Source organism: Nomascus leucogenys, chromosome 2 (assembly GCF_006542625.1).
Source record: "Nomascus leucogenys isolate Asia chromosome 2, Asia_NLE_v1, whole genome shotgun sequence".
Taxonomy (NCBI): domain Eukaryota; kingdom Metazoa; phylum Chordata; class Mammalia; order Primates; family Hylobatidae; genus Nomascus; species Nomascus leucogenys.
This window is the reverse complement of record NC_044382.1, coordinates 28,580,544-28,723,257: the sequence shown is the minus strand read 5'-3', so window position 1 is coordinate 28,723,257 and position 142,714 is coordinate 28,580,544. Positions and strand designations below refer to the sequence as shown.

General features: G+C 44.4%; 5 protein-coding genes, 1 non-coding gene and 2 pseudogenes across 7 annotated transcripts in view; 2 read left to right on the top strand and 6 right to left on the bottom strand.

Annotated features, from left to right (window-relative positions):
- SLC26A2 (solute carrier family 26 member 2) overlaps positions 1-27,355 on the top strand; it is a 27,767-nt gene extending 412 nt beyond the window's left edge. The window contains exons 2-3 of the mRNA XM_003266632.3: positions 17,611-18,334; positions 20,277-27,355. Coding sequence (XP_003266680.2) covers positions 17,636-18,334; positions 20,277-21,797 — 2,220 coding nt within the window. The 5' untranslated portion in view covers positions 17,611-17,635 and the 3' untranslated portion in view covers positions 21,798-27,355. The remainder of the gene's footprint in view (positions 1-17,610; positions 18,335-20,276) is intronic.
- A 7,222-nt stretch (positions 27,356-34,577) lies between these two features.
- On the bottom strand, positions 34,578-40,012 carry TIGD6 (tigger transposable element derived 6). The gene is given in 3 exon segments (XM_012504997.2): positions 34,578-35,758; positions 35,761-36,322; positions 39,780-40,012. Coding segments are annotated over 2 exon segments (1,563 nt in total). The 5' UTR covers positions 36,242-36,322; positions 39,780-40,012; the 3' UTR covers positions 34,578-34,676.
- Positions 39,692-41,098, bottom strand: LOC101179584 (cactin-like). Its single transcript, XM_030821635.1, has one exon. It carries the CDS (start codon positions 41,096-41,098, stop codon positions 40,151-40,153), a length of 948 nt encoding a protein of 315 aa, XP_030677495.1. The 3' UTR covers positions 39,692-40,150.
- HMGXB3 (HMG-box containing 3) lies at positions 40,353-93,120 on the top strand. The gene is made up of 20 exons (XM_030826654.1): positions 40,353-41,025; positions 44,691-44,829; positions 46,314-46,488; positions 50,247-50,744; positions 52,373-52,471; positions 58,701-58,832; positions 64,463-64,881; positions 66,938-67,113; positions 67,252-67,349; positions 70,846-70,944; positions 72,555-72,704; positions 76,646-76,947; positions 77,414-77,541; positions 80,758-80,889; positions 81,796-81,980; positions 85,428-85,647; positions 87,606-87,739; positions 88,553-88,669; positions 90,241-90,450; positions 91,714-93,120. Exons 2-20 carry the CDS (start codon positions 44,693-44,695, stop codon positions 92,179-92,181), a joined length of 3,879 nt encoding a protein of 1,292 aa, XP_030682514.1. The 5' UTR covers positions 40,353-41,025; positions 44,691-44,692; the 3' UTR covers positions 92,182-93,120.
- Positions 54,908-57,758, bottom strand: LOC105739272 (annotated as a pseudogene).
- Positions 61,181-64,031, bottom strand: LOC115836990 (annotated as a pseudogene).
- LOC115832022 lies at positions 69,458-69,561 on the bottom strand. The gene has a single exon (XR_004027497.1). It is a non-coding gene; the product is annotated as a small nucleolar RNA U13 (small nucleolar RNA).
- Positions 89,893-127,505, bottom strand: CSF1R (colony stimulating factor 1 receptor). 2 transcript variants are annotated; one of them, XM_030826671.1, is made up of 22 exons: positions 127,181-127,442; positions 121,355-121,612; positions 120,641-120,925; positions 118,701-118,837; positions 117,864-118,023; positions 113,403-113,595; positions 110,422-110,537; positions 110,148-110,268; positions 109,839-110,029; positions 108,172-108,287; positions 101,760-101,886; positions 101,528-101,632; positions 100,900-101,010; positions 99,739-99,901; positions 97,517-97,605; positions 97,300-97,397; positions 96,238-96,360; positions 96,045-96,156; positions 95,248-95,347; positions 94,326-94,434; positions 94,173-94,228; positions 89,893-89,924 (listed from the first exon to the last, which is right to left on the bottom strand). In XM_030826671.1, the coding sequence occupies exons 1-22, from the start codon at positions 127,227-127,229 to the stop codon at positions 89,900-89,902; spliced, it is 2,844 nt and encodes a 947-aa protein (XP_030682531.1). In that variant the 5' UTR covers positions 127,230-127,442; the 3' UTR covers positions 89,893-89,899. The 2 variants fall into 2 exon arrangements, with proteins under 2 accessions (XP_030682531.1, XP_030682520.1); XM_030826660.1 differs by lacking the exon at positions 89,893-89,924 and having other exon boundaries at positions 93,279-94,228; positions 127,181-127,505.
- Positions 127,506-142,714: the final 15,209 nt, after the last annotated feature.

Genomic DNA, 142,714 nt, shown 5'->3' with positions numbered 1-142,714 from the left:
CGGGCGAGTGGCGCTGCACCCTGGTGATCCGGGCCTGCCCCTCTGGCTGGCGGCTGCCCACCCGCCCTCCATCCCGCATATCTCGCCGTATCTCGCCGGGTGCCACGCACTCCGCTGCTTTTCCTGTCCTCGTTGATCCGTCTCGAACCTAGATATCTAGAATAGGGATCGAGGAGATAGGAGCCACCACCACCTCGGACAGATGGGGAAACTGAGGCCGGCACAGGCGAGACGGCTTGGTTATCTTGGTTATTAAAAATCACACACCCGATTAAGGACAAAATCAGGACCTGTTCTTTCGGACTCACACACTAAGTTGGAATTATTTCACTGGATGGATGGAAACACTAAGACAGAGAGGGCCCAGAGCCTTGCCTAAAAAGACACAGCAAGTCTTTTGCAGAGCTAGGACTTGTATCCAGCTCTCCAAACTCATAGACTATCAGGCTGGGCTCCTTCCTTGCACAGATTGGGGACCACAGTGAGTTAGAAACGTTCAGAACTTAAATTGCCTTCCGGCGCCCATTCTAGTTAATCTGTTTTTTCTCCTTGTCCCCAACAGTTCTTTATGTGAAATCTACAACTAATGTGATATGCACTACTAGATTAAGCAGAACTTTTTGTTTTTGAAAATTGAATCAGTAAGAAATGGAGGGCCAAAGCTGTTGGAAAGGAATGGACCCTTTAAAACAAACAGGAATCTCAAGGCAGGATATAGCAACGGACAGAGACTAATAGCTGTCGTTTATTGAGTAAATGCTATGTGCCAGGCACTGTGGTAGGTAGTTGTGTTAGCCTTACAAACCAACAAGTTAGGTAATGTTACTCTATTTTACAGGTCAGAAATTGATGCTGAATAAAGTGAAGTTTTACAAAACCATTGCCATATGACTGCTGAGCAGTATAGCTGGGATCTGAACAGAGATCCGTTTGACTTCCAGAACACATCCAGTGATTCTCCAAGTGTGGTCCTAAGCTCACTGGTTCAGCATCATCTAGGGTGTGGAGTCCTGGATCTCATCCTTGGATTTGCAGGGGTGGTCCTAAGAAGCTAACGGCTCTCTGTATTTGACAATTATTATACTGTAGTGTGCTGCCTCCTAGGGGAAGATCTAGAGATGAACATACTCTGGGCTAGGGGTAATTTTTGAGGAAAAAAAACATTAATCACACTTTTTATTTATTTCTGATTTGACTTTTTTTTTTTTGAGACCAGGTCTCACTCTGTCATCCAGGCTAGGAGTGCAGGGGCACGATCTAGGCTCACTGCAGCATTGACCTCGTGGGTTCAAGCAATCCTTCCACCTCAGCCTCCCGAGTAGCTGGAACCACAGGTGCATGCTACCATACCTGGCTAGTTTTTGTAGAGATGGTGTTTCACCATATTGCCCAGTCAGGTTTCAAACTCCTGAGCTTAAGCAATCCTCCTGCCTTGGCCTTCCAAAGTGCTGGGATTACAGGCATGAGCCACTGTGCCCTGCCCACACTTTTGTTTTTTATTTTTCCCCCATGATTGACAGAAGGATAATCACACTTTTAGTGAATGTAACCCCCCAGGCAGATGCTTGTCAAGCTTAATTTCTTGACATAAGCTTGGTTTTGGCACGTGGGGGCAGAAGAGTGGGGTTGGAGAGTTAAGTGAGAATGGGGAAAGTAACTCCTTTTTCCTTATCATATAGCTGTTAAATTCTAATTCACTCAACAGATACTTGCTAAGCATTTATTAGGTGCAAGACATGTTCAAGACACTGAGAATACAGCTTTGAACAAAACAGCAGGTCAATGCCCTCATGTGAAAGACAATTAATAATGTGTAGTATGGAATGGTGAGAAGAGCTATGGAGAAAAATAAAGCAAAGGGCATAGGAGTGCAAGGCAGGGCTGGGCCCAGGAGGAAGACGTGGAAATGGCAGCAATGGCAGTGGTGCTATTTTTTAAAATATATATATATATGTGTATATATATGTATATACATATGTATATATACACATATGTATATACATATATACACATATATACACATCTGTATACACATATATACACATATATACACATCTGTATACATATATATGTATATACATATGTATACACATATATATATACATATATATACACATACATATATATATTTATTTATTTATTTTTTGAGATGGAGTTTCATTGTTGTTGCCCAGGCTGGAGTGCGGTGGCGCCATCTTGGCTCACTGCAACCTCCGCCTCCTGGGTTCAAGTGATTCTCGTTTGTCAGCCTCCCAAGTAGCTGGGATTACAGGCACATGCCACCACACCAGGCTAATTTTTTTTTTTTTTTTTTTTTTTTTTTTGAGACAGAGTCTTGCTGTGTCTCCAGGCTGGAGTGCGGTGGCGCGATCTTGGCTCACTGCAACCTCTGCCTCCCGGGTTCAGGTGATTCTCCTGCCTCAGCCTCCCAAGTAGCTGGGACCACAGGCATGTGCCACCACGTCCGGCTAATCTTTTTAATTTTAGTAGAGACAGGGTTTCACCATGTTGGCCAGGATGGTCTCAATCTCATGACCTCGTGATCCGCCTGCCTCTGCCTCCGCCTCCCAAAGTACTGGGATTACAAGCGTGAGCCACCGCGCCTGGCCTAATTTTTTGTATTTTTTAGTAGAGAGGGGATTTCACCATGTTGGCCAGGCTGGTCTCAAACACCTGGCCTCAGGTGATCCACCTGCCTTGGCCCCCCAAAGTGCTAGGATTACAGGCATGAGCCCTTGCACCCCGCCTGCTATTTTGCATATTTGTTTAACTTTTTTTTTTTTTTGTAGAGACAAGATCTTGCTATGTTGCCCAGGCTGGTCTCGAACTCTTGGCCTCAAAGTGATCTTCCTGCCTTGGCCTCCCAAAGCGCTGGGATTACAGACATGAACCACTGTGCCTGGCCTCTATTTTATGTATTGTATCTAGGAAGGGACCGATTTATATAAGGTGTCATTTGAGGCTGGGCAACATGAGCAAAGGCCCCAAGGGCAAAGGCTGCTTAATATTTTCATAGACTGGTGATTGAAACACTAGTGCATAGGAGGAAGCAAGACAGTGGCAGTTTCAGGCTCATGCATAGAAGTTTATACCAACGTTTTTAGACCATATCTGGTAGGAGGTAGGAAGCCAGTGCAGATTTTTGGGGAGCATATCCAAATGGTTGACCTCATCTTGCTAATGAATGCTTCTTTTGAAGAAGAGGCATAGTGCTTTAAAAATGTAGGTTCAGGCTGGGCCCTTCCTTGGCTCATGCCTATAATCCCAGCAATTTGGGAGGCCGTGGCAGGCAGATCACGTGAGCTCAGGAGTTCAAGACCAGCCTGGATAACATGGCGAAAACCTGTCTCTACAAAAAATACAAAAAATTAGCTGGGCATGGTGGCGTGCACTTGTGATCCCAGCTACTCAGGAGGCTGAGGTGGGAGGATCGCTTGAGCCCAGGAGGTGGAGGTTGCAGTGAGCTGAGATCATGCCACTGCACTCCAGCCTGGGTGACAGAGTGAGACCCCATCTCAAAATAAAAATAAAAAATAGCCAGGCGTGGTGGCTCACGCCTGTAATCCCAGCACTTTGGGAGGCCGAGGCGGGTGGATCACGAGGTCAGGATATCGAGACCATCCTGGCTAACACGGTGAAACTCTGTCTCTACTAAAAATACAAAAAATTAGCTGGGTGTGGTGGCGGGCACCTGTAGTCCCAGCTACTCGGGAGGCTGAGGCCGGAGAATGGCGTGAACCCAGGAGGAGGAGCTTGCAGTGAGCGAAGATTGTGCCACTGCACTCCAGCCTGGGTGACAGAGCAAGACTCCATCTCAAAAATAAAAAATAAAAAAATAAAAAATAAATGTAGGTTCAATATTAGAGGAAACTGAGTGACCATTATACAGGAACTGTGCACTATTTTTGCAACTTTTCTGCAAGTCCACAGTTATTTCAAAATAAAAATTTTTTTTAAATGTAGGTTCAATAAAGTGTTTAAGGCTGAACTATGCCTGCAACTTTCAAATAGTTCAAAAACAATAACAACAAAACCCATATAAGTATGGAGAGAGAGTGTGTTAACCTCTTATGAATTGTAAAATTGCTAAATAGGTGAATTGTTAGTATGGAAGTGTTGCATGTATCATTCTTTCAACTTTTCTGAAGATTTAAAAACAGCTTCAAAATAAGCAATCAAGCGACAGTATACGTTTGAATCAGGCAGGCTTGTTCAAGTCATGATTCCCCTACTTACAAGCTGTGTGTGGCTGGGCGCGGTGGCTCACACCTGTAATCCCAGCACTTTGGGAGGCCGAGGTGGGTGGATCACAAGGTCTGGAGATGAGACCATCCTGGCCAACATGGTGAAACCCCATCTCTACTAAAAATACAAAAATTAGCCGGGCATGGTGGCAGGTGCCTGTAGTCCCAGCTACTCAGGTGGCTGAGGCAGGAGAATCACTTGAACCTGGGAGATGGAGGTTGCAGTGAGCCGAGATCACACCACTGCACTTCAGCCTGGGCAACAGAGCGAGACTCTATCTCAAAAAAAAAAAAAGCTGTGTGAAGTATTGGAAAATTATTTCTAAAGTACATATTCTAGTCTAGTTTATTTTTATTAAAAATATATTTTTAATTTTTTTTCTTACACTGTAGCTCTTACCAGTCTAGTCTGAGATTTTTCCTTATAAGAGAGGAGACTTACTTTGGTTGTTGACTTGTTTCCATTAATGCTGGGTTAATGTTAAGACTTCAGGTTTTCCACAAACTTGAGATCTTTAGGTTGTTTTTAGGTTGACTCTAGTTTTCTTGTAATTATCCGATGTATATACACTTAACAGAGACTGGCATAGGCAATCTATTAGAGGAAAAAGGTTAGGAGTCAGGATACTTGGGTTCTGGATCTATCTCTGCCTTTAAGTAGCAAATGATTTCACTAATTTGAATATTTATTTCATTTTATTTTTTGAGACAGAGTCTTGTCTATCGCCTAGGCTAGAGTGCAGTGGCGCAATCTCAACTCACTGCAACCTCCGTCCCCTGGGTTCAAGTGATTCTTGTGCCTCGGCCTCCCAGGTGGCAGGGATTATAGGCATGTGCTACCACTCCTGGCTAATTTTTGGATTTTTAGTAGGGATGGAATTTCACCATGTGGGCCAGGCTGGTCTTGGACTCCTGAGCTCAAGTGATCCGTATGCCTCGGCCTTCCTAAGTGCTGAGATTATAGTTGTAAACCACTGGTACCCAGCTGAACGCTTATTTCTTACCAAAAAATCATAGCGGTTGGATTTCTTGATCTCTGTCTAGCTCTATAGTCCTGTAATTCAGGAAAACTACCACTTAATGATTCAATCATTTAGTTTGAACTGTCTCATGGTTGGGACAGAGGGTTATGATTGCCTGGAGTCTAGGGCTCCTGACAACAGGTTACTTTTTCTACTGACCCTCACTGCCTGTGGTTTTAGATTGTGTTATGTGTTAAAAGCAGTTACTTAAACACACACACACAAACATGCATATCACACCATATTTACAACAGGTTGTGAAGCTCAGTTTTAAGTGGCCTAGGTTTCTTAGGAAAATCCCAGTAGAGGTTGAGTATCCCTTATCTGAAATGCTTGGGACTGGCAGTGTTTCCAATTTCTGAATTTTTTTTTCTAATATTTGCTTTATACTTACTAGTTGAGCATCTCTAATCTGGAAATCCAAATTGCTCCAGTGAGCATTTCTTTTGAGCACCATGTTGGTGCTCAAAAGTTTCAGATTTTGGTGCATTTTTGATTTTGGATTTTCGAATTAGGGATAATCAACCTGTATCTGATTAATATGTCATCAAATCTATCCAATGAAGCTGTCATATTTTAAAACTAAATATAATTGTTTTTAGAAAAATATTACGAAAAGAAATAAAACCTTGCTTAGACACTTCCTCCCAAAGTTGTGTGTGTCTGGGGACTTAAGAAATACATTTCCCGGCCGGGCATGGTGGCTCACGCTTGTAATCCCAGCACTTTGGGAGGCCGAGTCGGGCGGATCATGAGGTCAGGAGATCGAGACCACGGTGAAACCCCGTCTCTACTAAAAATACAAAAAAAAGTAGCCGGGCGTGGTGGCGGGCGCCTGTAGTCCCAGCTACTCGGAGAGGCTGAGGCAGGAGAATGGCATGAACCCAGGAGGCGGAGCTTGCAGTGAGCCGAGATTGCGCCACTGCACTCCAGCCTGGGCGACAGAGCGAGACTCCGTCTCAAAAAAAAAAAAAAAAAAAAAAAAGAAATACATTTCCCAAGGCTGCATATCCAGAGTATTGGAACATTCAGTGGCGATTTCTTAGGAATTGAAATATAAACTGCAATTGAAAACAAAATGACTTAGCTGGGCACAGCGGCGTGTGTCCGTAATACCAGCTAATCTGGAAGCTGAAGTGGGGGATTGCTTGAGGCGAGGAGTTCAAGGCTGCAGTGAACTATGATCATGCCACTGCACTCCAGTCTGAGCAAGAGTGAAACTGTGTCTCTTAAAGAAAAGAAAAAGAAAATTACGTAACAGGTTATATTCAAGCTACTCTTTTCCCCTTCAGATAAGAATTAGACTTTATAGCTTTATTGTAGTATAATTGACATACAATAAACTGTACATATTTAAAAGGTACTCTCTCTCTCTCTATATATATATACATAAAACTGTCACCACAATCAAGATAGTGAACATATCCATCAATCCCTGAAATCTCCTCATGCCCCTTTGTAATCTCTCCCTCCTACCCCTCCTTACTTCCTATCCCAAAATAGCCACTGATGTACTTTCTGTCACTATAAATTAATATAAACTTTTTTCTTTCTTTTGGTGGAGGTGTCAGGAAATGAACTTGAGGACTGATTAGTTTGCATTTTGTAAAGTTTTTGTCCCTGAAATCTCCTTCATCTAATATCAATGTAGTGTACCATGCAGTGGCATGAAGTACGTGCACAATGGTGTGTAACCATTACTACTATTTATTTCCAAAACTTGAAATTGGAACTCTGGGCCGGGTGCGGTGGCTCACGCTTGTAATCCCAGCACTTTGGGAGGCTGAGGCGGGCGGATCACGAGGTCAGGATATCGAGACCACGGTGAAACCCCGTCTCTACTAAAAAATACAAAAAATTAGCTGGGCGTGGTGGCGGGTGCCTGTAGTCCCAGCTACTCGGAGAGGCTGAGGCAGGAGAATGGCGTGAACCCGGGAGGCGGAGCTTGCAGTGAGCCAAGATTGCGCCACTGCACTCCAGCCTGGGCGACAGAGTGAGACTCTGTCTCAAAAAAAAAAAAAAAAAAAAAGAAATTGAAACTCTGTAACCAGTAACTCACCACTTCCCCCAGTACCCAGTAAAATCTATTTTCTGTCTCTATGTATATGCCTATTCTCTCTCTCTCTCTGTGTGTATATATATATATATTTTTGTTGTTGTTGTTGTCATTGTTGTTGTTGTTATTCTGTCACCTGGGCTAGAGTGCAGTGGCATGATCATAGCTCACTTCAACCTTGACCTCTTTGGCTCAAGCAATCCTCCCTCCTCAGCCTCCCAAAGTGCTGGGATTATAAGCATGAGCCACCCTGCCTGGCCCATTTTGTCTTTTCTAGATATTTTGTATAGGTGGAATCATACAATACTTGTCCTTTTGTGTCCTTTTTTTTTTTTTTTTTTAGATCCAGGTCTTTTTTTTATTTTTTATTTTTTATTTGTTTGCATCGTGTCTGTCTTTTGCTTAACATAAGGGCGTTAAGGTTCCTCCATGTTGTAGATGAAGAGTCTCAGAACTTAATTCCTTTTTAATAGTCAAATAATATTCCACTTTATGGTTATACCATGCTTTATCTGTTCATCTTTTGATGGACACTTGGATTGTTTTCACCTTTTGGCTATTGTAAATAGTGCTGTTATGAACGTTAATATACAAATATCTGTTTGAGTTACAGTTTTTAGTCCTTTGAGTATAAGCAGAATTACTAGGTCATATAGCAGTGCTGTGTTTAACTTTTTGAGCAACCATCAAACTGTTTTTCACAGTGTTGGCACCATTTTACATTTCTACCAGCAATGTATCAAATGTATCAACTGTCTTTTTTTTTTTTTTTTTTTTCGGAGTCTGGCTCTGTCACTCAGGCTGGAGTGCAGTGGCGCAATCTTGGCTCACTGCAAGCTCCGCCTCCTGGGTTCACGCCATTCTCCTGCCTCAGCTGCCTGAGTAGCTGGGCCTACAGGCACCCGCCACCACGCCCGGCTAATTTTTTTTTTTTTTTTTTGTATTTTTAGTAGAGATGGCATTTCACCATGTTAGCCAGGATGGTCTTGATCTCCTGACCTCGTGATCCGCCTGCCTCGGCCTCCCAAAGTGCTGGGATTACAGGTGTGAGCCACCGCGCCTGGCCTCAGCTGTATTTTTTTTGAGACGGACTCTCGCTCTGTTGCCCCAGCTGGAGTGCAGTGGTGCGATCTTGGCTCACTGCAACCTCCACCTCCTGGGTTCAAGTGATTCTTTGTGCCTTAGCTTCCTGAGTAGCTGGGATTACAGATGCGTAGGTGTGCACCACCACACCCAGCTAATTTTTGTATTTTTGGTAGAGAAAGGGTTTTGCCATGTTGCCCAGGCTGGTCTCGAACTCCTGACCTCAAGCGATTCACCCACCTAGGCCTCCCAAAGTGCTGGGATTACAGGTATGAGCCACTGTGCCCGGCCTCAAATGTCTTTTAAAGAAACAAAAATTTTTGTCCAACAAAAGTCAAAGCCAATTCTTCTTGGAGAAGTTTTTGTTAAAATAACTTTTTAAAATAAAAAACCATTCTGTCCATCAAAAACTTTATTAGATACTTCCTGTATGTGTCTAATTCTATGCTAGGTCTTATGATAGTACACAAAAAGTGTAGAACATCTTGAATAATTTTAATCTAGTTAGGAAGATAAAGCACATATTCAACAAACGTTTATTGAACATATAAATGGAATTCAGCGGAGAATGAGATACCGTAGACCTTTCCCTCCACCCCATTTATTTTTCCAATTTTCGCTTCTCTCTTGTACCTGAGAACCACATTTCTAATTGCCTGCTGGACACACCATCTGGACATATTATAAAAATCTCAAATCTAAAAAACCCGAAGTCAGATTTTTTGCTGCTTCCTATCTTTCCATTTTCTTCTCCATCTTCCTGTATATCATCCTTCCTTTTGTGTGGTTCTTCTCAGAATTCACCTTAGGTTTGTCTGTGTATGTCCTTTAAGCACCACCTCTTACCTAGTTGTACCACTGAAATGGCAAACTTCCTGCCCTTTCCTGCCTTGGAGGTTAGGCCTTTGGTAACTGTAGCTTAGAGGATGAACTCGTGACTTCTTGAGATTACATAAAAACTAATCTTTCACTCCAGCCTTATCTCCTACAACTTCGCCCTTGGAACCTAGTGTGACGTTTTCCTGGGTCTTGGACTATACTGTGATCTTTCACTTGCCTGAGTTATCTTTTCCCTTTTTATTAACATTGCAGCTTCCTACTTCACGTTGGTCTGCAGCCTATTCTGTACTCTCAGAATACGCTAAACCTTTCTGTTATGGTACCTAGAATGCTGTTTAAAACTCTGTCTTAATCCACTGATTGTGGGTAGAAATTGGGTTCTTATTCATTTTAGCAAGAATTTACTGAACCTCTACTGTATGTGCTAAGCATTGTTCTTGATAATGGAAATATAATAAGTACAAGAAAGACTGTAAATAATAGTTTTGCTTATAAGTAATATAATTTCAGAAGTCTGAAGTGCTGTGAAGAAAATAAAGCCAGTAAGGATATAGAGAATGCTGGGAAGGAGGTGTTATTTTATTTGGTTGGGATGGTCAAGGAAGGTTTCTGTGAGGAGGTGACATATAAACTGAGGCCAGGCATGGTGGCTCAGACCTGTAATCCCAGCACTTTGGGAGGCAGAAGTGGAAGAATTGATTGAGCCCAGGAGTTCGAGACCAGCCTGGGAAACATAGCAAGACCCTGTCTGTACAAAGAAATAAAAACAAATTAGCCAGGTATCGTGATGTGTACCTGTAGTCCTAGCTACTTGGGAGGCTGAGGTGGGAGGATTGTTTGGGCCTAGGAGTTCAAGGCTGTAGTGAGCTATGACCATGCCACTGCACTCTAGCCTGAGTGACAGAGTGAGATCCTGTCACTAAAAAAGAAAAATAAAAGCTGAGACCCAAAGGATGAGAACATACCTGTATAGATCTGGGAGATTATTATTCTAGGCAAAGACAACTTGAGCAAGTACAGTGACCCTAAGAATGGAATCAACTTGGCATGTTCCAGCAACTGCAAAAAAGCCAGTAGGAAATAAGGGCAAAAAGGGAGGCAGTGTTCAGATCTTGTAGGCTATTAGAGTATTCCAGGTGAGAGAGGATGGTAGGACAATAGTGAGAAGTGATTGGATTACAAATAGTTTGGGCAGTGGGGAGAGGATAAATATATTATTCAAGGCACAACAGACAGGACTTACTGATGGATTATATAGGAGTATGGCATAGGGGAAAGAAAGATTGACACCTAGGTTTGGGGTCTAGGTTCTGATGCATTGTGTCTAGCACAGTGGTTAGCTTATAGTAGGAGCTTAAAATATGTGTATAATTTAATGAAGACCAGTACCCAACCTCTAGGAGCTCACATAGAAAAGTTAGCCAATCCAGCTGGAGAAGGCTTGTTGACACTTGAGGACATTCATGCAGTAAGCATGGGTTGCAGGCCCATTTAACACAGATGGATCTGAGTTTTCCTCTGATGAGTAGTCATCTTGTCTTTTCCTCCAAAAGATCCTTTTCCTCTCACAGTATTAACTTCTCAGTCTAGGGGAAGGACCTGGAAAGTGCCTGTGCCATCCTGGTTGTAGGCATCAGTGAATGAAATGGAGAGGAATACAGAAGGCTTTGCTCGTCCTTGGCATCCCTGGGCCTTTATAGTGCTGTGATCTTCCCTAGACTTGTCTGACAACAGTGAGTTAGAGGATCCGATGGTACTATATACGTGGAGAATCTGCCTTGGTTGTACCTGTTTATAGTTTAGTTTTCTTTTTCTTTTTTCTTTTCTTTTTCTGAGGGTCTCATTCTGTCACCCAGGCTGGAGTGCAGTGGCGTGATCTCAGCTCACTTCAGCCTCCACCTCCCAGGTTCAAGTGATTCTCCTGCCTCAGCCTCCTGAGTAGCTGGGATTACAGGCGTGCACCACCACGCCTGGCTGACTTTTCTATTTTTAGTAGAGGCGGGTTTTCATCATGTTGCCCAGGCTGATCTCGAACTCCTGGCCTCAAGCAAGCCACCCGCCTCAGCCTCCCAAAGTGCTGGGATTACAGGTGTGAGCCACTGTGCCTGGCTTAGTTTTGTTTTTCTAAAACCACCTTCAACTATTTTTTATCTGTAAAAGACAAAAGGTAAAATATTAGTTGCTTTAGTGGAAAAAGAATGAAATAATATAACATCAGACCAGAAGATATATAATTATTTGCCAAATGAGTGATATAGTAAGTGACTTTCTCAAAATCATTCAGGGCCTATGCATTGCCCGCAGATTCAAGTCTAGCTTTCTTAATCCGGCATAAAGGGCCCTCCAGAATCCCCCTCAGGTACCTTTGTAGGCTCCTCTCCCACTAATCCCCCATAACCATTCTCTGTTTTAAATATAACATTCTCATTTCTGATTCTTTTCCTCCAACATTAGAACTATTGCTGTTTGTGTTTTCTTCTCTCTTACCCATATTCCAGGTCTTCTTTCATCCTTTCAAACCTGACCTAGACTTCAGAGCCCAGGTTAGATATGTTCCTCCCTTGAAAACTTTCTAAACAAACTATTCTTAAACTCTTTCAGATTTCTCCCCTGCTTAGATGCCATAAACATAGTAGTCAGCAGCTTCTAGTTTTATTTAGCAGTGAGTTTGTAGCATACATACAGAGGTAAAGGAAAGCATGATTATGGAACTTTGTGGGTTCACACTGGTGGCTGAATTAGTTCTACTTGTAGGACTGTTTCTGAGTGAATACGTGAGTTTCTAAGAGCTAGAGATGGGAAAGGACCATGGCCATGAATGTAGAGAAAGGGAGAGTTGGGAACAAGATTGTTGATATTATTACTGCATCAATTTGGATAGCAGCTAGGTGAAACTGGAATGTGTAGAGTAGCTGAATTTTAAGGTGTTCAGAAATATCTGAAATTAGAGAAGCTAATTATAGATAGGTGGTAGGAATAGTACCATATTAAAAAAGGATCTATTCTTGGGATCCCAAAATGTGCATTTTATTACCTTGCTGTGTCTTTTATAAGCTGAATAAATTACTAAATTGGGCCAGTCCTTTCACTTTTAACCTATGTATGTCTTTATATTTAAAGTGGGTTTCAAGTAGACAGCATATACTTGGGTCTTATTTTTTAATCATATCTGACAGTCTCCATTTTTAATTAGCATGTTTAGACCATTCATATTTAATATGATATGTTTGGATTAAACTCTTCCATCTTACTGGCTGTCTTCCGTTTGTTCCATCTGTTTTTTATGTTTTATCTTCCTTTTCTACTTTCTCTTGAGTTGAGAGTTTTTTATGATTCTATTTTATCTCTACTATTATTTTTTATACCTTTTTAAAAATGTAGTGGTTACTGTTAGGTTTAAATGTACATGTTTAATCAGAGCCTATGTGCAAATAAGATACCATTCCACATTAGTGTAAGACCTTACAGTTTGCTGGGCATGGTGGCTCATGCCTGTAGTCCCAGCATTTTGGGACACCAAAGTAGGAGGATCACTTGAGCCCAGGAGTTTGAGACCAGCCTGGGCAATATAGTGAGACCTGATCTCTATTTAAAAAAATAATAATAATCAGAAAATTTTAAAAAGACTTTAAAATTCCCAATTCCCCCTCCCATTCTGTGTGGTTGTTGTCACACATTTATTTTGCATATGCTATAAAGTAAATTCCCATTTTTGATTTAAACAGTTATCTTTTAGAGCAATTAAAGATTTTTTAATTGAAAAAATGAATTTTACTTTATCTTCATTTGTTCCATTTCCTGGACTTTCTTTGTTATGTAGAACTGAATTTCTGATTGGTGTATTCTTTTTGGCTAAAGAACCTTCCTGAAACTGTCTCTCTCTCTGTGTGTATGTCTCTCTCTGTTTCTCTCTCTTTCCCCCACTCTTCTTCTCCTTCCCACTCCCTGTCTCCCCTCCTCTCTCTCTCTCCCCTTCCCCCACATATATATGGTGCTGGTCTGCTGGCCTTAAATCCTCTCAGTGTTAATCTGAGAAAGTTTTTATTTCTTTTTCATATTTTATTTTATTTTATTTAAGACAGAGTCTCTCTCTGTCACCCAGGCTAAAGTGCAGTGGTGTGATCACAGCTCATTGCAGCCTTAACCTCTTAGGCTCAAGCAGTCTTCCTACCTCAGCCTCCGAAGTAGCTGGGACCACAGGCACTCACCACCATGCCTGGCCTCTTATCTTTTAAGATATTTTTTCTAGGTAGAGAATTCTATGTTAAAATTTATATTTCTGGGGTCAGATATGGTGGCTCACACCTGTAATCCTAGCACTTTGGGAGGCCAGGGTGGGAGGATCACTTGAGGCCAAGAGTTTAGGGACCAGCCCGGGGAGCTTAGTAGCAAGACTTTGTCTCTACAAAAAAATTAAAAAATTAGCCAGGCGTGGTGTTGCACACCTGTAATCCTTGCTACTCAGGAGGCTGAGGTGGGAGAATCACTTGAGCCTGGGAGTTCAAGGTCATGGTCAGCCATAATTGCATGTCACTGCACTTCAGCCTGGGCAACAGGGCAAGACCCTATTTCTATAAAAGATATATATTTCTTCGATATAAAGATACCACTCCATCATGTTCTGGCCTCCATGATTTCCAATAAGAAGTCTGCTATAATTCTTTTTTTTTTTTTGGAGACGGAGTCTCGCTCTTGTCGCCCAGGCTGGAGTGCAGTGGCGCAATCTCGGCTCACTGCAAGCTCCGCCTCCCAGGTTCATGCCATTCTCCTGCCTCAGCCTCTCCGAGTAGCTGGGACTACAGGCGCCCGCCACCACACCCAGCTAATTTTTTTGTATTTTTAGTAGAGACGGGGTTTCACCGTGGTCTCAATCTCCTGACCTCATGATCCGCCCGCCTCGGCCTCCCAAAGTGCTGGGATTACAAGTGTGAGCCACCACGCCCGGCCGAAGTCTGCTATAATTCTTATTTTTGTTTCTGTATAAGTAATACGTGTTTTTTCTTTGTCTTCAGGATTTTATCTTTTGTTTTCAGCAGCTTGAATGTCATATGTGTAGGTGAGGGTTTTTGTTTTCTTTTTGTTTTTATATTTACTCTTGGAATACTCTGAGATTCTTGGAGATAGATTATATATTATATATATGTATTTTTTTTTTTGAGACAGAGTTTTGCTTTGTCACCATGCTGGAGTGCAGTGGCATGATCTTGGCTCACTGCAACCTCCGCCTCCCGGGTTCAAGCAATTCTCCTGCCTCAGCCTCCCGAGTAGCTGGGACTACAGGTGCGCACCACCATGCCCAGCTAATTTTTGTATTTTTTTAGAAGAGACAGGGTTTCACCATGTTGGCCAGGATGGTCTTGATCTCTTGACCTTGTGATCTGCCTGCCTTGGCCTCCAGAAGTGTTGGGATTAGAGGTGTGAGCCACTGTGCCAGGCCTTTTTTTTTTTTTTTTTTTTTTTTTGCGGAGTTTTCATCTTGCTGTCCAGACAGGAGTGCAGTGGCGTGATCTCGGCTCACTACAGCCTCCAGTTCCTGGGTTCCAGCTATTCTCCTGCCTCGGCCTCCCAAGTAGCTGGGATTACAGGCGTGTGCCACCATGCCCGACTAATTTTGTATTTTTAGTAGAGACCGAGTCTCACCATGTTGGTCATGCTGGTCTCGAACTCCTGGCCTTAGGTTACTTGGATCTATATTTTGATGTCTCTTATTAATTTTGGAAATTTCTTGGCCATTATATCTTGAAATATTTCTTCTGCCCATTCTCTCTCTTCTTTTGGTATTCTAATTATGCATATGTTTGATACTTTGATGTGTCCCACAGCTCTTGGATGTTATGTTACATTGTTGATATTGGGGGTTTTTTGTTTTGTTTTGTTATTTAAACTGTTTCTGTGTTTTAGTTTAGGTAATTTCTGTTTACCTGTCTTTGAGTTCATTGATTCTTTCTTTGGCTTTCAGGTCTACTAATGATCCTATCGAAGGCATTCATCATCTCTGTTACTGTGTTTTTCACTTTTAGCATTCCTTATTTGATTTTTTCTTACAGTTTCCATTTCTTTGTTTTACTTTCTAGTATTAATTTTTATCTATATTCTTCCCAGATAGCAGCCATACAGGGCAAGATTTGGATTCCATTAGTTTTTTCTTATGTCTCTTTTGCATATCTTAGGTTTGGAAAAACCCTTTGACCCAGAAATCACCAAGAGCTCTCCAAAATAGGATGTTGGTGCAATCAAGCTAGCTCTAGAAAGCAGGAAATGACAGGAGAGTCACAGACTGTTTGCATTGTAGAGCAAATTGCTGCTGGGTGTATCCATCAACCTGATTGATTTTCTCAGGGTCAGTGGTCATCTAAGTCTATTCTTTATTTGCTTATCTACTTCAGAAGCCCATTAAAATATTTTCTCTTGTTAAACCTAAACAAAATGAATATGGGTTACTTTTATATATCTTGTGTTCTTGAATAAGTCATAGGTCCTGGATTTTGGCAGTTTGGTAACATTAGGTTTATAGAACCTCACAAGGGCTCATTTTTCTGTCAGTTCCAAAACAAGAAACTTCCTGAGTCCTTCATCTAAAATATATTGTCTTGGCTGGGTACGGTGGCTCATGCCTGTAATCCCAGCACTTTGGGAGGCTGAGGCGGGTGGATCACCTGAGGTTAGGAGTTCGAGACCAGCCTGACCAATATGGTGAAATCCTGTCTCTACTAAAAATGTGAAAATTAGCCGGGTATGGTGGCATGCACTTGTAATCCCACCTGCTCAGGAGGCTGAGATAAGAGAATTGCTTGAACCCAGGAGGCGGAGGTTGCAGTGAGCTGAGATCGCACCACTGCACTCCAGCCTGGGCAACAGAGTGAAACTCTGTCTCAAAAAAAAAAAAAAAAAAAATTGTCTCCATCTGGCCACAGTCACAAATGTTTGTTCATTTGTTCATTCATTCATTCAAATGTTTTGTAAGCCTGCTATCTCAGCGTTACTACATTACATTCAGATTACACTGATGAACAAGATATCTTTCCTCCAGGAGCTAGAGAGATTCCTACTTCACTAATACAAGAGTATGGTTAGTACTATAATGGAGGTGCAACATGCTATGGGACACAGAGGATGTAGTATTTCATTTGGGCTAGGGGAGATTGGTTAGTGCTTTCGGGAAAAGGTAGCATTGTAACTGGGTTTTAAAAAATTATTAGGATCTTGACAGGCAAAAAGGTGGATGGCCATTCTAAGCTAAGTAAACAGCTTATGTAAAGGCACTAATTCATGAAGTATTTGGTAAACAATTTATGCTCTATTCCTTTGAGAGCCTTTTGAGAACCTTTGAGGTTCATTTTCTTCTCTTACTCCGGTTATTAGACTTATTATTTTTTGTTGTCCTTTCTCTTTTTCTGGCTATTTTTACTTTCTTTGTTTTCCTATAGTTCCTAGTGGTAGATCTTATGGCATTAGTTTTATAGTCCAGGACACAGAGATGGAGGATCACCTGTATTGCCTCCAAGTGGAAGTGCAGGGCAACATTATTTCTCTATTCAACCTGTGTTTCAGAGTGTGTACTTAGAATAGTAAAGTGAATCTTGCGTGAATGTGGGCCCTGCCCACAGGGCAGATGACTCCATACTAGAACATAGTGCAATAGACCAAAACCTTCTACAGCATGTATGAGACACTTGGCCCATCGACCCTCTTCATGCCCTTTACATTCAGCACCCTCATATCGACTTCTCTCTCCTCTTTCCTACCAAGCAAGGGAGTACTGTTCAAAGACGCAAATGCATTCTGCCCTAGCTTCCTTTTATTGCCAAAAACATTTATCTTTACCCTGCAACCTACTTCTTCTTCTATTTATTTTCAACATTTAGCAGGTTGTTTAAAAAGGGACCAAAAAATAAAAAAGGATCATCTTCCTTGTTTCAGGACTGGTAGGTAGGAGTTAAGGTTAAGGTAGGGGTTAAGACCAGATCCTATTTTGCAGTCTGCCTGGGAGGTGAAAAACCTGGGAAGAAGACCACTGGTAGCATATGTATGGAAAGGAGACAGGCTGCCCTTACATTTTTTCTGGAGGAAAAACTGCCAGGGGGAGCCAGGCATATATGGAGAAGAATCCTTAATGGTTTATACTCTTGGGAAGTCCTGTACCCAGCCAGTTATTTGCTTTGACTTGGCTGTTTAAGGTCTGGTTCTGGTCTTTTTTTTCCCCCTAACCAAGACAAATGAGGCTCAATTAAGGAAAAGGGACATAAGATACCTATTCTAAAACTGAATTCCTCTTAATTCTCATGAAATGACAAGTAGAATTGTTAGTATATGTGAGCACTGAGAATTACTTTATTGATGAACACTGGTATTTTCTCTGGTGTAGGAAGCTGAACCATCTATCTCCAGAAATGTCTTCGGAAAGTAAAGAGCAACATGACCGTTCACCCAGAGACTCAGCTGAAGGAAATGACAGTTATCCATCTGGGATCCATCTGGAACTTCAAAGGGAATCAAGTACTGACTTCAAGCAATTTGAGACCAATGACCAATGCAGACCTTATCATAGGGTCCTTATTGAGCGTCAAGAGAAATCAGATACAAACTTCAAGGAGTTTGTTATTAAAAAGCTGCAGAAGAATTGCCAGTGCAGTCCAGCCAAAGCCAAAAATATGATTTTAGGTTTCCTTCCTGTTTTGCAGTGGCTCCCAAAATACAACCTAAAAAAAAACATTTTAGGGGATGTGATGTCGGGCTTGATCGTGGGCATATTATTGGTGCCCCAGTCCATTGCTTATTCCCTGCTGGCTGGCCAAGAACCTGTCTATGGTCTGTACACATCTTTTTTTGCCAGCATCATTTATTTTCTCTTGGGTACTTCCCGTCACATCTCTGTGGGCATTTTTGGAGTACTGTGCCTTATGATTGGTGAGACAGTTGACCGAGAACTACAGAAAGCTGGCTATGACAATGCCCATCGTGCTTCTTCCTTAGGAATGGTTTCAAATGGGAGCACATTATTAAATCACACATCAGACAGGATATGTGACAAAAGTTGCTATGCAATTATGGTTGGCAGCAGTGTAACCTTTATAGCTGGAGTTTATCAGGTAAGGAGCAATGAAACAATTGGTTATTTCTAGAAAAGTTATCTAGTACGTGAAATCTCATATCTGTAAGGGATCTGAGGAATCACAATAATTAAAGGTATCGTTTATTGAGAGTTCAGGATATATGAAGGGTAGAGGCAAAATTCAAACCCTAACCTGACTCCACAGGTAATATAAGGCTGGTTCACTGGACCTCCACCACCCAGTACAACTCTTTAATTTTACATGTCAGAAAATCTTGGCTTTGCTTGAGATTATTTGTGGCTGGTTATTGGCAGAGTCAGCATTAGCAGTTAGGCAAGTGGGTAACAGAATGGGGATTGGGAGTGCAGGAGTTTCTCACTTTTTTTTTTTTTTTTTTTCTGGAGACAGGGTCTCACTCTGTCACGCTGGAGTGCAGTGGCACTATCTTAGTTCACTGCAACATCTGCCTCCCTGGCTCAAGCAGTCCTCCTACCTCAACCTCCTGAGTAGCTAGGACCACAGGCACATGCTACCACGCCTGGCTGATTTTTATTTATTTTATTTTTTTTTATTTTTATTTTTTGTAGAGACAGGGTTTTGCCACATTGCCCAGGCTGGTTTCAAACTCCTGAGCTCAAGCAATCCTTCCGTCTTGGCCTCCCAAAGTGCTGGGATTATAGGCATGAGCCACCACACCCAGCCTCAAATTCTAAATGTCTCTTACCTTCCATTAAAATTGCTGATCTATTGAGCGACTCTTACTAAAGGTAGTGGTTGTCTTGGATTGTTGAGGATGGAGGGAAAAAGTTGGGGACCACAGTTTCATATTATCAGCCAGGAGAAAGGATAAGAAATCAAATTCTTGAGTCTCCCATAGAATCCACTAATCTGTCATTATCATCATGCCCCTGGCTTTTGGCATCCAGGAGTCAGTGCCAGGATTAAACCTTCTCTAATAGAGGCATTTCAAACCAACAAGGGAAGGGGAAGAGTAGCTCACTTTAGTTGGTGTTCAGATGAGTGGGGAGGGAGAGTGAAGATGGTGTGAAGATGAGCTGTCTACTTATATATAATGATAAATAATAAGTCTATTTACTTATTTATTATTTATTCATTTATTTATAAAGAGACAGGGTCTCTCTATGACCAAACTCCTGGGCTCAAGTGATCCTCCCAACATTGCTTCCCCAAATGCTGGGATTACAGGCATGAGCCGTCACGCCCAGCCAACTTCTGCCTTTTTGTTCGTATGTCTCACCAAGAAGGAAGAAGGCATAACAATTCTGAAAACTTATTAGAGGAAAATATAAAGAAGTAAAAATGCAGAATTTTTATTAATATGGGAGACAGTGTGGCATAAGTACATATATACTGCATGAGAATGGTTTCTTAGTATGAGGTTAAAGATAAGTCTACAATAATTTTTAAAGTGTGATTCTATTTTGATGTAAATCTAATTTTTTGTTTTGCCAATTAAAACTTCACTTGTACACTTGCTTTTAGCCAAGAGGCTGAGAAGCAGTAAGACTTCACTTTTACAGTAGTGATTTGTAATTTAAGGAAAATACATGGTTTCTTAACTAGAAGAATTTTTTCCAATTTGAAGTTTTCTTGTGGATCCTTGAGAATGTTTTTCTTTTAAAAGAGGTCTGTTCTTTGTGATGGGAAGAATGAAAAAAAAAAAAGAGGTCTGAACCTTATTCAAGTTTAAGAAACATTGTATGAAAAGAAAGAAATCCAAAGTTCCTTTCTCACCTGGGCTAATAAGTAACAGTGTGACCTTGGGCAAGTTGCTTAGCCCTTTAAACATAATTTTCCTGTCTGTAAAATGAGAAGATTGATATATGATTGTGTTTATTCTAGCTCTGACATTCTGTGATGCTCTGATGATATGTCTCCATGCAAGAAATGTCAGGATAATATTAAATTTAGCGTTCTTTTCTATTGATATTTAACACTTCTATATCCTTCCTTCCAGGTAGCGATGGGCGTCTTTCAAGTGGGTTTTGTTTCTGTCTACCTCTCAGATGCCTTGCTGAGTGGCTTTGTCACTGGTGCCTCCATCACTATTCTTACATCTCAGGCCAAGTATCTCCTTGGGCTCAACCTTCCTCGGAGTAATGGTGTGGGCTCACTCATCACTACCTGGATACATGTCTTCAGAAACATCCATAAGACCAATCTCTGTGATCTTATCACCAGCCTTTTGTGCCTTTTGGTTCTTTTGCCAACCAAAGAACTCAATGAACACTTCAAGTCCAAGCTTAAGGCACCGATTCCTGTTGAACTTGTTGTTGTTGTAGCAGCCACATTAGCCTCTCATTTTGGAAAACTACATGAGAATTATAATTCTAGTATTGCTGGACATATTCCCACTGGGTTTATGCCACCCAAAGTACCAGAATGGAACCTAATTCCTAGTGTGGCTGTAGATGCAATAGCTATTTCCATCATTGGTTTTGCTATCACTGTATCACTTTCTGAGATGTTTGCCAAGAAACATGGTTACACAGTCAAAGCAAACCAGGAAATGTATGCCATTGGCTTTTGTAATATCATCCCTTCTTTCTTCCACTGTTTTACTACTAGTGCAGCTCTTGCAAAGACATTGGTTAAAGAATCAACAGGCTGCCATACTCAGCTTTCTGGTGTGGTAACAGCCCTGGTTCTTTTGTTGGTCCTCCTAGTAATAGCACCTTTATTCTATTCCCTTCAAAAAAGTGTCCTTGGTGTGATCACAATTGTAAATCTACGGGGAGCCCTTCGTAAATTTAGGGATCTTCCCAAAATGTGGAGTATTAGTAGAATGGATACAGTTATCTGGTTTGTTACTATGCTATCCTCTGCACTGCTAAGTACTGAAATAGGCCTACTTGTTGGGGTTTGTTTTTCTATGTTTTGTGTCATCCTCCGCACTCAGAAGCCAAAGAGTTCATTGCTTGGCTTGGTGGAAGAGTCTGAGGTCTTTGAATCTGTGTCTGCTTACAAGAACCTTCAGACTAAGCCAGGCATCAAGATTTTCCGCTTTGTAGCCCCTCTCTACTACATAAACAAAGAATGCTTTAAATCTGCTTTATACAAACAAACTGTCAACCCAGTCTTAATAAAGGTGGCTTGGAAGAAGGCAGCAAAGAGAAAGATCAAAGAGAAAGTAGTGACTCCTGGTGGAATCCAGGATGAAATGTCAGTGCAACTTTCCCATGATCCCTTGGAGCTGCATACTATAGTGATTGACTGCAGTGCAATTCAATTTTTAGATACAGCAGGGATCCACACACTGAAAGAAGTTCGCAGAGATTATGAAGCCATTGGAATCCAGGTTCTGCTGGCTCAGTGCAATCCCTCTGTGAGGGATTCCCTAACCAAGGGAGAATACTGCAAAAAGGAAGAAGAAAACCTTCTCTTCTATAGTGTGTATGAAGCGATGGCTTTTGCAGAAGTATCTAAAAATCAGAAAGGAATATGTGTTCCTAATGGTCTGAGTCTTAGTAGTGATTAATTGAGAAAGTAGATAGAAGAATGTCTAGTCAATAGGTTAAAATTTCAAGTGTCCAACATTTCCCAGTTCCACAGTGGAAAATTTCACACACTTGAAATTTTAACCAAGTGGCTAGATATTATTCATCCTTTGAAGCTAATGGCATTTGTATATACACACTGCAGCAGAGCTTGTAGCTGGACAGAGTCAAAAAGAAGAAAATACGGTTTCAGGCTTTCTTGCAGATACGAAGTATTCTTGGAATGCAATAAGTATGTATTGAACTGTACTGTAAAGTAGCCCCAAAACTTAATTACTCTCCTGTTTTAGGGGTTATACGTTTGGACTGTTCATTCTCCGAGAGATGAAGCGGTGAAGTTGGGATTTGCATTGGAAGTGCCGTAGACTTCTTTATGTGGCTCAGTGGAGAGAGGGAAAGAATGTTGCACCTGCTCTAGTACCAATAGGTCAAGAGGCTTCTGGATCACAAAGTCATAACTAGACAGGTTTGTTCTTATAGTTTTCTATCCCCAGTCTTTGCTCCCCAGATGGCAGTAGTTTTTAGTAGGAAAGTGCCATTCCTCTCCTTAAGGCACAGTCTCATCAGAAGTCTAACACCTGGGCAGGTTTGTAACATCCTGAGAGCCAGCCCGACATTAGACAGAATACCCTTTGTAATACATTGGAAATTTTTAGTCATGCCTTTTTGTTTAGGGTAAACAGGTCAGCACAAAGAGCTCTTCAAAATCAGAAAAAACAATAGGAGTCCTTCCTTGTCTTTTCTGTGATCTCTGTCTGTCCTTGTTTCTGAGACTTTCTCTACCATTAAGCTCTATTTTAGCTTTCTAGTTTGTTTCCCACGGAATCTGTCCTAAACTGGTGTTTTTGTCAGTGACAGTCTTGCCAGTCAGCAATTTCTAACAGCATTTTAAATGAGTTTGATGTACAGTAAATATTGATGACAATGACAGCTTTTAACTCTTCAAGTCACCTAAAGTTATTATGCAGGAGGATTTAGAAGGATCACATTCATAAAACCCAAGTGCTATGGGTGTATTATTCATAATAGCTGGCCCACAGGTCATGAATTGAGGAGGAATTTCCTTTCAAAAAGCAAGAATGTCCAACACTGAAAGTTTATAGTTTTATATTTGGACCTTGAAAGGTAAGAAAAAAGCAGGTTCTCCAAAGTTAGGAATAGGGAACTAATTTATGAAACAGCCATCTTTAAAGAAAAAAAAAGCAAACTGCAAAAGTACAAAATCATTTTTCAATCTGTTCCCAGTTTCTAAACAATTTTAAATATTTATGAGAAGCAAACCCTATGTGTAGGGCATCTGTTGGAGTGGGATGCTTTTAGACGTATGTTAAGTATGTACATGTTTAATATGTATATTTAAAATGCATATATATTGTATTATATCTACATTATCCTATATAGATATATGTAACTTAACTTTATTGTTAGCTCCATAAGCTGCCAGTGTTGCTTTTCTGTTGGTAGAGCTCTCCCATTTGGTGACATGGAAAATACCTTTCCATTATCACAACAAAGCAGTTGCTCAGTAGAAAGTCTGGATTTCTGTCTTGTAGGTGATTCACATTATAATTAAGTGTAGGCTTCCTGAATTTTGGCATCCTTTTAGAACTTGGGTCTGGAATTCCAGAAATGTTAATTGCTGCTTGTATTTGTGCTTGTTTGTTTTTAGCCAATATTTGCCCTTTCTATCCAGCCTTATGAATAATAGCAGTAAAATCACAGTATCTTGGTCAGTCTTTATTTTTTTTCTTTTTTCTTTTTTAAGAGACAGTCATTCAGGCCAAAGTGCAGTGTGATCATAGCTTACTGAAGCTTCCAACTCCTGGGTTTAAGTGATCCTTCCATTCTGGCCTCCTAAGTAGCTAGACCATAGGTATGCATCACCACACCCTGCTAATTTTTTAAATTTTTTCTAGAGAGGGGGTCTCACTGTGTTGCCCAGGCTGGTCTCAAACTCTAGGCTCAAGCAATCCTTCAGCCTCTGCCTCCCAGAGTGTTGGGATTACAGGCGTGAGCTACTGCACTTGGCCAAGTTATTTGTTTTTAATCTCTCTTGCCCTTCTCCCAAGGCAGGCTTAAGTTGAGACTATTATAGGTATCTAATACCCTGTAACAGAGTAATGAGTACATGCTTAAGACGTTATGATTAGCCAACACCAACACAGCAAAAAATATAATTCCAGCCAAAGACTTTGGAAAATCCCTCAGAAGGAGGGATAACAGGATTTGACCTTTACCAGCGATTTCTGTCCATATGTGGATGTAAACAGTTCTGGAACGTTATGCACGCAGTTAGCGAATCCTTGAATTATGTTCTGGTTTGTACTTGTGCCATCCATCCAAACAAACAAGAGATTCTGCTTTTGGTAGCTATCTGTAGAAACATTTAAGATGTCCCTAGAATTTACATTTCATCCTCTCTACTTGGGTTGAGGTTGCCTATACTTGCATATTGTTAAAATGTTTTGGTTGCTGATATTCAGAGGAATCAAACCTAGAACCAAAGCCTAATTTGCCAATAAAAAAAACTGTTTTTGGCTAGGCGCAGTGGCTCATGCCTGTAATCCCAGCACGTTGGGAGGCCGAGGCGGGTGGATCACCCGAAGTCAGGAGTTCGAGACCATCCTGGTAACACTGTGAAACTCCATCTCTACTAAAAATACAAAAAATTAGCTGGGCGTGGTGGCACACGCTTGTAGTCCCAGCTACTCAGTAGGCTGAGGCAGGAGAATCACTTGAACCTGGGAGGCGGAGGTTGCAGTAAGCCGAGATTGTGCCACTGGACTCCAGCCTGGGTGACAGAGCGAGACTCCGTCTCAAACAAACAAACAAAAAACTGTTTTCATTTGCTCTCTTGACCAAAGGATAGGACTTTAGTTCATTAAGCATTATTTTAAACATTATATTGATACAAAAATATCTTGCTTACTCTAGAGTCTAAATGAAGCATTTTCTCAGTACAAAATTCTGAATATCATAAAATGGTTATTTAATTGAAACGTAGTGTGGTATACTCTTGATGGTTAGAACTCTTACATCCTTATTTATTTTTAAATTTGTTACAGCCAAAGGGTTGGAGTGTGCCAGTGCACAGGTAGACTAAGGAAAACATTGTAGAGGAGTGAAGAGAACAGACCATTGAAAAGACTATTATCCGACCAGTGGAGGCAGAAAAGAGAGGAACCCAGTTGAATAGGACCCAATCCCTGGTTAGCCCCCACACAATAATAGGGAGACAAGGATTAGGAGCCATACCTCTGAGAGCAAGGTCTCTTTCTAGAGCAAATTTCTCTTTCTAGAAGGGGAGGGGCACAGGGTCACAGATTGACCAAAGCTGAAAGGGCTGAGGAGCTCATGGTAGCCTGGGTTGACCTACTCTGGAGTGCGGTGTCTTCCTTCTAAACTGAGTGACTGTAGTACTATCTGTGCCTCTGATGGTAATAAAACTGACAGATGTCTAATTTTTTTTTAAGTAGGACCAAAGGAAAACAAGATTTAGATAGTCTGACTTTGCTTTTGAACAACAGACATTGCAAGTCAAAATTGTTGTCAAATTTACATATGGTAAATGATGAACTTTAAAAATGTGTCTAGGTATTAGATGATTTCATTAGACTCTTAATGCTAATGGCTAGTACGTTTTAACAAGAACAGCAGTTCTCTGCTGCAATATTCCCATAGTAAGTGGTCATTTAAGAACATGTTAGGGTTAGCCCTGATCTGATTATAAAAGTGAGAAAAGGGCTACAGTGCATTTCTTGGTAACTTAAATTGAGTCTTGAAGATACAACGATCCATTTGAGTTCTGTGATCCTTATTGTTCTTAATTGTGTTTCTCTATGTGTTGTTACAGATGAGCCATAGGTTTCTTTGTATCAATGTAGACATTACTTCAGATACCTCTGAGGACCTACCCAGCAGTCTAGGACCCTGGGCCAAGTGCTGGGACTATGGTACTAAATCCAGTAGATGGGCTGTGTAGTAACTCTCCCAGGGAACACACTAGGGTACTTGGGGAGGTGCTTTGTGGAGCATGTTGAAGCTTTGAGATCTGAGCAGGAGGCAGTGATGTCCCTGGTCTATTCAGGGAAAGATTTCAGTGTGAAATGGTAAACATCCAGTTGACAGGATTTAGATTTTGCTTAGTTTTTCTGCTTTTTAATGTTTCTATCCCCCATCTCAGTGTTTTCTTTATCCATTCTAGTGATGCCTTATTTGAAACTGGGCTTAAACTGCAAAAAGAATGAAGTTGGATTTAGGAAGCTGTTAGATCATTGAGTGGTGTTGAGAGTGCAGTTTCACTAGCAGTGAAGTTTCCTTGAGCCTAAAATTAAAAAAAATAAATAAAAAGAATCAGTTTTTTTAATTAAAAAAATAGAAAGCTGTTAGGCTCCTAATTTGTGGGGTTTTTTTATAAATACAGTTTAGATAATCCTGAATGGAATCATTAACTTGGTTGCTAATTACAAGAATGAAAATTATAATGGAAAAGGACAAAATAATATACCAGCTGGTTTGTTATTATAGTCCATGTATTAAAATACTATTGAAATACGTTAAAGGTAAATTTTTAAGGTTTAAAAAAATTTAGTAACGTACAGGGATGGAGAATTTAGATGTCAGAGTTGGGGAGATTTATTTTTATAAGGTAATTTTTATCCTGATAAGGACTTAAAAAAAAGTTTTGCAACTGAAATTTCAAAGTAAACATGTTAAGTACAGTTAAAAAGTAAAATAAGCATTATAGTAAATAGTGGATTCTCTTGTGTGTATTTTTTATCTTAGTGTTGTAAAATTGGAAAAGAATGGACTGAAGTCCAAAAACTGGAATAATGAAGGACACTAAACGCCTTTATTGTAGATACTATGTTTGTAAGTCTATAGATAAGCAACTTAAGCCAAAAAGGTCTTTCAACTGAAGCTTTAATCAACTTATTTTGGAGACGTTCTCTTCCCTTATCTTATGCACCATCCCTAAAATAATAAGATACATGGGATCAAACAGCCCTTGCCTTTTCAACACAAATCAGTTGGAAAATTATGGTTTGAGTCCTGTTGCTGCCATGGCTTCTGTTTCTCAGAAATGAGTGTGTATGAACATACCAATCTATGTAATAGGCTACCTTTTTTTTGTCTTCTTTGGAACTTTGTACACAAACCAAGACAATATCAGGGTGACAGGTGAATGAACTTAAATTCTCAGTCTTGTCTATTCACCAAAAAAGTATACTGCCTGTTTTTTCTTTAATTATTCAAGGTTGATGACTGTTAGGAACATGTTTTATACTGTATTTTTTAATTAAAGCAAGTGCCTTGATGTAATTCCATGTAAATCATTGCTTAACCCTCTTATGGGATGAGGATGAGTTATTACTGTATTGAAGCCTACTGGAAAGGAGGGGGAGTTGGTTAATAGCAGATACTTTTCTTCTAGAAGGTTATGTTTTATGCTGTTTATTATGTAAGATCCTGTATGTATGTTGAGATTTAGAGGTTTCATTTATTTTGTCTGCTAATAAATTGTTACTCTAATAATGCATTACTCTGTATTTAAATTATTTAAGTGCAAGGAGGGTTCTGACTAAAACACATTTAGGCCCCAGTGAGTTTTAAAATACCATCTGTTGGCCAGGCTCAGTGGCCCACACCTATAATCCCAGCATTTTGGGAGGCCGAGGCGGGTGGATCACCTGAAGTCAGGAGTTCAAGACCAGCCTGGCCAACATGGTGAAACTCTGTCTCTACTAAAAATGCAAAAATTAGCTGGGTTTGGTGGTGCACACCTGTAGTCCCAGATACTCAGGAGGCTGGGGCATGAGAATTGCATGAACCTGGGAGGCAGAGGTTGCAGTGAGCTGAGATCACACCACTGCCCTCCAGGCTGGGTGATAGAGTGAGACTCTGTCTCAAAAAAGTACATTAGTAAAATATCATCTGTTAGGCTGGGCGCGGTGGCTCACGCCTGTAATCCCAGCACTTTGGGAGGCTGAGGCAGGTGGATCACGAGGTCAGGAGTTCAAGACCAGCCTGGCCAAGATGGTGAAACCTCGTCTCTACTAAAAATACAAAAATTAGCCGGGCGTGGTGGCAGGCGCCTGTAATCCCAGCTACTCAGGAGGCTTGTGGCAGAGAATTGCTTGAACCCAGGAGGCAGGGGTTGCAGTGAGCTGAGATCGGGCCGACAGAGCGAGACTCCATCTAAAAAAAAAAAAAATCATCTGTTACATTTGGAGAGTAATTCAGTCATTAATGTTTCCCAGTCATAACAAAAGGATCTGTCCTCAGAGAAGGACATAAAGAAATCCAATTCTTTTTCCTTTATGGTCTTGAATGAGTCACTTAACCCTTTGGTGAAGAGGGGAGGAGGACTAGATTGCTTGAGGACCCTTTTTGTTTTTTGTTTGTTTGTTTTGAGACAGGGTCTTGCCCTGTCGCTCAGGCTAGAAGTGCAGTGGCGCAGTCATGGCTCACTGCAGTCTTGACCTGGGCTTAAGCAATCCTCCTGCTTCAGCCTCCTGAGCAGCTGGAGCTATAGGTGTGTGCCACCACACTTCAGCTAATCTTTTCTATTTTTTGTAGAGACGGGGTTTTACCATGTTGCCCAGGTTGATCTTGAACTCCTGGGCTCAAGCATTCCTCCTGTCTTGGCCTTCCAAAATGCTGGGATTATAGGTATGTGTGACTCCTATTCCATACAGTACTGGGATCAGAAAGCCCAATTTTGGATCATGTTTTACTACTATCTTAACTCTGAATTTGGGCAAATGACCTTTGAGCCACATTTTTTTTCCATCAGTAAATAGAGGCTGACACCTTCTGATGACTAAGTGAGAGAACTAGGAGTAGATTCCTGACTGGAGCACACCACTTTGTAAGGAACAGAGAGCACTACCCTCACCCTATACATGCCATGAAGCCTCTCCCAGAATGTCCTCTTCTTTATGCCTCACTCAGTTCATGAGGGTACAGGGTTAAGGACAGTTTTTAGTCCTCCTTGTGCAGTAACCCTGAGCATTCTCCCAACCTCATTCCCACCTCAGAGTGAAGGAGTTGAATAGTCTAAGGGTCCTTCCAGTCTTACTGTAGTGTGCACTCCTGCCTGTGAGCAGCACCTAGGATCCAGAGCCCTGTGAGGTACACTCAGTCATTCTCGAGCATCTCTGTCAGCCATCTTGGAGGGCCTCGCTTCCCCATCTGTCCTTTCAGGGCTTGTGTCCTTGGCCTTTTCTCTCTTCACTTAGCACCACTGCTTAAGTATTTTGTTTTCAGATCCAGTTGAGGCTGATGAAAGTATGACTCAGAGAAATAGCCACATGTGCAGGTATACACGTACAGTTCTAAAAAGGTTGGCTCATGGACTTTCATATGTTGAACACCTTGCATTATAAGCCCACTCTACGTAACTTCATCCACATGTATGGCCTCGATCACCTTGCTATCTGTGGCAGCCAAAAAATATTTCTAGCCTAACCATTCTAGAACGCCAAAGAGTCTGTCTGTATATAAATCTCCAGGGCTGGTTACCAGACAACTGCCTGGATGCCCAGAGACATCTCACACGTAACATGACCCTCAAACTCATCTTCCTTTCCCCTGGTAACATACTTTGATCATGGCACGACCCAGCCACTTAAGCAGAAACCTGAAATTTCATGAAATCTTCCTTTGCAACTCCCACACGAAATCCATCTTACCTTGTAAATGCCTCTCAAGTCCAACATGTTTTTCCTACCCCTCGGTGTTAATTATTTCTCTTCAGTACTATACCACAGCCTAACTAGTTTATCTGCTTTCCTACAATCCAACATCCATACTAGTTATCAATTATTTCACTAAAAAAAAAGTTGACCATTGCTACTTCTCAGGGCAAGTAGAAGGGGTCTCTAGTGTCTTTAAGAGAAGTTCGAAATAATGGTCTAACCCACAAGACTTAAAAAACTCTGCCCTTACATCTCCAGCCTTTCGTTCTACCACACATCCTTTGCTTGGCACACCACCCACCAACCTGAGGTGCTTCCAAATACGCCATTAAAAAAAAAAATACCCCAGGCCTTTATATATGCTGTTCTGCCAGGAGTTGCCTCCCAGCCCCATCTCCCTAACTCCCTACTTTTCCTTCTAGATACTTATCAAATGTCCCTTTTCCTTAGCAACATTTCCTACTGAATTCTTCTCTCATTCAGGGGCTCCTTTAGGGTCCACCTCTATACTCCTGTATATCTTTGTGTGTCCTCTAAAATGACATTTACCACTCATAAACAGTAAAATACATTATTTGCATGTTCTCTAAAATGACATTTACCACTCATTCCCCCACGTCCCATCTATCTCTTCTACTAAGCTTCTTGAGAGTAGGGCCATGTACTCCATCCTAGAGCTCCTATGACCTGCAGTGGGTTTATAAGGTTAAATAAGTTATTACTGCAAACATGGATATGTTTGTTGGGTAATTATTTCCCTGATACTGCCTCATTTCCAGAGCTTGAGTGTCTATCCACGATCAGTTACATAGCCTATGGTTTTTTGGTTTTGGGTTTTTTTGGGGGGAGTTGCTTTTTTTTGAGACAGGGTCTTGCTCTTTCACCCAGGCTGGAGTGCAGTGGCACGATCATGGCTCACTGCAGCCTCAAACTCCTAGGCTCAAGTAATTCTTCCACCTCAGCCTTCTGAGTAGCTGGGATTACAGGCATGAGCCACCACATCTGACTAATTTCATTTTTGTAGGAACGGGGTCTTGCTATGTTGCTCAGGCTGCTCTCAAACTTCTGGGCTCAAGCATTCGTCCTGCCTCAGCCACCCAAAGTGCTCAGATTACAGACATGAGCCACCATGCTCAGCCTGGCCTATGGTTATTAACAGGTTGGGAAAAGTCTCTAGAGAAGAGATAGTATGTAATGGAGGGGATTAGGTGGTCCCAGGCAGTTACTTCTAGGTAAATTGTTTGAACAAGTCCAACATCCTATGTCTCTTCCTTCTTTCCTTGTTGCCTTCCCTCTCAATCTGTACCACATCAGAGAAATTACAAGTGGCAGCTCCAAAGGTTTCTTCAGTTGACGCTGTCTCCCTATGTAGTCCACCGGTGCCCTCTGGTGGCCACAGTATGCTACCACATTCCACTTTAAAGATAAGTCTGGCTTCAGGTAGCATGAACAGCAGTTTAATAGGTCTACAACCTTGGAATTAAATTATCTGAGTCTACTGTGGTTTTGTATTATGATTTACTAAAAATATTAATAAGTAAACAGTGCTTGAAATATAATAGACAATAAATCTTAGCTTACTTGCTTTTGAATCAGGGCCCTTATGAGTAATGGCACAGAAAACTCCTTGAATTATCATCTATTGATTAGGCTGGTGGCTCTCAAACACTGAACCCCAAGACCTGTCAGTGGAAAAAAGGGCTGATAAGGCAGGTCTCTGACTCTAGATAGTACTCATTACGTTCCAAATAGGGATGGAATGACAACAGAGTGCATTTATAGAACACAGTCTCCAGGTACACCTTTTTATCCTCATGACAACACAATTGAGGTAGGTGCCTAGGCATAGTATGTTGGCCTAGAGAGGATTAGTCAACTGGAGCAGAAGTGGGGTTGCCACTCAAGTGAGGTTGGAGTGAGCAAAGAGGCACGGAGAAGCCACAGAAAGCCTGACGAGGGATAATATCAACCTCTTTTAGCTTAACAAAGTACCAAAAACCCCTGATACCTCGAAGTTTTAGCCAGTGTAAACTGAACTAAAAAATTTTCTTTTTCAGATGATTTCCATCTTCCAGGATCTAAATCATGATATATTAAGTAAATTGAGAATGTTAAATTTGTTTTTATTATTATTATTATTATTATTTTAGATGGTGTTTCACTCTGTCACCCAGGCTGGAGTGCAGTGGCAACCTCCACCTCTCGGGTTCAAGTGATTCTCCTGCCTCATTCTCCCAAGTAGCTGGTATTACAGGCGCCCACCACCATGCCCAGCTAATTTTTGTATTTTTAGTAGAGACAGGGTTTCACCATGTTGGCCAGGCTGGTCTCTAACTCCTGACCTCAGGTGAACCACCCGCCTCAGCTTCCCAAAGTGCTGGGATGTGTGAGCCACCACGCCCGGCCAGGGATGTTAAATTTGTTTTTTAAAAAAAGCAAGTTTAAGCACATATTTACTGAACATCTACTATGTGCAAAGCACTTAGACAAGCCCTTTCATACTAAAGTCCTGTGTGTATAAATGGAAGCCAAAAGAAATCCTGCAATGACTTTTTGGTGGAGGGACATGGGTTCAACTATAAATAGTATATATTCTGTATACTTATCAAATTACATTCTATATAATTCATTATCAAAGAACAGAGATTATAACCTGGATTGGAATTATATTTGAGGCAACTATATTCATGGAAAAATTTTGCAAACCCTTTTAAATGGAATAAAACCCTACCTTATCTCCAAGCCATTTCTAGTAGAATCAATGCTTAATACAGCTTTAAAAATAAGGTGGCTTCAACACATTATATGTGTCTATCAATTTATACACAAATGTTTATTGAAGTGCCTATGATGTGTCCAGCATAGTCCTAGGCACCATTAAGATTATAAAGGTTGACTGATCCCTGCTGTCATGGAACTTACAGTCTAAAGAGCCAGAGAACATCTAGAAAACATCTAAGTGTTTGAGTGCTAGAGACAAGAAGTTTGGAGAAGATGAGGGGAAAACAGGTGGAGTAGTTGCTGGAGTCTCCAAGAAAGCCTGGAAGAAAGAGGATTCCAGTGAGTTCTTGAATGTGTAGGACCTAGCTTAGTAGAGAACAGGATGAGGCATTTGGGCAAGGCACACAGGCAGAAGTTGGTATGCAGTGAAAGAAAACAATGGCCTCTTCAGGGAGCATTATGTACACAGAATTGTATCGAGCTAACAAGTTGGAAATGCAGGTTGTAGTCAACTATAGAGGATAGTAAAACTCAGCTGAATAGTTTTTTTTGTAGGCATTTGAAAGCCACTAGACACTTGGGCAGGGGAAATGGCGTGATGCCAATAGATCAAACAATATGTGCAGAGTGGACTGCGGGAGGAAGGTGAGGGAAGGAATTAGATACTATGGCAGTAATCCTGACACAAGAGGATGATGACAGCAATTAAGGAGCTGACAAAGAAATATAACCACAGGACTTAGCCAGAAGAGTTTTTCTCTCCCACATGTTAAGAATTTAAAATATGTACAGTACTTTTAATTCAAATGATCATATTAGTTTATTAAAAGAAAAAATATCCAAAATAAGCTGTAAAATAATCTACTTAAACATCTGCTGTTTTTCAGTGATTGTTTTGTTAATGTGGAAGCAATATTTTCTATGATTAATCTGCTGTATCTGTTTTGACTAAGCTACTACAGAAAGAAAAATCATTGAATTGCTATGGGTTTCTGAAATATTCAAAAAATTAACCTGAAGCAGGGCAAAAAAAATGACATCACACCATTAGCAGGTATTGTGTGAAACTTCTAAAAACGAAACTGACATTTATCTGACTTATTAGGAATCAATACTCTCTAATGAACTCTCTAATGATCCTCTCACCCTTTCTGGAAAGTGAGAGGCATGCTGGGATGTACGTTCTCCCCCATGATTCTGATTAACAGGATGCTCTATTATTATAACCTCCCTCCCTGGTTGTATCCATGTCTTATTAAATTTTTTTTTTAGAGATAGACGTCTCGCTGTGTTGGCCAGTCTGGTCTCAAACTCCTTGCCTCAAGTGATCCTCCCAATGTGCTGGGATTACAGGCATGAGCCACCATGCCCAGCCTATGTCTTAAGTGCACTGTATTTCCTTGTGCTCCAGCTCCCTATTAGTGAAATGCCTATTAAAACATTTCGTAAGGCCAGCATGGCAGTGTGCATCAGTGGTCCCATCTATTTGGGAGGATGGCTTGAGGCCAGGAGTTAGAGAGAGCAGTGTGTTATAATCATGCCTGTGAATAACCACTGCATTCAAGCCTGGGCAATATAACAAGACCCCATCTTTAAAAACAAACAAACAACAAACAAAAGTCTTGTAGTGCTTCCAGCAAATCAGCAGAAAGGAAAAAGAGCTCTAGAGTAAGAACAGTTGATTCTTTTTTTAACAATTAGTGATGGGGGAGTATTCAGATGGCCAGCTAAAGAGAGAAGTTCTAGAACTCAGCTAGACCAGTATATTGCTTTATTTAAATTGGCTCAATATCCTATCTAAAGCTAGACCAGTGGTTTTCAAAGCATGGAGCCTGGACTGCAACAGCTGAGAATGTGTTAGAAATGCAAATTTTTGGGTCCCACCTGAGGTCTACTGTCTCTGGGGGTGGGCCTAGCAGCCTAGGGTTTTAACAAGCCTTCCAAGTGATTCTAATGTGAGCTAAATTTGGAAGCCCCTGAGACAGACTTACTGGAAAGAAGCTAGACCCAGGCCCATAGTGTACTTGATGTTCCTGTGGTTGGTTCAGTTTCCAAACTTGTCTGCACATTGGAATCACCTGGAGAGCTTCAAAGCTACCAATGCCTGTGACCCATCACCAAAGATTGTGATTTAATAGGCCTGGGATATGGCCTGAGCTTTGGAATTTTTAAAGGATTCTCAAGTGATCCTAATGTGCAGACAAGTTTGGAAACCCTTGGATGAATCAAAATACATCTTGAATCAAGGACCAGAGACAGCCAAAAACAAAAGAAAAGACAACACACATATTAGTCAAATTCCATTCAAGGAAGTTTCTTGGCTATTTCAGAGTACTGGAATGTTGTCACAATAATATTGCTTTACTTAAATTGGCTCAACAACCTATCTAAAGAAATCTTTATTCTTGTAAACTACATTTTCTGAAATAAATTCCTGCATTATTTTGTTTGAAGGAAATCTGTAATTTTGGAATCAACAAGGGTTTGTGTCACTCTTTTCATTAAATATTCATCTATGCCATTTAATTGTCCAAAAATGGCATCAGGAACGTCTACACAAGTGGAAAGGAACTGTCTAAGTTTCTGTACACTTGATATGGCTTCTGTGATGGTGACTTTTGGTTGCTCTGGTAAAGATACCTCCCCTTCATCTTCACTTCCTGCTTCACTGGTATTTTCGCCAGCCACCATGTCCTGGATGATGTCTGTGTCCTGAGAGATAATGAGATCATCATCTGCAGTAACAAAGTCCTGGAAATTTACTTCATTTGGGACACCGGTGGCAATAGCCACTGTGTGCCACAACTTTTCAGTGGTAATGTCTGGTTCACTGGGTGCTGATTCTGTGTCACATTCTGCAAATTCCACAGGGATGATGCCTGCCTTCTGCCAACATTTCACCACTGTGGATGGCTTGACTGACCACCATGCTGCAGCAATCATGTCGATGGCCTGCTTGATGTCCACCTCTTCTTGATCCTCACTGCTGTTGAGCTTGAGAATGATCTGTTTTAGAAGGTGGCTCCGGTACAGTACTTTCATGGTGTGAATTATGCCAAGATTCAGTGGCTGCAGGACAGCAGTACAGTTGGAGGACAGATACCCAACCTGAATCCTTTCCAAGCATGGAAGCATGTTATGAGCAGAGCAGTTGTCTATGAGCAAGAGTATCCGGCGTTCCGCCGTCTTCATCCTGGCATCCACTTGCATCAGCCACTCATTAAACAGATCCCTTGTCATCCAAGCCCACTGGTTGGCTCGGTAATCACAAGGGAGGAAATGAATGTTCTTGAGGCAGTGTGGGCTGGCTGACATACCAACAATCAATGGTCTCATTTTTTCAGTCCCCGAGGCATTGCAACAAAAGAGTGCTGTCAACCGCTGCTTTGCTTACTTGCCCCCTCTACAATGGTCTCCTTTAGCAGCAAGTGTGTGCTGGGGAAGCAACTGGAAAAACACTCCTGTTTCATCAGCATTAAAGATATCATCTGGGCTGTAGTCAGCAATCAGTTTTATAATTTCCCTGCATGCCACTTGTTAATCTTATCTATTCCTAGACCATTCATTAACCTGTCACTATCTTCTCTACAGACTGCTTTCAAAGCAATTCCGTGGCGATCTCTAAATCTGTTCAGCCAGCCCACACTTGCTTGAAAATTGTCATAGCCAAGCACGTTGGCCAAATTTAGTGCTTTTTTCCAAATGACAGAACCAGTCACAAGAATGGTTTTGGCATGGATTTCTTGAAACCAAGCAAAAACAGCCTTATCAATGTCATCATAAAGAGCACTCCTCATCCTTTTCCGCTGGGGTCCCACGGATGCCTCCCGCACCTTTTCTTCAAATTTGGTGTGATCCTTTAAGAATGTAGATACAGTAGAGGGAGTGATACCAAATTCTTTTGCCACGTCACCTTTCTTCTTGCCTGAGTCTACAGCTTCCAAAACTTTCATTTTCTCCTCCAGAGAGAACTGCCGACGCTTCTTGTTCCCCTTGTTTGCCATTTCCAGGGAATGAGGGCTGGCCACAACTAACAGGACTGTCTGGTTCCTCCTCGTGGCTTGCTTTGCCACAAGTGTGGAAAACTGTGAAGACAAAATGGAGTACCTATCAGGAAACAATGGATTTCCCCTAAAAGATGGTTCAGGTTTTTACAAATTGTATTAGGAAACGACAATTTATGGTCAAAGTAAAGAGAAGATAGGATTCATGCTACTGACTTTTTGTAGAGGCTACTTATAAAGACTCATAGAATGTTTGAAACAGAAGTGATCTTATCTAGTTTACTTAAACTTTCTGAACCTCCATAAAAATGGGAATAACAATGTTTGCTATGCCTACCATGAGAACAGATTGAAATAACAGGCAGTGAAAGAGCTTTGCAAATAGCATTGCACTGTATACATTCCAAGTCATTATCCAGCTTCTTTGATGGACACAGAAAATGGGGCCCTGGGAAGGGGCCTACCCAGGTTCATGCAGCTTAGATTTCTTAACTCAGATTACTATTTCTGCCAGGCCATGGTCCTGCTTGAAATTCCACCAAAATGAGATCTTCAAAGCTCTACCACCATCTGGCCTGGAAAGATTTTTTACTGTGGGAAGGTTTCTGGTAGCCATACATTCATTTTATATTTACAGGTGCCAAGCTTTAAGGGTAATGAACAATAGAGTCAAGGTCCCTGTTCTTATGAAATATAAAATGTGGTGGGAAAGATAAATAATAAGTAAACAGATAATTACAGAGGGTGATATGTGCTATAAAGGAAATAAACACTATGACAAGGAATAAAAGAGGAAGATCTACTTATTATACAAAGGTGGTCGGGGTGTCCTCACTAAGATGGCACTGAAGCTGAGATCTCCAAGAATATGGGGAAAGGGCTGTCCAGCAAAAGACACAGCATCAGCAAAGCCTCAAAAGCAAAAATAGGCCGGGCACTGTGGCTCACGACTGTAATCCCAGCACTTTGGGAGGCCAAGGCGGCCAGATTAGCCTGGCCAACATGGCGAAACTCCGACTCTACTAAAAATACAAAAATTAGCTGGGCATGGTGGCGGGTGCCTGTAATCCCAGCTACTTGGGAGGCTAAGGCAGGAGAATCACTTGAACCCAGGAGGCGGAGGTTGCAGTGAGCTGAGATCGTGCATTGCACTCTAGCCTGGGCAACAAGAGCAAGACTCTGTCTCAAAAAAAAAAAAAAAAAACATACACACCGAAAATAGCTTGAGGTATTCAGGGAACTGAAATATTTGCATGAATTCAAGTATATGACAAAGGTGGGTGGCCAGACCATTCAAAGATGCCATGGTAGGCTGGGTGCGGTGGCTCACACCTGTAATCCCAGCACTTTGGGAGGCCGAGGTGGGTGGATCACGAGGTCAGGATATCGAGACCATCCTGGCCAACATAGTGAAACCCTGTCTCTATTAAAAATACAAAAAAATTAGCTGGGCGTGGTGGTGGGCGCCTGTAGTCCCAGCTACTCAGGAGGCTGAGGCAGGAGAATGGTGTGAACCCGGGAGGCGGAGCTTGCAGTAAGCTGAAATCGCGCCACTGCACTCCAGCCTGGGTGACAAAGCAAGACTCCCATCTCAAAAAAAAATACAAAAAGTAGCTGAGTGTGGTGGCGCATGCCTATAATCCCAGCTACTCGGGAGGCAGAGGCACAAGAATCACTTGAACCCAGGAGGCGGAGGTTGCAGTGGGCCAAGATCACACCACTGCACTCCAGCCTGGCGACAGAGTGAGCCTCCGTCTCAAACAAACAAAAAAAGATGCCATGGTAAAGAGTTGGTATTTTGAGTGCAACAGAAATCCACGGACGTTTTCAGGCATTTTAAAAGGATCACTTTGGCCATTTTGTGGAAAATGGATCAAAGAGGCAGAGACCAATTAGGTGACAGATTATGGCAGAAGTGATGGGCAGGTTGTAGTACAGTCCCTCTCTGGGCCTATTTTCTTTTTTTTAAATATATATTTTTGAAAAGTCCCATGGTTGCAAACCACAAGACCAGATGATGCCTAAGGTCCTTCCAGATTTAAGTCTTGGACCCTAGATAGATGCTCCAAACTCAAATGGCTTTAGGGGCCAGGATGGTGGCGTAAGTGAGTGAAACAGAGATTGAAGTATTTGGAGAATGTTGTGGTGTATCTTGTCTAGAAGTATTCAGAATTTAAAACAAACAGTCCCCCTGCCCCACGCTGGTCCAACAAAACACGATCCAGCAGTAGCAGTTTTGGGTAATTGCCTTCGTAGGCATTTTATCATGAGAATCCTCAAAGGACAAGAGAACCTGCTGTGACTTTACACTATGACTGTCCCTTCTCAAGGGTAGATTTTTACTATCACCTCCATACATGTATCCATCCATTCATGACATGTACTATGTATTTAGCAGTATGCTTAATGCCAGCCATACAGAGATGAATGGAGCATAGTGTCCACCTTTGAGGAGCCTACCAGGGAAGACAAACACTAGAGCATGTGAAAACTAAATCAGAGGTTACAGAGTACTATTGGAACATAAAAGGGCAGATAATCAACTGGAGTGGGGCATGGATGGGCAGTGCATTTTAAAGAGGGAGCAATATGGTGGGCCTTAAAGAATAAACAAATAGGAACTCATGAGATGAAAGGAAATATTTAATATGAAAGGCAATGAAATACTATAGAAAATAGAATGTCCTGGTCAGGAACAAAAAATTCTTTGGAGAAGAAAGCAAGGAACAAATCACAGGAAGTCCTAGTTAGGATTCTAGCTTGCTTTAGGGGCATTAAGAGGCTTTTGACGGTTTTTTGGTTTTGTTTTTCTGGAATGACATTATCAGATTTACAATATAGTCTTTCGGTTGCAGGGTAGAGAACCTAATGGGTAAAGTTGATTTTCCTAAGAGATGCCTTAAATCTGAAGATAAAAGCAGGCTAGACCAGTAGGCCATATACAGTTTGGATGTTAATTTGAGTGCAATAGGAAGCTACTGAAGGATTTTAAGGAAGGAGAGATGACTGCTGTGTAGAGTGGAAAGGTATCAGAGAAAAAAGCAGGAGTCCACATGAGATAATGGTGGCTTGGATTAGAGTAGTAATAGAGACATGGTGAGTAGTAGTCAGTTTGGGGCTATGTTTTTGCAAGCCCTGTGCTGGACCGGATGTAAGGTGAAGGAGGAGTCAAGGATAACGCCCAGGTTTCTGGTTTGAGCACTGAGCAATCCAGCGGATGATGGTGCCATTTACTGAGGTGGGAGGATCTACTGCGTAAACCTCATTTGTTAAGCACTTTACATGCTTAATATTGCTTACTTGTGGCAGGGCTGGGATTCAAACCCAGGGAGGCTCACAACAAAGCTTGCACTCCAAACACTACAGAGTGCTATATAGCTGGTTCTGGGAACTACTAATATTGAGAGGAGACATAGAAAGAGAATGAAGCAAGAGCCAAATCAGACAAAGTCTTGGTCAAGCTAAGACGTCTGAATTTTATTTTAAGTGAATGAGACACTGGAGGGTTTTAAGCAGGGAGTGACTTGATCAGACTTACAGTGCAAAATGATCAATCTGACTGCTTCGTGGAGAACAGACTGTAGAGGGGATGTGGGGAGAACTACATCAGTCCAGGCAGGAGATGATGGTGGCTAGAAGGTTGGTGATGGCGGTAGATGCAGAGAAGTAGGCAGATTGGAATACAGTGAGACTTGTGCGGGAACTTGTACAAATGTGGATAACTTGTGACACTGGAGAGAAAGGACAATCCAATCCAATTCCTATTTGATTTACGGAGGCTCTCCATACGGTCATTCAGCTCAGCTTGAGTCACTCCAGGAACTCACTACCATCACTATTCGTGGGCCAGTGGGAGAGACGGATTGAGGACAGATCACTGGAGTGAGGAAGGCGCTACTTGATGCGGCACTACGTATGAACCCGATCCTGAATGAGGGAAAGACTGAGACAAGCTGAGGTCAGGCCTTGAACGTCGTGCTGAGGAGAGGGTGGTATTGTAGGCTTCCCAGCGCCCGACGTGGCTCTGAAAGGTGAGGCGGGGCCTAGATCCCGCATGCTCAGCACAGCCCCGCCCCTGTTACCTGAACGCCCCACAGCAGTGCCCGGGGGCTGAGCGGCCGGGGCCACCGCCGGCAGCCACAGCTTCCTCCTCCGCCCGGGATCTCTGGCCGGAAGCAGTCCGTTCGCCTTACTAGACCCCCTCCAAGCCTTTGAGCAGTTCGTGTGGATCCGCCCCCAAGCTAGGGCTGGGCTGTTGCGCTTGCGCCAGGGGTCGCGTGCAGTCACGCGCCGCCGACCGCTTCCGGTGCGCCGCGAGGGCCGCCGGGACGGGTCTCCCTGGCGATCCGTGGTGTGCCGCTGCTGCCGCTGCAGCCGCCAAACCGGTTTCTCGGTGACGACCGTGTCCCTGCTGTCTTCCTCGAGCTCCCCGGGGCTTGACCCCCGGGGCCCTCGGCAGGCATCGGTGAGAAGCCTGCGGAGCGAACCTGTGCTCCTATACTTGCCCTTCACGACCCCATATCGCGACTCCGAGGAGGGGAAGCGAGAGGGGCTGTCGCGACTCCGCGCCGTGTGTCGCCGGGCGGGGCCGCGGGGCCGGGGCTCCTCCAGCCCCCGGGATGCGCGCGCGAGCCCTCGCCTCCACTTGCTTGTTGCTGCTGTCACGACTGGAGCCGCCTCTCGCCGACAGCGGGGAGCGCGAGTGCGCCAGCCATCCCCCTCGTCGAGCCGCCGGGCCAAGCGCCTCCGGGAATGTGAGCGGCGCGGCTTGCACGCTCCTCCGGGTAAGTCCCGCCTTCGAGGGCCGCGCCGAGCCGCTGGGCGACCTCGAGTTGGATGCTGCGGCTCTCTGAGCATCTACTGACTCTTCCACAAAGTAGGGCCACTGAGCCTTAGTGTCCTCCTTCCGCAATCCGTATGGGACATTCGGATGTCCCAGACGTCTTAGCTTGACCAAGACTTTGTCTGGTTTGGTTCTTGCTTCATTCATGACCCAGAATGAGGGAAAGGAGCTAGCCCAGAGTCAAACTGTGGCCCATGGCTGAGCCCTCAAAGGCCATCTCGTGAGATTCCAAGGAGGATCTGATGGGACAGAGAAAGTGTCTCGCATATTTCAGGTATTGACCTTAACTCTGTTTTACAGATGAAATAGCGGAGACTTAGGGTAAGTAGATTGCTTAAGGTCAGAGGGCCCCGTGCTGGTGCGACTGGTGTAGCCTGTACTAGAACCCGGATTTTCTGTCCTCTAGAGCCCTTCGTTTTTAACCTTATATTGTCCTGCCTTTTTTTGCATTCCTATACTGCGGCCTCGAGTCTGATAAACAAACTTGGACTCAGGCTTAGAACAGGGTAATAAAACAAAACCCTAGGGTGTTGTCTTCCTGCCCTCAGCCCAAGGTGGCTGTAATGACTGTTTCCTAACCCGTTTTGCTCGGGGTGCTTAGTACCCTATATGCCATTCATTACAGATGCTCTCCTGCAGTTACTGCCCTTCTCCACAAGGCTTTCAGCCGCCCAGAAGTCAATTCAGGGCAAAAAAGCGCAGTCCCCACGTAGCCTTGATTTGAACTCCTGCTTCCCTTATCCTTTACTGGCCTATTGCTTACCCAGCCAAGTTGTAGACTGTGTTCTCTTCCTGGGTTGCACTATGACAGTTAGAATGTAGGTTTTTGTTTTGTTTTTGTTAGTTTAGTTTTTGTTTTTAATAGGAAGAGGAATCATTTAGAGATGACAGAGAACTAGGAAGAACCTTAGGAATAATGTGTGCTTTACCTGGGGTATATCCTGAAAATTATAGGTGAAATACAGTGTGTCTGCAATTTCTAGTAGAGGTTTTTTGTTGTTGTAGTTGTTTGTTTTTTTAAGCTTTCGCAACATTGTCAAAAGAATTCTTGCCTCCAAAAGACTAGGAGCCACTGGGTTCATCCTCTTCTCACAGTAGAAACAGTTGAAATTTAGGATGTGGAATAGACTTCTCTGAGATCATAAGGTTAGAGTTTAGGTCTCTTGACTCCACGTGCAGTGCTCATTATACCTTATTTGTGGAGTGAGGTCTAAATGAGAGGTGTGTGGCTTTGTACTGCACGTATCAGTCCCATATTTACCACCACAACTGCCTCTTCCCAGAATTCTGAATTTCCTCCTGACAGATTTTCAGGGGCAACTATGTTATTTTCCTCTTGTCAAATTCAAGTGGTTTCTGTGAGCCTTTCTCCCTCCAAGGATTGAGACTTGTGGTAAAACTCCAATTTAGAGCTTGGCTACAAAAAAAAACTAACTCTTCTTGAACTAGTTATTAAGTTTTTTATGCCTCTTTTCCTAGACATAGAAGCTGTTAGTAGATTCTCTGTTTTTTTAGCCCAGCACCAGAGAGCTGATGTTGGTTGGCCAGATGACTTTAGATCTGTGCTGTCTCTAGCTCCTAGCATATGTTGCTATTTTCATTAATTACAATTGGCCAGGTGTGGTGGTGGCTCATGCCTGTAATCCCAGCACGTTGGGAGGCCAAGGCAGGAGGATTGCTTGAGCCTAGGAGTTGGAGACCAGCTTGGATAATATAGTGAGATCTCATCTCTACAAACAATTTAAAAATTTGCCGGACGTGGTGGTGCACATGTGTAGTCCTAGCTACTTGGGAGGCCAAGGTGGGAAGATCACTTGAGCCTGGGAGGTGGAGACTGCAGTGAGACAGGATCGCATCACTGCACTCCAGCTGAGGGGACAGAGTGAGACCTTGTCTTAAAAATGAATACATTTAAAATTACAACTAATTCAATTCTTCAGTCACACTAGCCATATTTCAAGTGCTCGATAGCCATATGTGGCTGGTGGCTACTATATTTGACAGCACAGATGTAGAACATTTCCATCATCAGAGTTTATTGAACCGTACTGGTTTGGAGGGTTGCCAGTGGAGATGGATAGCAGTGTAACATAATGAAAGAAGGTCCAGGGAGTTGGATTTTTGAGTTAAAAATCTATCTCTCAAGTCCCTGCTTGGGCTTGGTGGCCTTGGGAAGGTTGTTAAGCATCTCAGACACAGATAATAGTCTTTAACAGAGGCTAGATGCGGTGGCTCACGCTTGTAATTATAGCACTTTGGGAGGCTGAGGTAAGAGGATCGCTTGAGCCCAGGAGTTCAAGACCAGCCTGGACAACATAACGAGATCTCATCTCTCTTATTATTTTTTAAATTATATAAAATAAAAAAAAACTTAATGAACTCTTTCATTTTTTTTTTTCCTGCCAGTTACCTGACTTTAGGAATGAACCTAACTGGGCGCATGTAATCCCACTCACGCCGTAATACCAACAGTTTGAGAGGCCAAGGTGGGCAGATCACCTGAGTCCAGGATTTTGAGACCAACCTGGCCAACATGGCAAAACCCCATCTCTCCAAAAAATTAGCCGGGCGTGGTGACATCACCTGTAGTCCCAGCTACTCAGGAGGCTGAGGTGGAAGGATTGCTTGAGCCCAGGAGGTCGAGGCTGTAGTGAGCCCAGAGTGTGCCACTGTACTCTAGTGACAGAATGAGACCGTGTCTTGAAAAACAAAAACAACCCAAAAACAAACCCTTTTCATTTGTATAGCACTTGACTATTTTCTCTTTTTTTTTTAATTAAAAAAGATTTTTATTTTTTTTAATAGAGATGGGGTCTCACTATGTTGACCAGGCTGGCTGGCCTCAAACTCCTGGCCTCAAGCAACCCTCCCATCTCAGCCTCCCAAAGTGCTGAGATTATAGATGTGAGCCACTGCGCCCAGCCAATTATTTTAAAATAGAGTTGTATCTATTGTATCCTTTGAGTCTTATCACTATAAATCTGTGGGAAGGTAGGTGAGACATATCTTTTTTTATACATGAGAGGGAGAAAGCTGAACAAAAAGCAGCTAAAAGACCTGCCCAAAATTGCACAAGCTGGCAGAGTGTAAAGAAATCTTTTACATACAGCCCTTACTACATGTTTGAGTGAATCAACGAAGGCATTTGCTTAAGTTGATGAAACATAGGAGGAATGGGCCAGAACTTCTGATTCCTGGCCAAGCATTTTTTTTTTAAACTGTTTCCATATAGAATTGTTATAATTTGGGGCTAATAAATCTTTGCGGGGTGAGTGGGTACTGTATCCCATGAATATAAGTGAATATAAGTGAAAAGTATTTCTAAGGCAGTAGTCACAAATTTGCTCGGTCTAAGGAATCACCTGAGGCATTTGTTAAGCATGTGGATTTCCATACCCTCGGGAGATTCTGCTCCAGGAGGGCTGAAGTAGAGCTCTGGAATCTGTATGTTAAACAACCAAGCCAGGTGCTTCTTAGGATATATGGGGTGTGGGAAATGTCTGAGCCTTAAGGCACTGGCAGAGGTAAGGGGTTATTTGATCAGGAAGCTGCTGCCCCTCTTAGGGTAGATTCTGGAAACTTTATTTTGACTTTCCTTTCCTTTAGCCATGGACGCATCATATGATGGTACTGAGGTAACTGTCGTGATGGAGGAAATTGAGGAAGCCTATTGTTACACCTCTCCTGGGCCACCCAAGAAGAAGAAAAAGTATAAAATACATGGAGAAAAGGCCAAGAAACCCAGGTTAGCCAACACATTTTGATTGCTGCTAGCATTTATAAACGGAAGTTGCTTGGAGAGCTGCATTGAGGAAAACTTTTAAGACTCTTTGAAAAAGAGTGTTATTATTGAAGTCCTGGGTCGAGGGATGGGGAGTGGGAAGTGGAGGGATTTCTGCCAGCATTGCCATTACTGGCCAGACTTTGCTTTTGTTTTCAAGTTGTCACAGGAAATTGTACCATACTGATGGTAGAAGCTAGGTACAAAAGAGCTACATTATTTATTATTATGCCATTGTTGTTATTTAAACATTTAAAACAAAGCATTAATAAAATTACAAAATTAGAAATAAGGCCGGGCGCGATGGCTCATGCCTGTAATCCCAGCACTTTGGAAGGCCGAGACGGGTGGATCACCTGAGGTCAGGAGTTCGAGACCAGCCTGACCAACATGGAGAACCCCTGTCTCTACTAAAAATACAAAATTAGCCAGGTGTGGTGGCGCACGCCTGTAATCCCAGCTACTTGGGAGGCTGAGGCAGGAGAATCACTTGAATCTGGGACACGGAGGTTGCGGTGAGCCGAGATTGTGCCATTGCACTACAGCTTGGGCAACAAGAACGAAACTCCATCTCAAAAAAAAAAGAAAAAAAGGAAAAAACCACACAAAAAGAAATAATACCAATTATATCTGTACAGAATATCCAAATTGTAGCTCTAATTTCACTCTTGACTCTGAATACCTCAAACTTGCTGAAACTACCAGCATTGGTCATTTTGATTGGTCTGCTTGCTTCCCTCTCTCATCCTTGGGGAGGTGCCATTGACCAGGTTGATGACCAAAGGCTGCGTAGAGGAGTACGGAGTGTGAGTGATAACCAGCCCCTTGAGGAAGCTTTCCCTGAGAGTGGAATGACAGGACGGGACGCCTGTATCTATCTTTGCTTCTGTTGGATTTAAAATCATTCCTGCACAAAAAGTGATCTTTAGGAAAGCCAGTCAAATAAGCCTTTGCTTCCAGGTTTCTGAAGGGAAAACAGCCACTTGCTATCTTTACCATTCATTTTCCCCTCCTCCCTTGGAGCCCCTTATCTTCCTGGATAGTTAGTCCTGACTGTAATATAGTGGCTGTAATGTAGTAACTTTAATATGGTAGCTTATATAAGCATTTCTCTATACTATGAGTTTTTATATTACAAATTGAATGTAATATAATTTGTGTTGTACTGACAGCTATCAGTTATAATCAGGAATAAGATTATAACATATATAACACCATCTGAGGATGTTATTTAAATGTTTCTTTGCTTGACTTTCAGTCCCTATTTAGATAAATGCTTAGAAATGAGAAGCTAGGTTTTATCAACCTCTTGACTACCCATATCTTAGCATAGTAGTACTTACTGGCTGAATGAAGTCCCGGGTCGAGGGATGGGGAGTGGGAAGTGGAGGCATTTCTGCCAGCATTGCCATTACTGGAAAAGCCTGAAGAAGTCATTGCTTCCTCAGGTCTGCTTACCTTCTGTACTATTACGACATCTACCTGAAAGTGCAGCAAGAGCTCCCCCACCTCCCTCAGTCTGAGATCAATAAGAAGATTAGTGAGAGTTGGAGGCTTCTCAGCGTGGCCGAGAGGAGTTACTACTTGGAGAAAGCCAAACTAGAGAAGGAAGGTTTGGATCCTGTAAGTAATTTTTTTTTCCAGCTATTTTTTCCACTGGTTCAGTGATGAAGGCCTTGGGGAAACCAAGCCCCTTGTTCTGTTTTCTTTGCTTTTTTTGGGAAAACTTTTATCATTTTATCCTTCTTGACTCTGAGCTTGCTTGTTTCCATTTTGATGATGTCCTGCACTCTCTTGTCCTCTTCGGTTGCAGCAATACGTGGAGCTGACACTTTTTTGTGTTTTCTACAGTGAGCCTTAGGTTCCTTTTCTAAATTTTAGTGTAACTTGGAGCCCCTTGTAGTTACTATAATATAGTAGCTTTAATGTAGTAAACTTAAATACAGTAGTTTATATAGGCATTTCTCCTATGCCATGAATTTTCGTATTACAGATTGAATGTAATGTATTGTACTAACTGCTATCAGGAATAAGGCTTGCATGTTTAGAGGTAGATAGAGCTGCTTGTGTAATACAGTACCACATTATTTTGTTAGCACTGGTGGTTGGAAACTATGCTGAAAGCAAAAATGCAAGTAAAGCCAAAGATGGTGGAGAAGACCAAGGCTTTGGGTGCTTGGGTTAAAGGACTAACAAGGAAGCATTTAGAATTATGTCTGTCAGCATTTTCTTATTTCTACTTCACAATAACAAAATACACTGGCAGCTATTTAAACTGCTGGGTTTTTGTTTTTTTTTGAGAGTATCCCTGTCATGGCATAAACTGCTGTTTTTTTAAACTGAAATTCCTGCAGGAAGAATAACCTTGCTGTTGCAGGCTGGAACCTTTTAACCTTAACTCCTTATTTCAATAGAAACAATTGTCTGTAACTTTTATTTTGGTAATGTAGAGCAACAGCAACAACGACGTTATAGCAGAACAGGTTGTATTTTCCCTTATTGGAGCTCACCTGCTGCTGCCATTTAAATTATTTTGTGCTTATTGGCCTGGCATTCTTCTTTCTGAGAGAGCTTTGTCTTACCTACAGGCTTGGAGATGCTACTCTCTGCTCCCTCCTCTAGGTGATTTGTTAATTAACAGTGAATCTGGGAAATAATCCCTGTAGTGGAGTGGAGATGGAGTCTAAGAAAAGTTTATCTACTCCCTTTGGTTTCCTTATTATAATAAAATCAGCAGTCTAGGCTGAGTGTGGTAGCTCATGCCCGTAATCCCAGCACTTCAGGAGGCTGAGGTGGGAGGATCACTTGAGCCCAGGAGTTTAAGACTTAGCCTGGGCAAGATGGCGAAACTCTTATCTCTACAAAAATAGGAAAAGATTAGCCAGGCGTGGTGGCATACACCTGTAGTCCCAGCCACTCAGGAAGCTGATGTGGGAGGATCACTTGAGCTGGGGAAGTGGAGGTTGCAGTGAGCCGTGATTGTGCCACTGCACTCTAGCCTGGGCAACAGAGTGAGACTTTCACACACACACACACACACACACACATCAGCAATCTTTTTGTGCATGATAAAGAAAATCCTACGTAATCCTGGAGTGATTTGGTTTTTAAAACTACACAGTAATGTAGATCATTATCAAGACTTTAAAAAATTTTAAATCATCTGCAATGATTCTTCCTTATTTACATGCTTATTTCTATCTACCACTATTTCTACCACTGCCACCAAGAACATGAATAGGTTAGTTCTGATAATAGCCGAGTGACCATTTTAACTTTTGAGTCTTGATTTCCTCATCTGTAAAATGGCAGTAGTCTCTTCTCATAATGTTTAAAATAGGTAATGTAAATCACCTAGCTGAATTCTTTTTTTTTTTTTTTTTTTTTTTTTTTTTTTTTTTTTGAGACGGAGTCTCGCTCTGTCGCCCAGGCTGGAGTGCAGTGGCGCAATCTCGGCTCACTGCAAGCTCCGCCTCCCGGGTTCACGCCATTCTCCTGCCTCAGCCTCTCCGAGTAGCTGGGACTACAGGCGCCCACCACCACGCCCAGCTAATTTTTTTTTTGTATTTTTAGTAGAGACGGGGTTTCACCGTGGTCTCAATCTCCTGACCTCGTGATCTGCCCGCCTCGGCCTCCCAAGGTGCTGGGATTACAAGCGTAAGCCACTGCGCCCGGCCTGAATTCTTGATAATACTGACATAATAAATATTACCCTTTAGTAGATTAAACATTCAGTGACTATATAATAAGGAAAAGTGGCATTTATAGAGTACCTGGAATGTACCAAGACTGAGTGAAGCTTTATGTGCTGTGTTTGACCTCTCCCAGACTGCCTGGTGTGATGGGAAGACCCTCAATGCCCGCATACCTTGGGAGCCTGTCAGAGCCCTGTGGCAGGCTGTCCTCCTTAGCAGCCCTTCAGGTCTCTTGCCAAGTGCAGGTTCCAGTGTTATCCCTTCTAGTCTATAAAATGAGTATCATTGAGGCCTTCCAGGTTTCTTTGTGCTTGGATTTGTTAAGTCAAGGCCATCCTATATGTATTTGCCACCATATAGTCTTGTTCTCCTAACATGGCTGTTTCAAAGGGTGGCTTGAGAATGCCATTTCCCCATTACCTCTCCAATAAAGGCTCCATAAAAGATTCAGTCCATCTGCTCTTATGTTTCATCTGAGTGCTGCTTTTAACTTTTCATTTCTGAGTGCTTCCTTTATGCCTTAAGTAGTCTCATCAACTTCTTGCTTTTGATTTATTGAAGAATCCTTTTGTAGTTGACTTTAGTGTTCATTTTAAAAGATACTTCTGAAATTATTTTTTTGTTCTGTTTAATTTCACATCTCATTTAACTGTTCACTTTGAACTTTTCTGTTTTCCTTATTCGGTGCCTTTAAGTTTAAATGGAAAAAATAAAACATAAATGACTTTTTCTTGGTGCCAATTAGCCATTCAGGGCTGTGCTTTTTAGTACCTGGCCTTCTTGATACTTACAAGACCTGGCCTGGAGTCCCAGCTTTACTGTTTACTAATTTTGTGTTTAGGGAAAGTTTACCTCCCTGAGTTCCATCCTAAATTTTCTCATTTGTTAAATGGGAATAATAATCTTATCTAACATAATAGTGTTGTTTTTAAGATAAAATCAGATAATGTGTTTGAAAACATTTTCTAAACCTGAAGGTACTGGGTCATTGTTAATATTCACATTTTTTTCCTTAGTATATTCAGGACCTTGTGACATAACCCTTTCTATATATACTTTCTCTCACGCAGGCTTCTCATGAAGCCCCTTAGCTTTGTGATCTGTTCATCCTCTTCTTTGTAAGTCTGGGGAAAACCAGTGAGGTCAGAATGCTTACTTGCTGCCTTGAGTTTCATCTTAGCCTGTTAACTTGTATTTTATGCTTTTTGGGTTTTTATTGAGCGTTATACATTCTAATGTTTGAATCTTATACTGCTTTGGAATCCTAAAGTATCAGAGCTCAAAAGGAACTCATAAATTGCCAGATTCAGCTCCCTTGTTTTACAGATGGGGCAGCTGAGGCCTCAGGAGGGGAAAGGATTTGCTCAAGGCTATGCCAGACCTCAGGTTCCAGCTCACAGTTTCATATGGCAAGACCAGTGCTCTTTCCAGAGTTCAGTCCATGCTGTTTCCTGTGTGACTGAGTGAATAAGCTACATTGGCTAAACCGTGATTCAAATGAAGATGACACTGCTGTTGGCAGGGGCTGACCTTATCTGAATTAGGTCAAGAGAGTAGAGTTTTTCCAGTCCCTTTTGCAGGAAAAAAAAAAAAAGAGCTTACACACATATATATTTCTCTCTCTCCATGTGGTCTTAGTCCATTTATCTCTGCTTGTCTCCCCCTTCCTGGCTTCCTCATCCTCAGAACTCTAAGCTGTCTGCACTGACTGCTGTGGTTCCGGACATCCCAGGTTTCCGCAAGATCCTCCCACGCTCAGATTATATCATCATCCCCAAGAGCAGCCTGCAGGAGGACCGGAACTGCCCTCAGCTAGAGCTATGTGTGGCTCAGAACCAGATGTCCCCGAAAGGACCTCCTCTTGTGTCCAACACTGCCCCGGAGAAAGTGCCCAGCCATGCAGGCATGGCAGAGCAGTGCCTGGCTGTGGAGGCCCTGGCTGAGGAGGTGGGAGCCCTTACCCAGTCAGGTGCTGTACAGGAGATTGCCACCTCAGAGATCCTCAACCAGGATGTGCTCCTAGAGGACGCTTCCCTAGAAGTAGGGGAGAGCCACCAACCTTACCAGACAAGCCTGGTAATTGAAGAGACCTTGGTGAATGGCTCACCAGACCTCCCCACTGGAAGCCTGGCTGTGCCCCACCCCCAGGTTGGGGAGAGTGTATCAGTGGTAACAGTCATGAGGGTAAGTGGCTTTGGTACTGATGTCTTTGGCTTTGTCTGGAGTTACTTAAAGGGCAGCTAGTACCATACAGTGTGATTCCAAAGCAGTGGTAATCAAGAGTGCTGGTGTGGCACTTACTGTAGTTCTCTTGAATGTGTCTTGCCCCTGGGCTCACTCCAGAGTTCTTTGGAATTTCTCAGGCACTCTTACCAACTCTTTGCCCAGCTTAGCCAGAATTTTCTTCACATGAGATGGTTCATAAGCTACATTAGCAAGAAAGCTGCGAATTGTATTTGAATTATCCATGAGTCAAAGCTAGGATCTGTCAGGCAATTTAGTATCAGTCAGGATTTTATGTTTTCTGAAGACTTTCCTTTTCTTGAAATGGGATTTCACTCTGTTGCCCAAGCTGGTCTTGCATTCCTGCTTTTAAGCAGTCCTCCTGCCTCAGCCTCCCGAGTAGCCAGGATTATAGGCTTGTGCCATCACACTGGCTCCCTGAAGACTATTTCAGCAAACAATGGCACCTTGAGCTATGTACAAGAATTTTCACACAAGACCTGTACCCAGGTCTTCCTGGATTCAGATGGGGTAAGAAGAAAAAAGTTATCTTCAAGGCCAGGTTGATGGGACTTATATCTGAGAAAGAGGAAATAAGTTTGTACAGTGGCCTAAGTGTCACTCTCAGTTGAGGGGAAAGCAGCACTTTTAGTGATCCCAACAACCTCATCTCCTAGAAGTGGAAGTGGAGAGAAACTGCTACCATGCCACAGTATAATATATACCCTGCCCTCTATAACCTTGGAGAGGATAGCATTCTCAGAGATGGGAGTCTTTCTGTGCAGGCTAAGAGGACCAGCTTGCTGTAGCCCTTATGGCCTGGGCAGAAGAGAACAAGTACCCCTGCAATCTGTCCCAGGGCTAAATCCTTATTTGTTGCCTCAGTGCTGTTTATGATAATGAAGCGTGCAACTAGCCAGTTCTTGTTGTTGGTTGTTTTTTTGTTTTTTTGGTTTTCTTTGAGATGGAGTTTTGCTCTTGTCAACCAGGCTGGAGTGCAGTGGCACAATCTCGGCTCACTGCAACCTCCGCCTACCAGGTTCAAGCGATTCTCCTGCCTCAGCCTCCAAGTAGCTGGGATTACAAGCATGTACCACCACACCTGGCTAATTTTTGTATTTTTTTTTTTTAGTAGAGACGGGGTTTCACCACGTTGGCCAGGCTGGTCTTGAACTCCTGACCTCAGGTGATCCACCCACCTCGGCCTCCCAAAGTGCTGGGATTACAGGCGTGAGCTGCCGCGCCCGGCCGCCACTAGCCTGTTTAAAGCAGGTAAATAGGGTGCCAAGAACACTTGAAAGTGTTAGTATTAGATTCTCTCACTAACTGCTTATGTGATCTTAGAAGTCCTAAATCTCTTAGAACCTCGGTTTTCTATAAAATAAACATAGCACATTTCCTGTGGAAATAGTTTTCTCTTTGTTCTTAATTAAACTTTTTGAGATAATCACAAATTCATTCCTTTTGATAAGCACATTGGGATGAGTACACTGTCTGTTATTAAACTTAATGCAGGCTTCCAGTGTTGAGTGGCCTGGGTGTTCCTTACTCTGTTTCAGTGAAACTGTCCTTCTCTTCATTGCCCATAGGATTCCAGTGAGAGTAGCTCCTCTGCACCAGCCACACAGTTCATCATGTTGCCTCTGCCTGCCTACTCGGTTGTGGAGAGCCCCACCTCCATCAAACTGGTCAGTACTGTATGTGGGGGATTGAAGGCAATTAGGGTATCATAAGCATTTTTTTTCTAAGTAGATTTGTCTTTTTTTCTTTCTGAGCTACCAGTTGTAGGACCAAGAAGATTTCTAAAAGTCTTAGAACCTCAGGATGTGAGGACTGGCAAAGATTTCAGGGATTATGTGGTCCATATGTTCTTAATGGGGGTAAGGGGGTTGTAGATAGATCTCCATGGGATCCATGAATTCACCTCAAGTTTTATACAAACTTTTTTCCTGGAATAGATTCCATGACTTTTATAAAATTTTCATAAGCATACATGATTTAGGAAAATGAACAGCCACTGATCTAATTCAATACTGTGATCGTACAGATTAGGAAAAGGGGCCCAGAGGAGAGAAAGGACTTGTTCAAGGTTACAAGACAAGTCAGACTGGATTCGTTTCTTGATTCCCAGTTGATATTTTTTTCAGCATCGGGGCTGAGATTTATCCCTATTTATCTTTTTCTCACACTATTATAAAGGCATTTTTAGAAAATTTTCAATATTTGATTGCCTACAACTAGTACATCGTAATACAATTGATTGCTTTGTATATTGGGCTTGTATTCTGTAACTTTGCTTAACTCACTTATTAGTTCTGGTAACTTTTGTAGAGGCTGTTGGGTTTTCTACAAAGTTAATCATGCTGTCTACAAGTAATGACAGTTTTATATCTCCTTTCTGATTTGAATTCCTTCTTTTTCTTGCCTTATGATATTGTCTAGGACTTCTGGTACAATGCTGAATAGAACTGGTAAGAGCAGACATCTTTGTCTTGTCCTCATGTAAGGAGGAAAGGATTCAGTCCTTCCTCATTAAGTATATTAACTATAGGTTTTTCCTACATGCCCTTTATCATGTTTAGGTAGTTCCCTCTGTTCCTAATTTTCTGAGAGTTTTTATCAGGAATGCATGTTGGATTTTGTCAAATGCTTTTTCTGTGTCTGTTAAGAGTATTATAAGAATTTTCCAGAAGTTGGTTAAGGTGGTGAACTTCACTATTACTCAAATTTTAAACCACCCTTGTATTCCTGGGACAAACCCCATTTGACATTGATGTATTATCCCTCTCATAGATCGTTGGATTTCATTTGCTAAAAAGTTTGCTCAGAATTTGGCTCAGAATTTCCTTATACAGTCTCTGTCCACTTTTCGTATCAGGGTAATGCTTGCCTCTTAAAATGACTTGGGAAGTATTTTCTCCACCTCAGTTCTTTTCCTTAAATGGTAGTATTACCAGTGAAGTCATCTGGGCCTGGAGTTTTCTTTCTGAGAAGGTTTTTAACTGCAAGCCCAATTTTAAAAATATATATAGGACTATTCAGACTGTCTCTTTGAGTGAGCATTTGGTATTTTGGCTTTCAAGGAATTTGTCCATTTCGTTTAGGCTGTCAAATTTATTGACATAAAGTTGTTCATAACATTCTCTTATTACCCTGTAATAAACAATGCACTTATCTACAAAGATAATTTGAACTGTTGTTTCCCTATTGCTGACAGATGAAAAGTTTAGACCTTAAAATAATGCCTGAATCTTGGCCACTTCTGGTTAAGGCCACTCTCTCCAGCTTTCCAGTGACAAGTAATGCTTTACATTACAGCCAACTAATATTCTAAGATTCTTAGAAATGGACAAACTACTTGTTGCTTATGTTGGTTGTTTCTGGACAGTTACTACCTGTGGAAAAATTCAGGGTGCTAAACAACAGTGTCACTTTATGGCCTGGTACTACACTGGAGCATGACACAAGTTCGCAAGGGCGGTGGCTGCTCCCTCTACTAACGGATACTACCAGAGACCTTCACACAGTGTAGACCTCGGTTACTAACACCTAAATATTAACACCCATGGAATTTGCAGTCCCTATGTTCGTGTCTAGTACTTTGGTAAGCTCCACACCAGGCACATACTGTTTTATGCAATCTTTAAAGACATCTGCAATAGACAATATGCAGTTTGTTTATAAACTGTGAGGTTTATAAACAAAGAGCATTCTTTACATTTGCTACTATGTCATAACAGGCACAATCTGAAATACAATTTTGTACTAGCAGTGTATAAAAATACTTTTAAACAATACTTTTGATAGGTGCACTAACACTTTAAAGAAAACCACTGTGTAGTTATTCCTTTTGAGGATCTACTAAAACAGTTCAACTTACTGCCCCCAGCTACATCTAAAGCACGAACATGGAAAGCAAGTTCTCTTACCCAGGTACCCAGGTACACACCACACACACCCACATGCTGAAACAGTCTCCATTTATGATGCATGCTGATGAGGCATCAATCTCAAACAGGGCATGAGATGACAGTGTTTGGTGCCTGTTTCCATTTCCAGGTTTGGTATGAATGAACAAGAGGCAAAGGCAAGGTGGAGTCTGTGTGTGGGCCCTCTCTAGGAGTTTAATCTGGCATATCAATATTTAACTTGGGAGGTGGGGAAACATATTTCCCAGGGCTCTGGATTAAAACTGCCTGGTCTTCTTCCCAAACACTGGAGCAATTTTCGGAGCTTCTGGAACCGATGTTTCTTTAGCACCTTCGCTATCTTCCTGATGGAGTTCGTATGAAATGTTCCCATATTCTCTTAAAAATGGGAAAATTTCAAGCAGAAACTGACAGAGGTCTCTGCGAATACCAAACCACCAATGATTGCCCCTTTTTGGCCTAAATGTTGTGGCCATTAAAGTTAGTAACAAAAGCCAAAGGGGGACAAATATGGAGATATAGGAGAATGTATTGCGGCCATCCAATCTGTGAACCAGCAGGACCACAAAGGTGAGCAGGGCACGATGACAGACGTTATCCAGCTGATGGCCATGGTCACGTGTGTTCTTCACTGCCCCGATAGTTCTCATTTGTTCTTTTTCTAGTTTCTTAAGGTGGAAGCTGATGTCATTGATTCAAAACCTTTCTTTTCTTCTTTTTTTTTTTTTGGTAGATTAGGTTTCACTCTGTTGCCCACACTAGAGTGCAGTGGCACAATCATGGCTCACTGCATCCTTGACTTCCCAGGATCGACCTACCTGCCCCAGCCTCTCAGGTATCTGGGTACCACACCCAGCTAATTGTTTTAAATTATTTGCAGAGATGGAGGTCTCTCTGTGTTGCCCAGGCTGGTCTTAGAACACCTGGGCTCAAGCAATCCTCCTGCCTTGGCCTCCAAAAGTATTGGAATTACAGGCGTGAGCCACCATGCCCAGCTCTTTCTTTCTTTTCTAATGTAGGTGCTTACTGCTATGAATTTCCCTCTAAGCACTGCTTTAGTGGCATTCCACAAATTCTGATATGGTGTGTTTTCATTTTCATTCAATTCAAATACTTTCTAATTTACTTCTTTGACCTATGAGATATTTAGAAGCGTATTATTTACTCTCCAAATATTTGGGGATTTTCCAGATATCTTTCTGTTATTGATTTATAATTTAATTCCACTGTGGCCTGACCTTTTTGATTTATATAAACTGAATCCCTTTAAATTTATTGAGGCTTGTCTACAGCCCAGAATGTGGTCTGTCTTGATAAATGTTATGTACACTTGAAGAGAATGCATAGTCTGCTATTGGGTGGAATGTTCTATACATATCTAATTAGGTCAAGTTGATTGATAACGTCCAACCCTTTTACATCCTTACTGATTTTGTCTACTTGTTCTATCAATTATAAGAGAAGGCATCTGGCCAGGCACGGTGATATGTGCCTGTAATCCTAGCACTTTGAGAGACTGAAGCAGAAGAATTGCTTGAGCCCAGGAGTTCAAGACCAGCCTGGACAAGGTGGGGAGACCCTGTCTCTACAAAAAGTGAAAAATAGTTGGGTGTGGTGGTACACACCTATAGTCCCAGCTACTCGGGGCTGAGGTGGGAGGATTGCTTGGGCCCAATAGTTGGAGGATACTGTGAGCTGTGATCGTGCCACTGCACTGTAGCCTGAGCAACAGAGTGAGACTCTGTCTCAAAAAAAAAAAAAAAAAAAGGAGGTGACATTTAACTATCCTTGTAGATTTGTCTGTTTCTTACAGTTCTCTTAATTTTTGTGTCACAAATTTTGACTGTCTTGTGAAGTATGTAAACATCTAGGATTGTTGTGCCCTCTTGATAAATTGACCCCTTTGTTATTACGAAATGACCTTTATCTCTAGTAATCTTTGCTCTGAAATCTACTTTGTCTAATGTCTAGCTTTTAAAAATTATTGTTATATCAAGAAATATATTTTTCCATCCTTTTAACTAATTTATATCTATGTAAAGTGTTTTTGTTTTGTTCTGCTTTGTGTAGATAGCATGTAGTTTCAATATAAAAGCAAGACCCTCTGACAGTCTCTGTCTTTAAAAGAGGTGGTTTAAGCCATTTATATTTAATATGATTATGGATATGGTTACATTTAGATCTATTATCTTACTATTTGTTTCGTCTATTTTGTTCTGCCTTCTTCTGATGTAATTGTTTTTTATGGATCTGTTTTCTTTCTTTTATTGGCTTATTAGCTATTGACTTTGTTTTGGTTATTTTAGTAGTTTCTTTAGGGCTAAAGTACATATTTTTAACTTATAAGTTTATTTTATCTTCAAAAATCTCTGCTGCAGATAAACAATATGTTGTAGATAATAAAGCTGCAATATTTTAAAATAGGAACAGCCTGCAGCTTTGACTCATGGAGAAACTGGTTATTTCTCCTGAGTCTTTATTTTCCTGGAAATTACTGTTCTTTCATGCTCTAATAAATGTCAGCCAAGCACTTCTAGAAAAGTGTTTTATGATTAATACTTAGGACTGAAACATCATCCTTGAACATTAGCAGTTTTTTTCCTAAAGTCATTTCTCTAGCCTACTTAACAATATTAAGAATTTCCAAGTTCATGGTAATTTACTTATGAAACTAACCTATCTTAAATTTTTACTCTGCTTTCTTGAGGTGTTCAAAATGAGAATTATACATTGGCCACAACCTGAGAAAGGATCAGAGATGTTTTATATTCCAGTATTAATAGTCTCTCACAAGCATGTAGAATCTAAGTGAATGTTTTCTCATTCCTTATCTCACTTTCTCAGCAAGACACGCCTATAAAATAGGAAGAACAGGTGATTTTACAGAGGAAGAAACTCAGGGCCCAAGAGTTAAGGTCCCTTACCACCAGGTCATTCAGTGTATTAGTGGCAAAATTGGAACCCAAAGCCTGGTCTTCTTCTTTTTGGTGCCATACCACTTCACGCTCATCCTTGACTTAATACCACTGTCATAAGTGGAAGCCATAATTGAAGCCTTTTCCTTAGGCTTCTTTGCAGAGGTAGCTAATGGTAGTTTGGTGTTTCCCCAAGGGAGTTTTTTTGCGTTTTGGCTGGGCTAGGGAAGCTGGAATTAATAGCTGAGTAAACATATGTGACAGAACAAATATGACAAAGAAATGGGTTTTTTTCCAGCCTTAATCTAGAAGCGGAACAGGACTAATGAATGAGTTGTTTTTATTAGTAGCTGAAATATTATAACCCATTGTAATACATTTTGCTCAAAGGGAGATCAGTGGAGATGATAAGAGCCAGTGGCTATATATATTAATATGCGAATAACTACATTCTGTTGAGTATCAAAGGATAGGGCCTGGCTTATACTCCTGAATTGCCCTTATTTTTTCAGTGACTATGGATCTATTTTTATTCTGAATCCCAGGTCCTTGGTTGTCTGAAGAATGAAGATGAAGCAAATTCTTTGAAGTATTTAGAGCCAGAGGGTGCAGCTGGATGCATAGAAGGAATGTTGGGCCAAGAATAGAGAAATCTGGGTTCTAGGTCTAGCTCTGCCCTTGATTGATGATTTGAGGCAAAGCATTTAAACCTCAGTAGCAATAATACGTACTTAATACGATTGCTGAGAGTATTAAATGAAATATTGATAAAGTGTTTAGCACTGTGTGGTGCCTAGCTCAATGCATAGCAACTATCACTTTCTTCATTCTTCTGGTACCTAACTGTAATGTTGGGCAATTGTCTTTCCCCGTTTGAACTTAGTTTCTCCATTTCTAAAAAGTGAATTTGTTGTATTGTAGGACCTTTCCAACACTGACCTTTTATGATATGATTATGAATTGGTTATCCTTCCACAAGCTTGTGACCTCCTGGTGTTGCTGAGATTATAGTGGTCGTCAGTCTGAGAGAGGTTGGATTGTTCTGTTGATTCTGATGTACTCTTTATTTACAGACCACTACATATACCCGCCGGGGCCATGGGACATGCACCAGCCCAGGGTGCTCCTTTACATATGTCACCAGGCACAAGCCACCTAAGTGCCCTACCTGTGGTAACTTCCTAGGAGGGAAGTGGATCCCAAAGGTAAGGTCCATTGGCTGTTGCTGCTTTGGAAGCCTCACAGAGCAGGCTTTCTGTTTGCCATAGGAACAGGTGATTTTTAAAAACTTAACATTTGTTTTTACTGTCTGACTATACAAGTGAATCATTTCCATTGTACATAGTTTGTTTAAAAAATACAAAAGAAAAATAGAATAAATTGTTATCCAAACTCATATACCATCCAAAGAAAAGCCATTATTAACATTTTGATGTACTTCTTTCCAGTCTTTTTTTCTGTGAATAAGTTCTGTATCTGTTTTTTTCTTCTTCTTTCCCTTCTTTTTTTTTTTTCCCCCCGGTAGAGATGGGGTCTTCCTTTGTTGCTCTGGCCTCAAACAGTCTCCTGTCTCGGCCTCCCAAAGTGCTGGGATTACAGCACTGTGAGCACTGTTTTCCCTTTTATTTTTCTTTCTATTTTTTCGTGGATATCTCCAATACTATAATATTTTGCTTTCTTTAATTTAACATATCATACCTTTAAATATTCTTCAAAAATAGTACCTGTTTCATAATTTCCATGAACTACTACACCATGTTCATTTACTTGTTTCTGTCATCCCCCCCATCTGTATATATAGCTGTCTGTATCTGTATGTCTTTAACATTTTTATTTAACACTCATCGCCAGTTAACAGTGTTTCTGTTTATGTCACATTGTGAGTTCCTTAATGATCTTGGTATCTCCCACAGCCTTTGCCCATAGAAGACACTCAATAAATAAATGAGTATCACAGCTGTGCCCTTCTGAAGTTCCGTTTAACACGTTGTCACCTGTGTATGCTTGGTGCGAACTAGATAAAACATACATACTTGCCACATTTTTTATATGAAACTATACATTTTAAGGGCTAAAATGGATGGAATAGGCAGTAAATTCTCACCTAGTTCAGAGAGGAGAGACATTTATAAGGACTGGGACAGACAGGGAAGGTTTTATAGAAGAAAGAGAGTTGAAGAATCAACAGAATTTGGGTGGGTAGAAAAGGAAAGAGAGGATATTATTTTAGTGAAAATGGCTTAGGTTAGGATCGTGATTATCACATGTTTAACTCAGCATGGTCCAAACTTGTATGTGTAGAAAAACCTTGTATAGCAGCATACCTTAAATTTCTCTGGGGCAGTTTTCACATCTCTTTGAGAAATACTGGGATGGTGACTTTTGCCCTCTGGATGAGTGTTTTGGCTTCTGACTAAGTTCAGGGTAGCACTAATTCCAGGAGACAGAACAGGATAATTAAGAACACAATTCTGGAGTTAGCTACCTCAGTTCAGACCCCTGCTTCCCAAGGTTTTTAACTGTGTAATCTTGGTCAAGACATTCTATATCTGTTCCTGGATTTAAGTTTTGTCTCATCTGTCAATAGAAGTTAGTACCTACTTCATTAGGGATGTTAGCAGGGTCAAATAAGATTATCCATATAGACTAAATGGCAGTTTCTGGTACATATTAATTCCTCAGTGAATGTCCTTCTATCATCATGATAGACATCAATGTAATTATTAGCCCTACTATTGCTCTTCATATTCTCAGGAAGGGCCTAGTGCTAATGTCTCACAGGAGGTTTTGTCTAAGGCTCTCGTGCCATCTTCTCTGATGTGCCTCTGTGAAGCCATCAGTGTATTCACAATGTATTCCCCAAAAAGGCAGTTCTCTAACTGCAGTGGGGAGATTGAACTGGATAGTAGTCAGAATCTTCCTTGACCTTTCTTGACCAATGCAAAGCAGGTCTCTCAAATGACCATATTTCCTGTGCTTATGCATGAAAGACTGTCAGTGATCATTGTGGGCTTGTCCCTCCTTCAGGCTATTTTTACTTTGGCTTTTTCATTTCTTGTATGTGTGGCTTTCTTTTTCATTTCTTGTATGTGTGGTTTTTTTTTCACTTTGAAATAACTTTTTTTTTTTTTTTTTTTTTTTGAGACAGAGTCTCTTGCTATGTTGCCTAGGCCCATTTCAAATTCTTGGTCTCAAGTGATCCTCCTGCCTCAGCTTCCTGAGTAGCTGGTACTATAGGCATATGACGTCATACCATCATACCTGGCTTTAACTGAAATAACTTTTTTTTTTTTTTTTTTTTTTGAAGATAGAGTCTTGCTCTATTGTCTAGGCTGGATGGCACGATCTCAGCTCACTGCAACCTCCACCTCCCATGTTCAAGTGATCCTTATGCCTCAGCCTCCCGAAGTAGCTGGGATTACAGGCATGTGCCACCACAGCCAGCTAGATTTTTTTGTATTTTTAGTAGAAATGGGATTTCACCATGTTGGCCAGGCTGGTGTCGAACTCCTGGCCTCAAGTGGTCCACCTGCCTCAGCCTCCCAAAGTGTTGGGATTACGTGTGTGAGCCATGGTGCCCAGCCTGAAAAACTTTAGAGCCATGGTTCTCTTACTAAGATCAAGGTCATGGCATGAAAACAATTTTTTTCTTAGCTACCTTCCCCCTATCTTGACTTGCTAAGTCAGAATTTACCAATGTGTTTTGCAAAGATTACCACGTTAAGAGTAGATACTGTGATTTCTAAAGCTTATAGAAACAGAATGAGTGAGAGAAGATAGGTAACATTTTACCATCAATGCACTTAGAATTTTAGAAATAAAATTGACTTTGATTATCAGCTACTTCAACTCTTTTGAATTTCCAGCTAAGGAAAAATAGATTTTGAAAAAGCGACTTACTAAATTCACACAGCCAATTATCCCATTGCCTTTTCCACTAAACCACACTTCTCCGGCATTGCTATGCTGTTTAGCTGCAGAATATAAGACAAGCCTGTCCAGCCCACGGCCCAGGATGGCTTTGAATGAAGCCCAACACAAATTCATAAACTATCTTAAAACATTGAGATTTTTTGTTTTTTAACAACTGGTAATCAATGTATTAAAATAGTTGACTTAAGCATCTGCAATGGCGCCTTCCACCTCAACTCCTGGCTTAGTACTGATGGAAGTAATTTGCTTAACAATCTCAGAAGGACTGTGCAAGTCAATTAGTTGCTTGTGGATTCTCCTATGGAAACATTCCTATGTCTTAGAACCTTGACCACAAGTTTTTCTTGTAGTGATTCTCAAAGTCTTGGTAGGCATTCAAACTGATCCTTTCACTGAGATTCTTTTCCTTTGCTCCTCTGATCAAGTCAGCACACATCTTCTCCAGGGATTTTATGTTGCAGCTCGTTAGAGTGATTTGAATTCGGTGAATTGCCACCTCCAGCTCCATGGGTGTTTTTCCGGTGTCTTTAAAAGCCTTGGCTGCAGCGGGCTTCCTGACCGACTTGTTCCTTGGCGAGAGAGAACAGCGGTGAGTCAGGAGCAGGAGCGGGCAGGAGCGGGCGGACCGCAGCTCCGCACCACCTACGACCGTGTCTTCCTCAAAGAGCAAAACATTATGATATTTTTTTGTGTGTGATTATTTTATTTTTATTTTTTTAAGCTCATCAGCTATTGTTAGTGTTAGTGTATTTTATGTGTGACTCAAGACAATTCTTCCAATGTGGCCCAGGGAAGCCAAAATTGGACACCCCTGATCTATTAATAAGATTTCTTGAATTCTGATTTTTGAGGCAGCAAGTATAATTTGTCTCTAAAAGCTCCAAGTGTGTTTGTGCCAGCCAGGAAATGACTCACCTTTTGTTGTATTGTTCTAGAGTTCATACTGGCTAAAATTAGCCCAAGAAATATGTGGCATAGTTCCCAATGAGTTGGATAAAACAAAAGATAGTATATAAGGCTGTTTAGCTCAAGGCTTCATTCTTAAGGCTCTTTGATGGCAGCAATTGAGGTCTCTCTGAGCCTGCAGCCTCAGAATTTTGAAAGTAACATCTAAAATGAGTAGGCTGAGTTAATGAAATGTGAGATCACCAGGTAGAGTTGTTTTGCTCAGATTGCTTAAATTACCCAATCTTTCTGCGGTGATTTTTGTCTAAAATAGCCTACTTAGTAGGCAGTGTTTGCTCAAAGATCTTATCTCAAAAAATGAGTTTAGTCTCGTGTTTTTGTGCTAAATTTTCCCTCTCCTGCAGTAAATAAGCTCTGTGCACTTGACTTGGAATTTTTCTCCATGTTAACTCACTCTTAGGGGCTATTACGTGTTAGAATCTGAGAATGCTTTACCAAAGAGCTCTTAAGAGGTCACCTGTTACTGGCTCTTTTTTTTTTTTTCCAGACAGGGACAGGGTCTTGCTCTGTCACCCAGGCATGAATACAACTCGCTGCAACCTCAGCCTCCTGGGGTCAAGTGATCCTGCCACCTCAGCCTCTCGAGTAGCTGGGAACACAGGAACACAGCCTGCGTACCACCATGCCTGGCTCTTTTTTTTTTTTTTTTTTTTTTTTTTTTTTTTTTTTGGTAGAGATGTGGTCTTGCCATGTTTCCCAAACTGGTCTTGAACTCCTGGGCTCAGGTGATCCTCTTTTCTCAGTTTCCCAAAGACTTAGGATCACAGGCATGAGCCGTGACACCTGGCTGTTACCAGTTCTGAACTAGAAGTGCAATGTGCAGATGGCTTTGGAAATGTTGAGGGGTTTTTGGATAGTAAGCGACTGGGAGATAAATGACATTGAAATTTAGTGACATTGGCACAGACACTAAACTTCCTGTAATGTGCAGGGAGGTCCTACACACTAAAGAATTAGGTCACCCAAAATGCTGTCTGGCTCCTGTTGACAAATACTGAGAGCCCAACCCTTTGCTATTTCATAAGGGGAAATGAGGATTCAACTGAAGCTTGCCTTATACCACATAACTAATTAGGAGTGGAGCTAAGCTTAATAGAACCCAGCCTTTATGTTTCCTAGTTTACAGTGCCCTTCATGATATACATGGTGGGTAGAAAACCTTTCTGAAGACAACCACTATTTAAAAACATTTTTTAAAAGTGTATGTATATATATATATATATATATATATATATATATATATATTACTATTATTTCCACTGCAGTGCTAATTGGATAAAAGCTAAGACACCAAGGACTTTTTAAAACCAGGTCTAGCTAAAATAGCAGCTGCTATTTTTAGTGAGTTTGAATATTTGTAGCACATAACAATGCATGAGTTAATTTGATCCAGTGCAAAGTATGTGACATATGTGTAAGTCATTCTTAAGACTCACCTTAAAGAATCTGGGAGAAAAAATAGAATTTTTCCCGAAGGAGATGGGAAAATTTGAATCTGTCCACATGAGGTTGTGGCCACATTGGGATTAACTAAATCTCATAAAAGGACCACCAAGGTGAACAACTTAGGGCTTTTAGGCCCTGTATGGCAGTATGTCACCCTCTTTCTAGACACACAGAAGTAGGCTTTGAATAATGTCAAACTAAATGTAAAACTAAAAAACGCCAACATTTGGTTGATGAAACCTGGAGAAGCTTTTCAATAAGAATTCATTAGAAGATGAACAGCTTTATTCAAATGAAGGCATTTAATACTATAGTGAAAGGAACCTGTAGCCAGAAGACTTAGATTCAGGCTAGTTTTACACTTGAGACCTTAAGTTAACTTCTTCCTTTCATGGACCTTAGTTTCCTTATTATTAAAAATGAGAGAATGTTTGTGAATGTCATCAACTGTAAAATGCCTTATGTATACAAGGTATTCTTATTTTTCTAGGAAAAGCCAGCCAAAGTAAAAGTGGAATTGGCTTCTGGCGTCACTTCCAAAGGCTCTGTGGTGAAAAGAAATCAGCAGCCTGTCACCACTGAGCAAAATTCCTCTAAGGAAAATGCCTCCAAACTGACTCTGGAGAATTCGGAAGCTGTAATGCAGCTCCTGAACGTAGCTCCTCCCAGAGAAGTAGGTGAGGAGAGTGAGTGGGAGGAAGTGATCATCTCCGATGCCCATGTTTTGGTTAAGGAAGCTCCTGGGAATTATGGTACAGCAGTCACTAAGACGCCAGTTGTCAAAAGTGGTGTGCAGCCTGGGGTCACTCTGGGGACAACTGACAATGACAGTCCTGGAGCAGACGTACCAACACCATCCGAGGGGACAAGTACCTCCAGTCCACTCCCTGCTCCTAAAAAACCTACAGGGTAAGTCAGTGTGTTTGTATAATATAGAGTTGTATTTAAAATAACAGCTTTGGAAATGCCCCATGTTTGTTTTATCCCATGTCTATACAGCATGCCTGAGAGAGGCAGCAGAGACCAGGCAATGGTTCCTGTTTTAGAGATACAGAAACCAAGGCCTAGAGATATATAAAGATTGTCCCTTCCCGCTGGACTCTGCTATCCATGTACTGCTGTCAGATTACTTACACATCTCTTGTCAGTCTCCCTAAAGCGGTTATTAGAGTCTTGCTGGTATAGGCTCTAGGCAGTATTAAAACTATGAGTTACCAGTCCTGGATACTGGATTTTGAAAGAGAATCTTTATTAAAGCATCCTGTAGAAAGAGTTCTGGCCTTATGGTCAGAGAACTCAGTACTGGTTCTGACTGTTTCTGGCTTCTGTTTGACCTTGGGCATTGTCACTTCGTGTCTCTTGACCTCAGTTCTCTCCTCTGAAAAATCTTGAGTTGGGTATTAGAAAATCTTATCCTCACAAGCTGACTGTACAAACTGAAGATTGTATATAAAACATGCAACCGAGTACCTTGCAAGTCAGAGGAAGTCACTATCTTTTTCTCCCCTTTTCCTCCTTAAATGCTTAATTGGATTCTGTGTATATCCCTTCCCTGAGGAAGCTGTGTTCTTGTAACTGAAGACCCTTATTTGTATCAGTGGTTCTCAACTGGTAACAATTGTGCCCGCAATGGACACCAGAAGCCAATTCCACTTTTAACTTTGGCTGGCTTTTCCTGGAAAAATAAGAATATCTTGTATACCTGGTATACAAATATGTATGTGTGTGTGTATATATATATTTTTTTCCCACTTTTTTTAACACAAATCATAGCACAACATACATACTTCTACATCTTGTTTTTTATTTTTATGTTTATTTTTATTGTTTGAGACAGGATCTCTCTTTGTCATTCAGGCTGGAGTGCAGTGGTGCGAACACAGCTCCCTGAAGTCTCACCCTCCCGGGCTCAATCAACCCTCCCACCTCAGCCTCTCGAGTAGCTGGGACTACAGGCACGCACTACCACACCTGGCTAATTTTTGTATTTTTTTTTTTTTTTTTTTTTGTAGAGACGGGGTTTTGCCATGTTGCCCAGACTGGTCTTGAACTCCTGGGCTCAGGTGATCTGCCCGCCTTGGCCTCCCAAATACATCTTGCTTTTTTTGGGGATGGAATCTCACTCTGTCGCCCATGCTGGAGTGCAGTGGCGCCATCTCGTCTCACTGCAAGCTCTGCCTCCCGGGTCCATGCCGTTCTCCTGCCTCAGCCTCCCGAGTAGCTGAGACTACAGGCACCTGCCACCACACCCGGCTAATTTTTTGTATTTTTAGTAGAGATGGAGTTTCACCATATTAGCCAGGATGGTCTTGATCTCCTAACCTTGTGATCTGCCCGCCTTGGCCTCCCAAAGTGCTGGGATTACAGGTGTGAGCTACGGCGCCCGGCCCCATCTTGCTTTTTTTAAAAAAAATCATGTAGCAATATACTTTGGCGATGATTTTGTATATTTAAAGGATGAAGCTGTGCACTTTAGACCTTTGTTTGAAACACATAAATCACTCTAGCAAATGTTTATTGAGGCCTACTCTGTGGTGTAGGCCCTGTGCTCAACATTGGTGCTGCAAAGATGAAGCAAACATTGGACTCTGTTCTCTAGGGTCTCTAAGCTGCTGTCATAAGTATATGCTCTAACTAGAGGTAGATTAGATGTTATAGCTATAATAGCAATTGGCATTACACGCTGTAGACATTGTTTTACACTTCTGTGTCTTCACAATGACTCCATAATGTATAGGTAATTACTGTTTCATTTTACATATTAGAAACTTGAAGTTAACAGAAGAATGAAATTACTTGTCCGGGGCCACACAGCTATTTAGTGGTTGAATTTGAACTCAATCTGTCTAAAGCTTGACAGTTTAACCCCAATACTATCCTCTAATAAAGCACTATATAGAGATTGCACTTTGGTTTTCTTCCCTTTGTTTCGGAATTTCCAGATTTGTCTTCTTACTCTTTTCAGAGTTGACCTGCTTACCCCTGGGTCCAGAGCTCCAGAGCTTAAAGGCAGAGCACGGGGCAAGCCCTCATTACTGGCTGCAGCAAGACCCATGAGAGCAATTTTGCCAGCCCCAGTTAATGTGGGGCGAGGCAGCAGCATGGGACTGCCCAGGGCCAGGCAGGCCTTTTCCCTGAGTGGTAAGGGCTGGGGCATACCTGGGATGGAGGGGCTGTCTGACAGGAAAGGGACAGGAGTGGGGGGTTGAGAACGGACATAGAGACTTGGGGAGACTCTGAATGCACTTAAGTCACCAGTTTGGCTCCTGGTTCTCTCAGATAACACTCCCTCTGTGAGGACTTGTGGTCTGAAGCCAAGCACACTGAAGCAGCTGGGCCAGCCCATTCAACAGCCATCTGGCCCTGGTGAGGTGAAGGTAAGGCCCATTTTCCAGAGTGGGAGCTGTTTGAGGGTCTGGCTGCTTCCATTTAATGTATCAAAGCTATAGGTAAAGGCAGATCCCAGTTCTTACACATTGGCAGACGTCTGGGAGGAGGTAAACATGAATGAATTATCTATTTTTTAAGTAATTTCTTAAAACAAGCGAATACATGTTTTTAAACCTTTTACTTAGAAATAATTTATAACTTACAAAAAAGTCACAAAAATAAAAATAGTACAGAGAACACCCATATACTCTTTACCCATAGTGACCTATTGTTAATGTATTAACCCATTTTGCTCTATCTTTTATGTTCATGTGTGTTCCCCCACCATGTGTGGGTGTGTACACATGCATGTGTGTAAAATACACATTATAGGGTAAGTTATGCCTTTATGCTTGTTTGTGTATTTCATAAGAATAGGGATTTTTTTTTTTTTTTTTTTTTTTTGGCAGCAGGGTCTCACTCTGTCACCCAGGCTGGAGTACAGTGGCACAATCTTGGCTCACTGCAACCTCCACCTCCTGGGTTCAAGTGGTTCTCCTGCCTCAGCCTTTCCTGAGTAGCTGGGATTATAGGAGCACACCACCACGCCCGGCTAACTTTTGTATTGTCGGTAGATAATGGGGTTTCACCATGTTGGCCAGGCTGGCCTTGAACTCCTGACCTCAGGTGATCCACCCACCTCAGCCTCCCAAAGTGCTGGGATTACAGGCATGAGCCACCACACCCGGCCTAGAATAGGGATATTCTTTTACTGAAACATTGATGTATATCTTTATTCTCCCATTCATATTCCAAATTGTGTCAATTTGACCTGTGAACCCTGAAAATCTGAGACAGGTCTCAGTTAATTTAGAAAGCTTATTTTGCCAAAATTGAGGACATGCACCTGGGACACAGCCTCAGGAGGTCCTGATGACATGTGCCCAAAGTGGTCAGAGCACAGTTTGGTTTTATACATTCTAGGGGACATCAGTCAACATACACAAGATGAACATTGGTTCAGTCTGGAAAGGCAGGACAACTGGAAGCAAAGACAGGAAGACTCAAAGCAGGGAGGGGGCTTCTAGGTTATAGGTAGATAAGAGACAAGTGGTTGCATCCTTTTGAGTTTCTGATTAGCGTTTCCAAAGGAGGCAGTCAGATACGCATTTATCTCAGTGAGCAGAGGGTGACTTTGAATAGAATGGGAGGCAGGTTGGCCCCAAGCAGTTCCCAGCTTGACTTTTCCATTTAGCATAGAGATTTGGGGGCCCCAAGATTTATTTTCTTTTCACGGACCCAATTTTTTATATATATATATATATATATTTTTTTTTTTCCCGCAGAAACAAGGTCTTGCTTTGTTGCCCAGGCCAGAGTGCAGTGGTGCAATCATAGCTCACTGCAGCCTCGAACTCCTGGGCTCAAGGAATCCTCCCAACTCAGCCTCCTGAGTAGCTGGGTACACAGGCAGGCACCACCATACCAAGCTAATTTTAAAATTTTTTTGGTAGAAACGGGATCTCTTGCTATGTTGCCCAGGCTGATCTCAAACTCCTGGCCTTAAGTGATCCTCTTCCCTCCTCGGCCTCCCAAAGTACTGGGATTACAGGCATTAGCCACCTCACCCAGTGTCTTCTTTATTTTATTGTATATTTTTAAAGCCCCTCCTATTCTAGGACAGTTCCTTTATATAGCATATTTTTCTCCAGTCTGTGATCCAGTCTAGGATCAGATATTAACATTTAGTTGTCATGTCTCTTTAGCTTCGTTTTAAAAATGAATGCATGGTTCTAGAAAATATAGAAAATTCAGGTAAAGGAGAAAGAAAAGTCCCTCATGATCCTGCCACCCAGAATGACCATCCAATGTGCTTTCAGGTCTTTTCCTGAATTTGTGTGTGTTTATTTTTTAATACAGTTTTTTAAAAATCAGAAACTTGACTCTTACTCCATATACTAGTTTGTGGCTTGTATTTTTCACTTCATTTAGTGATACAGATATTAAAAATTTTCTGCGTGTCCAAATTCCATGGATTAGTGGGGTTGGTTGGTTGGTTTTTTGGCTGTATGTAGCTAGAATAGTTATCAAGTTTTTTTTTTTTTTTTTTTTTTCACGTCAAATGGGTAATGTGCTGACGTTATAATGAGGTTTGAGGGAGGCACATCTCACACATGTGCATGAATACCAGATCGTCATACTTGTGAGCTATAAAAGGATCTCTCAAAATTTCCTAAGTTAGCATTTTTCAAGCTTTTGATCATGACCCTCAGTAACAGGCATATTTTTTATTACTGCCCAGTAAACATATATACTAAAGGTTTAATGAAGCTGTGCCCTTACTATATGCAGTCACTTTTTTTTTTCTCATTCCTATTTGCAAAATGCTGGTTTCAACCCATTAAATTAATGTTATGACCCCTCATTGGATTGTGACCTGTAGTTTGAAAACTGTGTGATGGACCAGGTTGGAATAGGAGAACGGGTCTGCCATCTCCCTTGTCATGTGTTCTTTGTCAGTTAACTTCCTTTCTTTAACAGTTTTACATTTGCCCTGACAGGAATATCAACTGGCTTTTACTTTGAGAACTGTTTTGTTTTCCACACAGATGTGGCAGCTCTGGGTGTATGTGTGATCTTGCGGTGTAGAAGGAAGGTATCTGGTTAGCGTCGGTAGTTTTGTAGATTTCCAGCCCCCAGATTCCCTTCATGTACACTCTGTTACTTGGGTAAATCCCAGTCTTCTCTGTAAATAGTTTCCTTTTGATTGGTGACATTGGGTATTTGTTAAAAGCCACAAGCTCTTTCACTAGTCTTAAACCAGTAAAGAGGTACATGAGATATTCTGAAAATCAACTTAAATTCATTATTATAGAATAATTTTAACTTTGTATGCTTTATCTTTTGTGTTTTTTTTAGCTATATAAGTAAAATATACATTCCTTATAAAACATTTGAGGCCAGGCATGGTGGCTCATGCCTGTAATCCCAGCACTTTGGGAGGCTGAGGTGGGAGGATTGCTTGAGTCCAGCAGTTCAAGACCAGCCTGGGCAACATAGTGAGACCCACATCGCTACCAAAAAAAAAAAAGAAAATTTTGTAGATAGTGGTAAAGAGGGAGAAACAACCATGATTGTCCTCTTACCCTGTGACATTTTAGTGAATAGTCTTTCAGACGTCTTTCTATGCAAAGTTGTTCAATCATGTATTTATGTGTATTAAAGCAATTATGTGCTTTTATAACTCAGTAGTAGTTGTAAATCTGATTCATGATGTTTCTAATACATGGTATTAGAAACTGCACAGAAGCATGTGGCAAGCCCTGGACTTGAACATGACACTCAGCCTTTGGTGGGCTGGTGACTGCCAAGTCCAGAGGGCTCATTTGGAGAATAGCTCTACAAATTCCCCAGGAAAGCATTCCCTCAAGTCATTTCAGGTCATGGGACCTCAGGAGTTTGGCTAAAGTTCAAAAGCACTAAACAATTTGTTCTGATCCACAGCTACCAAGTGGTCCATCCAACAGGACTTCTCAGGTGAAAGTTGTGGAGGTCAAGCCGGATATGTTTCCTTCATATAAGTACAGCTGCACTGTCACATTGGTAAGTATGCAGCTAGGTGGTGGTGGGTTGACATGCAGGTTGTTTTGATTTTGTGGTTGAAAGTCAGTAGGAGGCTGGGGGAGAGGGTGGTGGTAGCTGGGAGGGAGAACAGGGTCAGGTATAGATTGTTAATGCTGAAGATCCCATCCCTGATGCAAATGATAGCTACTGGGTCAATCTGCTGGGTTGTTTTGGTCTCTTTCCAGGTGAGATTTATAAAGTGTAGGACAGCTGAGATTAGTGTATTTTTATTGAGTTGCCAGAGATGAGAATCCAGTCCAGATTTAACATTTAGCTGTCTTGGAACCTTTTAGCTTAGAAAGGGTGTTCCACAGTTACATTTAGGCGACATTGCCTTTTTCTCCCTAAAACAGAGTCCAGTTCAACGCAAGTATCTTGAAGTAAAATAGAGAAGTACTTTAGTAAAGCAGCTTATTTTGTTTAGCCTAGTGTTTCCCACAGGGTTTTCCCTTTATTTTTAACATAACACATATTAACATCCTAATGGACAAATGTGTGACATTGGGATCACCCTTTTGTAGGGCAGGCAGCATAGAGCAGGGAAATAAATGCTAGGCAGCTGAGAGACCTGGTCCAAAGGAGTTCTGGCTCTGCTGCTAGCATGCCATATGCCCCTGGGCAAGATTCTTTCCTTCTGTGGTCCTCAGTTTCACTATCTGTAAAATGCTGCATTGGTTTAGACATCTTTGGGACATCTGTCACTCTCAACATTCTCTAATTCTGTTGATGCTTAAAGTGTCAACCCGCCAGATGTCTTTTGGCAGTTTCTCTAGCTGATTTGATTAAGATGAACAGATTTTGAGAGAACAGCTAGATTTTTAAAAATTCTTGCCTCATAATGGCAGACAGGTTCAGAAAGGGTCATTCATTCCTTCAAAAAATATTTATTAAGCACATATTCTGTGCCAGGATCTGTGCTGGGGATTCAGTAGCAAACAAGACAGCACAATGTGTGGGTTAATGTCTGGCCTGACCTGATCCCTAAGGAGAATGTGTCTCTTATCCTGGAGATCTGCTCAGGTTTCTTTCTCCCGTGACCTAAATATAATCATTACCTTTTCCGTGCCTTCACTCACCACTCCCTTTGGCTACAGGAGGCAACTAGATTTACCATTTAGGGGGAACTACCCCTGAGTAGACCCTCTCTTCTGCTGATTAGATAGTAACTTATCATAGGAGCTTAGATGCTAGAGCTTTGAGCTTTAATAGTCCGTAAGTCACAGTTTGTCTTTAGGCAGGGCTTGAACTCTTTAGTTCACCAGTCTCTAGTACTCTTTGTTTAAACAGACCTGCTTTACTCCACCAATTGCCTGGACCCTGAAGGCATTTGGGTTTCTGACCATCGAGAGTCAACTCTCTTGTTTCACAGATAGGGAAGGACTGGACTGGATTTGCCAAAAATTTACAGCCTGTATTAAAAGTAAAAGGGTTAACTTTAGAAAACGTTAAGGCTTTTGAAGTTAGGCTGAATCTGGTTTGCAGTTGCCACTCTCTTCTCTGATTTACTGGCAGCTGCTCATTCTGGTTCTGGGTTCTGCCCAGATTTAACTTAATTTTTGTAGAATTGAACATTGGTGTTACTTTTTTAGGATTTGGGCCTGGCTACATCAAGAGGCCGGGGAAAGTGCAAGAATCCCTCTTGTAGCTATGTCTACACCAACAGGCACAAACCTCGGATTTGTCCCAGCTGTGGTGTTAACCTTGCCAAGGACCGGACTGAGAAAACCACCAAGGCTATCGTGAGTTCCTTCCTCCAAACACATCCCCTGGTCTGTTCTGGGCTCCGTTAGTGAACCTGTCTTAGTAGAAATAAGAGGATTTTTAAAGTACATGGTGGTAGTTAGAGCATCCAAACTGGAACCAGTTGGTGGGTTCTGAACCTGAGCAAGTGCTGCCTTTCCTCTGAGCCTCCTTGTCACCATTGCCAGGGTGAAGGGGTTGACTAGGTATCTTGATCTCTGAGAACCAAGAGTTCACTCACTGCAGATAATGATGTAGCACAGGCCTTAAGTAGGAGTGAAAGGAGAGGGACTAAAGGGTTGCATCCTCTTACCTCTGAGGCCTGATACAAGACCTGTAAGTTGATTTACTGTTTCGGTAAATAGAGAATGCCAACCTAAGACTTTGTAGATTAGACCACCGCTGCTTTCTCAGGTTCCTTGGAAAGCTTTTAGTTAATCAAAGCTTTATTTCTAGCGGTCTAGGCAGCCCTCCTCTCTGAAGTTGGGCCAAGCTACTTGGATAGTAAAATACATTCCACTTGGCTCCTTAGGGCTGCTATTATTATTATTACTATTACCAGGAAAAACAGGCATTTTCAGAGGTCCTCAGAATTTCCATATGAGTTTTTTAAAGTGAACAGAAAACGGTGGCACTTGAGGCAACAAATGGAAGGACTAAAATAAGGGTAAGAAGAGAAATGTCACTGGTCTGCCTTGGGGAAAGAGGGGATGGCACACAGAACAGGTCAGGACCTGAGATGGAGCCTGGTCACTCCAGATCAAGGCTGGACCTTGAAAGGCAGGCAGGTTTTGGATGGAAGGGGAAGGCATGCCATACTTAAGGATAAGTGTGAGTGAACACAAGGAGTGTTCCATTTGGCTGGAGGAGATGGCGTGGGGGCATGGGGTGGGAGAAGGGGTGTTAGGGAAAATAAGACCTGAAAAGCATCTTGGAACCATGTCATGGAAGGTCTTGTCAGTTTGTTCTTTAGTCAGTGGGGTCCTACTGAATGTCCTTGAGCTGGGGAGAGGCCTAGAGGAAAGTTATTTCAAGAGGGGAATTTATGGGATGAGGGTTTGGGAGTAGACAGGACTGTAGAGATGGGGAGAACTGCTTCAAGCTTAAAGGTTTATTTGTATATGGAGAGAGGCCTTTTTGATGATGAATCTCACCCTGGTCTCCAAATCTGTTTCCGTGCTTGAGGTGATGTTCTGAGGTTATTGTCCTTGTGAGAAAGGAAAGTAGAACCAAAGTATGTGAGCACTACTGGCTTGGTGGGAAAAACACTGGGGCTGGGAGTGACCCTGAGCTGGAAGCTTCCCTCTCCCGAGCTTTAGTTTCTCCATTGGTAAAGTAAGGTGGGCAAGGTAGATTAGATCTGGGCATTTTACTCTTAGAGACAGGAGCCTTAGAGAAGACTGAGAATTGAGTTTCAAGGAGTTTATAAATCCCTGAAATTGCATGCAAAATGGGTCCGTAGCTTTCATCAGATTCTCTTGCTCCACTGGATGCCTGCTGCTGGAAGTAAGCTTTCTTCCCGAATTTTCAATGTGTTTTAATGTGCTCCTCTTGCCATAGCATTGATCACACCCCATAATGACTGCTTTTCTTAACTCCCTATGAGACCACAATCTCTTCTAGGGCAGGTATGTCTGTTTTTCCTGCACCTTCTAACCCTGGAGCTTACATATACAAAGTGTGTCTATCTGTAATTAGGAGATAGAATTGAGTTCTGTGTAGGTAGAAGCTCTGAGCATTCCTTTCTCCTTCCAGTTCATTTTAGCTATTTGTGCGGTTTGCAGTGGAAGTGGGTGTTACTCTCTAGATCTAGGATAAAGTGACTTAACTTTTCAGGTGACACAGGAAATTATCTAGGGACCTCTTGCCAATTTCAAATCCCACTCTTAAACTTATATCCCTCTGTATTTGGTTAACTGAGAACTGCCCACCCCCAGGACCCTCATCTGCAGACCTTCCATCACTTTCCAATATCCTAAAGTTTGGAGAAATACAGTGTAATTACTGCTTTCCACAAAATAAAGCACTGGTCAGAACCACAGGGACCTTCTTGTGTGTTGTCATTTGGAGCCCCCTGGTAGCCAAGTGTTTTCACATCTCTGAGCTGGAATGATCTTTAGTCCTTTCTATCCTTCATCTCTGGTGAGAGTCACGGGACAGTATTCCTGCCAAGTCGTCTTCCAGCTATGGTTTCATAGTCATGACTGAGAACACACAGCCTCTCGGGGCAGCTCATTCTAGTGTTAGTCAGCTCTTCTGTAGCCATTAATTAATTAATTCAGCCAGCATATATTGAATGCCTGCTATGGGCCAGGCTTTCAGAGATGAATAGGACTTGGCCCTTTCCCTTGAAGAGCTTACAGTCTAGTGGGAGAGAAAGATAACCAAGCTATTACAAATGAAAGTTGTCATAGGTATGCAGAGTTAATAAAAAGCTCCTTATTAAGTGTCCTAGTCTGTTTTGTGTTGCTATAAAAGAATACCTGAGGCTAGGCAATTTATAAAGCAGAGAGGTTTATGTGGCTCATAATTTGTCTGTACAAGAAGCATAGCACCAACATCTTTTTCTGGTGAGGGCCTCAGACTGCTTCCACTCATGGTGGAAGGCAAGGGGAGCCAGCATGCACAGAGATCACATACAGAAAGAGGAAGCAAAACTCATTGACCACCTCCCTTGCCCCTGCCCCACGTTAATCTACTCATGAGGGATCTGCCCCCTGATCCAAATACCTCCCTTTAGGACCTGCCTCCAACATTGGGGATCACATTTCAACATCAGCTTTGGAGAGGGTAAACATCCAAACTATAGCATTAAGCATTTAACTTCTACAGAGCCATGTGTAATATGTCCATCAGATATGAATCAGTATCTTGTGTGTGTCTCAGGCATCATGCTGGTTGGGAATCAGTAAATAAGCAGAATCCTACCCTTACTGAAGCGGGAGGGTGGTGGTTTAGCAGCTATCAGATGATGAATTCTGCAGTCAAGGGGTGCACTCAGAACACAAAGCGGGGAGTGATTTATGCTGCCTTGGCAAAAAGGATCAGGGAGGAGCTCCATTGAAGAGAGACCTGCTTGAGGAAGACCTATTTTTAATGAGTATTTCAGAACATTGTTCCTGGAAGCCTCTGACTGGTATGCAAAATTACCTTGCACCCAGAAGCCACCGAGAATTAAAGACAGATAACTTTAAGCAGTGCAGATACTTGTTTATGTATCAAAGCTATCATTCATAGAGCCTTCATTGCACCATAGGCATTGTGCTAAGTGCTTTACTTATAATATCTTACTTAATCTATGTAATAGCTCTAGGAGAGTACTATTTTTATGCCCCATTTCACAGATGAGGAAATTGAGACTCAGAAAGATTAAGTAAATTGCCTTGGGTCCCACATACACAGCTGTTAAGTGGCATATCCAGAACTGAAACCTGGGTCTGTTATCCTCTAAACCCCATACCTGATGAATGAGAGCTAAGTGTTGAATCCATTACCAAGAGTTGTATATAATCCTCTCATTTACTGATACAGGTTGACTATCCCGTATCTGAAGTGCTTGATACCAGAAATGTTTTGGATTATTTCATAATTTGCAATATTTGCAGAATATATACTGCTTGAGCATCCCTAATCCAGTAATTTGAAATCTGAGATGTCTAATGAGCGTATCCCTTGAATGTTGTCTCAGTGGTCAAAAAATTTCAGATTTCAGAGCATTTTGGATTGGGGTGCTCAACCTGTAGAGAAACTGAGCCCCACAGAGAAAAATAACCAGCCTTTAGTCACACAGTGAGTTATTAGCTGAGCTGGTTAGGAACCTAGGTTTCCCACCTATCAGTCATGGGCCCCATCTGTCTGCACTCCCAGACTTTTATTATTTTAGCCTGAAGCTGGCTCTTTCTGCTCTGAGTGCTTGGTGATCAATCCACTCTCTTCCCAGGAGGTGAGCCCACCACTCCCAGATGTACTGAATGCCACAGAGCCCCTGAGCACAGCCCAGAGGGAGATCCAGCGCCAGTCCACACTGCAGCTGCTGCGCAAAGTCCTGCAGATTCCTGAGAATGAGTCAGAGCTGGCTGAGGTCTTCGCCTTGATTCATGAACTCAACAGCTCTCGACTTATCTTGTCCAACGTGAGTGAGGAGACAGTCACCATCGAGCAAACCTCTTGGTCGAATTATTATGAGTCTCCGTCCACGCAGTGCCTTCTCTGTAGCAGCCCATTATTCAAAGGGGGACAAAAGTAAGCACCCCTTAACTCTGCCCCTAGCTGCCCCATCCCATTTGGCTCATATTGCTCTTTTCTTCAGACAACGTTAAAACTATAACTGTGAAAATGTTATTCTCTGCCGTTCTTAGGCTTCCTTTACTTTTCTGATTGCTAAAAGTAAAGTAATAATTGGTAATTATCATTTCTGTTGAAATGCCTGAAAGTTATCACCAGCTTAGGATTTAGTTTACATCTGGACTGCCTCACACAATGTTTAGGTTTGGGAGTTCATTGGGATTAGTTACATTATGCAGCAAATTCAGAGTTACATTAATTGTGGGAACGATTCCACAGATTCCAACAAAGTGGAAATACCTACCTAGAAAATCCTAAGCTCCAGCAAATGAGAATTTGCCATTGATCACTGAGCCCTGGAACTCCATTAAGAAGTCTCTTTCCCTTCTTTTTTTTTTTTTGTTGGTGATGTTTCTGGTACTAGCTCCCTGGCTGGGCCCCAGGAGTGCTGGCTGCTGACAGCCAGCCGTCTGCAGACAGTGACTGCCCAGGTGAAGATGTGTCTGAACCCCCATTGTCTGGCCCTGCACAGCTTCATAGACATCTACACAGGTGGGTGCTAACCTTCTCTTCCCTCAGAGCATCCCAAAGCAGGCTTGGGAACTGCCTCTATGGATGAGACCTCTGGCCCTTTGAGGACTGGGCCTTCTCAGATGGGGCTTCTGAGGAAGAGGGAATCTTCTTCCTAAATGTCTTAGTCCCAGAAGAGGACTTTTACCTCTCAAGTATTGAAGCTCTCAACTGGGATCTTTAAAATAACAGATCTTCATTGTGGAAGGGCTGGAAAATGCAGACAAATAAAAAGAGGAAACAAAAAATCAAGAGCATTGCAACTGCCATGAGATAAACACTTAATTTAACAATGTGATCAATCTTCCAGAAATGTTTATTCATCTGTGCAGAATATACAAAATTATAGGATGTAAAGGTTTATAGTCTTTCTTTGAACAAAAGTACGGTTGTGCTAGATGTTGTTTTGGAATGTGCTTTTTAAATTTAGGGGTACCTCATGGGCATCTTCCTGTGCCAGCAAGTAGAGAAGTACATGACCATTTTTAAAGGGATGTATGGTGCTCCAATTTATACTTTTGTGATTCAGTCTTTGTGTATAGCCCTAATTTGTCTTTTGGACAAGTTCGACTCAGAAGTTGAACTGCTCCACATTTACCCTTTCCTCCTCTATTATTCATCAACATCAGGCATTTATGGAACACTCACCGTGTACCAACCATTTTAAGACTTTGGTTGAATCCTAAGTTTTGTTTGTATAATTGAATGCTGAAGATGAAAGTGTATTTTTGATGTATTCTCTTTGTCTTAGAACTTAATGGTGCTTTATTTTGAATTTGTGTTTTTAATGTCTTATATTAGATTGAGTTTGTACTATTTTATGCTCTTGCCAACAGTTAACAAGAGTGCCTATTACCCTGCAGTCTATCTAGGCCAGTACTCAGGATTATATATTTATTTAGTCAACATGTATTTTAAAATGTGCATGTAGTTGAGTGTGTTGCCCCAAGTTCCGTAAGTTATGACAGATGCACTAAGTGGTGTAACTACCTTCACAATCAATATGTAGAACAGGTCTATCACCCAAAACATTCTCTTTTACTGTTCCTTTGTATTTAAACCCACCCCTCTCCCCCAACCTCTGGTAACTGTTTGATCTCATCTTTATCCATATAGTGTTCTCTTTCCCAGAATGTCATGTAAAAGCAATTATAGCACGTAGCCTTTTCAGTCTGGCTTCTTTCAGTAAGCTAACCCTTTGAGAATCATCCATATTGTGTTTATCAGTGATTTATTCCTTTTTATTGTGGAGTAGTTTTCCGTGGTGTGGATGTACCACAGGTTGTTTATCTCTTCCTCATGGGAGGATATTGGGTTTGCCACCGGTGTTTGGCAGTTACGAATAGAGCTGCTACAAATATTTGTGTACCAGCTTTTGTGTGAACCTAAGTTTTCATTTCTCTTGGGTAAATACCTAGGAGTCAGATTGCTGGGTCATATGGTAAGTGTGTGTTTAATTTTATAAAAAAACCATTACCAAAGTGGCTGTACCATTTTGCATTCCTTCCCACAGTGGATAAAAGTTACAGTTTGCTCTACATGCCAATACTTAGCATTATCTGTTTTTGTTTTTCAGCCATTCTAATAGGTGTGTCTCCATATAAATTGTAGAGTCAGCTTGTCAGTATCTACAAAGTCCTGCTTGAATTTTAATTGGATTGTGTTCAATCTGTACACATCAATTTGGGAAATTTTGACATGCCTAAAAATGTTTAATCTTCCAGTCCATAGTCTTTCTCTCCATTTTAATACGTTGTCAGTTTTTCTAGTTTCAGCATATAGGTCCTACACATATTTTGGTAGACTTACATGTAAGTATTTTACTTTTTTTTTTTTTCAGTGCTAAATGACATGGTTCAATTTCTAGCTATTCATTGCTAGTATAGAAATACAATTAAATTTGTTGACTTTGTTTTTGTAGATATTATAATTTTTTTAAGTTTATCAATTTTATAGGTAAAAACTTGTATATAGTCTGGTAATTTGTTGTATTTCTTTGTACTAGGTAGGGTATATGTCCTTTTTATGATCCTTTATGGGTTTTTTTCTAAAGTAAATTTCTTTTGTGAGTGTTTTCATTCTTCTTTTGGGCTTTCTTGTTGACAGTTTTCTCTCAGTTTATCGCTCTGTTTATTCAGTCTTACCTCTAGGCTGTCAGAATGTGATATCAATTGTCTTTTACATTTGTACTTGGCGAGTTCTGGGGGCATCATGACTTTTTTGCTTTTTTAAAAATATTTGTATGGGACCAGAGCTTTGCTCTCCCTTGTGGTTTCAGCCTTTGCACTTCTCCATACCCTTCTTCACTGGGAACACATATTCCAAAATTTGCTTTTGTGCAGATTAGTGCATTATGTTTTGTGCACATATAAAATCACCCACTTTTATTTGTCTTAAATTGACTGTGCTTAAATTCCTCGGATTCATTCATTTCAGGATTTGGTGTTGGAGTGATTTCATAGCCTTTGTTACACCCCTTCCACATTCATGAGCTAAAGGATGCTCCTGGCCTTTCCCCAGGTGAAGTTGTGTGAGGTGTAAAGGAAGAGTGATACCTTTGCTCCTGAGGACTGAGCTGGGTGGGAGGAAAGAGTTTCTTTTTTTTATTGGGGGAAAAAAAGATCTACTATATGTACTATTTCATTATTTTTTTGTTTGTTTAATGATGTATTATAGGCAACTTTGTGTCAGAACAGTTAGATCTACTTCTTTTTTAAAAAATGGATTCCATGTTGGAATACTTTATTCTTTTTAATGCTTTCTATTTTATGAATGCACCATAAATTAATTAACCCTTTCCCTATTGATGGGCATTTAGTTGTGGGGTTTTTTTTTTTTGCCTTTTTTAAGATATATAACTTGAATAAAATAGAGATGGGGTTTTGCTATGTTGCCCAGGCTGGTCTTGAACTCCTGGGCTCAAGCGATCCTCCCACCTTGGCCTCCCAAAGTGCTGAGACTACAGGCATGAGATTACAGGCCATACCTGGCCTGTTTTGTTTTTTTGAGAGAGATGGAGTCTCTCACTGTGTTACCCAAGCTGGTCTACAACTCCGGGGCTCAAGCAATCCTCCCGCCTCATCCTCCCAAGTGCCTGCAACTACAGGCACACGCCACTGCACCCAGCTGGTGTGTATTCTATTTTTTGCCATTGTGTATGATACATTAATTTCCTTGTTGCCTCTTCTTAACCTGCAGGTCTCTTTAACGTGGGGAACAAGCTGCTGGTAAGCCTGGACTTGCTTTTTGCAATCAGAAACCAGATCAAGCTCGGAGAGGACCCCAGAGTGTCTATCAATGTTGTTCTGAAGTCAGTGCAGGAGCAGACAGGTAAAAGTTGTTTATCTTCCCTTTCCCAAGGTTAGTCCTAAGCTCCCTGGGAATTTGCAGTGATGGCCTTTGGTTAAAAGACTCATTTTGAAGAAGAGTCTGATTATTTTGAAAAGGAGACATCCTTGACTTCCTTAATACACTCTTCCTTTTGAATTTTACAAATGCCAAACTAATTTTGGAAAGCATGAGTCTTTCTGTGCATCCAGGGACCCTTAGCGAGAGATTACCAGTGACTTCTAGAAGTGCCTTCTTTGGTCATAGGGAGACTTGGCCCCATTGCATGTTAGACTGATTTTGACCACAGCTCCTGGATGTCTGCTTCCAGTTCCAAGGCTCATGCCAAGACCTAAGAGTGAGGACCATCCTTTCTGTCTAGAATTTTTTTCCTCCATGCCCTCTTTACTCCTATTTGTGCTTTTCCCATCCCATTCCTATAGGCTCCAATCCCCCTCTACCTTACCTGCTGTGAGAACAGATGGAGTAGAGCAAAGGTGCTAGAGTTACATGGGTCTGTGTTTCAGTCTTGGCTCTGCCACTGTTGCAGTGTGATTTTGAGCAACTTATTCTTGTGCCTCTGTTTCTCCAGTTATAAAATGAGGATAATAGCTCCTGGTTCATAAAGAATTAAATTCAGGTGAGATTAATGAGATAACATATCCAAAGCTTTCAGCACAGCAGCTAGTACTTAGTACAAAGCAGCTATCACTCCACTGAGAATTGCTCTTTGGGTTGCCACGTGAGCAATTGCAGGCCAGATCCCTGACCCTCAGGGTAGTTAGTACACTGGGGTGTTTGAGGTGAATCAGTCTGGCAGAATTGCTCTACTTGCTACCCACTGGCTCATCCCTAGTGGCTTCAGTGTCTTTTTCTGTGCCCTTCTCAGTGTGCTTGCTCTTCTTCCAGAGAAGACTCTGACCTTGGAGGAGCTGAGCCAGCTGCAGGAGCTGCTGTGCAATGGCTATTGGGCCTTTGAGTGCCTCACTGTCCGAGACTACAATGACATGATCTGTGGCATCTGTGGTGTGGCCCCCAAAGTGGAAATGGCTCAGAGGAGTGAAGAGAATGTGCTAGCACTGAATAGCGTAGAGGTAAGTGCCTCTTAGCCACCGTGAGGGACCTGTGGAATTCTCTTGTTTTGGCAGCTCCCTTCCTACATGATATCCCCAGGGGGTGGATAGCTCCAGTCCTATCTAGGTGAGGCAAGTGAGTTTTTCCTCCCACAGCCCAAGATTTCATTTAGGGAATGCCAGATGGAAATAGAGGCATTTGTTTATTCAATTACTCACTTGAAAAATGTATTTATCCAGTGAATAAGTATCAAAAAATATATATAATAAATATATTGAACATAAACTAAATGCATGTTTTAGACACCTGGGAGATAGTGGTTAAAGAAAGTTTCTGTCCTCATGGAGCTCACTTTCTGGTTTGGGGGACACAGGAAACAAATATCTGTCCAGGAGTAGTGAGTGCTGTGAAGCACAGTAAAGCTGGGTAAGAAAGAGAGAACAGTGTCATGGGAAAGGGCATTTGTATTTTATAGAGGGCAGTGAGGGGGAAGGCCTCTCTGATACAGTAGCATTTGAGTAGAGATCAGAAACCCATGTGGCTTTGTGGAGGAATATTCCAGGCAGAGGGAACAGCAAGAATAGGGTCTGAGGTGGGCTTGCTGGGCATGATTGAGGACCAGCAAGGAGACCAGTGGTGTAGCTCAGAGTGTGGGAGGGAGGGAGGGGATGGTAGGGTATATGAGGTCCAGACAGTGCAGGAGGCCAACGTTATGTAGGGTAACGTGGGCTATTTTAAGGACTTACACAGAGTGAAATGGAGAGCCACTGAAGGGGTTGGAGGAAAAGAGTGACCTGAGCTGACTTAGGTTCTGAACTGAAAAATTTTCACACAATAATAACATCAAACTCAGATGGCTTCATAGATTAATTAGAACAAATATCCAAGAAATATTATTCCAAACATAGGCAAGTAACAGAAGTGGGCATATTTCCCCAACTCATCATATAAGGTTGTATAGCTTTAGAAACCAAATCAGACATTTGATGTAAGAGAAGAAATTGGGACTGAATGTACTCATGAATATAGATGAAAGTCTGAATAAAATAATAGCAAATCAGATCTAACACAGTAATGCATCATGACAAAGTTTATCACAGGAAAGCAAGGTTGTTTCAGCAGGGGGAAATATGTTAATGTAATTCACTTACTTAACCGATTAAAGGGGAAACCCTATATGATAATTTCATTAAATGTATGGGGAAAAAAAAGTTGTCCAGTGTGATTCTGTACCCATATTTATGATAAAACTCTTAGCAAACAGAATAGTAGGAAATCTTCCTTAACCTCCTTTAGGGTTTAAAAAAAAATCCCATAGATTACTTTTCCCTGTGATCATGCCATGAGGTCTGGTTTACACTCACTGGCAGGGACTGCCCCTTGAGTATGCCAGTAGTTGCATTGGAGTATGAGGTTTCCATTTCTGAACTCTACCATAGTAAACAAGAGCCTGGGACATGAGTTGACCTTCAGGTACTGGACTTGCATCTCATGTATTCACTGATCAGGCAGGTGTAGAACCTGTAGAGAACAGCTTTGGTGTATTTTGGCAGGACCACTGGACATATTAAGGGTTGAATGCATAGTCCTGTCTTTTTCTTCCCAACTAAAAAACCAGGCAACTAAACCATTTTGTTTGTGTTATCTCATCTGAGGCTGTTGCCAGATTGATGTAAATCTGCTTGCCTAGTAGTAATATTAATAATAATGCAGCTAAGATTTATTGAGCATTTTATTACTATGCCAAGTTTTTAATCTGTGCTAAGTGCTTTACTATATGACTTAATTTTCTGTACAACCCCATGAGGTTTTTAGAGACATAGGCACTGGAGCCCAAGGGCCTTGCCCAAGCTCACCCAGCCAGAGAGGGGTGGGGCTGAGATTGACCTTGCTCTTTCTCAGCCGCTGACTGTGGAGTCTGCACCCTAAGCACTGCCATTCTCACCAGTACCTCCTACGACTCCGAGTTCTGTTTTTTCTGATCATATCGGGCCACAGCAAGTTTATGATTTCCAAGAATAGACAGAGGCTCACCTCCCTGCAAAGATGCCATCTCCTAGTCCTGCCTGGCACCTGTCGTTTCCCAATCAAGGCTCCTCTGTCCCAGAATGGAGTAGCATTCCCTTCACTCTCAGTTTGTTTGTCTCTTCCCTTCAGTACCAGGTACTTCTTTCATAGAGGTACTTCTTTGTTCTGTGCGTGGAGAGTAGTGTGGTATATGTGGGGAGAGAGTATCCTGAAGTCTATGAACTAAAACAGGAAGTTATTGAACAAAACTTAAATATGCTGTTATCCATGAAGAGACTTGTCAGCCCCTCTCTTGGGGTTGTATAAAGGAGGACCCTGTGGTTAGTTTGTGTGCTGGGTTGGCATTTCCTGTTCCCTTGCTCCTTGTGGTGAGGATAGACTCAGCTGGCCTCATTCCCCTAGGTGTGCCATTTACACAGAGCATGCACTAAGCACCCCTGTGAGGTGGTGAACAAAGAGGAATAAGGTGAGGAGAGGAGCCTTTATGGGGGGCAGTGGTTCTCACTTTTTAAAGTGGAGGACTTGCTGGGTCCCACCCACAGGATTTCTGACTCAGGAGATCTGGAGTGGGGCCAAGAATTTGCATTTCTAACAAGTTTTCAGGTGATACTCTTGCTGCTTGTCCAGGGACCACCCTTTGAGAACCATTCCTCTGAGGAAACTTTTTTAAATGCAAAATTAGGAGTTTAGTTCATACAGCTCAAGATGTGGCCAAGGTTTTTACATTTCTAATAAGTAACCTATACAACTCTGATTGAGGTATTAGGATCCGGGTCACATTTTGAGAGCCATATAAGAGGGCATTGCAAGAAGAAAAATTGAGTAGCACAAGCACTATTAATAGATGTCTATAAGAGATAAGTAAATGCTGCATTGGGTAGAGGAGATAGTTGTGTGCTGATGATGTGTGGGAGGATGTCGGCGATCCACAGGGTCTTGAAAAATGGCTGGAATTTTACTCAATAGAATTCTGCTCGTTCTTGCCAGCCTGGTATCAGGAGTAAGGGATTGGGCTTTGGAACTAGACCTGTGTTGATGTGATTGTTCTGTCGCTTCAAGTGCTTGAATACTCACCTCAGCCATCCCCAGACTTGTTTTTTAGTAGTTCATTACAAAGTGTCTGGCACATAACAGATACTCAAATGGTAGCTCCACTTTCTTTGTAAGACAGGGAAAATGACATGAACAAGGTATAGAAACAGAAGGGATTTAGGGACTATTCGTGTCTGGGAGAGTACTATGGTGTGAGAGATAGAAATGCGACCAAAAGGCAGGTGGGTACAGAGCTGTCAAATTCAAGGCCCCCTGGCAGTGCCTGGCTGTTCAACTTCCCTTCACCAAGCCTTAGCTTCCCTGTGTGTATAATGACGGGGTAGACTGTTGTGTTGCTGATGTTCTGTGACTCCCACAGTTTGACCTTCTTTATCCTGACCTTCTAGTTCACCTGGCCTGAATTCCTGGGCTCTAATGAGGTAAATGTGGAGGACTTTTGGGCCACAATGGAGACAGAGGTGATTGAGCAGGTGGCATTTCCTGCCAGCATCCCTATCACCAAATTTGATGCCTCTGTTATTGCCCCCTTCTTCCCACCACTCATGAGAGGAGCTGTGGCCGTCAACACTGAGAAAGACAAAAACCTGGACGTGCAGCCAGTACCTGGTAAGGCCACCTGGTGGCTGACTGGGGTCAAAAAAGGGCTCAGTCAAGAGTCTGGGACATTGTCCATGGCAAGATAGCACAGTGGTAGCGAGAGGGCCAGGCCCCGCTGGAGGACTCCTTTCAGAAAGATAATAACAGCCTGTGTCAAAATCCCCTAGAGTTTAAAGTTGTGGTGCAGAGTTTTGAAGAGCTGTCCATCATATTAAATAGCAGGGGCACACAGCTCATTGTCAGCCTTCTGGGATACACATACTGAGTAGGGGAACTCCTATAAAAAATGCTGATAAGGCTCCATCCCCAAAGATTTTCATTGAGCAAGTGTAGGGGCAGGCCAAGGAATCTGCCTTCAAAACAGGCATCCCAGATGGTTTTGCAGCTAGTTTTATGGATTAGACATTGAGAAACCCTGGACTAGCGGGTAAGAGGATAGGTTTCTAACAGCTTGAGTTTGATTCCCAGCTTTGCCACTTAGCTGTGTGACCCTCTGTCAGGTCCCATCATTGCCCTAAGCCACTGTTCCTTCTTTTACAAAGAGGGTGTGATAATAGCTACCCACTTTCTAGATCACTGAAGATAAAGTGAGCTAATGCAGTTAGAGTGATAGCCGCCTTTTTTAACTGTAACTCATAGTGAGAAATACATTCTGTGTCATGACGCAGAATGATATTCGTACATATGCAAGTGTGTATAACTGAAACAACATTCCCAAAACAGTATTTTTCCTTACCAAGTGCAATACACTTTATTTTCTATCTTATTTCATTTTTGAATTTTTGGATATGACCCACTTAATTGATATTGTAATCACTTAATATGTTGTGATCCACTGGTTCTCAAACAGTGCTTCCTAATATTAGGTATTGAGGCCAGGCATGGTGGCTCATGCCTGTAATCCCAGCACTTTGGGAGGCCGAGGCGGGTGGATCACGAGGTCAGGAGATGGAGACCATCCTGGCTAACACGGTGAAACACCATCTCTACTGAAAACACAAGAAATTAGCCGGGCATGGTGGCGGGTGCCTGTAGTCCCAGCTACTCGGGAGGCTGAGGCAGGAGAATGGTGTGAACCCGGGAGGCGGAGATTGCAGCGAGCCAAGATCGCGCCACTGCACTCCAGCCTGGGCAACAGAGCGAGACTCCATCTCAAAAAAGATAAAAATAAAAAAATAAAAAGATATTGAGGTCCCACCTCATATTCCTACTAATATTTTAAGGGCCCAGGCATCTTTTTTTTTTTTTCGAGACAGAGTCCTGCTCTGTTGCCCAGGCTGGAGTGCAGTGTTGTGATCTGGGCTCACTGCAACTGTGCCTTCCAGGTTCAAGCAATTCTCCTGTCTCAGCCTCCCAAGTTGCTGAGACTACAGGCGCATGCCACCACACCACCACACCTGGCTAATTTTTTGTATTTTTGGAAGAGATGGGGTTTCACCATATTGGTCAGGCTGGTCTCGAACTTCTGACCTCAGGTAATCCACCTGCCTCGGCCTCCTAAAGTGCTAGGATTACAGGTATGAGCCACCGCATCCGGCCCCAGGGATTATTTCTTTAAGGTGCCCCACATAGTTCTCTTGTGCTAGCCAGGTTCAGGAATGTTGTGTAGAGGGCACTTTTAAAACGAGAGCTGCTGCTGTCTTCGTATTGCTGCAGTCATGGTAAGCATCTGAGGTCTTGGTTCTGAAAAACCTTAGAAGACTGGATTAAAAGCTGACTTATTTTAGGGTTTTTTTCAGTGGCTGTCTGCAGGATATCTCACTCAGATGTTCCAGGGCAGAAAGCCAGTTCTAATAGACTTCAAATATCTGCAGAAAGCATGGACCTGACTTGAGTCCCACCTCTGCCAGCACTGGGGGAGGGCTTGGTGCAGAGCTGGCTTCCACTGTTTGCTGTTTTGTGGGCCTAGCTGTGGCCTCTGGTGGCTGGCAGTAGCACCCTCCCACCAGCACTGTTGTCTCTTGCAGGCAGTGGCAGTGCCTTGGTGAGGCTGCTCCAGGAGGGCGTCTGCAAACTTGATGAGATTGGCTCCTACAGTGAAGAGAAGCTGCAGCATCTGCTAAGGCAGTGTGGAATCCCCTTTGGGGCAGAAGACTCCAAGGTGAGTGTCAAGGGCAGTGGTGGATATCGGGGCTTCTGGAGTAGGCTGATTGGTCCACTTTTCAGGGCAAGGATATGAATATCTGTGATGGCATCTGCCTTGGACACAAGGTGCTGGCAGTCAGGGATGCCTAGGAGATGGTCAACAGCTAGATGTGACATGTATGTGGGGCCTGGCCTCCAGCAGTTCCTCCTGTTGAAGGTTGTGAGCCTAGGCTCTGGGGTCAGGAATCCTGGCTCTCCTCCTTACTGTATGTGACCTTGGATAAGCTGCTCTATATTTTGAGCTTCATTTTCCTTGTTTGTAAAATGGAAATAACCAAAATACTAACCTTGTGAGATTGTTGTAAGGAATGCACTTTACACAGTGTCTGGTTATTACATATGCAAGCTCTTAGAAAATGCCAACTATTACATAGTGTACATGTCTACGTGTTTCATTCATACGTTATTTACTTTCCCTTTCATATTTCTGTGCTGTTGAAAATGTTATATTTCCTTCAAGATCAGATTCAAATGTTAGCTCCCCTTCGATGGTTTCTTTGCCCTGTAAAAAGTGAAAGGACTCAGGCCTCAGAGTCTGGCAGCTTGATCAGCAGTCTGGCTGGCTTTGTCTGTGACCTAATCCTTTCAGGGCCTCCGATTGCTTACCTGTACCTAGAGGAGGTTGGGCTGGTGAGGCTCCAAGGCCCACTCTGACCCGGGCAGTTTATTCTTTTACTTTGGGTGTTGGGTGAGTGTGTGTGATGCTGAGCACCAGCCGTGGTCCCTTAGCATTCGCCCTTATGTTTTTAATCTTGTCCTTCTACTCCAGGACCAGCTCTGCTTCTCCTTGTTGGCCCTCTATGAATCTGTACAGAATGGAGCTAGAGCTATACGGCCCCCACGTCACTTCACAGGTGGTAAAATCTACAAGGTGTGCCCCCATCAGGTAAGAAAATAACTAGGGGGAGCTTGGAGTGAATTTGCTAATGTTGAACTTCCCATACAGAGACTGATCCAGCTCAGTTTTGGGGGGCTAGACTTAGGTCACTGGGCAACCTCTGGCATAGCTGCCCACGGGTCAGGTGCTACCCCGTGGGCTAGGGAGGGAGGCTGGGTCTTCTGTCAGTATTTTTTAAGCACCCTACCATATCCTGGGCATCAGCTGTTGATGGTATAAGGGCGAGCTTGTATAAAGAATGACAAAGATGTCATTCCTCCCTAGTTGACCATATATTTTAGTGGGGAAATAAAGTCACCACAGCTTGTGGCATTGGCTCTGAAGAAATTAGATAAGGGCCTAAGATGGAAAGTAACAGTGAGGAACCTGCTGTCTGAGGTGACAGAGAAGACCGAGACCTGCAGGATAGGGAGGAGCCCAGTGGTAAGCCAGGGAAGGAGTGTCGCAGCCAAGGGACCACCAAGGCCATGAGTGGAGAGACAGAGTGAGCTGAGAGGAGGGGGTGTTGGAGGGCTGCCCGGGGGCCAGATCACATACAGCTCTCCAGGCCAGAGTAACAGTTCGTATTTTATTCTGCGTGATGAGGGACCTTTTGGACGGTTTTGAATGGGAAACCTGTGGAAGGGTGTGGACAAGGTGGCACTGGGTTAGCTCCAGGACAGGTTATGTACTAGATGACAGAGTGGGCCCAGGTAGATATTGGGACGGAAACCCCTCCTTAACAGGTACTGAATGGGAGAGAGGTGGCTTATCAGAGCCTTCACTGAAGCACATGAGTCAGCAGGGGGATCTAGCTGTAAAAAGAGAATCCAGTTCCCAACTACTTTAACAGAAGCTGTGTCTGAAGGAGATGCTTAATGCTTCTACTCTGGGCAGATCAGAGCCTGCTCAGGGGATTGTGTTCATGCGACGGGGGATCATCTCATGAGAAGCAGCTGTAGATCTTGGGGAGAGCTGTAGATCTTGGGGGCTGTGATGGGAGTGGCATCAGTTGGAGGTGCCAGCCAAGTGGGTGTACCCAGAGTTGTAGAATGGTGCTTGGGGGGCCCGTCAGTGGAGGTGTTTACTAGACTACATTGTGGGTTCCCATCTGGGCAACAAGCCCACTGGGGTCTGGTGGGGAGCTTGCTCAAAATACAGATGCTTAGACCCTACTCCAGAGACCTTAGTTTCTTAGGTTTGACCTCGGGCCCAGGCATCTCCATTCTTAACCAGCTCTCAGCTGCTGCTGCTGCTGCTGCTGTGTAGCTAGCATAGTGAACTGGTAGATGATGTGGAGAGAGTGGGGTTTTGAAAGATGTTCTGAGGTGCCTTTCAGCCTAAGTTGAGGACAGGATGCTCCCAGCTGTCTCTCAGAAGGGCAAGGATGAGCTGGTGGTGACTTCATTTAAGGACAGAAGTAGGAAGGGAGCAGAATGCCATGGGCTCTGGCAGGATGGCCATGGCTTCGGCCATGAAGCTGATTGCTCATCTTCCTGGGAAGAAGCAAGTGAGAACTATACACTCTCTGGAGACTGGCTTCCTAATTAACCCCGCACCCCCCGCCCTTCATCTCCCAGGTGGTCTGCGGCTCCAAGTATCTTGTGCGAGGTGAGAGTGCCCGTGACCATGTGGACCTGCTTGCCTCTTCCCGCCACTGGCCGCCTGTCTATGTGGTAGATATGGCCACATCAGTGGCCCTGTGTGCTGACCTCTGCTACCCAGAGCTGACCAACCAGATGTGGGGGAGGAACCAGGGCTGTTTCTCTAGCCCCACGGAGCCACCTGTGGTGAGTCACCTCCTGAGGAACTGCCATGTCTTCTCAAGCCTACCATGTCTTGCCCATGTCTGTCGCCCAGGCTGGAGTGCAGTGGCGTTATCTCGGCTCACTGCAACCTCTGCCCCCCAGGTTCAAGCAGTTCTCGTGCCTCAGCCTCCCGAGGAGCTGGGATTACAGGCGCACACCACCACACCTGGCTAATTTTTGTGTTTTAGTAGAAATGGGGTTTTGCCATTTTGCCCAGGCTGTTCTCAAACTCCTGGGCTCAAGCAATCCACGTGCCTCAGCCTCTCAAAGTGCTGGGATTACAGGCGTGAGCCACTGTGCCCAGTCTACTCCGTAAGTTTTTACTGACCAAGCCCTCTGAGGCCACAGCATATCACTTAGTGTGCCCAGGATATCCCAAACCTTGTGTTAAAAGAGGTTGCCTTCCAGAGAAACCTAGAAAGTTGCCACCTTTGAGAGTCACTGTGCACACTGACATATTAAAGGCCCCAGCCAGCCCTGGATTAGTTTAATTCTCCATGTCTTACATTTAGTTGACCATGGCTATACTGTATGGCATGCCTGTTGTGATCTGAAGATACACTGGTTTAGAAAACACTCATCTTATCCAACCCTCTCCTTTTATTAAAAGGGGAAGCTAAGGCCCAGAGGGGGAAATGGACTTTTCCGGGTCACACAGCAGATTAGTGGCAGAGCCCTTGTCTCTGTGTCTTGGTATATTGTACCAGACAGTATTTCTCACCGGTCATGCACCGTCCAAGGCCAGCAGGCCAGCCTTTGTCCTTTGCTGAAATAGATGTCAGAACTGATAATTAGGAAGAAGGGAAGAATAACAAAGGTTGGGTGCCCCAGCCAGGATGCATTATAGGAAGTGAAGGCCTGTGGCTTTGCCTTGGAGGAGTCATTATTGACATTACTCCCTGGGGCTCACTGGCTCCATGAGCATGCTGGGAACTCCAGAAAAGTGTCTTAACCTCAGTCAGAGCCTGATCTTTCTGCTTCACTGCAGCCACTGGCCTGAATGGACCGGGGGCAATAATAGCATAAGTAATCCAACATCTGTTCTGGAAGGTGGCCACTGTTACTGTCCCTGTTCTCACGTGAGGAAGTGGAGGCAATGAGGGGCAGGGGTTGGCCTAGGAGACACGGTACATGGTGATGTTAGGATTCAAACAGGGCTGGCTGAGCCTAGAGTGTTCTCATCACCAGATGGGTTCCACCTTAATCATTCCTTCTTGTCCAAATGCATTCTCATTTCTCTTCTAGAGTGTGTCCTGCCCAGAGCTCTTGGACCAGCATTATACTGTGGACATGACAGAAACTGAGCACTCTATCCAGCACCCAATCACCAAGACTGCCACACGGCGCATCGTCCATGCAGGCATACAGCCCAATCCTGGTGACCCCAGTGCTGGACACCACTCTTTGGCCCTGTGCCCTGAATTGGCACCCTACGCAACCATCCTGGCCTCCATCGTGGACAGCAAACCAAACAGTGTCCGCCAGCGGCCCATTGCCTTCGACAATGCCACTCACTATTACCTCTATAACCGCCTCATGGACTTCCTCACCAGCCGCGAAATTGTCAATCGTCAGATCCATGACATTGTACAGAGCTGCCAGCCTGGTGAGGTGGTTATTCGTGACACCCTCTACCGCCTTGGGGTTGCTCAGATCAAGACAGAGACAGAGGAGGAGGGTGAGGAAGAGGAGGTGGCCACAGTGGCAGAATAAGCCAGGCTGTTGTACAGGGACTATACCATCTCTCAAGCCATAGTAAGGCCCTTGCCTGAGGCAGAGCTATCCAGGCGACCTGCAGAAGTGGTCTCCTGTGGGGAGGGCCTCTGACTGCTGGGACTGACCAAAGAGCTTCCATTCCCTGAGCATGGTGGGACCCAGGGTCCTCGGTTCTCAACCCTCCAGGGGTCAGGAGTGGTGCCAGGAAACCTCTTCTGGCCCCGAGAGAGCACTTGGGGGACACGGTATGTTTAATGGAGGGAGGGGAGGCTGAGGGAAAGGCTGGTAGCTGGTGGGTTCCGTGGGGCTTGCTGTGGGTCAGGGTGGAGGTCCTGGGTGGGCTAAGGCGTGAGCCCTAGCACTAGGTGGGAAGGCTGCTGAGGTCCATCCCACCCCTGAGGAGTCCTGGTTTCAGCCCCCTCAGTCTCATGAATTGCTTAGCCTGTTGCCTTTGATTAGGGGCCTGGGTGGCCTCATTAACTCTAGGGGTCCCTTTGAGCTCTTGATTCTCCCTGAAGGAGGGATGCATTTCTCTCTTGCTCTTCCTGTACCCACATTTGGGGGAAGCTGAGGAGGGAGGAACAGTCAGCCACAGCTCTCTTCCAGCACTGTCCTCTCCACCCCAAGCTTTGAGGAAGAGCATCCCCTTCCTCCTTTCCCTGGCCACTGCTGCTGCAGCCAATATCCTCTCTTGGCCTGGGACCCTCTCCACAGAGGGGATGTGGTCCCTGGTCATGACATAACCTAGCAGCAGTAGGAAAAACTCCCTTCTGTGAAGGGGAAGCAGACTGGGCCATAAGGAAACAGCAGGACTGGCTCAAGTGCCCAAGGTTTGTTTAGGGCCTGGGAATTGGCCATGTGTTAATTTATTGAGTGGAGTAGGTGGCTTTTTTTCCCCTCCCTCTTCCCCCAGCAAGAATAAAGTTTATTAAATTATCTGGTTTTGGTGTAGCAGGAGTCAATTCCATGCACATCGTATGGGGCACAGTGTGGTCAAGCTCCATGACTGTGAGCTTGTCACCTCATGTGAAGGAGGGAAGGAAAGAAGTTCCAGGGAATTTGCAGGTACTCACGTGGCACAGAGAACCAGAGGCTGACTGCATTAATGCTGTTAGTTTAATGTGGACAGAGACATCCCGCGGCGTGACTGTTAGTTAGGATGAGTCAGCTTGGGGGAGTTTGTGCTTCCTGCTTGGTGTGGCCAGCCACATGCCAAGGTCCCCTGCCTTCTAGCCCAGAATGACAGGGGACTGGGCAGAACACCCCCAACAACTTTTAGCTGCCACTTGGCTCATTACAGCAGTACCAGTATGGGGGTGGGAGGGGTGAGGCTGTGGAGTGAAGAAGGCTTATAGGGCAGAGACTGAGAGGTCGTGTGAGATTCTTAGAGGAACCATCCTACTCCAAGGGGCCTGAGCTGAGTGTGGTCTGTGAGCATCTGCTGCTCCTCTTGGAGAGGGAGATCTCACTCTCTGCCAGTCTGTCTAGCCCCAAGGAGCCTAGTTTTCTCAGTATCAGTGTAGCTCCTGGGGACTTCATAGGCATACAGTCAGTCCATTTCCATGAAGACAAGGGGATTAGGAAAGAAGGGTCTACCAGTTGGCATAGCAAACACAAGGCCAACACCATGAGAACAGTAGGGGAGGGGGGGTGAGGGCTCAGCCCCCAGCCCCTGACTGGCAGTGATGGCCCACGCTCAGGAAGTGGGATCCTCTGACCTCCCCTGAATCCCTCACCTTCCCAAGTTTCAGAGCTGGGCCGAGCTGTTGAGTGAAATGACCGAAGGCAGAGTTTGTTTGTTCTCCCCATGTCGTCCCATCCATGGAGGAGTTGAAGTTTGGAGGCGGGGAGAGTGGTACTCCCTGTTGTCAACTCCTCAGCAGAACTGATAGTTGTTGGGCTGCAGCAAGGGCTGGGCAATATCCCCTTGCTCGCAGCAGGTCAGGTGCTCACTAGAGCTCTCCTCCTCCAGCTCACTGCTGCTGCTGCCGCTGCCCCTGCCACTGCCACCTCTTCTGGTGCTGCTCGGCAGATTGGTATAGTCCTGAGGGTGGGAGAGACCAGAAACTGTCAGTCCAGATCCATCAGGCCCAGCCCAACCTGCTTTACCGGCCACCCACCCCAAGCCTCACCCCACTCACCCGCTCTCTCCTGTCCTCTTGGGCCTGCTCCTGAAGGAAGGAGCAGATCTGCTGGAAGGTGGGTCTGTGGGTGGGCTCCAAGGCCCAGCAGGCCTGCATGATGCTGTATCTGGAGATAGAACAGAGGATGCCCATGTGCAGCTCCCTAGGGTCCAGGGGCCATTAACACACGCCCCTAGAGAGACCTACCCAGCAGAGGTCCCCAAACCCAGTCAAAGTAAGTTTAGTATAAAACCTGTGCCAAGTCCTTGGCATGCTTTACCATTTAATCTTCACAGTAACCCTTGCAGAAGAGTACTCTCATCACCCTCATTTTGACAGATGAGGCCATTTTGGTATCGTCAGGGTCACTGTAGTAACAGTCTCTTAAAAGTCTAAGTTTAGGGACAGGTGCAGTGGCTCATGCCTGTAATCCCAACACTTCAGGAGGTTGATGCAGGAGGATTGCATAAGGCCAGGAGTTCCAGACCAGCCTGGACAACATAGTGAGATCCCATCTCTACTAAAAATTTTTTTAAAAATAGCTGGGCTTGGTGGCACACACCTGTAGTCCCAGCTGTTTGGGAGGCTGAGGCCAAAGGATTGCTTGAGCCCTGAAGATTGAGGCTGCAGTGAGCTATGATCGCACACACCACTGCACTCCAGCCTGGGCTACAGAGCAAGATGCTGTCTCAAAAAAAAAAAAAAAAAAAAAACAAAAAGAAAAGTGGTCGGTTAGGACTAGCCCTAGTGAACAGCTGCTTCTCTAAGAACATCCCCCATACCTTGAATTCAAAAGGGGCTGCTTGTGTCCACTGTGGGAGAGAGAAAGTCTGACCCTGGAACATTTTGGACAGGGAAAGATCAGGGCCACACAGCCTTCCATCCCTTTCCAGCGAAAGCCTGGGGTGTCCTTTTCCCTCCCTGGGATCCCTTCGCTTACATATTCTTCGGGGCAAATGCAGGCTGGGCCATTTGGTATCCATCCTTCACCAGTTTATAGAACTTGCTGTTCACCAGGATGCCAGGGTAAGGGTTCAGCCCTGCAAAGGCCAAGATCAGGTAAGAGGCCATGCCCATTGTCTTCTCCCCGTTCCCGCACACCCACACACACCTTAGACTGGGTTTAAAGGGTCCCACTTGACAACACTGCAACAGCAGCTACTCTTATCCAGTGCTTCCTGTGTGCCAGCCACTGTGTGGCAGGCTTAGGCTTTAGGGAGGTGTGAGCCTCCATCCAGGCCTTATCACACCAAACATTCTTGTGCAGGCTTTGGAATCAGACCAAAGCTTCAGTTGTGTATCGTTAAAGTGGGGACAGTCAGGTGGTTATGAGGGTGTAGGAGCAGGGTATTTAAGAACTGAGTACAAATCCTTGTGCCTAGTCCTCAGGAAATGGCAGTTCTTTCTACTAGAGCCTAGTAGTAGAGAGCTACATCTTCAAGGGTCTGTAGGTCCGTAGATTTCAGACAAAGGAGGGAAACAGCGACAAAGGAAGGTAACAGGTAGCAGCAACTGAGCAGAGACAAACGAGGGAAGAGCCAGAAAGGAGCGCCTGTCAGGGGCAGAGGGTCTGCCTAGCCCCGCAGGAGCCACGATGCTGGGTTTCCAGAGCCCTTGCCCATTCCTGCACTCTCACCAACCCTCACTGTGTCCTGGGCACCAAACAGCCTTGTCCAGCAGTGGGGCAACCAGAGGAGCCAGCCCCAGGCTGTGCCTGGAGTGGGCCCAGTGGCTCACCAAGTGAGAAGATCTCCCAGAGGAGGATGCCATAGGACCAGACGTCGCTCTGAACCGTGTAGACACAGTCAAAGATGCTCTCTGGGGCCATCCACTTCACAGGCAGGCGGGCCTGCGATGACAGTCCGCAGTTATTTTGGGCCCTGACTCTTCACCCTCTCCCCAGCCTGGCCCAAGCCCTCCCAGCACTTACATTGCCCTTGACGATGTAGTTGGAGTCATTCATGATGTCCCTAGCCAGCCCGAAGTCCCCAATCTTGGCCACATGACCACTGGTCAACAGGACGTTACGCGCTGCCACGTCCCGGTGGATGCACTGAGGGAAAGCACCGCAGGGTTAGTCTTGGGCCCTCTCCTACCTGAGCCTGAGGTGAGGAGGATGGCAGGGAGGGCCCCAGATGGCTTTGGGGTCCCTGCTGGAGTGAACAACAGTTTTGGTCCTTTACCACAAACCCTTGTCTATACCTTCTACCAGGGCCCAGGATCTGAGAACGTGTAGCGTGATCTGATCATTTAATGCTTAGAAACCCCCATTACCCTGAGCAGCCATGGCGCTTCTCACCCTTTGTCCTCTGAGTGGTCTGCTCAGGCCCCAGAAGCGAAGGGCTTCCATGCAGAGAGCAGTCTGCAAACCCTACCATTACTTCTGATCATAGCAGCTGCTATCTGCCAGGCCCTTCCCTAAACTCTGTACACATTGAACCCTTTTTCTTTTCAAACAATTGTTACACCCATTTTTATAGGTGTAGAAACTGAGGCACAGAATTTAAATAGTTGCTTAAAGTCACAGAGCAGGTGGCAGAGCCAGCAACAAACCACTGACTCCGGAATCTGTTCTAAGGAAGATGGCAAGAGCTCCCATTCCCTGGCACTTCTTCCTAGGCTGAGCATACTTTATACATTATCTAATATCCCCAAAATTCTGTGAGGAAGCTTCCATTATCATCCCCACCAGACCATGTGCACTTCATGAGCAGAGACAACTGTTGTCTCTTATACACGATGTAAAAACGAATGAAGAAAGCCTGGTATCCCTCCTCATCTTCACACTGGGGACACAGGTGCCCAGCCCCGGAGCTCCAGCCCTGGGCACAGCTTTCTCCCACTCATTCTTGCAGCTGCCCAAATGACTCTCCTACTCTGTCTCCTCCCCTACCCCCCTCACAGGCTCCCGTTTCCTCACCATCGTCACTCATCCAGCCTCCCCGGAACACAGACCTGGGTGGCTACAAGCCAGGGCCAGGTTCCTACTCACATTCTTGGAAGCGAGGAAGGCCATGCCCTGGGCTACTTGGCTGGAGAAGTGAAGCAGGTCTCGGAGCTCCAGGGGCCGTCCATCCTCCTTGTCCAGGTCTAGGGTGGGAAGAGGCGTCAGGGCAGCCCTGCCACACTCCCCACCCCTCACCCCAGCAGCCCCTTCTCCTTTTCCCTTGTTATCAAGCAAATGGGGCCTAGCCCTGGGACCTCCTCACCTTGCTCAGAGAAGGAATCATTTGAAGAAGTGGAGACAGGCCTCATCTCCACATAGGTGTCCACACCCTGGCTGGAGAATCCACTGTCCCTACGTAGGAGAGAAGATTGGAGGGGCAGAGGTCAGTCCCTATCACTGCACTGCTCAGCTCAGACCTTGACCGCCCACCACCCCATGGTCAACTGGAACCTCCCTTTCTGATAAGAAACCCTCCTGCCACACTCCATCCGAGTGAGCATTGGTCTCTGCTTGGCTGTCCCCAGTAAGGGAGCATACAACCCATTCTGGGTTGTAAGAATCTGTCTGTGAGAAAGTTCTTCACTGTTCCTAATGCCAATCTGCCCCTGAGATTTTCCTCCTAGCCCCTGCTCTACCCTCAAGGGCCACAGAGAAGTTGGAGTCCTCTTCCCCATAACAGCCCTACTAGAATTGGGGCATATTCTAGGGCCCCTTGAGTCCTCTCTTCTCTAGACAGTGCCTCTCACCCCTGGTTTCACATTAAAATCACTTCGGGAGCTTTTAGGATCAGGCTAATTACTAATACTTCAGAAACTCTAGGGACAAAACAGTCATTCACAGATTTAAATCTCCCCAGGTGATGACAAAGTGCAGCCTAAGCTGAGGCCCACTGGTCTAGAGCAGTGCTGCTTAAGCTCCAATTCATGTGCAAATAAATCACCCTGGGAATCTCTGCAATGCAGATTTTGAATCAGCAGGCCTGGGTGGGTGGGCCTGAGGTGGTGTACTTCCAACAGTCCTCAAGAGATGCCTACGAGAGCACACTTGGGGTAGAAAATTTGAGAAGCACTATCATAGATTGAAGCACTACTGCTCCTAACATTCCAACCAGATAGGATTTATCTCTCCCTCCTGTCCCTTCTGCGCTAGAGATGTGTACCTTGACAATGTCCATATTCTAGTGTTCCCAGAAGGAGAAGCCAATGTTTTATTTATGATCTGACCATGGCAAAATCTTCTGCTCCCTTGTTGTAGAAACTATGCTTCTGTTAACAGCCTGGGATCCTTTAGGCAGAGTTGGTTTACAGGCCATTTGCCCTCGAAATTACCCACTCTGGGAATACTTTCCCCATCTGCGTATTTGAAGATGAAAGCTAATAATACTTTCCTTTGGTGCTCATTTTGATCTGATCTTCAGAGGCCTAGTGTGTGCCACCCTCATAGAAGTGTCAGGGAATCAGAAGAGGAAGCGATGCTGCCAGGCCACCATTTTTAGGACCCTGGGTTAAGAGATGGCCTCCTTCTCTTTTGCCTCCCCAGGCATGGCAGCTGACAGTATCTAGGATGACGGCACAGTGTACACCCTTCTTGTTCTGATCCTGTCCTGGCCCTACAAGCCCCTGAGACAGAGACCTCCAGGACAGCAGTGTGGCTTGGGTGACTCCTGGACTGGAAGTCAAGAGAGCAGGATTCTAGTCCAGGCTCCACCTCTGCCCCTGACTCATGTGTGACATGAATCTCCCACTTCCTCTCTTTGGTTCCCCATGTGGCTCTGTTGGATGGCTCTATTCTGGATGGCTTCCAGGAATCACAGCAACAGGACAACAGAGCCATCTCTCTTTTTTTCTGAGACGGAGTTTCGTTCTTGTTGCCCAGGCTGGAGTGCAATGGTGTGATCTCAGCTCACAGCAACCTCTGCCTCCTGGGTTCAAGCGATTCTCCTGCCTCAGCCTCCCGAGTAGCTGGGATTACAGGCATGCATCACCACGCCCGGCTAATTTTGTATATTTAATAGAGATGGGGTTTCACCATGTTGGTCAGGCTGGTCTCAAACTCCCAACCTCAGGTGATCCGCCCGCCTCAGCCTCCCAAAGTGCTGGATTACAGGCATGGGCCACTGCGCCCAGCCACATCTGCCCATCTCTTACTAGGGCTCCAGGCACAGATCTTGGTTGATCTTTTACACACACTGGATGGTGATTTCACTGACGCATATCTCCACCAGACTATGAGCTGCCCGTCTTTGCCCTCCACACTCCCAGAACACGGTAGGTGTTCAAATATTTGTCGAATGAAGGGGAAAAGGAGTAGAGAAACAGAGATGCCCATAAGACCTGTGGTGGCTACTTCCCACGACACAGGTGGCAGGTGAGGGCCGCAAAGCCACCCAATCATGAGCCATCCAACCCTGAGCTGGCTTTGAAGACAGACTCAGGTCCTGCCCTCCCAGACCTGGCCTTTTTCTTGTCCTTTGCCAGGGGCTACCTGCGGACATATTTCTTCTCGAGGTGGATGTTCTTATAGTCGGCGCCTCCCTCGGGGTCCTGGCCGGGGCTCAGGCTGGGTCCCAGCATGGCCTCAGCCTTCCTTCGCAGAAAGTTGAGCAGGTCGCCATAGCAACAGTACTCCGTGATGACCAGTACAGGGCCTAGAGCAGCCAAGGGTGTGGGGTGAGGGAGGTGCTGAGTGCTCCCCTGCGTGAACAGGAGCATGGGACTGAGGGCAGTGAGGCCACTGGACCAGGACTCAGCACAGCTGAGTTCTAACCTCGGCTCTGTGAGCAAGTTTCCTTGTGCCTCAGTAGTTCCACCTGTTTAAAACAGATGGATTTGGTGGGGCACGGTGGCTCATGCCTGTAATCTCAGCACTTTGGGAAGCCAAGGTGGGTGGATCACGAGGTCAGGAGATCGAGACCATCCTGGCTAACATGGTGAAACCTCATCTCTACAAAAATACAAAAAATTAGCCGGGCGTGGTGGCACATGCCTGTAGTTCCAACTACTCAGGAGGCTGAGGCAGGAGAATCGCTTGAACCTGGGAGGCAGAGGTTGCAGTGAGCCGAAATCGTGCCACTGCACTCCAGCCTGGGTGACAGCGTGAGGCTTCGTCTCAAGAAAAAAAACAAAACAAACAAACAAAAAAAATGACCTTAAAAAAAAATGTAGCCCAAGAATTACTTCTTCAAAGGCAAGCTATGGCGGCTCAGTGTAGGTCAGAGCCACTATCAGTGAAGAGGATGTGGGGCACTTGGAGTCCCAACAAAGCCTGGGGCACCTTTGTGGGCCCTGGGGAGCGTGTCCAAGCATCCTTGAATGGAGGTTTCATAAGAGGTAGGCAGGGGGCTTCACTCCAGAACCACAGGATCCGGCTCCCTGGAAGCAGGGCCTAGGAGCTTGCACATTCATCTCCTTCTCCAAGGGCTCTGATGCTCCCTATGAGTCTCTCTTTATGCCTCAAGCTGCCCGTGCAGCTCGTGACTAGTCCAGGAGATGGGCTCAGGAGTTTAAGGGATGCTGTGACCGGGATCCCACTGGCACTTGGAGCAGTAGGATCCTGAGAAGGGGAAGATGGAATAAGGTAGCCCTGGGGCCCTCAGATCCCCCAGAGGCACCAAGACCTTGGCCCCAGGAACTCCAAGGCCCTTACCTCCATGGGTGCAGGCTCCCAGAAGGTTGACGATGTTCTCGTGCTGGCCCAGGTGGCTCATGATCTTCAGCTCGGACATGAGGGCCTCCTTCTCATCAGCATGGGCCGTGGCTGGGAGAAGGAACCACAGGTTCCACAGACAGGGAGAGGGCAGGACACAGAGTACCACACAGATACATGGGGACCAAATGCAGAGACCCAGGGGAGCAAGCAGGGTGTACCCCAAGACCCGGAGTGGCCAGAAGCCAAAAGGAGGAGAAGGAAAAATGCAGACACACAGATGGCAGAGAGAGAGAGGAGGGATGAGCCTGTCACTGAGCTGGTCTTCAGGTGACAGGAAGCCAAACTGTGGCCAGGCCATGGCCATAGGTGGCCTTTCTGCACCCCCAGACTTTTTGGAGCTCAGTCAGAAGCCCCTTCACAACTAAAGGGTGACCTAGACCTTCTTGGAACCAGGACTCAGAGGGTGCCTGGAGCTCACAAGAAAACCCAAGTCCTCACCCCCGAGCTCTGTCCCCCAGGCTTCAACAGGTTGAAATGTGTGCGATGCCTCTTGTGACACCAGGGCCAGCCCACCCCCAGCATCTACCACCCCCTATCCCTTCCTTCATCCCCTCCCCTCACTCACACTTCAGCATCTTCACAGCCACCTTCAGGACAGCATCCTCCTTGCCCAGACCAAAGGCCGTGGCCTCCACCACCTTCCCAAAGGCGCCAGCTCCGAGGGTCTTACCTGCCACGCACACAGGTCCCTTAGGTCCCTGGGCACCAAAGGGCCTCTGTCCAAGGGCCCACGGGCTCCCTGCAATCCCCACAGGCCCCGTGATAGGAAGGTGTGGGGTGCTGAACTGCCATCTCACCAAACTGCAGGTTGTTCCGGGGGAACTCCCACTTCTCGTTGTAAGGCAGCTGCGTGGGGTCGATGAAAGTATAACTGTTGCCCTCATAGCTCTCGATGATCTTCCAGCGGACCTGGTACTTGGGCTTCTGCAGAAGAGGAAGGGAGCACATGGCAGTAGGGGCTGGCAGGCAGTTCCTGGACCTTGTTTCTGACCCCCAAGAGCAGGGGTGTGGGCAGTCCCAAGGTGCCCAGTGGGAGAAGGCAGGGCAAGGCTTGCTCTGGGCTGAGAGAGGTCATGTCATCTCATGAACATGGCACTGAGAGCATGTTCCTCCTTGACTCTGCCTTCTTGTGTGACCTTCCCTTCTCCAAGCCTCAGTTTCACTATTTGTGTATTGAAGACCTTGGACAAGACAACCTCTGAGGGCCTTGATATCTCTGATAATCTGGTAATTCCTGAGCCAGGAGGGAGGGTGGAAATGAGATCTTATCCATCTGTTCATCTGTCCATCCATCTACCCATCCATCTACCCATCCATCCACCCACCTAGCCTCCCATCCAAATATATATGTATTTTTAATTGTGATAAAACATACATGAAATTTACCATTTCAACCATTTTTAAGTGTATGGTTCAGTAGTATTAAGTAAATTACATTCTACCTTGTTGTGCAACCAATTTCCAGAGCTCTTTTCATCTTGCAAAACTGAAACTCCGTTCCCATTAAAAAGCAACTCCCCTTTCCCTCCTCCAGCCCCTGGCAACCATGATTCTGCTGTCTCTGTGAATTGTACTGCTCTAGGCACTGCACCTCAGTGGACTCACACAGCACGTGTCTATTGGGATTGTCTTATTTCACGCAGCATAATGTCTTCAAGGTTCATTCATGTTGCAGCATAGGTCAGAATTCCCTTCCTTTTTAAGGCTGAATAATAGTAGCCCATCCACATACTTTCTTGAGCATCTATTTGTGTCAGGCACTGTTGATTCAGAGTTGAACAGGACAAAGTCCCTGCCCCTCCATGGAGTTTGCATACTAGTGGCTGAGAGAGGCATTAAACGCAAGTAAATATGTATGTAGGAAATTCTCAAGTGGTGCTATGAAGAAAATAAAGTAAGATAAGTCAGGAAAGGCCCCTAAAGAGCCCACCATGTGACCATCAGAGGAAGAATTTTCCAGGAACAGTGTATGGAAATGCTGTGTGCTTGACATGGGAATGATCCTGGCAAGTTTGAGTTATAGGAAGGCAGCCATCGTGGCTTGAGGAAGTGGGGGGGCAGGTTCCAGAAGCAGGAAGGTCTTGAGGGCTACGATAAGGTGAGTGGGTTCCCTTTTGGGATTTTTTTTTTTTTCAAGACAGGATCTCTGTCCCCCAGGCTGGCATGCAGTGGGGCAGTCTTGGCTCACTACAGCCTCGACCCCCAAGGTTCAAGCAATCCTCCCACCTCAGTCTCCCAAGCAGCCAGGACTACAAGCATGTGGCACCACACCTGGCTAATTTTTGTAGAGATGGGGCTTTGTTGCAGCCTAGACTGGTCTTGAACTCCTGAGCTCAAGCAGTTTGCCTGCCTCAGTCTCTCAAAGTGCTGGGATTACAGGCGTGAGCTACCATGCCTGGCCGGGCAGTGAGAGACCCTGAGAGTTTGACACGGGTGAGTCGCCATCTGACTTTTTTTTTTTTTTTTTGAGACAGGGTCTTGGTCCTTCACCCATGCCGGAGTGCAGTGGCATGATCATAGCTCACTAGGCTCAAACTCCTGGGCTCAAGCAATCCTTCTGCCTTGGCCTATCAAAGTGCTGGGATTATAGGCGTGAGCCATCACACCCAGCTTTGACTTTACCTTTTTGAGAGAGAAAGAGAGACCCTGCCCACTAGATAGATTCTGGAGGACCAGGACCTTTGGAAAGACTGGATTTCCTTCCTTAGGCTCTCCATGCTGTTACCACCCAGCCAGAGGAGGCAAGCCCTAGGATGTGGGGAGGAGAAATGGCTGCCCCTGTTTCTTGCCCAGGGGTCAGCTGCTGAGGGGGAGTACCATGCTACGGGTTGCCCATGAGAAATGCTGTTGGAAGACCAAGTTGAGGGGGAAAGTGGAAGCTGGGCTGGGGCAGTGGAGGACTCCGAGACCCTGGGTCAGCAGAGCAACTCTTTCCGGCCAGGCCTTGGGGATGGGACCAGCTTGGCTGTGCCTGTAGCTGGGCTCCTTCCCTGGGCACCCGAGCTAGAAACTTAAAGGAAGTGTGGACCGGTGCTAGGGGGAGGCTGGCCTTTGGCTGCAAGTCCTGGTTGAGAGAAAAGATTCCAGTCATGTCCTTTGCAGCAGCATGGTGCAGCTGAAGGCCATTATCCTAAGCAAATTAACACAGGAACAGAAAACCTACATACCGCATGTTCTCACTTAAAAGTGGGAGCTAAATATTGAGTATGCATGGGCATAAAGATGGCACCAACAGACACTGGGGGCTACTAGAGCGGGGAGGGTGGAAGCGGGCAAGGGTTGAAAAACTATGGGTGCTATGCTCAGTACCAGGTGATGGGATCCATATTCCAAAGCTCAGCATGACGAGACATACCCATGCAACAAACCTGTACATCTACCCCCTGAATCAAAAATAAAATGTTCACATTTTTAAAGAGAGAGACAGAGAGAAAGCTTCCAACTAACCATCAGGAAGAACTTCTAGCTGGTAGTTAGGGAGAAAAGACTGCAATTAGAAATGAGAAGGAACTAACTTCCAGGCTCTGATTCGGGAGGGCGGACTACAGGTGAACATCAGAACCTCTGTGTTATAGCTTGGGAGAGTCTGAAATGGGACACGGGGAGAAGAACTTCCCAAGCCTCTGAGGATCCAAATCCTGCCCGTGGGTGCCTTCCCAGCCCAAAAGACAGCGACAGGGCAAGGAGGGGATTCTTCAACCTCTCCCGGCCACTTCCATCTCTAGGAGCCTCTGTGGCCAAGACTGTTTTTTCTCACCACTTCTTGTTCCTCTGTCCCTCTGCAGCTGGGCTGAGTCAGCCCCTCCCTGCTCCCAGCTGGGCAGGGGGCACTGTTGAAAGGGAGGGGATCAAGGAGAAAGAGGTTTGGCTGGATTCTCAGATCTCTGAATCCTAGGCTCCTATTCCTGGAAGCTGACCAAGCTGCCTTCTGCCTGCCTCAGGAACCCTCCCCTGCCCCTGCTGGGCCTGTGAACCTCCCAGGGCACCTGTGCCATCCCTGGAAAGGGCTCATGGGCATCTACCCAGAGGCAGCCTCTCTTCCAAAGAACTATGAGTAAGAGATCAAGAGGTGGGGATGGGCAAGGCTTCCTGAGAAGGGTGGAAGTAATTGTCATAATGGCAGCGAGTTCTTCCTGAGAGTGCCGCGCTGGGCTAGATGCTTGAAGCACAACACCCCATTGATTCCCTGCAATGGGCCTAAGCCCCAGGCCCACCCCCGACTTCTTCCCTTCCTCCCATCCTCCCCAACAAAGGGGGCATGGAGACAAAGTCCCGGTCCCTTCCCCATCTAGGCCTGCTGGTTCTGGGTCAGTGGATGTTCTCCATCCCAGGAAGGTAGAGATCTGAACAATTCCCAGTGGAATCTTTGAGGACCCTCCTATCCCTCCCTCAGAGCTCAGTACCAGCCCCCAGAATCGTAGTCTTTCCAGCAGCCTCCCTGGACCCTCCCTTCCCTGCTGCCTCAGCCATTTCCCTGTGCACCTCCTCCTCCAGGGGAGCCTGCTGACTCCTGCCCTTTTCTCTTCCCCCACGGCCCCCCTTGTGGTCACTCTGGAGGACATAAAGGTGATGACTCAGCCCTGAGGCAGAACAAACCCTCCCCACAGACAGGCCACTTCTTTCCCCAGGCCTGGGCAATGAGGAGAGGCTGGGCTGAGTCCCCAGTGAAGGGACAGTGAAGGCACCTCGGCCTGGAGCTAAAGGGTCTGTGAATGGGTGTAGGGGAGGAGGGTAGCTGCAAGTCTTCTCGCAGCCTTGCGTGGGCTCCAGGGGCAGCTGAATTTCCTGGACAGGAAGGGTGGAGGTGACATGTTCCAAAAATGGTCCCGTGGAGAGGAGATACAGAGTTCCTAAACCACAGCCAAGGGGGCTGGCCAGCCCAAGGCAGAAAGGGCCGCAGGGGGCCCCAGGCCCTTCTCTGGAATCTCTGCATGGCTGTCCTGGCAGCTCTGTGGGCACTGCAAGGCAGTTTTCAGTTCCATGTAAGGAAGAACTTTGCAAAAATTGGAGCTGCTCAGAGAAGGAACGGGTGGCCCCGAGAGTGAGTAAGGTCCTGTCCCTGGAGGTGGGTGGGCTGGGCCAAACAACTGCTTTGGGTGTGTAGTCAAGGAGATGATGCCCAACCTCAGACCTCCCCCTCCTTCCACCATCCCAAGATGCATGAGCTAACTCTGGTTCCCCAACGAACTTCCTCCTGGGACAAGAGCATGCAACTCCCATCACGGAGACTGTCTCGTCCAGCACCCCGCTCAGTCCTCTATGTGCATTGTGGTACGGAATCCCTCACAACAGGCTGTTAATGATCCATTTTACAAATCCAGGAGACTTAGACACACCAACTTCCCCATCATCCCATAGCCAGAGCTTGGCAGAGGCAGGATTTGGACCCAGATTCACCGAAGTCCAAGTTTCTGGTTCTTAAACTAGACCACCAGTGGGCTCTTGGCATGTTAGAGGAGGAGAGGCTGTTAAAGAGCACCCAGACCCATGGTACAAGAGGGGAAACTAAGGCCCAGAGAGGACAGCGAGTCAGCTGAGGTTACATGGCAAAACAGTGTCAGAGCTGGACCTAGACCCCGAGGACTTGACTGGGGCTGCCCTCAGAGTGGCCTTCTCATGCGGGGTGCTGGCAGGAGTAGAGAGCCCGATCCATGTGCCCCTGGGGCTCCCGTAACATCCCTCCCACCCTGATCACTTCAAGCCCTCTTCTCACAAAAGCCCCAAGGGGGTGTGGGGAAGAAAAGGTAGCCAAGGGGACACAAGATGGGTCATTCAGCCCTTGATCACACCAGTCCCTTGTTCAAACCCACTGACGGCCTTGGACGGACATGGTGGGGTCCAACTATTCAGACCCTCAACCCCACCCTGGTCTTCCCCTCACCTGCCCCTCTGCACACTCTGCCCTCTCCCCCAGAGATACCCTTTCCCTTAGTCTCATCTCCCTGCTGCATCCCTCATCCTCCAAAGCCCGTCCCACCAATGCCAAGCCACCTCCTCCAGGCAGTCTCCCTTACCCACCAGCCTGAAAAGTCCCTCCACCTCTGAACTCCACAGCCCTCCGGCCTGGTCCTCTCAGCTTCTGATCACATTGCACATGGTCTTTGTGTGGGCAGGCAGGCAGTGGAGGCCATGGGCTCTAAGGACAGAAGCCCCTGGGGCCCAGTGCCAACCATGTCCCTCAGCCCTTTGGGGTTTTTTTTTTTTTTTTTTAACCTTGCTGAGCCTCAGCTTCCTGATGGGTAAGATAACTGACTAGTATACTTCCTGCCTCCAGCTTCTTGTGAGGGTAAAATAAGATGAGTCAATGTTTCACATAATGATTGGGACATGCTTTGGAGTGAGTCCTCCTTCAGGGTTAAAAACCAGACTCTGCCTTTGACCAGCTGTAGACAAGGACAACTGTCCCAACCTCTCAGAACCTCAGTTTACAACTCTGTAAAATGGGCTAATGCTAGCTGCATACAATGGTTGCTGAGGGCATTAAGTGAAATGATGCAGGTAACATGCTACAGAAAAATGCCCCTCAAATCACTATCATATACTGAGCGGGCAGTGACAGGAAGCACACTATATGCAACATGCACTAAATTGTGGCTTTGGCTAATAGGACAGTAACATGAAATAATGAAGAGGATGATGGTTACAGGCCCTCGTCTTCACTAGACCACGTGCTTCTTAGGGCAGGGCTCAGGCCTGGCCCAGGGGATACCATGCTTGTATGTCCATTTCCTCTGCCCCGTGGTGGGTGCCGGGACACCCCCGGGCCGAGACAGGCTCCCAGGGCTGTGCTGCTGCAGAATGCCATTCCTCTCCTCATAGCCTCTCACTCTATAGTTTATGCCGTTGCTTTCATGGCTTTGGTTTTTTGAGCTGGGATCTGGCTGTATCACCCATGCTGGTCCCTAACTCCTGGGCTCAAGCGATCCCCCTGCCCCAACCTCCCAAGTAGCTGGGATTACAGGTGTGCCCTTGCTTTCATGGCTATTTGATTAGCACCTGTCTCTCACACTAGACAGTAAACCCTATGAAGGCAGAGCTTCAGAGGCCACCCAGCAGCCGGCTCATGTTGGCACACAGTAGGCACCCACTAAAGAGCTGTTAGCTGATGGACTGACTGAGGAGGAGTAAGGGTGAATCCACGCAGCCTGGGGGTACTGTCCAAATCTGGCTCACTCGGGCGCGTGGCAGCCCCACTCCGCTCCGGCTCACCTGCTTATACTTGTACAATAGCAGCAGGAGCAGCAGCAGCAGCAAGGCCATGACGGACATGCAGGCGACCACCACCGGTGTGAAGAGGAACTCATCCGGGGGATGCGTGCGGGCTCCTGGAAGGCGTGAAGCAAAGCAGTGAGCAGGCAGGGGTGCCTCCGTGCCCCCTCCCTGAGGTCAGGCCTGCACACTGCCTGGAACACAGTGGGTGCTCAATAAATGCTTGTTGACTGAATGAAGCATCCCCCACTGGAAGCCTCTGGGGCCTCTCCTGCAGACCCTCCCCAAGAGAAAGGCAGAGAGGACGGCCTCTTCAGCTCTGCTCATGCCCAGCCCCAAACCCTGTCCAGAGTCACAGCCTCCTGTGGCTGGGGGTAGAGAGCCTCTGGGGTCATGCAGTCTCACCGTCTGCCAGTGCAAGAAACCTCTCTGCAGCAGCCTGGCCTGGTGCTCAGCCATGGCTTGCATGCACACTCCCAGTGACAGGAGGTGATGAGCATGCACTACACCTCCAGGAAGCTCGTTCAGAAAGGCCTTCTGGAGGTCACACTGCAACCTTCCTCTCCTGCATTTCCCCTGCAGCTTCCCCACATGCCCTTTGGAATCATACAGCCCTTCTGAGGGTCTAGCAAGCCAGGCTTGTGGCCCCTGGGTCTCCTCTTCCCAGAATCTATAATCCTAGTGATGTTTTGGAGGACATAATTTCCACTTCCTTGCTCAGATCAATAACTTAGATCTGCAGTCAAATTTCACCTGTGCCACTTAGGAGGTGTGTGACATTGAGCCTAGGGAAAATTATATTTATTTCCTAGATTTGTAGGAGTTAATCGAGATAATCCCTGTAAAGAGCTTAACACAGTGCCTGGCGCAGCAGAAGCCTTGAACAAAATGTTGGCTTTATTATAATATACAACCTCCAGCAGTAAGACCCAGCATGGCCACAGGCACCTGCATGCAGCTGGACCCTGGTAGCAGCAGTTGCTCTAAGGCCAGCAGCTGGGGACATGAGTGACCACCTCTGAGCCAGGCAGGTGCCAGAGCCTGGTTGTCAAAAGCCTGAGGATGCTGTGGACCTCTGAGAATCACAGAACTAGCTGGTAAGGAGGCTTTATGTAAAGCAGAGAGGCAGGCTGTGTTGTGCACAGGGCCGGGCATCATCCCCCGGGGCAGCCTCTTGCACAGCAACCTCAAATGTATAGACTGTGTCTGGAGCAAGAGCGAGAGTTGGAGAAGGCCATCCTGAGCTGGCCCTGAGCTGGAGATGGACGGACTGTTTCCTTGCTCGTTGCCTGCCTCCCTCATCAGCCTCTAAGCTCTGGGGAGGCACTGCTTCCCTGCATAGGGCACGTCCCTGGCACACGGTGCATAATTCCTGCACATACTTGTGAATAAATGCATGAGTTAGAGTGCAGAGATAAGAGTAGGGGCCAGTTCCTTCAGGCTGCTTTCTCTCTGCTTTCTCAGAGACTGCCCCATCCTACTGCTTCGGGAGACCTGCCAGGCAGGAGGGGCTTGGACTGGCCCAGAGAGGTGGACCTTGGCATTGCTAGGATCTGCTCCAAAGGTGGATCTGACCCCAGCTCCCTTGGTGGGGGTTGGGGGAGGAGCCGCCTAAAGGAGCGGGGGTGGGCGGGGGGTGGGGTGCGGGTGCGAAGGCTCCCACTCACCTGCAGAGATGGGTATGAAGGCCCAGGAGCCACTCCCCACGCTGTTGTGGGCCCTGCACTCGTAGGTTTGGTTGTGCTCTAAGGTCTCAACGGTCAGCAGGCTCTGCACCGTCACCTTGTGGAAGGGCGCCTGGCTCAGGACCTCAGGGTATGGGTCATCCCAGACCTGTAGCACTTGGGCCTCATCACACCTGGAAAAAGCAGAATGTGGCTCAGAGCTTCAGGGTCCCCAGCGCCAGCATGTCCCTCCCACTCACAGGGTTCCCAGCCCCTGTGCCCAGGTGAGGGAGGTGAGTGCAGCCCACTTACCTATCAGTGTGGCCACTGCACTGCAGCCATGTCACGTTGGGCTGGGGGTACCCAGAGGCAGCACACAAAAGGGTGCCAGAGCCATTGATGAAGGTCCATATGACACTTACCTCTGGAGGGTCTAAGGAAGAAAGGAGGAGGCCCCAAGTCACATTCTCCCCACCACCTCCCAATCTCCCAGTACCTCCTTCCCTGTGCCCTGCTGCAGTCAACCCCATCCCCCCAGGCAGTCCCAGGGCCTCCACCACAGGCGGCGCTCCGCCCCAGCACTCACATCGAAGGGTGAGCTCAAACGTCAGAGCTCTCCAGCCTCCTGGGTTTCTGGCCAGGAAGGAGTAGCGGCCAGCCTCAGAGGGCTTCAGGCGGGGCAGAGAGAGGGTGAAGGTGTGCCTGCAGGAGAGAATCAGGTGGTCTTGGTGAGCCCCAGCCTAGTATGGCCCCTACCAGGATTGCAGTCAGATAACAGCCTTAAAGGGGTTTATTTTATTTTTGGTAAAATATCCAGGGCCCAACGGCCTTGGGTAAGCCAGGTACTCAGGCAGGGTGCCATTGAGACATACAAAAACCACCAATCCCATTTCCTTAGTTGGTTTTCTTATCTGAAAGTGCTTTTTTCCTGAGGTTTAATAAAGGTGGTGTCTTCGAGGTGCTGGGAGGCATATCACAGGTCTCCTATGTTGGCCACTGTCACTGGACTAAGCTTTCACGAAAGCTGCAATCCCTGCTGAAAATCCCTAAAGTGCCAACCTTGCCAAGAGGGACTGAGAAAGAGACAAGAGGCAGGATGTAGGGCCCTGGGTTCTAAGCCATGTTGCTGCAGAGACTGGGGTTCAAGTCCTGGTGCTGCCATTTCTTGGCTGTGTGACCTTAGACAAGTACTTAACCTCACTGATCCCTCACTTCCTTTGCTGTGAGAGCGATATCGATGGTTATTAATTCACAGGCTTGGCCTGAGGACTAAAGGGCTTTTTTAGGGTGCTTGACACAGAAGTCGACTCTTTGTGGGCACTCAATTTAATGGTACCCTTTATTACAGAAAAGGCCCGGGAGCAAAAACAATAAAAATCATCTTCGGCTGATTTTGGGAAATTTTTTGTTTTATTCTTTCTTTAATCTCTATTTTACAATTTGTCCATAATGAACATGTGTTGTTTAGGTAATAAATACATTTTTTAAAAAGTCCCCCAGTTCGCTGTCAAAATAAATAAAATTTTAAAAATTATAGCGAATGGCCAGTTCTTGCTTGGGAAATGTCTGCAGCTACTACTGGACTAAAATCTATGGTATTCAGAGAGCAGTCTCATCCAGCCAGGCGGGTGCCAGAGCCTGGTTGTCAAAAGCCTGAGGATGCTGTGGACCTCTGAGAATCACAGAACTAGCTGGTAAGGAGCCTTTATGTAAAGCAGAGAGGCATCCTGTGTTGTGCACAGGGCCGGGCATCATCCCCCGGGGCATGTAGAAGCCCTCTGTCTAGGTCACTTCTTGAGATAACTAATCCCTTTAACTAAAAATAATTTGACTTTTTTGGATAATTGAAAGTCACCATTATGAACAACCCATCACATGAACTAAAATTCTGTGGCTGTTTGGTGTCCAGGCTTGTCTGCCTTGTGCTGAATGGGCCCAGACTACTGTGTTTTAGGGGATCTTGTGTTCCTTTCCTCAATGTCTCTGTGGCTTATGGACCCATTAAGCCCATCCATGGACCAACCCCCTCCAAAGGGCCTACAGATTCCAGATTCAGAACTTCTGCTTTAAATGAGAGGAAGACAGAGACCTGGCCAGAAAGGACCAGAAGGGAACTGAGAGGAGGAAGATGAGGACAAGAAAGCATCCTTGTTGCTTCTGACAATTGACAAGCAAGATTCTGGGAATCAATGAGGTTTGGGCTTCCAGAGCTGGAACAAGAATCCCAAAGAGTTTTGGAGTTGTCTAAAGGATCCACACAGGGGTGACAAACAGATCTCTCACGAGCCAACTATGCTGGAAATACTGCCTGGGGCCTGTGCTGAGGAGGACTCTGAGGCCGCATCTACACTCTGCAGAAGAGAGTTGCAGAAAAATGAATGAGAGTGAGTGTGGCATGCACACCACGTATTTGCTGCCCTTAATCAAGCTGTACTGTCTCTTTCTGAAAGGGCTGGGTATGAATGATTTAGTCCAGGCACAATGGCTCACACCTGTAATCCTAGCACCTTGGGAGGCCGAGGCAGGCAGATCACCTGAGGTCAGGAGTTCGAGACCAGCCTGGCCAACATGGGGAAACCCTGTCTCTACTAAAAATACAAAAATTAGCCGGGTATGGTGGTGGGCATCTGTAATCCCAGCTACTTGGGAGGCTGAGGCAGGAGAATCACTTGAACCCAGGAGGCCGAGGTTGCAGTGAGCTGAGATTGTGCCATTGCACTCTAGCCTGGGCAACAAGAGCAAAACTCCATCTAAAAAAAAAAAAAAAAAAGAAAGAACTATTTTAATATTTTAATACCTGAGTTAATACCTGGTATACCTGGTATGAGTGTTCCTCTTAGGGACAAAGTTTTCTTATTTAGAACCTACCTGCTTAAGCCACTTTGGATGAGAAAGCAAGACCCCAAGAACACAGTTCATAGGCAGACAGGAAAAAGATTTCTAAAATGTGTGTGGAATACACAGGATTGTGGGAGTGGGGAGATGGAAGACGACGGGGTGTGGAGTTATTATAGATTCCACTTCATGGGAAGAGTTTTGAGCTTACAGAGAAGAGCAGCCAGTGAGAAATTCTCGGGGCTGGGTGATCACAATCCCTTAAAGAACATTTCATGTATCTGTGACTGTGATCTTAATTCCCTCTTCCCCTCCCTCCAAGCTTTTGTATGTAGCAGATAACTTGTGCAGTCATTATCAGGAGTGTATCTATGAGTGGGGCTGTTTTCTGCATTTAGATTGGCACCAAGAGAGGAAAATGAATGAGGCTGAGGGTTCTTGAGGGACCATGAATGAGAATGCACACTCCCAAGAAATGGTAGAATCCTTGGGTGGGGCATTGACTATCCCAAGGATGTGGGATGGAGAGGTAAGTCAGTTTCATCTAGATCTCAAACACAGATGACCAATATTGGGATTACATGAAGTCAGGGAAAGTGAAACCCAGAAAGGGGCAGAGACTTGCTCAAGGTCATACAGCAAGGTTGGGACATGAGCCAAGTGTCCTGATGCTTGCTGATGCATACCCCATCTGGTTGTCGGGCTGTGTAGACGGGAGCTGATAAGTGGTACCTGTATGTGTCCTTGGTGGTAGCATTAGCAAGCTTGGGCTCAGGCTGGTGGTCAGAAAAGGGTCCCAGGTAGGTCCAGTTAAAACCTTGCAGGCCTGGGTAGGCCTCCACCATGACTTTGAGGTTGAGCCCCTCCCCCACGGTCACCTCCTGGATGAGGTTCTGCTCAGAGCTCAAGTTCAAGTAGGCACTCTCTGGAAAGCAGAACACACAAGCATCTGGCATTAGTGAGAAGATGTCCTTGTTTATTTGTCCATTTTGTCATCCACCCATTAATCCAGTCCCTGAGCAGCTATGTCACAGGTACATAGTCCCCACTACCCAAGGCAGGTCCTCTGACACCCCTCTTCTCACCGCCCCCTTCAGAATCCCTGCATCAAAACTTTTCTCACTGAGGCCCTAGGAGAACCTGGGCAAATTCCTATCCCCATTTGCGCCTCCATCTCCTTATTTGTGTAATGAAAAGATTGAATATATCTGTGATTTTCCAAGTTTTGAAAAATTTTTGGCAGCAAGAAAACACACACACATATGCACACACAATTTCACATGTCCTCATCCATTTCCCCTTCTTCTGGTCATAAGTCAGTCAATGCGGCCTCCAAATATAGCTCTGGAGTAGGTGTGTAACCCAGGCCAATCAATGAGGGTACTCTGTCCCCTCTGGCCCAGTGATTGGTTTGAGTTACCATGAATCCATGAGTCCATAACACTCAATTCCATGATTTTTGTTAAGACTTTGGGAAAAGAGAAGCCCTCATTTTGCTGGTGTTGCTAGGTCAGATACTACAAGGCGGATAGTCAGAGTCCTACAAGGGGAAAGCCTTCCTGGCAGAGCTGAGAGTTGGGGAGTCATAGATTCTTTTTTTTTTTTTTGAGATGGAGTCTTGCTCTGTCCCCCAGGCTGGAGTGCAGTGGTGCAATCTCGGCTCACTGCAAGCTCCGCCTCCTGGGTTCACGCCATTCTCCTGCCTCAGCCTCCCAAGTAGCTGGGACTACAGGCGCCTGCCACCACGCCCGGCTAATTTTTTGTATTTTTATTAGAGACGGGGTTTCACCGTGTTAGCCAGGATGGTCTCCATCTCCTGACCTCGTGATCCACCCGCCTCGGCCTCCCAAAGTGCTGGGATTACAGGCTTGAGCCACCACACCCGGCCATGGGAGTCATAGATTCTTTCCAGCATCAGCTGAACACCTGGATCCAAGTGTTCCTGAAGCTGATATCCATGAGCTTTTTAGCTATAAGGAAAAAAAAAATCCTTTTAATTAAGCCAGTTTGAGTTGGTTTCTATTACTTGTATCTGAAAGAGTCCTGACTAGTTTTTTTTTTTTTTTTTTTTTTTTTTTGAGACAGAGTCTCGCTCTGTCATCCAGGCTGGAGTGCAGTGGCACAGTCTCTGCTCACTGCAACCTCCGCCTCCCAGGTTCAAGCGATTCTCCTGCCTCAGCCTCCCGAGTAGCTGGGACTACAGGTGCATGCCACCACGCCCAGCTACTAACTAGTTTCTCCTAATGAAATTTTGCACAAACTGCAATCCAGCTGCTCTTGTTGAATCTCGGGCAAAGGAATTGTGGCAAGAACCCCAATTCACTCAGCCTCTCCATGCCTGTCATGGTAGCCCCTGACATGCCTTCTTAAAACCTCAGGGCTCTGCCACAAGCCCTGGAGTAGATGATTTCTAAGAGCTCCTCTCCTTACTCTATTCTGTCTAAAAATCTGAAATTCACCCTTCTACAATGATATATGTATACTCAAAAGCCCCCTATGACATCCCATTGCCTCCATTATTCAGCTTGGCATTCCAGGCTCTCCTCAATCAAATCAGGTCTCACTGTGCTCATCCAGCCACCTCCCCTCTTCCTTCCTACACACACACACACACACAAACACACACACACACACACACTCAACACTCCACCCATCTGGGTCTCCTAACATCCCTGAACACACCATAGTCATTCCAACCTTGGAGGTTTTGCTCAAGCAATTTCCTCCACCAGAAATCTCATCCTCCTCCTTTTCATTATAGAGGCCCCTTTATCCTTTAAGACTCACCCCGATGAGGGAGTCTCTACTCAGTGCTCCAGGACACAGGAACCTCTCACTCCACTCGACTGTTGCTGCCCTTCCAGACTACACACTCATTAGGCACCACATCTGCACTGCTTCATGCATCTGGTTCTCCCTCCAGGTAGCTTTCTTCTCTCTCCAACTAGTCTGTGAGCTTTTGGGGGCAAGGCTTTTCTCTTCTTCTCTGTCTCTCTCAACAATCCATCTATTATTCATCCATCCATTTGTCCATTCATCCATCCAAACACCAACAACTTCCTGCTACCTTCACCACTACCACTCTAGTCCACCCACCATTAGCTCCAGCCTGGACCACTGCGGTAGCCTCCTCCTTTCATCTCCCTGCCTCCATCCTTGTCTCCCTACAGACAGTACTCAACAACACCCAAGAAAGCTCTGTTAATTCTTATTACATCCAACCCCACCATGTCACTCATCTGCTCAAACCCTCCCACAGCTCCCCATCTCTCTCAGGAGAAAAAGCCCAAGTTTTTACAGTGGCCTCCAAGGCCCTGTGGGATCTACCACCTTCCCACTTTAGCTCTCTGACCTCATCTGAAACCACTTTTTTTCTCACTCTCTCCCCGCAGCCACACTGGCCCACTTGTCCCCTGAACACGGCAAGCACAGTCCTGCTGCAGGATGGAGCTCCCTTCTCCAAAATGGCCACATGGCTTGTTCCTTCAGCAATTTAAGTCTTTGCTCAAATATCAGCTTTCCAGTGAGATCTTCCTTGGTGAACACCCTATGTGAAGCTGCAAATGCTATATAATTTGTTTTTTAATAATTTGCTTGGCTCATTGCTTGCCCACTCCCAGCTAGAGCACACACTTCATGAGGTCGGGGGTTGTTGTATCTGTTTCGTTTGCAGCTGTATCCTCGATGTCTAGAACAGTGTCTGGCCCAAAGTGTGAATGAACATAAACATTTATTGAGTGACGACTGTATGCCTGTACTAGGAAGCAGACAGGATTAGAAGCCGTAACTGAATTCTTGTGCTTTTGCTCTTCTTCCCCTTTACCCTGCCAAAGCTCCCAGTGCAGATTGGGGTCCACAGCAGATCTCACGATCTGCCACAAGTCTAGTGCCTTGCACATACTCTAGGGGTGGTGATGCTCATGATTCTCATGCTCCTCGCCACCTCCATCTCCCATAACATTCAACACATGAGGCACGGCCAGACCTAAATGTCTCAGAGCCTGCTCCCACTCTGATGAGCTCCTGCCTTGCTTGAGGGTCTGAGTCCAGTGACTGCCACTGCCTGCACCCAATCACCATAGCCAGAGACCTGGAGGTCATCCTTATCTCCTTTCTCTTCCTCACCCCTGCATCTCAGACTCTTCTACACACCACTGGCCATCTTCAGCCTATTCTCCAGCCTCCAGGTTCCCACCCAACCCACGTGGTGCCAGACTGAGCCTCCTCAGATACTATCTCTTAGTGCACACTTGGACAGCATTTCCTGGTCAGATCCTGTTCTAAGTACTTCCTATCTATCTACCGTCTATCTATGAAGGGAGTTACTGTTAATATCTTCATTTTACAGGTAGGAAAACTGAGACACAGGGGGCTTAGCAACCTGCTAGTCCTTGGCAGACTCGGGTTGGAGCACTGCCCTGGAGTGTGTGCTCCTGACAACCACGCAGTGCCTCCTCTGTGCAATCTGACCCCATCACTCTCCTCTTTACAATGACCTCCCAATAGGTTAAGATGCAGTTATTCTCTCTCACTTTAAGATACCTTTACCTCCGGCTTCTGCTGCCTCCTCTGCTCCCCTGTGGCCACTCCTCACACCACTCCACATCCCAGCTATTGTCAAGTTCTTTCAGTGTTCCAAATGATCTATGCTCTCTTTGCCTTTGAGCCTTGCATATGTTCCTCCCTCTGCCAGAAGCGCTGTTCCCCTTCCTTTCCCACCCTTCTGCCTGGCCAACCCACCTTCATTCTTCCCATCCCAGTTTAGAGGCCACCTTCTCGAAGCCTGGGTTGGGGGGGACTCCTCAGTGTTCCCAGGACACCTTGTGCTTCCCGCATAATCACTGGGTGATCATTGTCTTTTCACGTGTCCATAAAGGAATGCATGAAAGAATGAACAAATGAAGTCCAGTAGGGAGCTACTGGACCCCAATCCCCAAACAAACAAAAAATGGCACTAAGGTGCACCCAATGCAGCCATGCACTGTAAGAGCTCCAAGGTGGGAGAGAGATCCCAGGAGAGGGTAAGGGAAAGCTCCTGGAGAGTGGCTCCTTAGCCAAGCCTTAGATAAACAAACTCCAGCAGAGATATCCTCAGCAGGTCTCCTTCCCTGACATCAGCTTCCTCCTCAAAACCCTTCTGCTCACGCTCCTGCAGGATCCCTACCGACCGTCCACCACCACCCTGATGCTTACCTACCACCCGGAAGAACATGGAGGTGGAGTGCTTGCCCTGCACGTTGCTGGCCATGCAGGAGTAGTTGCCGGCATGTTGGAAATCTACTTGATCGAGGCTGAGGGTCAGGACTTTTTGGTAACGGTTATTATGAAAGTCAGATTGTTGAGGGATTGCGAGCTGTAGCCGGAAGGAATGGAGATGTTATACCAAGGTAGTTTAGGGATTAGAAGAATCTGCGTTCCAATCCTCAGCCTTTAAGGATTACCGTCTGCCTTTCCTCTGAGCCTGTTTCTTCACTTGTAAAATGGGACTAATACTGGCTCCCTGCCCCTAAAACTGTAGTGAGGAGTAAATGAGATATGCATGCAAGTGGCTTAGGGCTGTGCCTGGAACACGGCAGGCACAGTGGGAAAGGAGGGGGCTCTTAGAGGCAGCCCAGCGTGATTCCCTCCTGGAATCCTCCCTCCTCCTCCCTCTCTCCCAAAGTCTTTCTGAAATAGCTGTTATATTCCTGGGCTTCAAAGGTGGCCTAGGAAACCCTTGCTAAATCAGAAGTGAGCTCACCTCTGGCTTTCGTCTAAAGGCTGGGGCAAAGGCCATGTGTCAACGTGATAGAGAACCACCTCCCTCCACCCACCCCCACAAAGTTCAGCGGCACAAGCATGAGTCCTGGTTCTGCGTCAGCTACTGACTGGGAGTGAGATCTCAGGCAAGTCTGCACCCCTCTCTGGAGTCTGAGCTGTGCCTTCAGCTAAGACAGCCAGTTTGGAGTGGGGGGCCCAGGACTCCACCGTGGGAAACCTGGTGTGCTGGGAGGATGGCCGGACTTCACCTTGTGATCCTCAGGGACTGACCTTGGTGTTGTCGTGTTGGAGGAAGACATCAAAGTTAACATCTACGTTGCTGGCTGAGCACACGATCTGGGCAGCTTCCCCTCGAATCCGCACCAGCTCCGCAGGCGCCAGTGTCAAGGCTGGGGGCCCTGGGATGACTGAGACCGGGGGAGAGACCCCTGAACACCCCGGCTCCCTGAACATGATAGAGCTATTGCTCTCCTCCCTGCCATGGGCCACGTCACACTGGCCAGGTCCCCACCACTGCCCCATCCCAAATCCTGGGAGGCAGCCTTGATGCTCCTAGTACCCCCACTGCAAGGCCTGTCCTAAAGAGACCTTGGAAAGTCTACTTTCTCCATCACCTCTACCCCTCCCCAGTCCCATCACCATTCTCCACCCTGGACTTCTGCACCAGCCTCCCCAGAGACCTCCCTGCCTCCCTCCGAGCCCCCTACACCTGGATTCTTCACCAAAGTGACCGCTTACAAATATAAATGGGACCATGCCTCTCTCCTCTGTAAACATTTGGGGCTTCCCGTTACTCTCAGAAAAGAAGTCAAAGTCCTTCCACACCCCAACCTGTTTCTGAACGCCCTGACAACCTCACCACTTGTTCACTGCACTGCAGCCTGCTGGACCTCTTTCCTACCACAGGGCCTTTGCACCCACCTTTCCCTCCTGGAATGCCTGTCCTCCCACACTTCAAATGGGAGGCTGTTCTCGTCCTTCAGATCTTTAGCTCAAAAATTCCTCAGCAAGGCCTCTGTGACCAGCTGATATGAATTAGCCTCCCCAGCACCTCCATGCCCTCCACTCCCCAGCTTGGTTTCTTGCTCATCACATTTGTATTTACTTTCTATTTAATAGTTAGACTCTAGTCGAATGTCAAATCCATGACAGGAATATTCCAGCAGCCAGCAAGATGCCTGACACACAGTAGGCCTTGAATTCATATTTATGCCCATTGCTGCTGTTGAAAGATAATCTAATCCAGATTCCTAAGGCCCAGGGACATGAAAGGACTCACCCAAGGTCCCTGAGGGAGCTCAAGGCAGAATTAGGGCCCAGGACCTTTGGCTCTTGGCCAGCCCAGGGCTCTGCAGGATGAAATGCCAGGAAAGAGCCCTAATGGCCTCCTCTGCCCACACAGCTGTGGTCCTTTGACCTCCTGGGCAGGTTTAGTGGCCTCAGATCCCAGGGGCATTGAGCTAGCTGCTTCACTCTGACCCTGGCCCTCGTTACAGGGACTGATTGCTGTCTCAAGCCCAGGTCCTCAGCCTGGGGCCCTGCTTGCTCTCACCAGTCCTCCCAGAAACCAGAATCCTGCCTGCCATCCCAGCAGGGTGAGACTCCACCTCCACTGTTACCTGGCCACCACGAGAACCATCACCCGCACCCACCATCTCCTCCCTGCCTCTTGGCTCAGCATCCCTCCTGCACGTGCCCAGCACCTGGCCTTAGGCAGGCCCCGAGTGGGAAATCCATGTCTGAGGCTGAGCTTCAGTCCTCTTTCCACACCTAGAACATTCAGAGCCTATCCCCACCTCACCACTTGGTACTCACTGTCCCCCCTGCTGAAGCAGATCTTTGCACAGCCACCTCCTTCACGTCATTCAGATTTCCACTCTAATAAAGTGTTTCCTTCTCAGTGAGGCTCCCCCGCCCCACACTCTCCTTATTCGGCTACCCTGTTGAATGTTTTTTTTTGTAGCATGTCTAATAACCTGAGATGACCTTGCCCACTGAGTTATTTGCTCACATGTGGTTTGTCTCCCTGCCCCGACACCTTGTCAGACCTGCCCCATAGATGATCGTGGAACCACTGAAGGGAAGAAGTGAAAGAAAGAAGACATCTCACTACCCCCCATCACACCCAGTCCCCAGTCACCACCCATGTGGCCGCCGGCTCTCTGTCCCCACTCTTCAGGCCTGGCCATCGGTCCCCATGCCCCACGCACCTTTCTGCACTTTCAGCCGGATGCTGATGGACATCACCTTCCTGCCACCCATCAGGGCACTGCATTGATAGTCCTGGCTCTGAATGAACTTGGCCCTGTGGATGGTGAAGCCATGCCAGGGTGAGAAGGAGTAGTTGGTATGGCGCATGAGGGGCCGGCCACGCACACGCACCAGCGAGACGCCTGCTTCCAGCACCGGGTCTGTGAGCAGACAGGGCAGCAGTGCGTCCTGGTCCTCGAACACAATGACCTCCTCTGCTAGCACGTTCCAGGGCCGGGCAGGGTCTAGAGTAGAGGAGGGCACAGGGTTACAACTGCCCTCCCTCCATTGGGCCAAGGGGTACCTGGACATAGGTGACAGGGAAGCTCAGAGAGGCTGATCATTCATCTGAGGTCACACCATGCCAGGACAGTTCAGAGGATGCTTCAGCGTGATGGCTCCAGAGTGAGACGCACCTGGGCTCCAGTCTAGTCCCACTATGTGAGGCTGCATGACCTTGGACAACCTCCCTGCACTTCTAGAAAATGCATCAACATAGACCGACTTGCAGGGTTATTGTGAGGACTGCATTACATTAGCAGCTCTTTCAGGTCCTTGCTCATAGCCAGCACTCAGTAAATGCAGAGCTGAATTGTTACGATTGTTAATTTTAGGGCCCATTGTAGTGGGGCCTGCTGGGCCAGGCCTCTTGGGAGGAGGCTCAGACTCCTCACCTTTGACGTAGAGGTGGATGGCGGCGCTGCCTCCCAGGGAGTCTCCAGGCTCAGTGCAGCGATAGGTCCCCGTGTTTTGGAAGGTAGCGTTGTTGGTGGCGAGGATGCTGCTGGAGCCATCAGAGTACAGGGTCCAGTGAGGTGATAATGGGCCATCCCATTCCACGCTGCCATTGCCCACACATCGCAGGCTCACCGTTGCTCCTGGCTTCACAACCAGCTCAGGGCCACTGGGCTCTATCACTGGGATTCCCTGACCTGGTGGGAGGGAGGGACAGCAGACAGAAGTGAGGTCTAGGATGCGCCCCTTGGGCCACCCTGACTCTGAGATGGGTGGTAGCCTGGCAGGGATGGTGCTGTGCCATCAAGGGATCACCTTGAACGAGCCCCTGGCCCCTGGTCATTTGCTCAGCTCCTAACCCTCAACCTGCTCAGGGATGGACTGATGTCTCTGATGTCCAGGACGTCCCTCCTCTGAGAAAGGGGGCTTGCAGCTTGCTCAGCCTCTCACCCAGGCCTCTGTCCCCCTGGGGTCCTCAGCCTCCTGCCTCAGTCTTCCCTGCTGTGATGGCATCTTTCTTCTCCCCAGGAATGGACTCTTTTAACTCTGTGTACAAAGTGGATGTATTTCTACCACCGAATGAAGAAACGAATGGAATGTTCACGGCCAAGTCTTTGGCTTAATTCATATGGGAAAGAAAAGAAAGAGATGTAGGATCTTAGCCCAGCAGAGTTAGAGAGGTCCCAAGAATCTCCTGGTGTGCCCACTCCCACCGAAGGACATCTGGTCTGCAGCACAGTGGGATGGGGAGGTGCCGTGCCTCAGTTTCCCCACCTATAAAACAGGGACAATCGTCGTACCCACTCATTGCTATATTAGGCATTTTAAATGCATGGCAAGCCTTTAGAACATCACCTGTCACCAAATAAATGGCTCAGTAAGAGTTAGTCACTATGTTTATTACCTAGTCTACACCCAGCAGCTCACCCCTGCACCCCCACACATCTGTGTTTACTGGGAAGCCAATCTCTTTTAAGGAAAATTTTCTTGAAGGAGAAAAGAGAACTTGAAACCCCTATCAGGCTGTCCGGGAAGAAGGCCCGTTGCCTCTGCAGTGTCAGCATTTCTCCAGGGCCTAAAATAGGGGCAGAGGAGGGAAGTGAGAGCTGATTCAAGCCTCCAGGGGGCTGCCAGGCGCCCCCCAGCCTGTGTGGGCGGAAACACATTGTTGGCGTCAGGCTCAGCCCCCGGTTTCCGCTCAGCCTGTGGCCCTTCTACGGGGATGTTCTCACTTCTGCTTCCCCAGCCTCCTAGCCACTGCCCTCTCTCCAGGCAGGGAGAAGGAGTGCCACTTGCAGGGCAGCTGCGAGGCTGGGCTCTGACACTGACCCACTGGCTGACCCTGGCCATCCAACTCCTCAGCTCTGGCCCTTCCTCTTCCCAGTGATGGGGGCACAATGACAGGCCAGCCCCGAGGGCTTTCGGTGAATTCAAATTTCTCCATCGTTCTCTGCAAACCCCCTTGAAATGGGAACTCCCCCTGCCCCACCATAGAGCCCAGAATTGGAAAGGTTTCCTCTCTCAAATCCTTTCAGGATGGCTTAATTCATGTTTTGATTTTGTATTCATCAGAACGTGTATCCCTTCTCCCTAAGGCTCTGATCAGCAAACGGGATTGAGTGAATTGTGAATACTGCCAAGGCTGCCACCTGGGGTTGTAGCCAACCTATGCAGTGCAACCGCCAGGAAGAGGGACAAGTGTCATTTCTAGCAGCCTTTTAGCAAATCTCAACAGAGCTGGGGCTGCCCTATCACTGCTGCAGCAATCTAGGGCCCCCAGGCCGGGGTTTTATAGCAGGAAACAGCTTGGAGTGTGGGCTCACACCAACTTGGGTTTGGATCTTGGTTCTTCCCTTACCAGCTGGGTTAGTTGCTTAACCTCTTTGAGCCTCAGGTTATTCTTCTGTCTGATGGGAATAATCCCAGCTCCCACCCCAAAAACTTCAGCTGGAGGTTGAGTGAGATAATGTATAGAACTGCTCCTGCCCTGGGCACCTGCTTTAATTGCTACATTTCTAATGTCCCTTCTGGGCCAACTCTGATCGCTCAAGATTTTAACCTTGGATTCTGTGATTCCATTTGTTCCTTTTTTCCACCTGCCTCACGCCTCACAGTGGGCTTCTCCCATCCCTTCCCCCAGCCTGTCTCTCTAGACCCTGCCTTGGCCTCCAGGAAATGTGGTCAGGGAGCGGTGTCTGCCCTATTTTGTCCTATCCTATTGTCCCAGATATTCACGCAGGATAAGGCTGACATCCGCAACTTCCGCAGCCAACTTCCCCTGCTGGCTTGGCTAGCAGGGAAGGAAGCCGGCTTGGCCCCCATCCTCCTTGGAGTGCGGGCATGGGCTTATGAACATTAACTAAGGTCCCCTTCTGTGCCTGTCCATTCTTCCCCCCTCTCATCCCCCCTCCCCAATTCTCCCCATGCCCCACACCTCTCCACTAGCTCCCACTTGCCTGGAAGCCCCTCCATCATCACTTCCAGAATGTGCTCCAATCTCTTCTCTCCCAACACACACACACACACACACACACACACACACACACACACACAGAGCACACTGCACACCAAGGCTGGACACAGCCCCTCCTCAGCCCAGGATCTTGTTGCAGTGATGAAGAGCGAGCACCCCTCTCTCTCTAGGGTCCTCCAATACCATCCCGAATCTCCTCACAGTGGCCCCTCACCCACTCACTATTGGTCTATTGGGCTGAAAACTTAGGTTTCCAGCCTCCCCATCTCTTCTTTCTCTTGGGACTGGACCCTGGACAACCATCTGGCCCCCCTCCCACACACCATGCCCCTGTGAAGGGAAAATAAAAACTCAGGACTCTGGCCGGGCGCCGTGGCTCACGCCTGTAATCCCAGCACTTTGGGAGGCTGGCGGATCACGAGGTCAGGAGATCGAGACCATCCTGGCTAACACAGTGAAACCCCGTCTCTACTAAAAATACAAAAAAATTTAGCCGGGCATGGTAGGGGCACCTGTAGTCCCAGCTACTTGGGAGGCTGAGGCAGGAGAATGGCGTGAACCCGGGAGGCGGAGCTTGCAGTGAGCCGAGATCGTGCCACTGCACTCCAGCCTGGGCAACAGAGTGAGACTCCGTCTCGAAAAAAACAAACAAAAAAAACCCCCAAAAAAACTCAGGACTCTAATTCACTCTGCCAAAAGGAAAAACTCAAGCTGAAAACTGAGTCATGCAAGAAGCTGCCTTGCCTTTTATTCCTAAGCAGATAGCGACAGATAAAAGGTAAAATATCCCACAGGCAGCTCCTCTATGTTCACTTTCCCTATGTAAAGAGCCGATTTACTGAACCGAGATAATTGACTGTTCCCCTACCTGCTGCTTTTCTTTTGCAACATGTGGATTACCACAACCTCCCCTTTTCCCCTCCAGCCCACTTTCCCCTTTAAATATTAAAGCCCTCGAATTCATCCAGAATGGCACAGACCACAGAATGTTTTTGTGACTCCATGTTTTTTTCTTGCCAGCATGTCCTTAACCTTGGCAAAATCAACTTCTAAATTGATTGAGGCCAGGCACAGTGGCTCATGCCTGTAATCCCAGCACTTTGGGAGGCCAAGGTAGGGGGATTGCTTGAGTTCAGGAGTTCGAGACCAGCATGGCCAGCATGGTAAAACCCTGTCTCTACCAAAAATAAAAAAATTAGCTGGGTGTGGTGGCAGGCACCAGTAATCACAGCTACTCAGGAGTGGCAGAAATGCTTGAACCCCGGAGGTGGAGGTTGCAGTGAGCCGAGATAATGCCATTGCACTCCAGCCTGGGTGACAGAGTAAGACTCCGTCCCCCCCACTCCCCCCCCCAGAAAAAAAAGAAAGAAAGAAAGGAGATGGAGTCTTGCTCTGTCACCCAGGCTGGAATGCAGTGGCATGATCTCGGCTCACTGCAACCTCTGCCTCCTGGGTTCAAGCGATTCTCCTACCTCGGCCTCCTGAGTAGCTGGAACTACAGGCACCCGCCACCACGCCTGGCTAATTTTTGTATTTTTTAGTAGAGAGGGGGCTTCACCATATTGGCGAGGCTGGTCTCAAACTCCTGACCTTGTGATCCACCCACCTCGGCCTCCCAGAGTGCTGGGATTACAGGTGTGAGCCACCATGCCTGGCTGCAAGACTCCATCTCAATAAAAAAAATAAAAAATAAATTGAGACTTGGCTCAGATACTTTTCGGTTTTCGCCCCACAGGCAGGTTCTGGGTGTAAGGATAGGACAAGGCAGTGAAATCAAACCTGTGGGACTCTCTGAGATGATGGGGGTGGTGGGTACACCGTGTGTGCATTTGTCAGACCTCATTGAACTTAAGAACCTGTGCTTTCTACTGCATGTAAGTTACATTGCAAAATAAAAAGTACAGGCCAGGCGCCATGACTCACGCCAGTAATCTCAACACTTTGGGAGGCCAAGGCGGGTGGATCACCTGAGGTCAGGAGTCCCAGACCAGCTTGGCCAACATGGTGAAATCCCATCTCTACTAAAAATACAAAAATTAGCCAGTTGTGATGGTGTGCGCCTGTAATCCCAGCTCGGGAGGCTGAGGCAGGAGAAACACTTGAACGCAGGAGGTGGAGGTTGCAGTGAGCCAAGATCATGCCACTGTACTCCAGCCTGGTGACAGAGAGAGACTCTGTCTCAGAAAAAAAAAAAAAAAAAAAAAACCCAAAACACTCAAGCTCAGTGTGATTGCCTGGGCCAGAAAAGGATGGTCAGTGGGCCAACTCCTCCTCATTGGGGAACAGAAGCGCCACGGCCCTAGGGTCCTCCTGTGAAGAGGCCAGTATGAGGCTGTCCTTTCTCCCCTTCAATCACCATCCTCCCCCAAGGTCCCTTTGAATAAGCAGGCAGTAGAATAGAAATGTGTTTGTTGGGCCAACAAGCCGAACACAGCAGCCCCTCACCTCTAGTCATGTTCCCTCCCAGATGGAAATTCTGCAGAACTGCCGCTGCCTGGGGACCTCCTGAGACTTGGCAGCCTGTGTCTGGTGGGGGTTCTGGCCCGGGAGGCCCTCGCTGGCCTCTTCCCAATCCCTCCTCTAGCCCTATACCCATTTCACCCCAAATTCCCCTCTCCTGAGCCTTGGGCCAGAGAGGACAACTTCTTGTCTCTCCCTCTGACCCCTTACAAAAGCCACCCAAGGAAGAACCACCACCCCTCTCAGGCCCTTCCAAGTCAGGTCTTGCATAGAATCATCGAATCACAGGCTGGCAGAGCTGCCAGAGCCATCAGGAGCTCTCCAGGTCCTCCAACTCGTGTAGGTCTGGACCAGCAGTGACGGCATCTCACATCCAACATCTGTTGGATATACAGAATCTCAGGTCTCACCTGAGACTGACTGAATCTGAATCTGCATTGTAACAAGATCCTCAGGTAACTTGTATGCACAGGGAAGTATGAAAAGCACTGCTCTGGCCTAGTCTATCACTGTCCCCCTGCCCCTAACACCTGCAATTGAATAGAAATGGACACTGAAGCCTCAAGAGTATCAGAGGCTTGCTCAGGACACACAGTGAGTCAATGGCGGAGCTGGGACAGATCCACAGCACCAGGTGGACCAGTTCCACCACACCCACCTCTTTTCACCCCACTACCTCTCCAAAGCAGATACCCACAAGCCTGCAGTCCAGTGCTAGGGAGACTAAAACACAGCCTGGGGACACCCAGTGAGGGGCAAGGACTGAATCCTTTCACAGGGGTCTTCTCCGTCACACCCCAACGAAGTCCCCCACCCCCCGCTGTGCTCTTACCATGCCAAGCTGTGGCCACCAGCAGGAGCAGCAGAACTCCTGGGCCCATGGCCTCGGTGGGGAAGTGGCAGGCAGGTGCAGGGCTGCAAGGTGCCCAGGGCACAGAGCTCCCAGCTACTAGCTCCGCAGGGATCGGGACTCTGGACACACGTTCCTCTCCTCTGCACTGGCTGTTTGTCTTGTTTTCCTCTTCCTCCTCCTTGGGCTGATCCTCTTCTTCCCCTTTTAGCTAGGCAAGGCAACCACAGAGTTTGGAAATCTTGGGTCTTTAAGAAGAAAACAAAGCCTTGAACCCAAGAGGGAGGGGTCGCAGTCTGGGGCAGGGCCAGCCTGAGCCTGGGGGGAGCTAGCTAAGTTTGGGGCCCTTCTAAAGCCATCTTCAAGGGGTCTTGGGAGAAGAGACATGTCGAAGAGCAGCCAGATAGTTAGTCAGTAGCACAAATGAGGGTCTTCAGAGCGATCAGGCGGCTCTGGCAGAGCCCGGAGAGAAGTTAGGTTGTGTGATATTGTGACATATATATTTTTTCTTTACCCCCATTTCCTGGCTTACAACTCCTAAAATCCTTGGAATCTCCAAAGTAGTACATATCTTTTTAAAATGTATTATTATTATTTTAGAGACGGAGTTTCACTCTGTTGCCCAGGCTGGAGCTCTGTGGCTCGATCATAGCTCACTGCAGCCTCAAACTCCTGGCTCAAGCCTTCAAGCTGTGAGATCTGACGTTATCTCTAGGTAAATATAGTGTTCGGATTGAATTGGAGGGCACCAGATTCGTGTCTGCTGCAGAATCTGAACAATTGGTTGACTGCTTGGTATATGGGGAAATATGCCCCATCCTCTACATCTGGGGTCAGAAGTATTTTGTGTTGTGAGACTACAGGAGAAACAGAGTTTGTTTTCTTCCTGTATACAAGTTGGTCTGGGAGAGCCTGATAATATTGGCAATAAGCTTCCTTTTACAGGACATTTACTAGCCAAACCCTTTACAGTAACTGTCTCCTTTAGTACTGCAAAACTTTATGTAGGTAAGTACTATTGTCATTCTCATTTCACAGATGGGAAAACTAAAGCTCAGAGAGGTCAAATGCCTTAAGCTTGTCCATGGTCAAACAGCTACCAAGTGGTGGAGATAGGATTTGGATCCCAGCAGTCTGGTTATAAAACTATCTTTCGTGGGTTACTTACATTGTCTATTTATTTTTTACAAAGAATCTAATTGTTCTGCATAATTCTTAAAATATATAGCATTCCTTTGCTCCCTCTTTTCCCGGAGGCAATTGCTTTTACCTCTTGTAGTTGATTGGCTTAGTATTTTACTTCTTATCTCTAAAGACTCTAAAGAACATGGTCATTTCTTCTTCTTCTTTTTTTTTTTTTTTTTTTTTTTTTTTTGAGAGAGGGTTTGGTTCTGTCACCCAGGCTGGAGTGCAGTAGTGTGATCTCAGCTCACTGCAACCTCCACCTCCTGGGCTCAAGCCATCCTTCTACCTCAGCCTCCTGAGTAGTTTGGACTACAGGGTCATGTGCCACCATGCCTGGCAAATTTCTGTATTTTTGGTAGACATAGGGTTTCGCCATGTTGTCCAGGCTGGTCTCAAACCCCTGAGCTCAAGTGATTTGCATACCTTGGCCTCCCAAAGTACTGGGATTATAGGTATGAGCCACCATACCCAGCCTAAAGTTACTTCTTGAAATTGAAAAATCCTGATATAACATTGATCCAGGAAAATGATCATTCCCATGTACTCAGGTGTGTGTGTGGTGTGTATGTGTGTGTTTGTATGTATATTTATGAGTGTATATATGTACTTTCTTTTTCAGAAAAGTGTTTTGAATCTTTAGCAATCATGAATGTCAATCAAAGCTGACTCAAGAAGAAAAAGAAAATCCAAATAAACCTATAACAAGAAAAGAAATTTAACCAGTAATCAAAAACTTCCCAACAAAGCAAAGCCCAGGACCAGATGGCTTCACTGGTGAATTCTCCCAAACATTTAAAGAAGAATTAATACCAATCCTTTTCAACTCATTCTATGAAGCCAGCATTTTTCTGATACCAAAGCTAGACCAAGACATTGCCAGAAAAGATAACTACAGACCAATATAAATGCATGAATATAGATGCAAAAATTTTCAAAAAAGTACTAGCAAACCAAATCTTTTTCTTTCTTTCTTTTTTGAAACAGGGTCTCACTCTGTTGCTCAGGCTGGAGTGCAGTGGAGCAATCTCAGCTCACTGCAACCTCTGCCTCCCACATTCAAGTTATTCTCGTGCCTCAACCTCCTGAGTAGCTGGGATTACAGGCATGTGCCACCATGCCCAGCTAATTTTTGTATTTTTAGTAGAGACAGGGTTTCACCATGTTGGCCAGGCTGGTCTCGAACTCCTGACCTCAAGCAGTCTGCCCACCTTGGCCTCCCAAAGTGTTGGGATTACAGGCATGAGCCACTGCACCCAGCCACTAGCAAACCAAATCTAACAGCATATTAAAATGATTATATACCATGATGAAGTGGGATTTGTCCAAGAAATACAACGGTGGTTTAACACATGAAAATCAGTGTAATACATCACATTAATAGAATGAAAAAAATCCTCATATGATCATGTCACTTGATGTAACTATAAAACCCAACATGCTTTCATTAAAAACAAAACAAAACCCACCCAACAAACTAGCAATAAAAGGGAACAGCCTCAACATGATTAAGAGCACATGTGAAAAAGCACAACTAGCTCAATGGTAAAAGACTGAGAGCTGGTCCCTTTAGATCAGGAACAAGACAAAGATGCCTGTTTTTGCCACTTCTGTTCAACATAGTACTGGAAGTCCTAGCCAGAGCAATCAGGAAGAAAAAGAAACAGAAGGCATCCAAATTAAAAAAGAAGAAGTAAAACTATCTCTGTTCACAGATGACATGATCCTATATAGAGAGAAATCCTAAAAGATCTACAAAAAACAACTATTAGAGTTAATATACAAATTCAGCAAAGCTGCAGGATACAAGATCAACATACATAACTCTATGGTACTGGCAATACTCCAATAAGGAAATTAAGAAAACAATTTAATTTGCAATAGTATCAAAAATAATAAAATATTTTGGAATAAACAACTAAGGAAATGCATGACTTTTACAATGAAAACTACAAAACACTGTTGAAAGAAATTTAGAAGACCTTAATAAATGAAAAACCACCTTGTTTTCATAAGTTGGAGGATTTAATAAGATGGCAGTACTCTCAAAGTGATTTATAGGTTCAATATAATCCCTATCAAAATCCCAACAGCCTTTTTCTGCAGAAATGGAAAAGCTGATTCTCAAATTCATATGGAATTTCAAGGGACATTGAATATGCAAAACCATCTTGAGAAAGGAGAACATGGAGGAGTCACACTTTTCAATTTCAAAACTTACTATAAAGCTACAGAAATCAAAATAGTGTGGTATCAGCATAAGAATAACTATATCAATCAATAGAATAAAATTGAGAGTCAGGAAGTAAACTCTCACATTCATAGACAACTGATATTTAACAAGGGTGACAAGACCATCCAATGGAGAATGACCAGTTTTTTTCAACACAGGTGCTAAAAGAACTAGATAGTCACATGCAGAAGGATGAAGTTGAATCCTTATTTTACATCACATATAAAAATTAACTCAAACTGAATTAAAGACCTAAATATAAAAGCTAAAATTATTAAAACCTTAAAAGAAATCATAAAGGTAATATTCATGACCTTGGAATTGTAAATGATTTCTCAGAGATGTTTCTAAAAGCACAAGCAACCAAAGAAAAATTGGACATAATCAAAATTAAACATTTTTGTGCATCAAAGGACACTGTCAAGAGAATAAAAAGATAACACACAGAATGAATATTTATATCCAGAATAAATATATCCAGAATATATATAGAATGAAAGTTGTAGTGTTTCCTCAGCAAAAAATCACTCTTGGTGCATAGTTCTCTGAGTTTTGATGAATATATATTAACAATGTAACCACCACTGTAGTCAAGACATAGAACAGCTCCATCACTCTAGAAAATGTTTCTCATGCTGCTCCTTTGTAGTAAAGCCCTCCCCCAAACCCCTTACACCAAACAACTACTGACCTGTCCTCCATCCCTACAGTTTTGCCTTTTCCACAATGTCTTTGTGCTTTAGAGGATAATGTCATATAAATGGAATCACACAGTGTGTAGCTAAAGAATGTATGTAGAATCACGCAATATGTAGCAAAAGCCACTCTATTGTCCCTCACAATTAATAAATATTTATGGGAAAATAAATTTTAAAAAGAATGAAAGTTGTAGTGTTTCCTACAACTCAACAAGAAAAAGACAATTAAATTTAAAAATAGGCAAATTCAAATATTGCATGACCTCACTTATAAGTGGGAGCTAAACAAAGGGTCCACATGGATATAAAGATGGAGAGAATAGACTCCAAAAGTGGAAGGATAGAAGGAAAGGGGAAAGGGCAGAAAGGAAGTGAAAAATTACCTATTGGGTATAATATTCAGTATTTGGGTACTGGGTACACTGGAAGCCAAATCCACCATTATGCAATGTACCCATGTAATAAACATGCACATTTACTCCTGAATCTAAAATAATTTTTTTAAAAAACGGCAAAAAATTGAATAGATATTTCTCCAGAGCACATGAAAAAATACTCAATATCATTAGTCATCAGGGAAGTGCAAATCAGAACCACCTTGAGATACCACTTCACATCTACTAGGTTCGTCATAATAAAAAAAAAAATCAGATAACAAGTGTTGGTGAGGATGTGGAGAAATTGGAACCTTTGTACAATGCTGGTGAAAATGAAAAATGGTGCAGCTGCTATGGTAATCAGTTTGACAATTCCTCAAAAGTTAAACATAGAATTGTCATATGATCTAGAAATATCACTTCTAGCCAGGCGCGGTGGCTCACGCCTGTAATCCCAGCACTTTGGGAAGCCGAGGCGGGCGGATCACGAGGTCAGGAGATCGAGACCATCCTGGCTAACATGGTGAAACCCCGTCTCTACTAAAAATACAAAAAATTAGCCGGGCGAGGTGGCGGGCGCCTGTAGTCCCAACTACGCGGGAGGCTGAGGCAGGAGAATGGCGTGAACCCCGGGGGGCGGAGTCTGCAGTGAGCCGAGATCGCGGCCACTGCACTCCAGCCTGGGTGAAAGAGCGAGACTCCTTCTCAAAAAAAAAAAAAAAAAAAAAAGAAAAAAGAAATATCACTTCTAGGTAAAACCAAAAGAATGGAAAACAGAGACTCAAACACATACATGCACGCAAATATTCAATGCAGCACAATTTACAGTAACCAAAAGGTGGAAACAGTTGACAGCTAAACAAAATGTGGTGTGTCCATTAAATTGAATATTATTCAGCTGCAAAGGGAATGAAATACTGGTACCTGCTACAATATGGACGAACCTTGAAAACACTGTGTTAAGCCAGTGAAGCCAGTAGCAAAATGTCATACGACTCCATCTATATGAAACATCCAGAACAGGTAAACCTGTAGACGCAGACGGTTGACGACTGGTTACCAGGGGATGTGGGAAGGGAGAATGGGGAGTGATTGCTTATGGGGAGGAGGTTTTCTTTTGGGGTGATGAAATGTCTTGGAACTATATAGAGGTGATGGCTGCCCAGCATTGTATTTGTCCTAAATGCCGTTGTACACCTTAAAATGGTTAATGTTTAATTTTATGTTATGTGAATTTTATCTCAAAAAAAGAGAAGGGATAAAGATTATCTTAGACAAACAAAAACTAAGAGAATTCATTGCCAGCAGACCCACACTACAAAAAAAAAAAAAAAAAAAAAATCCTAAGGGAAGTTCTTTAGGTAAAAGGAGTATGATACCAGCTAGAAAGTTGGATATACATTAAAAAATAAAAAGTGCTGGCAATGGAATAAAGGTAAGCATAAAAAATATGGTTGCCTTTTAAATGCTTGAAAAGATAACTATTTAAAACAGACATGGAAAAATTTTCTCCTGTCAACGACCAAATAGTAAATATTTTAGGTTTTGTGACCATACAGTCTTTTGGGCAACTGCTTAATTCTGCTATTGCAGTGCAAAAGCAGCCATAGCCAGTACATAAACTATTGAGTGTGCTACGTTCCAATCATACCTTATTTACAAAAACAGGAGGCAGGCTACGTTTGGTCCACAGGCTATAGTTTGCCAATCTCTGATTTAAAGCAAAAGTAGTAGCAATGCATTGTATATTTATAGCAGATTAAAAGTGAAACATATTGTTGTCATACATTTCACTTTTACATATGCATTTACAGCAATCTCCACAGGGGATACATCCCAGTAACCCTGGTGTATGCCTGAAACTGCAGATAGTACTAAACCCTGTATATGCCATGTTTTTTCCTATACCTACTGTATTAGCCTGTTCTCATACTGCTAATAAAGACATACTCGAGACTGGGTAATTTCTAAAGGAAAGGAGGTTTAATTGACTCACAGTTCAGCATGGCTGAGGAGGCCTGAGAATCACAGTGGAAGGCAAAGGAGGAGCAGAATCACATCTTACACGATGGCAGGCGAAAGAGTATATGCGGGGAACTCCCATTTATAAAACCACCAGATCTCGTGAGACTTAATCACTACTATGAGAACAGTATGGGGAAAACTGCCCCCATGATTCAATTATCTCCACCTGGCCCCACCCTTGACATGTGGGAATTATTACAATTCAAGGTAAGAATTGGGTGGGGACACAGCCAAACCATATCACCTACATGCCTATGATAAAGTTTATCAATTAGGCAAAGTAAGAGATTAACAATAATAACTAATAATACAATAAGACAATTATAACACTATACTGTAATAAAAGCCATGTGAATGTAGTCTCTCTCTCAAAGTACCTTCATATTTTTGGACATGGGTTGATCACAAGTAACTGAAATTGCCAATAAGGGGGAACTACTGCACTATGAAAAACGGGAAGAAAGGGTGTGTAGTCTACTCTTGTCAGGCCCTCATGCTATATTTATTTTTCTTGTTTGTTTTTTGAGATGGAGTCTCACTCTGTCACCCAGGCTGGAGGGCAGTGGCATGATCTTGGCTCACTGCAACCTCCACCTCCCAGGTTCAAGCGATTCTCACGCATCAGTCTCCCAAGTAGCTGGGATTACAGGCACCTGCCACCGTGTCTGGCTAATTTTTGCATTTTTAGTAGAGACAGGGTTTCACCATGCTGGCCAAGCTGGTCTCGAATTCCTGACTTCAGGTCATCTGCCTGCTTCAGCCTCCCAAAGTGCTGTGATTACAGGTGTGAGCCACAGCACCGGCCCTCATGCTATATTTAAGTAACATTTTATCATTTAAAGGTAGACTTTGATTAATTTAAGATACAAGTTGTAAAACCTAGGACACTCCCTAAAAATTTTTCTCTCTTTTTAATCACTCAAAAATTTTTGAAGAGGTATAAATTATAAGCCAATAGTGGAAATGAAATGGAGACATAATACATACTCAATCCAAAGGAAGACAAAGATGGAAAGAAAGAAGACCAGATAGAATGAATAGAAAACATCTAACAAGATGGTAGAAGAGAGGATTTTGAATGTTCTCACCATAAGAAATGATAAATGTTTAAGGCAATAGACATGCTAATTACCCTGATGTGATCATTACACAATATATACACGTATCAAAACATCATATTGTACTCCATAAACTTGTACAATTATTGAGGCCGGGCGCAGTGGCTCATGCCTGTAATCCCAGCACTTTGGGAGGCCAACGTGGGCAGATCACCTGAGGTCAGAAGTTTGAGACTAGCCTGACCAACATGGCGAAACCCCGTCTCTACCAAAAATATAAAATTAACTGGGTGTGGTGGCAGGTGCCTGTAATCCCAGCTACTTGGGAGGCTGAGGCAGGAGAATTGCTTAAATCTGGGAGGCAGAGGTTGCAGTGACCCAAGATCAAGCCATTGCACTCCAGCCTGGGCAACAAGAGTGAAACTCCGTCTCAAAAAAAAAAAAAAAAAAGTACAATTATTATGTGTAAATCAAAAATAAAATAAAACTTGAAGAAAGCTGGAGTAGCTGTATTAATATCAGACAAAATAGACTTCAGAACAAGAAATATTTCCAGGCATAATGAGGGACATTACATAGTGAAGACAGAATCAATTTTACAAGAAGACATAACAATCCTGGATGTATATGCACTTTAGAACAGAGCTTCAAACTACATGAAACAAAACTGACAGACCCGAAAGGAGAGATATAAAAATCTCTTGTAACATTCCTCTCCCAGTTGTAGGTGGTACAAGTAGGGAGAAAATCAGTAAGGATATAGAAAACCTGAATAAAATCGTAAACCATTGACCTAATTGATTTTTTATCCACCTAACAATAGCAGAATACATATTCATCTCAAGGGCATATAGAACATTCACCAAGATATACCATATTCTATCACTTAAGATACATCTTTAAAAGTTTAAATAATTAAGTTATGCAAAGTATTTCTTGCATCACAACAGAATCAAACTTGAAATTATTAACAAAAAGGTATCTGGGAAATTGAAAATATTTGGAAATTGAACAACACACTTATAAACAACCCATAAAGCAAAGAAGAAATCACATGAAAAATTAGAAAATATTTTGAATTGGATAAGAAAACAATGGTCTAAGGCTACCACCTTAAGAAACTAGAAAAAGAAGAACAAATTAAATCCAAATTGACCATAGGAAGGAAATAAAGACATAAGCAGAAATCAATAAAATCCAGAACAAAAGAGTTAGGGAAAATTAATAAAACCAAACCTTTTTCACTGGAAAAAAAATTAATAACATTTACCAAGAAAAAAAAAACAAGAAAAATACAAATTGCAAATATCAAGAATGGAAAGTGGACATCAATACCAACCCTACCAACACTAAAAGAATAATAAGGGAATACTATGAACTACTCTATGCCAACAAATTCACTAAGTTGCATAAAATGGACAAATAATTTGAAAGGTACAAACTGCTAAAATTCTCTTAAGAAGAAATAGATAACATGAACAGTCCTGTATCTATTTTTAAAAACTAAACTTGTAGTTAAAAACCTTCTAACCAAAAACAAAAAAACTCTTCAGGTTCAAGTGGTTTTTACTGGCAAATTCTACCAATTAAAAAATAAATAATACTGACCTGGCCCAGTGGCTCACACCTGTAATCCCGGCACTTTGGGAGACTGAGGGGGGGCGGATCGTGTGAGATCAGAAGTTCGAGACCAGCCTGGCCAACATGGTGAAATCCCATCTCTACTAAAAATACAAAAATTAGCCAAGCATGGTGGTGGGCACCTGTAATCCCAGATACATGGGAGGCTGAGGTAGGAGAATTGCTTGAACCCGGGAGGCAGAGGTTGCTGTGAGCTGAGATCGTGCCAATGCACTCCAGCCTGGGCAACAAGAGTGAAACTCCATCTCAAAAGAAAGAAAGAAAGAAAGAAAGAATACCAATTCTACAAAAACTGTTTAAGAATATAGCATGGGATAGATCACTTTTTAATTCATTGTATGATACCAGCAGTATCCCAATATCATGACCACACAAAGATATTGCAAGAAAATAAAATTATAGACCAATATCCCTTATGAAAATAGATGCAAAAATTCTGAAGAAAATCTTAGCAAATCAAATTTAAGTATATATAAAAAGGATAATGCATCAGGTCCAAGTGGCATTTATTATAAGAGTTAAAGGTTGAAACGTTCAACATTCAAAAATCAAGCAATATAATTTACCATATCAAGATTTAAAAAATCACGTAGGCTTCTTAATAGCTGCAGAATAATGCTTTGACAAAATTCAATGTTCATTTCTAAAGGAAATTTCCTCAATATGGTAAAGGGCATCTGTAAAAACCCTGCCACTAACATTAAACTTAGTGGTGAAAGATTGCATATTTTCCCTCTAAGATGAGAAACAAGGCAAAGATGTCTGTTCAACATTATACTGAACTATTCAACAGTGTACTGGAGATCCTAGACACTATAGTAAGGCAAGAAAAAGAAATAGACCAGGTGTGGTGACTCACAATGTAAGCTCAGCACTTTGGGAGGCCAAGGTAGGAGGATCACCTGAGTCCAGGAGTTTAAGACCAGCATAGGCAACATAGGCAGACCCTGTCTCTACAAAAAAAATTAAAAAATAACCTAGCACAGTGGTGCACGCCTATAGTCCTAGCTACTTGGAAGGCTCATCACTTGAGCTCACGATGTCCAGCCTACAATGAGCAGGGACTATGCCACTGCACTCTAGCCTGGGTGACAAAGTGACACTCTGTCTCAAAAAAAGAAAGGGAAGGTAGGAAGGAAGGAAGGAAGGAAGGAAGGAAGGAAGGAAGGAAGGAAGGAAGGAAGGAGAAGGGAAGGAGAAGGGAAGGGAAGGGAAGGGAAGGGAAGGGAAGGGAAGGGAAGGGAAGGGAAGGGGAAGGGAAGGAGGGAGGTAGGGAAGGAGGAAGAGAGAGAAAGAGAAGGAAAGAAGGAAAAGAAAGAAGAAAGTAAGAAAGAAAGAAAGAAAAAGAAAGAAAAGAAAGAAAGAAGAAGAAGAAAGAAAAAAGAAAGAAAGTGAAAGAAAAAGAGGTCAAAAGAAGAAATATAATGGTCTCTGTTTGGAGATGAAATGATTGTCTTCATAGAAAATGCCAAAGAATCTACAAAAAAGTTACTACAACTGTAAGCAAACTTAGCAAGATCACAGAATACAAGGTCAATATCAAAAATCAGATTAAAAGTGAAATTTATTTTTTACAAATACTATTTACAATAGCACTAAAAAAACATGAAACACTTAGGTATAAATCTTACTAAATACGTGCAAGATCTGCATACTGTGTACAAAACACTGAGGAAAGAAAATGAATGAGACCTAAATAAATGGCTAGATATACAATGTTTATGAGTTTGAAGACTCAATATTTTTAAGCATGCTGATTCTTCTCCAGGTTAACCCATAGATTCAACAAAGTGCCAATCAAAATCTCTGCAGGAATTTTTATACAAATTGACAAGCTGATTCTAAAATTTATATGGAAGCATAAAGGAATTAGATTAGCCAAAATAATTTAGGAAAAGAACAAAGTTGAAGCCCTCATACTACCTGGTTGACAGACTCTATAATGCTATAATATAGTACTGGTGAAAGGATAGACATGTACATTAATGGAACAGAATAGAGTCCAGAAATAGAACTGCACATATGTGGCCAACTGATTTTTGACAAAGTTGCAAAAGTAATTAAATGAATAAAGAATAGGCGTTCCAAAACGTGGTACTGGAACAACTGGCTATCCACATGCAAAAAGAAAAAAATAAAAATCAAACAAACATAGAAAACCTTGATCTATAACTTAAACCTTACACAAAATTATCTCAAAATGGATCAAAGACCTAAATGCAAAACCATACAACTATTACAAGAAATAGAGAAAATCTTTGTGACCTTGAGGGTTACGGAAAGATTTCTTAAACACAACACTTAAAAAGATCCATATAATCCATAAAAAAAAAAAAAAATTAGGCTGTCTGAGTGCAGTGGTGTTTACAACAGATTGATCACAGCCAGTTACAGGTTTTTTTGTTCCTTCTCCACTCCCACTGTTTCACTTGGCTTACCTTGAAAAGTAAATCTATAAATTGGACTTCATCAACATTTAAAACTTCTACTCTTAAAGAGATGGTTAAAAGACAAAATACAGACCAAGAGAGAATAGTCAACATTGCATATCTTATAAAGGACTTATATCAAGAGTACATAAAGAACTTTCAATACTCAATATGAAAATAAATGATTCAGTAAAAACAAGGAAAACGTTGAACAAATAATATATATAAATGATAAGATAATTTGCCATATAAAAGATGCTCAATATCAATATCAATACAAATTAAACCACAATGAAATACCACTACATACTTAATTAAATGGCTAAAACCAAAAATCAGAAAAACTGACAGTTTCAAGTGCTGATAAGGATGAGAATACCAACAACTTTTTTTTTTTTTTGAGATAGAGTCTTGCTCTTGTCACCCAGGCTGTAGTGCAGTGGAATGATCTCGGCTCACTGCAACCTCCACCTCCCAGGTTCAAGCGATTCTCCTGCCTCAGCCTCCCAAGTAGCTGGGATTACAGGTGCCCACCACCACACCCTGCTAATTTTGTTGTTGTTATTGTATTTTTAGGAGAGACAGGGTTTTCGCCAGGTTGGCCAAGCTGATCTCAAACTCTTGACCTCAGATGATCCGCCTCCCTCGGCCTCCCAAACTGCTGGGATTACAGGCGTGAGCCACCGTGCCTGGCCACAAACAACTATTAATAGAACTCTCATATATGTATTGGTAGTCAGGATGCAAAAGAGCAGCCACTTTGGAAATCAGTCTGGCAGTATCTTATAAAGTTGAAAAGGAAACTCTTACCATAATTCAGTAATCCTACTCCTAGGCATTCCAAGTAAAACGGAAACTGATGTTCACAAAAGGCCCTCTAAGCAAATGTTTTAGTGGCTTTATTTGTAATCAGCTCAAATTGGAAACAACTCAAATGTCCCTTAGCTGTTAAATGGATAAATAAACTGTGGTATATCCATACAATAGAACGCTACTCAGCAATTAAGTGGAACAAACTTCTGATGTACACAATGGTGTGGATGACTCTCAAATTCTTTATGCTAAGTGAAAGAAGCCAGATTCAAAAGGCTTCATACTCTTTGATCTTACTCATATGACACTCTTGCAAACAGACAGAAAATAGATCATTGGCTGCCAGGGGCTGGAGATGGAGGGAGGGCTTCAAAGAACCGACGGAGAGGGGGCGGCGGGGAATTTTTTTGGTGATGGAAATATAGCTTCATTGTGACAATGATAAACATGACTATATACATTTGTCAAAAGTAGCAGAACTGTAGACTAAAAAGGGTCCATTTTATTGTGTGTAAATTAAATTTTCATAAAACAAATGGGAAAAAATGTAAAGGGCCAAGAATAACCAAGACAGTCTTGAAGAAAATGAAAAAAAGGAAGTCTTTCTATAGTAGATATCAAGAAATATTATAAAGATAGTTAAGACAGTTTGATGTTGGCTCACAGATAGACAAATAGACTGGTGGTACAAAATAAAGATCCTAGTGTCTGGGCACAGTGGCACGCACCCGTGCCAGTTATCCAGGAGGCTGAGGCAGGAGGATCCCTTGAGCCCAGAAGTTCGAGTCCAGCCTGGACAACATAGTGAGAGCCCATCTCTTAAAAAAAAATTCCTAGATATGGATCATATGGACACTTGACAGATGATAGAACTGGTGGGGATGGGGGAGAGAAAGACAGTTTTAAGTGGACCTAAGATCATTGGCTAACCATATTTTTTCAAAGTACTGTTCATTTCCGGCTATACAACATATACAGAAATTAACTCCCTTACCAAGTGTTGGCTAAGATTTGGAGCAACAGGAAATCTCATACACTGCTGGTAAGGGTATAAATTGATACAACCACTTGGGAAAACAGTTTAGCATTGTTTACTTAGGTTGACAAAAATGCATTATCTTACCATCCAACAAATTCTACTCCCCAGCAGGCATACGTGCAATAGAAATGTGTGCATAAGTGTACTAAGATACAAAGCAGCATTTGTCATTATAGCCTCAAAACTGGAAAAAAAATGAAATATCCATCAATAATAGATTAGTAAAAAGTAGTATTTATATAATAGTATAATATAAACCAAATAAACAAGTGAAATACAGCTACACACAATTATATCCATGCTTGGTTACATGGTGGCAAATGCCTCTCCCATTTGTCTCTCCCCTCTTTATGGTATCCAAAGGAGATTGCGTGAATGGTCCCAATTCTTCATTCCTTTCAGTACCCAATCTCTTTGCCATGTGACTTAGCAGTTGCTCTCAGAAAAAAAAAAAGGTGATACCTATTTCTCCACCCCTTGAATCTGGGCTTGGTCGTGCGGGTGCTGCTTTGGCCGATAGAATGAGACAGAAGTGAGGGTGTTCCAGTTTCAAGCCTAGGCCACAAGAGGCATTGCATGTTTCTCCTTGCCTGCGGATGCTGCTAACATCACTATGAGAAAGACACGCCTGAGCTGGCATGGCTAAGCTACCCTAGGCAAGGCTAGATTAAAGCAGAGTCCCCAGCTGCCCCAGATGTGAGAAAACCCTAGCAATCCAGCCAGATCAGCTGAATACTGTAGATGAGTGAGAAATACGTGTTTATTGGTATATGTCACTGCAGCTTTGTGGGGTTGTTTGCTATGCAACAACAGCTAACTGATAGAGTGAGCTAGGGGAAGTGGTAGGCCTGGGAGGGTTGGATTTTGCCAGGCAGAGGCAGGGAAGAGAAAGAAGGGCATCCGAAAAGAAATGAACAGCAAAGGTAATCAGCAGGTCCACTAGTCTGCCACCAGCCGTCACGGGACCCAGGCAGAGAGTGGTGGTGCTGGCAATCCCCTCCCACTCCTTGCTTGCTTTCCTTGCCTTATTTTTTTTTTTTTAATACTAGTGGTCACTGTAAGATATTCATCCATAAAGAGATACACAGTCCCCATAAATGGAAGGCCCCCCAAACCCTTATTCTCCTAATCAGAGCCTCTCTCCCCGCCTCAACTGCTTGTAAGAGTGTATGTATACTCTTCCTGGCATTTGCCTGGGCACAGACGAGCTCATCCATCTGTCCACCCATCCATCCCATCCCTACTTTATAGTTTTAAAAATAGTATCATATGCTATTTAATCATTCAACACATCTTAGAAATCTTTCCATATTAGTTCATAAGAGATTTACCATATTTTTAAAATTGCTTCACTGTATCTCATGGTATGGATGTACCATAATTTATCTCACCATTCCTCTAACAAATGGACACTCTAGTTCCTTCTAATTTTTCTCCATTGCAAACAATGCTCAGTGGACATCCTTTCACATGAATCGTTGTGCAAATATGCTGTCATTGGAGCAGGATCCATTCATAGAAGTGGGATTGACGGGTCAAAGGGTAGGTACGTTAAAACATGGAGATAGTGTTAAATTGTTCTCCTAAGAAGGCCGTGTGGATGTGCATTCTCACCAACAGTGTGTGAGAAATGCAGCATCACTGTACACTTGCTGACACGGGATATCACTGATCTTTAAAATTGTTCACAGTCTGATAGGAAAAAATGTTAATTCATTGAGGTTTCATGTGTATTTTCTGTACGAGTGGTGAAATAAACATTTTTTCTATCTGTGTATTGGCTATCGGTACTTCTTCTACAGACATCTTTTGTCCTTTTTTTTTTTGTCTTTATTGATTCATTGGACTATTTATTTTTTTATTTTTGAGACCGAGTCTCGCTCTATCATGCAGGCTGGAGTGCAGAGGCACAATCTTGGCTCACTGCAACCTCTGCCTCCCAGATTCAAGCAATTCTCCTGCCTCAGCCTCCTGAGTAGCTGGGATTACAGGTGCCCGCCACCACAGCCAATTAATTTTTG

Excerpts from the sequence above, each read along its gene's own strand:
- LOC101179584 (XM_030821635.1), bottom strand. The coding sequence starts at position 41,098 with ATGCTCAGAGAGCCGCAGCATCCAACTCGAGGTCGCCCAGCGGCTCGG.
- CSF1R (XM_030826660.1), bottom strand. The coding sequence starts at position 127,229 with ATGGGCCCAGGAGTTCTGCTGCTCCTGCTGGTGGCCACAGCTTGGCAT. Across the intron at positions 118,838-120,640 it reads CCGGCTGAAAGTGCAGAAAG|TCATCCCAGGGCCCCCAGCC; the intron begins GTGCGTGGGGCA and ends CCCCGGTCTCAG. Across the intron at positions 94,229-94,325 it reads AAGAGGACAGGAGAGAGCGG|GACTATACCAATCTGCCGAG; the intron begins GTGAGTGGGGTG and ends TCCCACCCTCAG.
- HMGXB3 (XM_030826654.1), top strand. The coding sequence starts at position 44,693 with ATGGACGCATCATATGATGGTACTGAGGTAACTGTCGTGATGGAGGAA. Across the intron at positions 67,114-67,251 it reads GCAGGCCTTTTCCCTGAGTG|ATAACACTCCCTCTGTGAGG; the intron begins GTAAGGGCTGGG and ends TGGTTCTCTCAG. Across the intron at positions 72,705-76,645 it reads AGAAAACCACCAAGGCTATC|GAGGTGAGCCCACCACTCCC; the intron begins GTGAGTTCCTTC and ends CTCTCTTCCCAG.